The 144,179-nt window shown below is 41.7% G+C and overlaps 1 protein-coding gene across 9 annotated transcripts; it reads right to left on the reverse strand.

Moving 5' to 3' along the window:
- Nucleotides 1–2,570: 2,570 nt before the first annotated feature.
- Nucleotides 2,571–73,663, reverse strand: FHL1 (four and a half LIM domains 1). Of its 9 annotated transcripts, none has more exons than XM_036305021.1 (9): nucleotides 73,518–73,663; nucleotides 66,380–66,480; nucleotides 46,953–47,023; nucleotides 7,268–7,449; nucleotides 6,658–6,832; nucleotides 5,877–6,046; nucleotides 5,248–5,434; nucleotides 4,453–4,652; nucleotides 2,571–4,071 (listed from the first exon to the last, which is right to left on the reverse strand). In XM_036305021.1, the coding sequence occupies exons 4-9, from the start codon at nucleotides 7,421–7,423 to the stop codon at nucleotides 3,988–3,990; spliced, it is 972 nt and encodes a 323-aa protein (XP_036160914.1). In that variant the 5' UTR covers nucleotides 7,424–7,449; nucleotides 46,953–47,023; nucleotides 66,380–66,480; nucleotides 73,518–73,663; the 3' UTR covers nucleotides 2,571–3,987. The 9 variants fall into 9 exon arrangements, with proteins under 9 accessions (XP_036160914.1, XP_036160912.1, XP_036160916.1 ...); XM_036305019.1 differs by lacking the exons at nucleotides 46,953–47,023; nucleotides 66,380–66,480; nucleotides 73,518–73,663 and adding exons at nucleotides 10,331–10,354; nucleotides 12,402–12,526; nucleotides 14,982–15,118; XM_036305023.1 differs by lacking the exon at nucleotides 66,380–66,480 and having other exon boundaries at nucleotides 73,518–73,659.
- Nucleotides 73,664–144,179: the final 70,516 nt, after the last annotated feature.

Genomic DNA, 144,179 nt, shown 5'->3' on the forward strand with positions numbered 1-144,179 from the left:
ATAAACCAGTGCTCAAGTCTTGAGTGAATTGGGAGGCTTGTCCCCTCAGGGCTCTATCCTTTCCCAAGGTTTCAGGAAGCAGAAGGGTGCCATCTGAAATCCCCACCCAACCCACTTCCTTGGGACGCCAGATGACCAGGTGGACTCTTCATTGTTTTAAGGGTTGCTCATTTTCCCAGGAAAACACAAGGGGATGTTCTCCATTCATTAAAGTGCTCATAGTTTCTTGCTGATAAGTTCTGATTCCCTCTAATATCCTATCTAATAAAGAGGGAATATGCTAATTGACTGCCCCACACTCAAAGATGGTGGCGCCCACAGCCAATAAGGAGGGAATTTGCTAACTGACTGCCCCTTCCTCAAATATGGAGGCACCCACAGCCAATAAGGAGGGAATATGCTAATTGACTGCCATGCCCAAAAGATGGTGCCCACAGCCAATAGGAGGGAATGTGCTAATTGACCGCCCCTCCCTCAAAGATGGCAGCGCCCACAGGCTATAAGGAGGGAATATGCTAACTGACTGCCCCTTCCTCAAAGATGGCAGCGCCCACAGCCAGTAAGGAGGGAATATGCTAGTTGACTGCCCCTCCCTCAATGATGGCAGTGCCCACAGCCAATAAAGAGGAAATATACTAATTGAATGCCACGCCCTAAAAGATCACAACACCCACAGCCAATAAGGAGGAAATAATGCTATTTGACTGCCCCACCTTCAAAGATGGAGCCCCCCACAGCCAATAAGGAGGGAATATGCTAATTGACAGCCCCTTCCTCAAAGATGGTGGCACCCACAGCCAATAAGGAGGAAATATAATAATTGAATGCCATGTCCTGAAAGATGGCAACACCCACAGACAATAAGGAGGAAATAATGCTAATTGACTGCCCCTCCCTCAAAGATGGTGGCGCCCACAGCCAACAAGAAGGGAATATGCTAATTGACTGCCCCACCATCAAAATGGTGGCCCCCACAGCCAATAAGAAGGGAATATGCTAGTTGACTGCCCCACCATCAAAGATGGAGGCGCCCACAGCCAATAAGGAATACGCTAATTGAATGCCACGCCCTCAAAGATGGTGGCACCCACAGCCAATAAGGAATATCCTAATTGCTGCCACACCCTCAAAGATGGCAGCACCCACAGCCAATGAGGGAATATGCTAATTGACTGCCATGCCCAAAAAGATGGTGGCGCCCACAGCCAAGGAGGGCATATGCTGACTGACTGCCCTTCCCTCAAAGATGGTGGCGCCCACAGCCAATAAGGAGGGAATATACTAATTGACTGCCCTGCCCTCAAAGATGGTGGCACCCACAGCCTATAAGGAATATGCTAATTGCTGCCACACCCTCAAAGATGGAAGCACCCACAGCCAATAAGGAGGAAATATGCTAATTGAATGCCACGCCCTCAAAGATGGCAATGCCCACAGCCACAAGATGTCAGCGCCCAGTCCCCTTCGCCCCGCTGGTGCTCCGCACGTTTGCCTCCAGAGTCTTCCAGTCCTCTCAGCTCCCCAGCCGCCCAGGGCTGGCCCGAGATGTAGGCAAGCCTTGGATGTTGGCTGCCCAGCCGCCCAGGGTCACCTAAGGCACAGGTAACCAGGGCCGGCCGAGGCTTGTGCTGACGGCAGTGGCAGCAGCAGAGGTGTGATGGGGACATCACCTTCCTCTGATCGCCGGGTCACCTCCCGCCCCTGAGGGCTCCCGGACTGTGAGAGGGGGCAGGCCAAGCTGAGGGACCCCCCTTCCAGTGCATGAATTTTCATGCACCGGGCCTCTAGTAGTAAATATAACCCAGGGGTTCTGCCCTTTGTTTTTATTGCCCTGGGCCTAAGGCTCATCAAAGACTACTGCCCTCTCCTCCCAACTCTGCCTTTAGCTGAAATGTGGTTTGACTAAGTGCTCTTATGTTCTGGTGACCCATCATGTAGGAGCATGCAGAAGGAACCTGTCTCACTGGACCTCCAGTGCTGTCCTGCAACAACCATGTGTGGGTGGGTAGGTTGAATAGCTCGAGAACATGAGCCCCAGAGACGTGTAGCAATGATCTAGAAGCTGCAACCTGTGCCCACCCCATCCCCCTCACTGAAGTCCATGGGCCCAAATGTGCAGCCTTCCAAATAAGCACTGTCCCCAAGGAGGGAAGCCCAATGGTGGATATCAGCCACTGAGGACATAGCAGTGTTCAACAGGGGCCCAGGACTCTACGAGGCACAACATAAGGGTAGTCAACAAAATAGAGATTGTGATGATTTCTCCATTGATACCCTTCAGCCACAGTGCTCTTTCTACCCCCATCCCCCTGGTCAAAGATGATCAATTTGACCCTTTTAAGGGATGGCAACATCTGGGAAGTGCTATTTTGGGTCAGAATGGGTTTTTGTTGTTTTTAATTGGATCCAAGCACTGTTATAGGTCTGTTTTGTCTTGTTTGTAATTTGTGTCCCATGCAATTGCATAGAACTGAGTATGTCCTTGAAGAAAGAAAAAAATTCAGGTTTTAGGATCAGTAGTAACACCTTATAGCAATTACACTGGGTAGAATAAAATGACAGGAGGCAAGTTATTTATATGCTACTTTTATTTCTGTAAGGATACACTGAAACGTTAGATGATATTAGCTAATGACAAAATGTAGAAATGAGGCATCGGCTTCTCTAACCATAGCTACAAGAATGTTAATATGTATTGTCATTACATGTTCACTTTGATATCATCTCATTTTATTATGTAATATAACAATTAGATAGAATACAGTAAGTAGGTGATCCGGCATCTCAGGTAAGCACTACATGGAAATCTGCCTGTGAGGACAGTGACCTCCCCACTCCCCCAGAAATCGAGCTAAGCTCTTGAGGAACAGTCCTAAGAATCACAAGAGACATTGGTGAGCCTCTTCAACAGATCAGCAAAAGAACAACAACTATTATGTTACAAGGGATTCAACTTGCCACTGTTTGGAAATGTCACATCCATGTCAATGATCGTCCTGATGGTTGCTCAGCTACCCCTCTAGAGATTTATGGTTACTTCTATAGGATGACTTCAAACTGCAGGAACGTTCGAGGGGGCTAAAATGTTTTCATGCAAGTCTCCAAACCCATAATCTATGCTGTTATTAATTAAAACAAAATATTATTAATTAAACACACCCAACAGCTGGGTTAGTTTTGTTAAGCTTCCAGAAGTATTCACTGTGACGATGTTCCTCTGAAACAGGCTCGTTCTCTCAGATCTGCCTACACTTTCCACATCACCTGCATGTTCCATGCTTGAAAGTAGGAACGTTCAGAAAACACGGCACACGGGGAACTCAAATGTTAGTACGGGGGGAAAGGTCAGTTTAGCATCACAGCTAAGTTCAAATGTTAATTTTCTAGAAATTCATATTAGTCGATCAAAAGCACAAAAGAACAGAAGGAAGGTTTTGATGAAGTTAAACCATGCATTTCGGTAAATTCTCTTTCTGCTCACAGAACACAGGGTGAGCAATGAGTTGAAGCAGCCGCTACAACTCTTGTGTGTCTTGTGATGACACGGTGGGTCCCAGCTGAGTCACGAAGGGCATCTCAGTGGGGGCTTTATTTCTTAGGCTTGTTGCTTATATCACTAAGCAGCTAAATGGTTAGCACTTTTCTGCTCTATGATAAACATGCAGAAGAGTCAATCTAAGTGTTCATTTTTTAATGCAGCCATTGCAAAATTAACTTTGCTGCAGAGTTGGTTTTGCTAAATTCTAGAATGATCACTGTGCCCTTATTTGAGTAATACTGTAAAATGGGAGAAAAGACAGAAACAACTTTGAAGAGGTGAAAGGCCGCTCTTTCCCTATGGATGGTATAGGGCAGAGGGTGAGGACACAAATAACAATACTCAATTCCATTTTACAGGACAGGAGCCCCTGTCACTTTACAGCTTTTTGGCACAGTCGGGACAATACACATGCTCCTGATGGAAAACAAAGCGCTTGTTGGCCAGATTCACGGAGCATTTTTTGCAGTGGAAGCAGTAGTCGTGCCAGGATTGTCCTTCATAGGCCACCACACTGGAGCCTTTACCAAACCCTGTGGAAAACACAAAAGAGAACAAAAGAGAAAATTGAGTGAATACAGGTGAGAGATACACGGCTGCCTTGCCCATTTACAGAGCTAATAAGCACAGGGCAGGATCTGCCCAGCTCCCAGGCCACCCCTCTCCACCGTGATCTGTCCCCTACGCCATGCCGCCGTGACCCTGCTACAGCTCTCAAGGACCTCAGAAGATTCCAGAGCTCAGCCAAAGGTTTCTGTGATTTAAAGAACCCACAATCCCATGCCACTTCAATCGCCCTGTAACACTTGCACCGACCTCCCAGCATAACCAGTTTCTTTGATTTAGGTCAGGGCCATGGCATCAAAGTGGCCACCAGGAGGCAAACTTGGGCTGTTCGTGGGGTATGCACTTACCGGGCCTCGAGGAGCTGCTAAGCTTCGATTTTTTCTATAAAGAACCACCACCCACGAGGGACAAGTCCTCTCTCCACCCGGATGCCTGCCCCGGAGGTTGGCGCTGGGAAACAGGGTGAGAGGCAAGCGTTTCCCGTGGCACACTGGGGGCTTCCTAGCTTTAGAGACTGGGTGGCTCACTCTTGACACAGTCCTTTTCCCTGAGGATGGCAAAAGTCTTCTCAAATGTACATTTCAAGGCTCCCCGGGGAGATGGGAACAGTGGAGGCGGGGAAAGGGCCCAGGGCACGTGGATCGCGGCCGCGAGATGAGGAATGAAATGATTAGCTCGGGTGGCAACAAAGCTGCCCACAGGCACCTCTGAGCTAGCCTTCAGCTATGGGGTGTTATGATCCCAGCCTATCACTCTTCAGCCTCCCTCCCCTTCCTTCCCCTAGCCTCTACCCCACCCTCACCACCCTTTTCCCCCCTCCCCTCCCCGCCCCCACCCCCACCCCCAATATCCCACGCGTGCGCAGTGCCTGCCCATGGCCTGCCCATGGCGTGGGTCTCAGGCTCGTGAACTCCGCAGCACAGCATCGTTAGTCAGCAGCAGTCAGGAAGTGTTCTGTATTGCAAAGGCTAACCTGGCCTGGGGGAGAATTCAAAACTATTTGGGGGTCTTCAGGACCACAATGGCAAGGGGAGGGGGCATTCTTTGGGGCCTTTATGGATGAAACCGAAGTAGGAAAATGAGAGTTGGTTACCATGCGCAAAACCTAGCCTGGCCGACTTAGCAAGGACTCTTTAGCCTACCAGTGATGGGGTTCTTGCATCCAGCACACTTCTTGGCCACAAAGTTCTTGTAGCAATCCACGCAGTAATACTGGTCCTCCACAGCGGTGAAACGCTGCCCAGCCAGCTTCTTAGAGCAGGTAACACACACAAAGCACTCGGCATGCCAGGGCTGATCCTGGTAAGTGATTCCTCCAGATGTGATGGCCTAGACCAGGGAGTGTAGCACCGAATTCAGATTCAACAACTCTTTTGTTGAATGCCTACTATGTACCAGGCACTGTGCTGGGCGCTTTGGTCTACAATATCTCATTTAATCACCATAACGGCCATGGGAGGCAGGTGCTATTATTATCCCCAGGTTACAGGTGAAGATACTGAGGCTCAGAGAAGGCAAACTAGGTGGTGGAGACAGGCCTCTAGAGCCCCGGCTGCCTGTGCCTCCAGGGTGAGTGCCTTTCAGACAGCCTGAGTTGGCCCCGTACCGTTTTCTACTCCCAGTCTCCTCATCTGTAAAATGAGCATAATAATTCCCACATCACAGGGCCGTTGTGGGGATGGAATGGGATAGTGTGTGTGCAAGTGCTCTGCCAACTGTCAAAAACGCTTCTAGAAACAATAGTCCATACAGAACTCCCTTGACAACATACCTTGTTGCACTTCACGCAATGCTTGGCAAATTTGGACTCATGGCAAGTCACGCAGTAGAAGTCCTCCCCTTTTGGGAAGAAGCTTCCAGAGCCGATGACTTGCTTGCAGTTGCTGCAGGTGAAGCAGTCTTTGTGCCAGACGGTCCCCTTGTACTCCACATTCTGATCTCCTGCAGGGGGAGGAAGCAATTGGATAGCCCCACTGATAGTGCTCTGCAGGGGGCTGCATCCACTCAACTCCAACCATGGGCCCTCCAGAGGTGAGGGAATGCAGGCCCTGCAGTGACTGGCCTCACGCTTCTGATGAACCTACCCGTGGGAGGTTCCTCAACAATGGCCTACTTGTGGGTGTGCCAACCCAGATCTGTCAGGGAGGGGACCCCAGCTGTAGTGTTTGAGGAATAGACACCCGAGACCCCACTCCCACACCCTTTGTGGACTTAGAGATTCTATAAGGGATGGTCTGACCCAGAGTTACATTCTAAGGAAAAAGCATGCTTCCATCACTTACTCTACCCAAATGAGAAAGTGCTACATACTTTTCACTTCCTTCTCTTGCCACAGACAGTTCTCTCCAGTGGTCTTTAGTTTCCGAATGTGTGCGTGTGTGCGAGCATATATGTGTACGCATGTATACATATATATATATATGCGTGCATATATATGCTAAAAGCTAAAAGCAGCTCCCAGTAGCATTAGCCCCATCGTCCCAAGCAACCCCACATCATCTCTGCCCATAGGCCTCCTCCCTGGCCATCCCAGGAGTGAGTATGGGCAGTACCTGCCACAATTGGCTTGAAGCAGCCCTTGCACTTGGGGGAGTCCTCCCGAGTGGTGCACTTGTTGCACAGGATCTTGTTGTCCTTGGACATAAAAGTCTCGTTGGCCAAGGGGTGCAGGCACTTGGCACAGCGGAAGCAGGTGTCATGCCAATAGCGGTTCTTATAGTGCACCTCCTGGAAACCAAGCAGAAGGGATGGGCTGCTGTGACACAGGGGTGCTAGGAGGGGGGCAGGGGCCTACTACTACCCCTTACACCTGGGGATGCCCTGACGTGAATGTTCTAATTGAGAAACATGAAGGACACTGAGGTGAGGATGGAAGACTCACAGTTTCTGAAACAAGAGAAAGTACAACCAACAGAGCTGGCATGGGCCTTGGCACCAGCCGCTCCAAGTCCTACACAGAGAGCTCAGGACACTGTCAAGGGAACAAGCACTAGAAGCAAGGGTGGCTGGCTCCTGGGCCAGGGCCTCTTGTTTCCTTGTCTCTGTGCCACTGCCTGTCCTGACTTCCACAGGGGTAGCTGCAATGATGAGGAGGACTCGGGAGAGGGCGGGCTTTTGTTGTCTCAGTCACAGGACAACCAACCCGTCCTGTCCCAATGTTACCTTGGAGTCTGCACCGATGGGCTTGCGGCATTCCACACAGGTGTTGGCGCAGAACTTGTCAAAGCACTTCAGGCAGCAGTGGTGGCCATCCTTTTCCACGTACTTCTTCCCCTGCAGGGGGTCCCTGCAGTAGTGGCAGTCAAACTTCTCAGCCATGGTGCCCACCTTGTACCTGGAGGGACCTATGGGGGCAAACAGAAAAAACAAATGACGAATGGAAAGACCAGCATACTGTGCTACAGAGGCTTCCGGGGAGGGGGAGGGGGGGAAGCTGTGCAAGGCCGCATGAGGCCTGCAGGCACCAAGGCCAGAGACACTTCACTGAGACTCCTAGGAAGAAAGAGCCCTTGAGGGTAGCTCCTCAGGGGCCAGAAGGCCAAAGGTCAGGGAAGTCCCTGGGGACTTGGGAGAAACCCCTGCTGGGATATCCCGCTGTGCTGCTTCACAGGACACTGAGGGGGGCAAGTGGATCAGAGCTTGTGTTGGCCCGACAGGGGCTCTGGGCAGTGCAGTGGCTCTGAGCAGTGATGTGAAGGAGTGTGGGGGTGTGATGGAGCAGCCAAGAGAGAAGGAATTGTTTTACATAAAGGGACGCACAGCTTTAGGCACAGTCTGCATGCAGCAGCTGTGGGGTGAGTGATACTATTCAGGACATTGGCTGTTTGAAAAATTGCAATTTTAAAATAAAATCTGGGGGGAAGGGAATAACTTATAAAAAGTGTTAAGCTGATTATTCCAGGCTGGCTGGCTGGCTCAGCTGGCTTGTGGAGGAGGGAGGTGCCCAGACCCTCTGCTTCATGGGCTACGCTCTAGAGCAGCTGTGGCCAACCGGTGGTCCGAGGACCACGGGTCCGTGAGGCCCGAAAGGTTGGTGACTGCTGTTCAAGACAGTAAGCCAGAAACCTCCCTGCCAGCTTCCAGCTCCTCCTCCATAACTTCTTAGTGGGGTGGAGGGTGAGGGGTGGGGGGGTGGAATAGCATCCTCCTGAAGCCTCACTTTCCTCCTGACTGCAAAATTCAGTTCATCTGAACAAAGACTTACTGCCGTCTCTAGACAATGCTAGGCACCCAAGCAATCCTTATTAATTTGCTTAAAATGTCTGCATTAACTTTAAATCTTGCAGAACACTTTTATATCCTACAGAGTTTTGTCTAAGGTAAACTGACTGACTTCTGAGACCTGGGCAATCAAGCAAGAGAAAATTAAAGTGGCACTCTCAACTGGTACTGGCAAATTTTGCAACTGTAAATTACTTGTCATAGTGATGTGCAGTTTTGGGACATGCCAAAATTAAATCCCCCTTTGTTCAAGCAAGTGAGAGGATAGATATAGTCAATGAAGTGATACTATTCAGGACATTGGCTGTTTGAAAAATTGCAATTTTAAAGTAAAATCTGGGGGAAGGGAATAACTTATAAAAAGTGTTAAGCTGATTATTCCAATAACTTCTTCCACTGCCTTCATATGAACAAGTCCCTTCATCCCATCCTGATTGACCCCCACCCACCCCTGACTCTAGATCACCCATTTGCAATTACGAACACTGCTAAGGCACCCTGTTAATCCTGTCATCAAAAAGGTACCAAATGTGAGTATCTACAAGTTCTCAGCTTCTTAAACATATATTAACTTGTTTGTCTCTCCCTGAACAAGAAACTTACACAGACAAATAAATAGCAAGTATTTAATTTGCTCAGGAAACAGAGAATGGAGACTATTTGTCCAACTACCCACAAACATGGTTATTGTGCTAGCAGATATCCCCAGCATAATTTAGAAAGAATGAGGGAAAAGCAATGAGCAGTTGCCCGATACTCACCGCAGCTCTTCCACTAACTGAACAGCCCCAAACTCCCTCTTTGGGTCCCATTCCCAGCCTTTTTTTTTATACAAACACATGTCCAAGTTGTTTGGATCTTGTTGCCATAGGCAACCAAATAGCAGAGTGTGAGCTAAGGAAACCGCACCCTGTGTCTCAGACCCTGCCTCGGTGAAGGCTGGTGAACTGTCACTCAGAATTGGGTCAGTTTCTGAAGCCAGCCCAGCAAAAGAGGGAATCAGACCACTGAACAAGCATCATGTTCTGAGCCAGCCCAGATCCAGTTTGTGCTGGCACACAGACAGACCCCTCATCTCCATAGAGTGATGATTGAAACATTCTTGGGCAAAGATAATTGCTCGAGACAGCTGTATCACAGCAGATATTTATCAAGACCAGAGAATAGTTCTTACTAGTACTTTCCCCAAAAAGGAAAGCAGGATGTTCCCTTACACAATTGAGTTAGAAATGGAAAGTAGAGACATGGTGAAACCAGGGTCCATCTCCTTGAACTATGCAGTTTACATAAGGCAGCTTTAAAACTGCCTTTAGCCTCAACATATAGAAAAATGTGCCTGTCACAGTGATAGCATGTTGAAAATCACTTTCCTATTTAATTCTTGCTGGTCCTTCACATGTCACATAAAATCTTTATCTTACTAGCTTTTTCCATATTGAAATTGTGCACTCAACAAAAATTAACTTTCTTGAAATCTCCAGTAACAGTAAATGCCAAGAAATTAAATTATCAGTGGCTCCTAAATGCCATTTGGCAGGAAATCAGAATCTATAAGATTAGACTACACTGTCTAGTTATCTCAGCTGGTTTAGCCTTTCAGACTATCGTCTTGGACCATATTTGAAAATCCCTCCTCCCTTACCAAAGTCCCTATTTACAGAATAAAACTTCGAACATTACTCATTTTAATCTCACGCTCTTCTAGGCTTAAGATGATGAAATAATCCATCGTTTTCCAATGAACATGGAAGTACCAGAGTGTGTTGTACATGGAGTCACATTCAATGAAGTTGCTCACCACTCTTATCATTCTTATAGTACAAGGTCTTAACCCAAGCAAAGGGCAAATTAAATGAATCCATCCCAAGTTAATGATGTTTTGGGATCCTAGCTTTAGGCATTATTTTTTTTTTCTTTCTGCAGTGTGAAAAATCCAGGGTCACCCTTTTAGAACTGATTTCCACAGTGGACTCAAGCTTTTTTCTTTTTAAAAGAAATCCTCACCTGAGGATATGTTTTTCATTGATTCTAAAAAGAGAAGAAGGGAGAGGGGAGTGAGAGAAAGAGAAAACACTGATTTGTAAGAGAAACATCGATCAGTTCCCTCTCGTTCATGCCCTGACTGGGGATCAAACCCGCAACCTGGGTATGTGCCCTGACTAGAAATCGAACCCATGACCCTTTGGTGCACAGGAAGATGTCCAAACAACTGAGCCACAGCAGCCAGGGCAAACCTTTCTCATATGTGTGGAAACACTTATTTGTCAAGATAAAATAGGCACTTCTAGGAATGTTGGCTTTATTGCCTAATAAGTGACAGGCTGGAAATACTTAACGCAAGTTAACAATGTCGATGGCAAATTCGTAAACTTTAGTACTCTTTTGCAATAAATCCAATTAATTGGAACTCGGCAACCCGAATTAGCTTACCTCGTGTTTTTCTAACCTTATGATTATTTGGTCTCAAACTATTTCAAACTGTCACACAGTGTGCTTAGGAGGAAGCTGGAATAATACATTCCTGCTGATGAGATAGTTACCATGTCAAAACTTTGAATAAAATATGAACGATGTGTACAAGAGCAAAATATTTTGTTACCACTTATCTTCAAAGAGGTTAACAGCTCTAAGAGCTTATAAATGACAACACTGAGAGCTTCCGAAAAGACAGAAAATACCCAGATTTGTGGGCTCCATCGAAATGAGATCTAGTTAGGCGCTGACTTCATGATGAGAGAAAAGCTTTGTACTTCCCTTTCTTTCCCTTTGTTGTAAATAAGAGAATAGAGAAAAATGATGGAATTGATCTTTTTTCTTTGGGGCTCTCTTTAATCTTAATTAATGACATATACTGAGGTGTTTATCTCCGAGGGAACAATTTTTATCCCTTTAGCAATTTCTAAGTACATGAAATCCGAAGACTTTTAACCTCCCCGAACTTCCAGATGTTTGCCTTGACCTAGTGCTGTTATCTGGGAAAGGGCATGTCATCAATCATTAAATGAAACTTGGATACATATAACTACAGCTCTGCTTCCCTTCCTGCCTGTCTCTGTCCAGGCCATGTTTGCCCTAGGGTAGCTCTCTAATTTTAACCTCACAGTGTGGCCCTCATCTGGACATGGTGATGAGGTTTCTCTATCACAGAAAAGTTTGCCAATATACTAGGAGCCTCAGGAACCTAATTCAGGACCTTGTATACACAAGTAACACAGTACATGCCTATTGACTGACAGACGGAGATAAGTCACCACCATTAAAAGCTTTTAAAACTTCTTTTATTAAAAGCATTTTATAACAAATATTTCTGTTTTGGAAAATCAGGGGCAGCTCCTGTGACCCTAAGGTGCTGACATCTAACCGACCGTCCTTTATAGACTTAGTAGGTTAGAATGCAGTTGGAAATGTAACTGGATGATCAAGTTTTAGATATTTATTCCAAGGTGGTAGCCTGACTTTCATGCTGTGCCTGCTTCAAAAGCCACATCATTCTTCACTTAATAAACAAGCTTCCTCTTTCAGAAAATTCCTGAACAACATCCAACATGCTACGAAGTGCCTACATAAACCTCAGTATATCAATAAAAACTTTTGGGTTTTTATATAATCATGCACATATATAAATAATATAACATTGCAACTTTTTTTACTATAAATCTCTCATTAGAGAAAATTATATTTGTATTTAATAATCTTGCTTGTATTTTTATGTGTATTTTCTCACATATTTCATACTAATGTTCATTTTCCCCTCCTGCCTAAGTGGCTCAAAATAAGAATATTTAGGGAAAAAGTGAATATTATAACTAGGTAGCATTTTTCTAACTAAGCACTTTCTCTGAGTGGTATAATGTACAGTGTAAACAGTGAACAGCAACCCAAATGGAAAAAAAAAAGTTCAGTCTATTTCTGGTCTGTTAATTGCTAAGTCCAACATACCAGTATGTTAGTCACTCTGTGTATAAATATTGGCTTCTAAAGAAAGGGTATATTGCTTTCCTGAGAACATTCAACAAATGGAACGGAGCCATTTGCAGATGAATAAGACCCTTGTTTAATAGACATGCTCACGCACCTGGGGGTGTCGTCAGACATTTGGGAATAAATGCCTAAGAAGCTGGAATGAGGCGAAGTTCATGAGTCATGGTTGAAAAGTAGTCTTTCATAGAATTTCATAGAAAATCAGAAAGTGTTTTTTCCCTTAAAAACAGAATGTGTGCAGAATGATTCAATGTTATTAACAACTTCACTTGTACACTGCATTTAGGAAAAAAACATATAAATCTCTTTTGGAACACTGATAGACAGGTAACACAACTTAGATTTTATCTGGTATCAGGAGGGTTAGAGATTATTAAACAAAAAATCATGTCACTGAACTTCCACTAGGTCAGATTCTATTCTAGTGCTATTTTGTTCATAGTTGAAGCTTTCCTTAACATTTTTTAAATTGATGAGGGGGGGATGGGGGGAACCTTGATCGGTTGCTTCCCACACATACCCCAACCCAGGATCAAATATGCAATTTGGGTATGTGCCCTAACCAGGAATTGAACCCACCAGCTTTTGGTGCACGGGGCAACGCTCCAACCAACTGAGCCACCTGCCCAGGGCGAAACTTTCCTTAATGTTGTATACATTATATGCAGCATGTTCTGTCTTCCCTATAGGAAAAAAGCACTTCCAACCTGACAGCAATAAAACATGTGTTTTTAATTTCTCTAGCTGTGGTGAAGCAGTAGGCAGTCATTTAGTGGTAATTATAAGTACAAAACATTCAGCTTCACCCTCAACCATATCTTCTGACTACTATTTTTTTCAGTTATTTAAAGCCAATTCAGTTTGATTATTCCCTCTCACCTCACCTTTTCATTTTCCATCCCTGCCCTGAGAATAGACTGCTGGGGCTGTGTAACCCACTGGGCAGTGGCTGGTGAAGTGAATCAATGACTGCATAGTATGGCAAACGATATTACTTCCCTCTCACCCATACCCCACCCGCTCCTCAACTTGAAAGGCCAAAGGGTATTTCAATCTACATAATTTTGTAGACTGTAAGTGTTCAATAACAAAAGTATAAATTCTTGTCCTTGAAATCTCTCAGTATGGGGATGGTCACTAAAAATGGATTCTGATCCAGTTTTGTCCACACAAAGCCCATTTCAGGGCAATGTGGATTTTCCTTCTGTGAGGACTTCTCTCTCCTTTACTTTCATGGACCTAAGGACCCAAGGCAATACAAAACAATAGTTCCTGATTTAAAAACCCATCTAAAAGGTGTCAATTAGTTTATCTAATTTAGTCACAGTTATAGCCTCCAGATTTAAGCAACAATCAAGTTGGGGTTGGGTGCAATTTAAAAACAATGCTTGAGTGTGCTATAATTATGTCACCTTTTAAATACAATATATCCCTATTTTATCATGTAATTAGTAAATAAAATGTGGAGTTACTCTATCAGTTAACATGCATTCAATATCCATTGGAACAACTGGTACAGCTGAATAGTGTGCCTACACCCAGAGAATGTGTATGCTGGCCGATTACCATAATCTCAGGCATGCGGTGCCATGTTTGTAAAATGGCTCCTGGGAGGAGTGGGGAAAAACAAATAGCTCTTGAACTCTTGAACAAAGAAGACACTACATATTAATTCATTAAAGTAGGAAGTTCTATTGCAGCACATTTGTTTTAAAACACCAAAGGAGATATTTCTAAACTTCCCATTGTTTAAATTTTGAGAGGTAATCACAAGTTTGCAAAAACAATTTTTCTAAAAGACTGCCACTGATAATTACTTTGTCCCTTAATCTGAAAACTGGGAGACAGGACAAAGTGCCTGGTTTCTAAGAAAGGGAACCGTTACTTAGGGAGAGGGCAACAAAGCAACAACAACATTCCAGGCTTTGGAGGAGAGACAGGCAGCAGGCTGACTGACGAGAGAGAACCGGCCATTCTGAGGAGATTGCCTGTCCTTTAGTCCTTTGACCCCTATTCCGCGGTGTCTTGTCCATGGCCAAAAAGCTTCCTTAACATCACATTACAAAACAAGAGGAAGACTCTTAGAGTAATGACAGTCTGGAGGTTCTGAAATTTTGCCCCTTTCCAATTAATAACCTAAGTGTTATAGCAAAAGGATCATAGCTGTTTTTTCTTCAGGAAGACTAAAAACACTGTTCAGAAAAGGTGAAGATAGGTGGTAAGTTATTATGGAATTTCTTAGTTATAAATATTCCTCCTTCCAGCATCATATTCGATTGACCTTTTCCCAAACACCTTACATTTGATTTAAAGCACTGTCAAGATAAGGATTTGTATCTTATATATCACCAAAAATTTCTAACCAAAAAACCTTCTGTCTTCACACAATTTCTTACAGTTTCATAAAATGTCCTGAAAAATGTACAATATAGTATAACATTTAGTTTTTTATAAAATAAACCACTCAAACTGCCAATTTTACTAGAATAAGAATAATATTTTGTCTTTAAAACAGCATCAGAAGGCAAGGACAGAACAGAGACGAGCAATGTCTTATTTACTATTTAGACAACACTAAATTCATTTAACCAAAAAGTATTTTTTAGGCAAATGATGGATTTACTGCCCTAGCAAACTTGTGCTCAATAGAAGATAAAGAATATGAAGCTTTTACCTGAGTGTCTATGGGAAGCCATGGCTCGGCTCAGAGACCAAGTTCAGGAGCAGTACCTAGACAGTCCTCCCTGGACCCCAGCTGATAAGGCTCTGGCTCACTTGTGAACATACATTTAAGGGGAAGCAGCTAACACAAAAATAACCGAGAGCAGATGTCCCACCCCTCCCCAGAGATCACAACCTTAATCCCACTAGAAAATTCTTAACCATTTTAGGTGATCCAAGGGAGAAGAATAGAACCCAGTAAAAATACCAAACACTACATATAAATACCTGTGGGGCTACTCAGCATCCAAATTAGCTCCAGAGCTAGAGAGGCCACATAGAAAGTCATCCCTGTACCGGAATAAAATTTGGACTCCACTCTGGCATAGCTTAACACTGAGCCACCCTTGTTAACCCACTTTATATGCCTAAAGAGCTTGTATTTGGCCCTACAAAGAATTCATTTTTGTGCCATTAATGATAAAAGTAACTATAAGAGATAGACTTATGTTACCAGTATAACTGAAAGGAATTAGTATGAATATAGATACCACAGGCATATCTATGTCCTCCTTGGAATGTACCAGGTTAGCAGAATTACTGAAAAGAACAATTCTAGCCACACATCTCCTTAGTGTCAGACAGAGCAAGGAAGAACAGAGACAAACACCCCCATACCCGCTATGTACACAAGGAAGAGACTTTGTCCCACAAATGAAATATCTTGCTTTTCACTGCAGGGACAATAAAAGTAAAAATATGGATGGACCTCAGAGGCAAGGTAGGGGAGGGTGGGATAAGGGGGAGAGATCAACCAAAGGACTTGTATGCATGCATATAAGTCTAACCAATGGACACAGACAACAGGGGGTGAAGGCATGAGTGGGGAGTTGGGGGGCAATGGGGGGACAAGGACACATATGTAATACCTTAATCAACAAAGAAATTTTAAAAAATATGGATGGAAATGATAATGGCAACCTATCATGCTGTAACAGCTCAGCAGACCATCTGATGGCTGGAGGCTGGTCACTAGGAACATACTCTAGGAAAAGCCACAGGATGGCTGTAAGTCCCTCGATGACCCCCTGGCCCTGTTCCTTCTCTGGCCCTATCCCTGCCCTGCCCCCACGCTGTCACTCCCTTCAACTACAGCCTCATTGGCCTCCGAGCTATCCCTTGCACCCTCCAGACACGCCCCACCTCAGGGTCCCAACACTGATTCCCTCAGCACCAAGCCTCTCCGGGTTGCTCCTCTGCTTCCTCAAGGCTTTACTCCAAGTCACCGTTTTAGTGATGTCTTATTTGACCACCTTATTTAAAACTGTAACCATGTTACCTGTCCTGGTGTTTTCTACCCCCTTCCTCAATTTGTTCCCCACAATAATTACTTGTTGAAAAAAAATTAATTAAAAGAAGCAAAAAGTGTTAATCAAGCCTCATATAAAATCAAAACATAGTCCCACCTGGAACCCTAAAAATGGCTTTGGCCACTGAAGTTCAAGGAAGGCAGCTAACCCTTCACTCTCCAATAGGCCCTGGGCTTAGTACCTTATAGACAGTCTCGTCTGGTGCATGTCACTGATTTTGCCCTATTCATACATCTCCCCTACCAGGGTGAGAGCTGGGAATATGCTTTACTTGTCTCCCTATTCCCAGCACGTAGCAGGTAAGCAATACAAGCTTCATGGATAAATGAATGTGTGTTTCACAATTCTTATGCTCTTCAAACGTTTAGTGAAAAATTAATCTAAAAGACAGCTGAAATTGTCAGGATCTCCTAGTTAGCTGAAAAAATGGCATAACAAAGCCAATATATGTAAAAGGCAAATTGCATGATAATGTCAAAAAATAAGCCTGGGAAAAGAAAGGAAATGACACTGTGCTCTCCCCCCAAGACTCTCTAGCCTCTTTCTTATCCAGGCTGATTGCATTATAGCTGGGAGCTTGGCCAGTCTAAACAATACCACGCCCCTAAAATAAACTTCAACTTTCTACCCTGAGGAAATTCTCTATTTTATTAGATGATTAACCTTTATGACCCCCAAATTTTAGATTTCATTGAGGTATATTTTTAGGTAGAGCCAAGGTATTTTTATGCCCCTCTTGTAGTGCTGTGAACAATAAAAGTAGAGTGCCAAATGCTTTCCTCTAAGAAGTCAATTCTAGTTTCAAGCCATGCATCAAGAGGTGTATTCTTTTAGCAAGTGTGGTGGTTCCAGCCATCTGATCATTTTGAAAAGCAACTGAATATGGACAGTGACTGCCTTATGAGGTTAGCAAATCAATATAAATCTATTTTGCCTGAAACACAAGAGAAAACACAAAAACAAGAGCATTATTTCCTAACCATTAATTAAGTCAAATACAAGTCAGTGTGAACTGGGAGTTTGGCCCTACAACAATAGCACTTATTCTATATGCAATTTACTTCAACCAGGTTAAGTCTGCCTTCCTAAAAAATTCCTGAAGCATGACCACAGCCTGCTCTTACATTTATCCCCATGCCCATGTCCTCAAATCACAAAACCACAACTTTCACAAAACCAAAACACAAAAGGCCCTTTGTGAGGGGAAACATAATTTTTCAATAAGAATAGCTGGTAAGTTTGCCTTGTCTTGGATCAGTAGTTCAGAAACCTTGCTGGTTATTTAGCACACGCCCAAACAATCACTGGTTTCATTAGCTTCTGAGCCAACTTCATTACACATTAACAGTATGATGTTAATAATATCCTTAATAATCACTGTACTGTTTACAAAGCACCTTTGTATACTGTTGGTGGAGCTGGCTGGTGTTTGATTAACAAATCTCTTCAGCGTCTGAAGGCCACATTTCAGACCTTTTAGTCTTTCACACTCCAGTGTACATCAGGATGATTTTTCAGTGAGTGTTAGGCATCAAAAATCCTAAGCTCCCTCTTGCATATGATCCTCTGAGAACCATTTACTTCAGAGGTTATATACACATTCTTGTCTTCCAGCAACTCAGTAGTTACATTTTAACCTACCCTTGGGCCCTACCTGTAGATGATACCACCCCATCCATCTATGTATTTTATAAGATGAATACTTATGGAACAGTTGTCCTACTATGTGGTGCAGGGTATTTTGCTATTCACAGGGAGTAAGACACAGTCCTTCCTTCCAAGTGTACCAAGATCAATATACAAATAACTGTCAGGCGAGGCAGAGCATGAGATAAAAAGTGGTATTGAGATTTATCACAGGCAGCAATCACATCAGGTTTGGAGGGGTTCAGACAAGACTTGGTGAATGTGATAATATTTGATCTGGTCCTTGAAGAATGGGTAAGACTTTAGCACAAGGAGAAGAGGAGAGAGAATTCCAAGAAAAAGTACAGTGTGAGCAAAGGTATGAGAAGAACAAAGGGACTGCTCCAGAAGCAGGACACAGACCAGCATAGGAGTACACCAAGCTACAAAGGAAGGGAAAACCAGAGCGTGAAGGGCCTTTTTGCAATTGGTAGAAGGGAAGGGTGAGATTAGGATAATGCAACCAGTAATAAGAAGGGTGAATCCTGGAGAAGAAAGTCTGGTAGCAGGGAGAGTCAAGAAGGTATTGTTGTCCAGATGAGATGTAAGGGGGAACTGAATGGATGAGAGCAACAATGGCAATGGGCATGGAAAGGAAAGAAGGGTTTTAAGGGCCACTGTGGGTCAGGACTGACAGGAAAGATTTGATGTATTGAAGTTCGGGAAGGAGCTGGTGATCCCTTATTTGGTGATTCTGGGTGATCTGGGAAATAATGGGGAATTTGAGAGGTGGCACTGGTGGGGGGAAGAGTGGTGCTTTATAATGAGGTTCTTCTGAAATGTCAATAACTAAATCCCTTTAATGGGATCCAAGTTGTCAAGTCAAGAGAGAAATAGGGCTGCTGGTGAGGTTATGGTGGAATCACATTTGTGGAGATTCTCCCACTGCAATCTAATCCCAGCCTCTCTACCTCAGAAATACCACAGGGAGGATCAAACTTGCAAAGTTCAAAGTGGTGCAATCTAAGAGTGAAATGCAGCAAATTCAGTGGCCTAGTTGGCCCACACCTCAAAGTTCTTAGTTCACAGGTTGGCTTGTGGTCACCCTTCTTCCTTTATTATATTTTTCATTTACCAAAGAAATTTCCAAATGATTTAAAACTTCTTCAGACAATTACTGGTCATTGGTCATGGCAAAGGCAAGAGGCTGATGACAATCTTGAATGGAGTCTTTGTGGGTTTATCAGTGGTTTGATTTCCAGTTTTTTACATTATTCTTCTCCTCATGCCTACTATTAATAAGTTAATACACTGCAGGTTTTTTCTCAACATAACTTTGTCAGACTACTAGTCCCTTCGCCAACAATTTTACTGAGTGACTCCAACTACGAGATTAGGCATCTAGTCATGTACTATGATATGATGGGATTCGATGCTGAGCTCTCCCAAGTATTTCTTGTCCTATGTACTCTTGCCATCTCATGTTCCTGTCAATCTTTAGGGTGGGAAGAGTACTTTTTCTTACTGACTAATCAAATTTTGCAAAGTCACTGCTTAAATGTCACAATTCAGGGCATATCTGTCAGAGTAAAACAAGGGAGCCTCGCCAGAACCACCCAAGGGGCAATCTCATGCAAGATCCAAATGAAAGCAAAGCTGGAATTATTCCTCCCCAAATGGTATCTGAGTTTCAGAGCAAAGAAAAGGGCAGCTATGAAAGGGTAAGAGCTGTTACAAATGAGCTTAGACACATGAAACAGAGAACTCTGCAAATTGCAAAGCACCTTGAAAATGCTAATTTATTCCAGTAAAGACATGTTCATTTCGCAATTAACCAGGGTTTAGAAGGTTTCTTTGTAATATTCACACAGAGATTAAGAATTTAAACGTGTACTATGGCTTTTGCCACTTGATTTTTGGAAATTTCATCCCAAGATGATTCGTAACAGTTTCAAATGTCTCCAGTCCTCAAAGTCAGACCCTTCCTATATTGCTACGAGACTCACCAAGATGTATGAACTATCCCAACCATATCCTACAGATATGTTTATGGGCCTCTAACCAGAAATCACCATCAGAACAATACTGAACAAATGACTTTCAAAGCAAGTCACTGTATGATCTCAGGTTTATTACAAAAATAAAGTGGCACTTAAGAAAGAAGATACAGAGAAAAATGATAGAAGAAAAGAAACAGAAAACAGAGTTTTAGGAGGAAATACATAATACATATACAGAATCTCAAGGGAAAATGAATGTATCAGGAACCTGAGAAGCTGGCAGGGATAAATCTGTCATGTTTTAGGTGTTAAAATTCTCTTCCAGTCTATTTCTACCACCCACTTGTGATATATCTGTTTTATTTCCATGTTGCCATGTGCCATGACTCAAAACACCCTTTCAATTATGCTAAGTCCTGGCATTCACCAAGCCCACCTGTTGTGGACATTTCAAGCCTCTGATAGATGCTTGAGGGCTAAGCTAAATGTGCATTACACTAGTCTATGATTTACCAAGTAGATTAATATTCAGTAACAGGAAATAAAACAGCAAATCAAATAAGCTTTAATCTTTTTATTATTTTTTTAAACCTTTATTGTTGAGGGTATTATAGATGTCCTCCCTTTTTCCTCCATTGCCCTCTCCAACTGGTTCCCACCCTCCCCCAAGCCTTTACAACCCTATTGACTGTGTCCATAGGTAATGCATATATGCATATAAATTCTTTGGTTAATCTCTCCTACCTCCCTCCTCCATTCTCTCTGAGGTCCCTCAGTCTGTTCCATGTTTCCATGCCTCTGTTTCTATTTAATTCATCAATTTATTTTGTTCATTTATTTTGATTTTTAGATTCAATTGTTGATAAATATACACTTATTGCCATTTTATTGTTCATATTTTTATCGTTTATTTCTCCTCCTCCTCCTCCTTCTTCTTCTTCTATTTTCTTCAAAAAATCCTTTAGCATTCCATGTAACACTGGTTCAGTGGTGGTGAACTCCTTTAGCTTTTCCTTGTCTGGGAAGCTCTTTATCAGACCTTTAATTCTAAATGATAGTTTTGCTGGGTAGACTAAACTTGGTTGTAGGTTCTTGCTTTTCATCACATTGAATATTTCTTGCCACTCCCTTCTGGCCTGCGAAGTTTCTGTTGAGAAACTAGCTGACAGTCATATATGCATTCCCTTGTAGGTAACTGCTTTTCTTTTGCTGCTTTTTGAATTCTCTTTGTTTTTAACCTCTGGCATTTTAATTATTATGTGTCTTGGTGTGGGCCTCTTTGGGTTCCTCTTATTTGGGATTCTCTGCACTTCCTGGACTTGTATGTCTATTTCTTTCCCAAGGTAAGGGAAGTTTTCTGTTATTTTTTTCAAATAGGTTTTCAATTTATTGCTCCCTCTCTTCTCCTTTTGGCACCCCCATAATGCGAATGTTAGTACACTTGAAGTTGTCCCAGAGGCTCCTTACACTATCTTCTTATTTTTGGATTATTTTTTCTTTTTCTGTTCTGATTGGTGTTTTTTGTTTCCTTATACTCCAAATTATTGATTTGATTCTCAGTGTCCTCTACTGTTGATCCCATGTAAATTATTCTTTATTTCAGTTAGTGTATGCTTCATTTCTGACTGGTCCTTTTTCATGCTGCTGACAGTCTCACTAATTTCCTTAAAATTCTCACTAGTCCCTTGAGCATCCTTATAACCATTGTTTTGAACTCTGTATCTGGTAGTTTTCTTGCTTCCAATTCATTAGTTCTTTTTCTGGATATTTCTACTGTTAATTTATGACATGTTGTCTCTGCATTTTGACTGCTTCCCTGTGTTTGTTTCTATGTATTAGGTAGATCTATTATGTCTCCCAGACTTGGTAGATTGGCCTTGTGTGGTAGGTGTCCTGTAGGGCCCAGTGGCTCAGCCTCCCCAGTCACCTGAGTTGGGCACCCTAGGTGCACCCCATGTGGACTGTGTGCACTGTCCTATTGTAGTTGAGCCTCGATTTATGTTGGCATCACTGGGAGGGATTGAGCCTCAGGCCAATCAGTTTCAAAGATCAGCTGCAACTACAGCTGAAGAACTGCTGTACAGGAGTCAACCTTATGGAGCAGTGGGGCTTGCTCACCAATTCCACCCCTTGGGTGTGTTACTTGTGGAGGTAATAAGGTAGTAATCCTGTGTGGTTGAAGTTGACCACCTGGTGCACTGGCTCTGGGGCCTCCCAGGAGGTGTAAAGTCAACCTCTTCCTGTGCCCTGCCCAGCCACCCAGAATGAGCTACAAAGCAATCAGCAGATGGCTGCTACTTGTGTTGAGCTTGGAGGTGCCCAGGAGAGGCAACCTGTAAACCAGGGTGGGCTGCTGCTAGTGCTGGGCTTGGGGCCACTTATTGAGAGGTATGGGGCTTGCTGATGCCAGCTGCTGCTTGTTTGAAAGATTTTAGGAAAGTCCAAAGCATGAGGCAAGAAAGGCCAGTTGTGTAGAAAAGCCACTGGAAATGGCTTGAATGAGCCTGTAAGTAGGGACAGGTGGGGTCTCAGGGAATCACCAGGGTAGAGTGAAAAGTGTGAGTCAGGTTAATGGTGATTCAGATATGGCACAGCCTGTCAGCTCTATGGCAGGGAGGACTCCGCAAAGGATCACTGGCCTCTGCCAGTACTTCTGTCTTGGAGAAAGCAGCCCTCTAGCTCTTGCCCTGATTCAAGACAAGTTAGTTCCTTCCCTAATATCTCAGGTTCCTTTCAAGCTGCTGCCCCAGCACTGGAGCTCAGAGGGTCCATGTATGGTCCCTTTAAGTGGAACCGCCTGGGACTTCTGCAGCCTCCTTGTCACTCAGCCACAATCCACACTAGTTTTTACAGATAGAAGTTGTGGGGACTTCTCTTCCTGGCACTGGAACCCTAGGATGGAGTCCTGGTGTGGGGCAGGGACCCCTTGATCCTCAGAGAACCTCCACAGCTAAGATAACCCTCCCAATTTTAAACTGCCACACATGGGTGTGGGACCAGCTGGTTCTGCAATTCCACCCCAGTCTCCACCCCTCTTATCAGTTTCCATGTGCTTCTTCTTTAATTCCCTAGTGTTAGGACTTTAGTTCAGCTAGATTTCAGGTGGTTCTGAATGATGGCTGTTCTGTATTTTAGTTGTAAATTTTGATGTGGTTGTGGGAGGCAGCAAGTACCACATTTACTTACACCGCCATCTTCAATCTCTTTATTCTTTTTTAAAAATCTAAATTCTTTATTGTTTAAAGTATTACGTATATCTCCTTTCCCCCCCCATTGACCTCTCCCTGGCCACTCCCACCCCCCAGCACATGCCTTCACTTCCCTATTGTCTGTATCCATTGCAATCTCTTTATTCTTAAAGCTCTAATGGAGATAGACTGCCTTGACCAGAGATATTATCACAGTACCTCATGAGTACTTCTTGGTGTGAGATCTCAGCTAGTAACATAAAATCTGTCTTCATTTACCAAGGGGCTGTAATTAATGTTACCATATTATGCACTAGTAGTTTTTAATTACCAAAGAGTGGATAGCCCCAGAATTCTGAGTAAAGGTTGGTAAAGGTGCACAGAAGCAGGACTGGGAGCACAGGAAAAGGAAAGAGATAAAGGCAGTGATCTGGGTATCACTTAAAAGTCTACATTTTGTTAGGCAATAGGGTTGATTAATAGCAGGGGCAATCAGATTTCTAGAGGATTGAAAGTATCTAAGGTGAAAGCTTCACTTGGTCCCCATATGCCATTTTTTCCCCAAAGGCCATTATTTGTTTGCCTGGGCAGTGTCTCAATCTAGATTTGAAGCAAATACTCAAGGAGGACCCAGAAGGTGGTCCGCAGCGATTCATGGTTGAGAAAGCAAACATGAATAACTTTCTGTGGAAAGAGCTATTCTGTTTGCGAGGACAGGCACTATTATGTGAAAACAGCAGTAGATTAAAGGCCAGTGCGATATTGTGTGTAGCCTGCCATGACGTGAGGTCACTGTCTGAAAAGGTAGCTTGTTTTTTCTGTCAGTTTGTGCATAGTCAGGACCTAGTATAATGGGTAGGGTCTGTGGGTGTTTCCATCTTCATAATGACTGCATAATGACAGAGATGGAAGTGATCTTAAGATACCATCCAGTCCAAACACCACATTTTATAGATGCAGAAACTAAGACACAGAGATGGGAGAGAACTTGCTTCACTATGTTAGGAGAAGCTCCAGGTCTAGAACACGGGTGACTGGACTTCCAAGGCACTATTCCTTGCACCATATCAAGCTGCTTCCAGCAAGGGCTCTTTACTCATGACAATGTAACACCTAGGAATGCGGTTTACGGTAAATGGGGTTCATGGTCCCTTGACTTTGATAATCAGCCACAGCAGCTAGATCACAGACCTCAAGACTAAGGGACAGTTATATGATTTGTCAATGAACACTTTGCAGATTTTCTCATACTACAGCAAAAGTCAAGTCAAAAAGACCATAAACTTCAGCTGAGATAACTGGGAAATGGCAGTTGATATAGAGCAAAGACAGATAAGGACCAGGTTGGTAGAGGAGCAGAGGTTTTGCCTAAACAGTTGGCACTTAAGGAGCATGAATGAGTGATTTCAAAGCTCTTAAAGTCAAGCAATACATTCACCACACCAGGCAGCAAGTACATGAACAGAACAATAGGAACACAAAATCCATCAAATAGAACATGAAAAGGAGTCTGCAGCTAGAGAGGCAGAAGCTACCAAAGGTCATGCACTTGAAAAGATTACATCACATATACCTCAAATTCCAATGCTGCTTCTTCATTTTCAAGCAGTGTGATACTCAAAGAGAACAAATATGTGAATATGTACCTAGTGTAAATAAGAACAGATTTCCTAAGGTATGGAAAACTAAACAAAGAGTGACAGTTGTTATTGCATCCAATGGAGTTCAGATCAAATAATTTTGACTCAATCATAGCTATTTTTGATTATTTACATGAAATAAAGTCTTAATATTTTTAAAAAATATATTTTATTGATTTTTTACAGAGAGAGGAAAAGAGAGGGATAGAGAGTTAGAAACATCGATCAGCTGCCTCCTGCACACCCCCTACTGGGGATGTGCCCGCAACCAAAGTACATGCCCTTGACCGGAATCAAACCTGGGACCTTTCAGTCCGCAGGCTGACGCTCTAGCCACTGAGCCAAACTGGTTAGGGCAAAGTCTTAATATTGTATAAGATTATTTGAACAACATTTTTCTAAGACAAATAATATGGAATTTGCTCTGAGAGTTTAATATGGCTATATCTAATTTTTTTAAAGTTACAAGGGAATATAGTATGGAGGCTAAGGTCATGGACTCTGGAGCCAGAAGGTCTAGAGCAGCCGTGGGCAAACTACGGCCCGCGGGCCGTTTGGAATGAATAAAACTAAAAAAAAAAAAAAAACAAACCGTACCCTTTTATGGAATGATGTTTACTTTGAATTTATATTAGTTCACACAAACACTCCATCCATGCTTTTGTTCCAGCCCTCCGGTCCAGTTTAAGAACCCATTGTGGCCCTCGAGTCAAAAAGTTTGCCCACCCCTGGTCTAGAGACTCTAATCCTGCCTCCAACCACTTACTGGTTGTGTGCAAGCAAGTGTTACTTAACTTCTCTGTGACTCAATTTGCTGATCTGGAGAATGGAGACAATAATAATATCTATATTAATTGTTTTTTGGGAGAAATAAAGTAGTAAATATCTATAACCTTTAGCACAGTAGCTGGCACAGAGTAAGCACAAAATGTTTTTATTCAATTACACTCTAAAATATGGATGTCCCAAGCAGCAGATCTCTGCAAAAGAGGAATTTATCTTCAAGTTTACCAATTCACAAAGGATATGTGGAGAAGAGATAAGAGCTCACTCAGGATCTTGGCCAAGAGTCCAGCTGTAAGGGTTATGGGCCTGGGAATGCTTAGGGCACTAGAGAGCAATTATAAAAGTCCTAGTAACTCAGAGGAATCAGCCTCTGGCAGCAGGTCAGCCTAAAGAAGAGAGAGCTGTATATCCCACACAGATAAAGAGGGTTCAGGAGCAGATGACAGAGATCAAGGGAGAACAAAACCCTGCTCTCTTGATCTTCTAGTGCAAATAAAAAGCCCACTAGATCTAGGTCACCTTCTCAGTCTAGGGGTAACGAAGGCTCTTCCCTTCATCCCTCCTTTCTAATACAATGAACAAGATCTCAAGTTGGCCTGAAGATCAATAGCAAAAAGAGGCTTACCTATACCATCAGAACAGTAGCTCCAGCCAGAATGCAGGTCAGTTTTGTACTATGTAAGTTAATTCTGAATGAATGCCAAAGATGTGGATCTGAAAGACCCTGTCTTATTAGGCCACTTACAAGGACTCAGCAGCACAGGTGAGGTAAGATTGCCTGTGGGGAGACTTAACCTCAGTGGTCACAGTAATGACTAAGGTCTCAAGGGTGGCAAACTAAAATATGCATTGTGTAACCAACTCCTAACCAAAGATACACTGTGGTCAAGATGAATCCAAGTTAAAGCACCAGGAGTTGGAAAGACCAATAGAAGACTGGTATCTGACCAACCTGTAGACAGGCTGTATGCTATAATGGCATTTGTTCTGTTGGATAACAATCTACAATGACCCAGAACCTATCAGCAGTTAGTGACTAGGGGAAGAGAAGCTGTATTATTAGGTCCACTGATCTCACCCAAGAGCCCCAAAACTAACCCATTATCAGGAAGGGCTCCTTAAACCCTGTGACTCATCTCAACCCAGAAGAACACAGAGAAGGGAACAGGGGCAGGTCACCAGCCCAGGGAGGCAGGATAGAGGCAGGGATCCACTGTGGGGAGAGAAAGGACAGGCTGGTCCAAAAGATTCTCTGAGGTTTCTTCAAAACCCCCATAGCCTTCTCTCCTAGTGGCAGGGTTTGGGGAAGACCTGCAGCTACAACATCTCAATCCCATATAATTCAAGCTCCTTTATTTTGCCTAAAATTCTATCAATCAGGACTTCATCTGGGTTAACAATAAAATGAAAAGATCACTGGTGTTAGTGAAAGCAGCTAAAGGATATGAAGTCCTCTGGAGTTATCAGTGATACTATTTTACAATTGAAGTATTTCTTGGGTAGAAATTTAAGTTGTTTGTTGTTTTATGTTCACAGTGAGACTTAGTAGACATGTTCATGATTTCACTTAGTTATTTTATAGTATATTCATAAAGTTGTGCAACTATCACTCCTAATTCCAGAACATTTTCATCACCAAAAAAGAAACCCTGGACCTCTCAAGTAATCACTCCCTATCCCCCCCCCCTTCCCAGCCTCTGGCAATCACTAATCTACTTTCAATCTCTATGGATTTACCTATTCTGGACATTTCACATAAATGGGATCATACAAGCTGTGACCTTTTGTGGCAGGTTTCTTTAACTCAGCATAATGTTTTCAGGGTTTGTGCATGTTGTAGGTGTGTCAACATATCATTCATTTTTATAGCTTAATAATACTCCATTGTATGGCTATACCACATTCTATTTTATTCACTCATCAGTTAATGGACATGAGTTGTTTCTACTTTTTAGTATGAATACTGCTGTGAACATTCTTTTTTGTGTGTGGATTTATTTCTTTTTCCCCTTTTTATTGACTACTAGAGGCCCATTGCATGAAGAAATTCGTGCAATAAGCCTTCCTTCCCCTGGCTGCCAGCACCGATTTTCCTCCAGCACCTGAGACCCAGGCCTTCACTCTGGCTGCAGCGGAGAAGCCAAACCTCTTCAGTCTTCAGTCTTCACTCCTGTATATGCAAATTAACCACCATCTTTGTTGGGTTAATTTGCATACTCATCCTGATTGGCTGGTGGGTGTAGTGGAGTGACACAAATTTGCATGTTTCTCTTTTATTAGTGTAGATATCAGGGTGTCATGGTTAACAAAATTATACAGGTTTCAGGTGCATAATCACACAACACATCATCTGTACACTGTATTGTGTGTTCACCACCCAATGTGGATTTATTTCTTAAATGTTCCTCTCCTATCTCTGCCCAGACACTCACTTCCCCCTTCCATCAGTAAAAAATGATACCAGTGTCTTGTTATGTTCCCAGAGATGCTGGACATATGAGAAACAGGTAGCTATATACATTTTTCAAAAAAACATAATGGTGATATACTATATACATACTCATCTGCACCCTGCCTTTTCTACTTAATATATTTTAGAGAACTTTCCATGTTAGTACATAGAGACTTTCTACTTAGTAACATGTACATAGTATTCAATTGTGTAGATATACCACAATTTATTTAATCAGTCCTTTATTTACAGACATTTAAGTTGCTTATAGTGTGTTATTACAAACAATGCTGTAAGAAATGTACAAAATTTAAAATGATGGAATGGACCAACTAAAAAAATTGTAGTAAGTTGATTTAATCAGACTGCCTTCCTCTCACACCCAACAGGGTCAGCTGCCCTAAAAGAACAGAGTTGTGAAATTTACAAGGGAGGGGAGTGAGAAAAGGGAAAAGGATAAAAGGATCTCAAGTGGATCAGGTAGCTCCCATCAAAGCTTACTGAAATGGCAGATTATTTTTGTTCATGCAGAGAATATGCCATCTGGAAATCCTATGCCAACTATGCTAAGGTTACCCTCAGTTAATAAACCACCCAGACAGGAAGTGGCTTTTGATTCCAAGTCTAGTGCTCTTTGCACCAAACCACAATGCCTTGCCAATAAGTTACAAAACAATAAACTCAGTAAAACACTTAACAAAATGTACGTATGCTCATACAGTGAGGGATTGTGACAGATTAATGGCAATGAAGGATTTACCTCTCAAATTTTAGTGTTCATCATGTCTTTAGGCTAAAAAGCTATAAAGTACATGTGGTGTTTGACTTTCAAATATTCATGTTCTCTTTTTAATTTTTTTTTAAATGAAAGGTGGCTTCTCAGCTGGGGATTATAATGGAGCAACCTGAGCCGGGCACAAGTCCTTTAGGACTATTAGACTGGCAGCATGTGAGTGATGCGTATCACCAACCAAGTGCACAGCTCTGATTCACAGGTCTGACCTTAACTGCCTGCTGGGAGAACAAAACACCACACTCGTTCATTATAGAAACCTGTCAGGGATTTTTCAACTCTATCTGTGTCAGAATTTTAACCCTGTAAGTGTTCCTTCTTTAAAGCAGAAGAGTCTGCTCAATGTCTGTAGTCTCAAAATCAGTCTTTTCTGAAATGGGCACTTGTTATATAAAGGTCACATAACTAACTGAAGCCAGGTGACTTGTATTCTATTTGTCACTGATTTACCAACTTAGACTGTACCTCCCTGTTTCTCTCAAACAAGAAAAAGACATGTCACTAGCACTCTCGCTCCAGTCTCACAGCTAACATGTAAAAAATTAATTCTTTGGATTTCAAGAAAAGGGTTTAATGTTTATAAATCAACTTAGTATATGCAAATCATTTTAAAACAGAACCAGTCAGAAATAAAGAATACTATAACTGAAATTAAGAATACATTACAGGCAATCAACAGTGGAGTAGATGAAGCAGAGAATCAAATCAGAGATTTGGAAGATAAGGAAGCAGAAAACACCCAATCAGAACAGCAAAAAGCAAAAAGAATCCAAAAAAATGAGGATAGTGTAAGAAGCCTCTGGGACAACTTCAAGCATACCAACATTCACATCATGGGGCATACCAGAACGCAAAGAGAGAAAGCAAGAAATTTAAAACCTATGTGAAAAAATAGCCCTGCCAGTGTGGCTCACTGGTTGAGCATCAATCCATGAACTAGGAAGTCACAGTTTGATTCCTGGTTGTGGGCTCAATCCCCAGTAGCGGGTATGAAGGAGGTAGCCAATCAATGGTTCTCTCATCAATGATGTTTCTCTCTCTCTCTCTCTCTCCTTATCCCTTCCTCTCTATGAAATTAATTTTATATATATATGAAAGGAAACCTATGTGAAAAAAATGACAGAAATTTTCCCTAACTTGGTGAAGGAAATAGATATGCAAGCCCAAGAAGCACAGAGAATCCCAAGATGAATCCAGAGAGGCCCACGCCAAGACACATCATAATTAAAATGCAAAAGGTTAAAGACAAAGAGAGAATCTTAAAAGCAGCAAGAGAAAAGCAGTTAGTTACCTACAAGAGAGCTCCCATAAGACTGTCATCTGATTTCTCAACAGTAACTTTGCAAGCCAGAAGGGATTGGCAAGAAATATTCAAAGTGATGAAAAGCAAGAGCCTACAACTAAGATTACTCTACCTAACAAAGCTATCATTTAGAATCGAAAGTCATAGAAAGAACTTCCCAGGCAAAAAAAGCTAAAGGAGTTCACCACCAGACCAGCATTATATGAAATGTTAAAGGGTCTTCTTTAAGAATAATAAGAAAAAAAAATAAAAAAATGTGAACAATAAAATGACAATAAACACATATCTATCATCAATTGAATCCAAAAATCAAAATAAACAAGCACGCAGAACAGAAACAGACTAATACATGCAGAGAACATTTTGATGGTTGTCAGTCTAGGAGGAGTTGAGGGAATGGGTGAAAAAGGTGAAGGGATTATGAAGTACAAATTGGTTCTTACAGAATAGTCATGGGGATGTAAAGTACAGCATAGGGAATATAGTCAATAATATTCTAATAACTATGTATGGTGTCAGATGGGTGCAAGTTTTATCCGGATGATCACTTAGTAAGTCATATACTGTCTAATCACTGGGGTGTGTATCTGAAACTAATATAATAATGTATGTCAATTGTAATTGAAAAATAAAAAAATTAAGGAATATATACATATATGTGCATATATATACACACACACACATACACATATACAGTTGATCTTTCAACACCATGGGGGTTAGGGGTGCTGACTCCCACGCAGTCAAAAATCCACATATGACTTTTGACTTCCTCAAAACATTGCTATTAATAGCCTACTGTTGACCAGATGCCTTACCAATAACATAAAACATCAATTAACAAAATTTTTATTTATTTTATTTATTTATTTTTGTTATTGCTTAAAGTATTACAAAGAGTATTACATATGTCTCCTTTCTTCCCCCCTTGACCTTCCCCCAGCCTCCCCTACCCCCCAGTGTCTTGTGTTCATTGGTTATGCTTATATGCATGAATATAAGTCCTTTGGTTGATCTCTTACCCCCCCCACCCCCCCACCCACGCCCCGGCCTTCCTGCTGTAGTTTGACAGTTTATTCGATGCTGCTCTGCTTTTGTATCTATTTTTGTTCATCAGTTTATAATGGTCTTAATTATCCATAAATGAGTGAGATAGTGTGGTATTTTTCTTTCATTGACTGGAATTATGCTAAGTGAAATAAGCCAATTAACAAATTTTTAAAGCTATATGTATTATATACTATATTCTTACAATAAATATGCTAGAGAAAAAATGTTATTTAAAAATTATAAGAAAAAATACATTTACAGTATTTATTGAAAAAATTATCTACATGCAGTGCAAACCTGTGTTGTTTAGAGTCAACTATACATAAATCAGACTTTGTACTTAAGTAGGTAGTGTCTTCTAATTTTTCAAGTGGCTTTAATTTTTGGCATGACTCACACAATTTTCACAATAAACACACACATTTGTCATGCACCATAAAAATGTAGTAGCAATATCCATGATAGAGATTCTCTCAATTTAGCCCAAGCTTTGAAGGAGATAGAATTGAGAAAATGGTCATATGGATATATTAGTTTTACTTAGGGTGTAGCTATTTAATCCTCTTGATATTTAGTTAATATTTAATTATTTGTAAAAGCACAAGTAGCTGGGAACAAATGTACAATAAGTAAGCTCCACATAATCTTAGTTCTTTGCTTTGATCTAAAAATCAAAAGCATACTTCTCTACATATTTGTAGTTGGTAATTTTAGTTGCTTTAAGTAACTGACATGGTTTATCCTTCATTCTTCACAAAGAGAATAACTTGGAAAGCTCTCAACGAAAGAAAAACATAAGCTAAGATAGAATACTTTTATTCCAGAAAAATTAAGTAAAACAAGGAGCACTTTTTATGTATGATGTCAAAAGGGCTGAAGATTTAGTAACAACTTGAAGAAGTGAGTTAATCCCTTTGTAACACAGCCAAGACAGAGTTTATTTTCCTACTGTTATGATGGTAACTTAGAACACAGAGGACAACAATATCAAATATCAATTCCCTCCAGAGTTGTAACTTTCTAAATGTAGTAATTACTAATTTGCCAAGATTATCATTCAACATACAAATAATTTCTGCATAATAATTTGAATCTCTATGCCATTTTCTACATCAAGTCCTCAAATGCTGTCAAATAAAAATCAGTACTGTTTTCATGAAATAAGACTACAGGTGTTATAGGTAGATAAACTGAGACATTAAAAGATTAAGTGTCTTGCCTTAAGAGAGGGGGGCAAGGTCAAGCTAAGAATAGAAGCTCAAGTACTGTCACCTGTCCTAATCATAAATCTAGGACACTTTCTACCTTCCTGCTGGCAATAAGTACATAGTCTAATCAATTTTTATGTGCTTTAAACATGTTTTGCAGTAAAATGAATTTTCTAAGCTGATTTGTCAAAATATTTAATTAACGGTGGTTCAATGTATATGGACTATAGATTATACAGTATTCAGACACAAAACAACTTTTTTCAAATAATATTAAATGTTAATATCTAAAAATTTATAAAATAATTCCAAAAGCTTGAGGCCTAACAGCAACTAGTTATAGTCTTAAACTCCTCTATTATACCATATGCAGTAAATCAGTTTTATTATCAGTGCTTATGGAACCATTACAGAACAAGTTAGTCACTTTCTGAGATCAAAGAGCAAGTAAGTGGTAGCGGAATCAACCTTTGCAACCTAATAGTTTCTTCCAAGAACATAGTACATATTATTCCGTGGTGCCAAGGAGTTTATATGGGTTTTAAATGGTAGTGTTTTTGCCTGAGGGGGTTGGTAAAATGTTTACAACTCCTTATACAACTCCTTAAATTCATTATCTACTGACACATTTAAAATATATCTAGCCCAGCCAGTGTGTAGCCCATTTGGTTGAAAGTCGTTCCATGAACCAGGAGGTTGCTGGTTAGATTCCTGGTCAGGGCACATGCTAGGGTTGTGGGCTCGATCCCCAGTAGGGGGTGTGGATTGATGTTTCTCTCTCATGGATGTTTCTGTCTCTCTCCTCCCTTCATCTCTCTGAAATCAATAAAACCATATTAAAAAATAGAGTAAAATAAAATATATCAAATCATCAAGTTCCCCAACCATAGTCCCCACTTAACCCCTGCCTCTAAAATTTTCTGTTTTAACTTTATGTGGTTAAACATTAACTTTTCTTGGAAAGTCCAGAGATTGGGAAGACAGCAGAGATCTGTTTCTACCCAAGCTACAGCAGTTGAAACTGAAGTGGAAATTACAGGATTAGCCCCATAAGGGAGTGGGAAAAACAGCTTGGAAAAGCTTTTAAGGGATCTCCTGCCAGCTAACTCAAGAGTGCAAGTGAAGACTTCCAGAGGAAATATACCAAACCAACCCAGTGGGCCAAGGGAGAGTGTTTGGACATAATTCTGGGGATTGAGTATAAAGTGAACAAGGAAGCTTTGCGAGAACACAGGGAGTGCTTGCCACATAAATAGGGCAGAAACCATACACCAGCATTTTTAACCTCCATCCTGGTCCTACTGTTCCAATGGTAACAAGAGTGTTTTTTAATAATTTGCATTTAACACCTTCACACCAGGGTTTGGGATCAAATCCAGCATAGACCAATTTAGTCCTCAGTTAACTTGCCCCTCTACTTTCCAAATCCAATAGATTTTGCTGCAGTGACCAATATTGATGTTTATAACATTTTTTTCTTTTTTAAATATATTTTTATTGTTGATAGTATAACACTTTTAAAGATGATCCTCTCTCTATAAGAACTGGAAGTTATTTGGCTCCTGTTTCAATGATGAAAACAAAATTTACAAGTATAGCCCCCTCTTTATTAGGGGCCAGCAATGTCTGAGTCACGATAAAGTTCAGATTTAAAAATAAACCAGTATTCTTCTCCAACTCCATGCCAGAATTCCAGAATAATCTGTTACTTTTAAAATAAGGCTCCCAATTTTTTCCCTTTAAAACCAACATGGACATTTATTTTACATCTTTCACAGGATTCAATGACAATTTACACAATTTGTGTAATGTTTGAAATGCCAGGCTCCAAGTGTATACAACATATGAAGTTAACTTATACCTACATTTACTTTGCAATACATCTGAAAATATAGATTGATGGATAGATAGATGGATAGATAGATATGTGATAAAACAACTATAGTAAAGTGTTTTTAATGGTAGACTCTTAATGATGGGTACACAGGAGTTCACTGCAAAATAATTTCAACTTTGAACAGCTTCATAATAAAATGTCATAGGAAAAATAAAGATAAGCAAGCATTTAAAATATTGACTGCAGCCCTAGCTGGTCTGGCTCAGTGTATAGACTCTATTGAGTGTCGTGCCTGTGGACTGAAGGATCCCAGTTTCGATTCCAGTCACGGGTACATGACTGGATTGTTGGCTTGATCCCCAGTAGGGGGCGTGCAGAAGGCAGCGGATCTATGATTCTCCCTCATCACTGATGTTTCTATCTCTCCCTCTCCCGCTCTGAAATCAATTTTAAAAATAATTAATAAATTGACTGCAGCTACAAAATTGACACAAGCAGGTACTGGCTTCCAAAAGGCATTTTGAACAACAGGTACAGAATGTGGTACAATCCAAATAAAGGGACCAAAGGGAGCACCACAGCCTTCAAGCAAAAGTAATCTGCCAAAGCTATTGTAAAGCTTTTTAGTCATAATCAAAGAAGCCATAAAAACCTCATAATTAACTACAATATTGCACACATACATTTTCAGACTTATGTTGAGCAATTAGGGAACCTTTTTGAAGATTCCCTAATCCATTCACATAACCCTATCTAAGGGATAACACTGGAGCCAGCCTCCAGCCTCTTAACTACCTTTCCCCTTTTATGGTCATTTCAAGTTGAAAGCATATACTCATCTGTTTCCAAATTTCTAAAGGTACTAGAAAAAAAATCTAAATATAACAGATGGATAAGTGCTCATGGTAACTGGAAACCAAAATGTAACTTCAGCTTTGGCAGGCCAGTTCTTAACACCATGGCTTTAGTGTAATGGTCTTGCTGAAGACCTTTTGTCTTTATTCCCACAACAGAAACATTACCCTGGCTTTGATGGATGGCAGATAAGTGTTATTCAAAACTGTATTTTAGGCTGATATTAATACCTTTACTTATTTTAAAGTCAATCAGTAAGTATTCTCCAGTATGCTAACATTTACTACAAGACATAGTTAAAGTATATGTGTTGTTTTTTTTATTAGGTCTTTAAAATAGTTCAATACACTTTAAAAAATCTATTTCGAATGGTGGTAAAACCTCTGAAACATTTCTATGAATTCTAGGTTCTGTGGACTATAATGTGAAAACCACTAGGCTAGAAGGACCCTCTATTTGTACAGTTAGTGTTTATTTAATCCATGATCCTTAGGTAATATAAACAGCCACTAAACCCTCTCTAGACTTATATGTACATATAAATAAGTGGTAGCCTTGTGTAACTTCCTGATTCTGAATCTCTTTTCCCCTCCCTTACAGTAGCTAACTCTAACATTCTGTGCCACTATCCTCAACCCCGAATCTCCGTTTTTACTCATATAAACAAGAACATCTATTTCCTAGACTGGCCTTCCAAGTTTCAACAACACAATGTGACCACGTGATGTGAAAGGAAAGGGGCAGAATGTTATGTGTTTGTATATTTGCTGGTAGTTAAAAGCAAACAAAAAAATCCCCCGAGTCTGAAAACAGATTATTTCACATTCAACTTACCACCTCTTCTTAGCCACCACCAAAACCAATGTTAGAATCTTAGCAAAATCTGATAGCAGCTCTAAGTACATCAAAATTTAAACTACATAATCATATGCATAGTGAAGTATTTAGAGATGAATTATACAGATGCCTACAGTTTACTTTGAAATGCATCCAAAATATTAAGATGGACCAATGGATGGATGGATATGTGATAAAGCAAATACAGTAAAATGTTTCACTGTAGAATCTGGATGGTGGGAATATGAATGTTCACTTCAACTTTTCTGTTTGTAAAACTTCAAAATAAAATGTTGGAAAAAATGATGCCATGTGGTAGGAGTTATCATTCCATTCAAGAACATGCTCCAATGATGTCAGAATACTGACATTAGTGGAACAGAGTCAAACAAAGTTCCTGAGATTTTCCTGCGTCACACCACAGAAAAGCTGTGGTTTGTAATTTATAAAATGCCTTGTACTTAATTAATTGTATCTCTAGTAAATGCCTACTAAGCCTCTGGCATTAAATAATAAATGATATGGAAGACACCAGAGAAAATATCAGTATACTTGCTCCCAAGGAAGCTTCCAGTTACCTGGGAAAAGCACAGTACAATTTAAGACAGTGATCCCAACCAAATCCTGACTCTTAGATTGTCTTAGATTTTTCCTGCAAAAAAATGGAAAATACCCATGGGAAGATCAGAGTTTTGGTCAATATCCTGTGTAAATCTACGAGGACTGACAATACAGAGGACATAGCTCAGAACATAAAGGATGGGCTAAAAATAACGGAACATATTGTATTGTTTTCAGGTTCAAACCCATCATGTGAGACCAATGCCAAGGGTGGAGCCCATCCTCTCCAATTAGTCAGCACTTGAACCACTTTAGTGAGCAACAGACACTACGGATTATGACTCCCCTAGCCCATGTATACTGACAACTACATATGCAAACTCTCATTAGAACCCACAGAAAATGCTCCATAGTTCTGGGAAAGAAATACAGTGGGGCCTTGACTTACGAGTGTCCTGACTAACGAGTTTTTCGAGATATGAGCCATCTCTCGGCCGATTTTTTGCTTTGAGTTTCGAACTAAAATTCGGGTTACGAGACAGCTTCAGATACCCCACTGCTAGTTGGCACAGCGAACGTCACAGTGAACGCCACAACAACAGCCCAGCATCACGTGTCTCACTCGTTCATTTATGATTTGACATATGAGTAATTTGAGTTACGAACTCTGTCACGGAACAAATTAAACTCGTAAGTCAAGGCCCCACTGTACTTGGAATATCTTAAGTAAATTATTATTTTTGTAAACCTAAAAATACACAAAAATGGTCATATTGCATGGTTTAAGAGATTATGCCCACACTTGCAAAGACCACACATTCTCATCAAACTACCTGAAATCACTTAGGTGAAAAAATGTTAAACTAATTGTTTATCCAATAAATGGATAGCCCTCATTGAGAAGTTGCTATACAAAGTGTGAAGCTTATCTGGCTGATAGGACAAGAGAATCAGGCTACCATGCTAAATGCAAATTTATGTATTTCATTCATTTTTATTTAAATTGATTTGATCTTTAGAGCTGTTTAAACAAAATTGAAATATTAACAGTTAAATAGATAAGAAAATAAATTATAGCTATTATTAGCACAGCTCTCCATACTGGGCTTTCACCACATAAGGTTGATAAGAAAATAATGATAATGACAAGGATAATGATAAAAGTGCTACTCCTTCTGCATCATCATTAAGGGCTTCAGGCCTTAACATTTTGATTTCTGTAAAAGTTTTGACCTCAGCAATGCTTATTGTACTGACCATAATAAAATTTATATGATTTAGCTATGACCTTAACCTAACACATTTTCCAAGTTCAAGTAACAAGACACATCAGTCAAGGTTTCAAGCCCAGAACACCATGAGTATCCCACATTCATCTCACAAGTAATGCATCTCTTCTACAATTGAGCATTGGCTGTTGGCTTCACAAGTCTCTGCCCTATTAACAGAAGAATTGACAATGAAGAAAATCTTAAAATTAACTTCCATATCCACTGAGTTTTATGATATTAAAAATCTTAATAAGTATTCACAATTTCCTATTAGACTTGAACCAAACTTCATGACAGAGCTGAACTCTAATATTATATTGGTGAATAAATATACAAAGACACTTATGTCGCCTCCCTTGTCTCAGCCTTTATATAATCCTTATCATTTACTGATTCGTTTGTTCTGGTTTTAAAGGAAATGCACATATATGAGTTTGTTCCTAAAGAATATGAAGGGACTTGTAAATAAATTATCCATGAGTAAACACAATATATACTAGCCTTAAATAAAGTAAAGTACTCTGATTCAATTTTGGATAAATTATTAAGTTTCTAAAACTGGAGTATCCTTGAAAATCTCAAAGGATCATATGGGAGAGGATAAAAAGTTTTAAAGGGTCATCTGAACCAACTGAAATCCAAGACGGTGTTACTCTAGCTACATTAGAGATCTTTATTTCACATCAATTGGGAATAGATGGAACACTAGATTTGAATTTCAGTGTCCAGATCTTTCTTCTTCCACGGGAATCCTAGTCAAGCCCAATCTTTATTGTGGACTTCTATAGCACAGTTCGATACACTTGAAATCTGAAATATGATTTGAACATATATATGCAAGCAATAAAGGAGATACTTCTTAAAAATGAAATTGTAATATAAATCAATGTTCCCATTGATTTAATATTCTTATAAAAGGCTATCTTATAAAAAGTTCTTATATGCCGTTCATTCACATTAACTAAACATTTTATTGCATTGAAAAGAAAATTACTTCCTGGAGCCATTAGCAATGTTGTGTGCATGTGTGTGTTTATCTGAAAGACTTCTCAGCTTTCTTTACAAGTGCTATATATGAACTCTGATCGAAGACGACATAAAAATAGAAGACTCTGGAGATTCTACTTTCCAAGAGTCCAGTTAGGACCCTTTCTCTAAGTGGGGCAGTTTCTCTCCTAAAGTGAAAATGAATTCCTTCTAAATCAGAGGCTGGGAAAGTTAGGAGATGTACAAGAGGTCAAAATTAAGTCCATTAAATCCCAGCCCCAGATTTAGTCACCATAGAGACAGGGAAGATAAATAAACCAGTAACCTTAACAAATGTGCTGCACCTTTGCCAGACATATCTTTGACTTACCATTATTTTTACTTAAGTATCTTTCAGTCCAAACATAACTGATGATGAAGACTACAAAACCAAACAGAACTAGGCCCAAAAGAAATACGAACGCTCAAGCAGGCAAAGGGCAGGCAAGGAGTCAAGAGCTACCCCCTTCGTAATGTGCTCTCCATTCCCCTTGAAAAACGATTGCAACATGAAGCTCCAGAGACAATGACATATGGGGAAAATATGTGGTGCTAAAGCCAGAGGAAACCATGTCAAAAAAGAAAAACAGACATGAAGTAACTGACCTAATTAAAGGAGAAAAGTATACTTACAGCAAGGGAAATAAGTATATCTGAAACAGGGACTGCAACTGGAGGGGAGGGGATGCTGAAAGAAGGCTCATGACACCAGAGTGAATTTTTGTTACTTATCTAAATGAAACCAGAAGATGAAATAAGCATTCCCTTGAATTACAGCTCCATTAAGGTTCTACCTCAGTGTATACTGAGTCTAGACATAAGATTCACTCCCTGGCACTTCTGTACATTTATTGAAAACCTCTGAGACAAATACTTATATTTTGTTATGTGGGATGTCCAGATGCCTCTGTACCAACCACAGGAATCAGAAGAAAAAAAAATGGGAGCTCAGGATGATGGAACAAAGCAGTAAGTAGGAACTGCATCATCGGAACTTCATGTTTAGGCTCTGGGCATCTGTCCTCATTGTGTTTCAGAATTATTTACTAAACACCCACTGTGTGACCAATGGGAATATTGCTGCTTGTGATATGGAGCTGATTTACTAGTAAGCAAGTAAAAGCTGAAGATCCTCAATTCATATACTTATGGTAAAATGTATAAATAATAGGACAATAATACAAATAAGACCTCAAGTAAAGCGTTACTTACATTTGTCCATATGCCTTCTAGTTCTTGTCTATATGTGCATACTTCTTTACAAGGTTATAAATCACAGCAAGTACACAAGTTTGTGTCCTACATCTTTAGTAAAGCTATATTACACAAATTCGTATTGCTCTGCAAGTGTCAGAATTATAATTTTGAACAGATTCATGGAATTCCATTGCATAGAGTATCATAATTGCTTAACCCAAATTACCTGATGAACAAATGAACCATTACTCGTGTTGGACATTTGAATTCTTTCTAATTTTGTTTCCTTATAAATAGCACTGTGATGAATATCTACAACATATAGCTTTCTTCCTTCTTTTCTAATTTGTTTCTTAGACTATATTTCCTAAAATAAGATTACTGGATCAAGGGGTATCAATCTTTGTGACTTTTGCTATCCTATCTAATAAAAGAGAAACATGGTAATTGGCATACGACCGCTACCCTTCCCATTGGCTAATCAGGGCAATATGCAAATTAACTGCCAGCCAAGATGGCGGCCGGCAGCCAGGCAGCTTGAAACAAACATGGGGCTTGCTTGCTTCACTGACGGAGGACTCCAACGTTCCCCGCGTGCCGCTGCAGGCCTCTGAGCTGCAACTCTAAGCAACTATGTAACAAATATAGAAGCTAAACAAAACCCCAGAAACCTCCTTTAGTCCGCCAGGCTTCAGCCAGCAGGATTGCAACATTGTATGCAAAGGCCAGAAACCTACTTTCAGCAGCGGAGGCCTAAGAGCTGGAGCCAAGCCTCAAAGCTAAAGCTGGTCCAGAATAAAAAAAGAAAAAAGAAAAAAAGGAGCAGTTGGGAGCTTCAGTCACCCCCAGCCTGAAAACAGCCCTCAGCCCCTCACCCAGACTGGCCAGGCACCCCAGTGGGGACCCCCAACCTGATCCAGGGCACCCTTCAGGGCAAACCAACCAGCACCCACCCGTGCACCAGGCCTCTACCCTATATAGTAAAAGGGTAATATGCCTCCCAGCACCGGGATCAGCGGAGCTGCGAGGTGTCCGGCACCAGGATCAGCGTGACAGGGGGCAGCGCCCAAACCCCCTGATCGCCCTGCGGCTCTGTGTGTGACAGGGGGCGGGGACACAACCTCCGTATCCACCCTGCTCTGTTCGTGACAGGGGAAGGCACCCCAACCCCCTGATCAGCCCTGCTCTGTGCCTGATAGGGGGGAGCTCCCCAACCCCCTGATCGCCCTGCAGCTCTGTGTGTGACAGGGTGCGGCACTCCAACCCCCTGATCAGCCCTGCTGTGTGTGACAGGGTGTGGCGCCCCAACCCCCTGATCGGCCCTGCTCTGTGTGTGACGGGGTAGAGCCATAAACTCCCCATCGGCCCTGCCCTGAGTGTGAGAGTGGCAGCACCTGAACCCCCTGATCGGCCCTGCTCTGTGGGTGATAGAGGGCGGCGCCCCAACCCCCTGATGGGCCCTGCTCTGTGAGTGACAGGGGGCAGTGCCCCAACCCCCTGATTGGCCCTGCTCTGTGCATGACAGGGGGTGGTGCCGCAACCTCCCCATCGACCCTGCCTTGAGTGTGACAGGGGACGGTGCCCCAACCCCCCAATCGGCCCTACCCTGAGCGTGACTGAGGCTGGAATCACAACCTCCTGATCGCCCTGCTCTGTGTATGACAGGGGGCGGCGCCCCACCTCCCCAATCGGCCCTGCTCTGAGCCCAACCAGGGGCTGCACCTAGGGATTGGGCCTGCCCTCTGCCACCCGGGAGCAGGCCTAAGCCAGCAGGTCGTTATCTCCCGAGGGGTCCCAGACTGCGAGAGGGCACAGGCCGGGCTGAGGGACCCCCCTCCTCCCTGAGTGCACAAATTTTTGTGCACCGAGCCTCTAGTATATAATAAGCCAAATAATGTTCCAAAAGGCGCTTAAACAACTTACAATGCTCCCAGCAATGAGTCAGTGTTTATCAGTTTCAAGATAACCATATTAGCATAGGGTTTCCTTTTGGTTTTTCTTGATTTAATAGGTGAAAAATGTACTTTGTTGCCATTTGAATATGCTTGTTTTTGCATACCAGAGAGGCTGGAAAGTTCTTCCATGCATTTATTTACTTTGTGATTTAACACAAATGTCTTTTGCCAACCTACCAAATACAGAATTCATTTAGTCAATGGTTATGACACATCTACCCTATGTCAGGCCTGTGCCAGGCCTTATGATCTGTATGAACTATGTACATAATAGGGAAATTATCTTGTCAAATTCATAAAACTCTTCCTGCTGTGTTTTCCTTTTCATTAGTTATCTTTCTGCCTTTATTGAAGTATAAATAACAAAATTGTACATATTTAAGGTACAATATGATGACTTGACACACATATACATTGTAAAATGATTCCCACAATCAAGTTAATTAACATATCCATCACCTCAGAGTTACCATTGTGTGTGTGTGTGTGTGTGTGTGTGTGTGTGGTGAGAATACATAAGATCTACACTCAGCACATTTCTATATATTTAAATCTGTTGATCTCTTCCTTTGTGACTTCTATAATTTTATAGCTTACAGGGTTATATATCCAGGGATTTGATAATTACCTATTTTCTGTGGTCTTATTTATCAGTTTTGTAAGAATCACATAAATATAGTCTCCTATAATCCTATATAATAAAAGCCTAATATGCTAAGTGTCTGACCATTTGTTCAACCGTTCGACTAGTCGCTATGATGCACACTGACCACCAGGGGGAAGATGCTCCGACTAGTAGGTTAACTTGCTGCTGGGGTCCAGCCGATGAGACGGGCCGGACATGCCCTGGACAAATTTGTGCACCGGGCCGGTTTCGGCCCAATCCCCCCAGGCCAGGCCTCTACTTATAAAATAAAAAGCTCTAATCCCCACTTCATGATGCTTGAGTTTTAACATATCTAGCTTATTTTTTTTTTTACTAGAAACACTTAATTTGAAACAAGTTTGAAAATAAAAGTTAGGTTTATTGTTTACATGGGCTATGCTGTATTAAAATCAATTTTTTTTTAACTTATCATGCTGCAACTAAAAGTGAACACAGGTTTATCTATAAAGATTCAACCCCAAATAGCCTGGCTAAGATCTACTTCTCTTTCTCAGGCCAAAGAAGAAGATATTTAGAGTCATCATTGCATGACTGCCTTTTCTTGGGATCACTTTAGGGTAGAGCCCCCTGCTACTCAAAGAGAGGTGAGACCTCAGACTAGTAGAGGTATAACCTGGTGCTGGTTGGAATAGCAGAGTCTCATGCCTTACTCCAGACCTGCCACATCAGAATCAACACATTAAAGTCTGAGAAGCACTGGGTAAGACCACAGGAATCCGTCAAACTCTGCTGATGCTCCTCTCAATCAGGCATCACCAGAAGGTATCCCTCCCCTCAAATGTTTACCCTCAGTCCATTTAATGCACCCCCCCTTAAAATGAACATTATCCACCATCGTGCACCCAAAAAGTAACAAGCTGATATTTTGAGAGAAAGAACAGATCTAAGTTTGCAGCCTCAATTTCATCTAGACTTGGGGTTGAAAACATACATGCCTTTGAGAGCTAAGATTTTTCTTATAAATGAGTAAAACAGTCAGATAATGGCAACTGCCCTTGTCCTTAGTGTCAAGGAGATAACAGTGATGAAGACTGGGGGCAAATTTCAGAGTTCATGTTCCATCTAATGATACAGCAGCTATTTGGCTCCAGCCCAGTGTTACCAAATAGGAATGCAAGCTTGATGTTGCCAGATCTTCTAATATTTCAGAAGAGAAGCTGAAAATCTGGATTTTTGAAAATGTGAAATCTCTCAGTTTTTAAATGCTGGCAATTCACATAAAAATTTAAAAGAACCTTTGTGTCTCAGATCCAGCCCAGCAGTTTGAGACCTTGGCTCTAGACTGATGATTTCCAAACTCTTTAAGTTTGTGCAAGCCATCTGGGCTGATTTTCATGCTTATTGCTAGTGCACCAAGGAGAGAAGTCACATCAACATAAATGATGCAAATCAAATAACTATGACTACTATATTTTAAAATTTTGTGTCTTGTGATTATTAAAAACTGCCAAATCAGTAATGAAAGTGACCATGTTTCAGTGATATAAATATTTCCTAGATGTGAAATACATGTTTAATTAACAATCTTGTCCCTAACACAGAAGCCAATAAAGTGCATAATTGCATGATACATGATTTATATATTGAAGTTTTCTACTGATGAAGTTTGTCAAACTGTAAGATTGCTCATGGATGTATTAAGATTTATAGTGTTCAAGAATATTTCCATAACTAAAAGGCAGCCAAATGGAATAATTTCAAACTCTTGGATTATAAACTTTACCTGTGATAAATGCTATGCTAAACATAAAATAGGAAACATCATTTAAAAAACCAAAATACCCTCCTGTGGAAACTGCAAAGTACATTTTCCTAAACTGTCCAATTATTCCAAACAAAATTTTTAAAAAATAGAGTGTGAAATATACCCTTTACATTTGTTTTCATTTGGGGGGCATTTGGGTCCCAGGCACAGCCACATCCCCATCAATTACTGTATACTTTATTATTTGCACATGCATCTATGGGGGTGGCATACATCATAGACTTAAAGAGCAGACTGGATACAGGGATTATGAATTGCACTCATGAACCCAAACTAGTCTATTTAATACTGGGCAATTTAATTTAAAAAGGGAAATCAGTTTTCAGTTACCTCATCTGCAAAAGGGAAAATAATCTAGGGATGTCCTACACTTGAAGAATATCAGACCAAAATGTATTATTCTTTTTGTTTTGCTCACTCCTACACTCCTGACCTGGTACATAGTAGGGCTGAATGAATGAATGAAAGGAAGAAAGATCACAAGATACAACTGCATCGTGACTTGAACTGTTTTACATCAATCCTATATATTTCTGTCATGGTGCAAAAGAATTTAACAGGTTATATTTAATAATTCAGCTGAGAAACTCAATACACTAAAAGAAAACCCAAATTTTGGTCAAAATGCTTCAATTAAAAGGTTCCATTTTAAGAGTACAGTCCTGTATACATAGTTTCTAATAGTTTTTTTCTTAAATTTTTAAAATTTTATTGACTTTTTTAGAAAGAGGAAGGAGGGGGAAATCGATGTGAGAGGGAATCATCGATCTGTTACCTCCTGCACACGCTCCAACTGGGAATTGAACCCACAACCTGGGTATGTGCCCTGACTGGGAATCAAACCCACCACCTTTTGGTGTATGGGACAATGCTCCAACCAACTGAGCCACACAGGCCAGGACTAAAAAAATTTTTAATTAAATTTATTGGGGTGATAATGGTTAATGAGATTATATAGGTTTTCAAAGTGTATAATTCCAATATATGACCTGTGTATTGAAGTTTTCTACTGATGAAGTTTGTCAAACTGGCAGACTGCTCCGGAATGCTTAAGGGCAAGCAATGCACGTCAATAGCTAAGTTTCACCTAGCCAGCACTTTCAACTAAATTGTTGGGAAGATGCTTTCCCCTTCTGTAAATCTCCTTGAATAATCTAGTCTCTGTTTCTGTGGGAAAATAAAAATAAGAACTGTGAAAGGGCTCAGGGCTAAAATTTCTGCTCTTGGGCAGAGCACAGTGCTTTCCACCTGCCCTGGGAATGGTTCCTCAGAGTAGGGTGAGCGACTCACAACCACTTACTTTGAGCCAAAGCAGTTTTGCTTTGGTGTACTCGATTGGGGTTAATCCTATGATTTTATTAGAAAACAGGTTTCTATCATTTTAAAAAAAAGTTTGAAAACAACATTTTTGGGTAAAGGCCAAGGATGATAGGGCTTAGACTTGAAGATGGAAGCGTCCATCTCTGGCAGCTAAGAGAAACTCAGTCCTACTTTGTTTTTGTTTTTTACTCTTTAAGGTTTGATATATTTAGGTATTTGACTATTTTTTAATCTGTGAATTATTCTGCAGCAGCAGATGTAACAAATGTAACTATTATATGTACTACTCTTTGTAATATTTTAAGGAATAAAACAAAATTAAAAAAAAACCCAAAACAAATGTAACTATTGCCACCTAGTGAGCATCTACCCTAATTGAAATACAGGGAGCTACACTAGATGTGGAACTGTGCATGGAGGGGAAGACAAAACCTGTTGATGGATGAAACTGGAAACCCTGGCTGGTCTGATGCTGGCAAATGTTATATCCTCTCTCATAAATGCATGGAGATGGCCAGAAAAGCAGAAAACTGGGGCCCCTTCCATTGTGCCTGGATGAACCATCTTTGAGATCCCCTCCTTTTACTATTTTCAAAAGTGAGTATCCAGTCTCTCAAAGAGAGAAATGGGTAACCCTGGATCGTCACAAAGAAGACATAAGCCACCACGGCTCAATGAAGAGGACAGAGAATGCCTATCTAATGTATTAAAAGAAAAGGCTGGTCAATCTGGCTGCTCCCACCACTGTAGCAGTGCTCGGAGCTTTAGTACTAATCAGAAAAAAAAATCTTCTGGCCCATGTTAATGTAAGCCAATGGAAACATTCTTTGGCATTTGTACCATCAGATTGTACAGAGGCATCCTGCACCTTGGCTCCTTTCATTGACAGTTGACTGGGTCAGTCCAACTCCTCACAGTTGTCAGTAGGAATCTTTTCCCTCCATTCCAATATTTGCTCCACGCAGCTTTCCTGCTCCCTACTGTTCATGCTGTGACATGGGCAGATCTTTATTTTCAAACAGACCTAACAGTTCTGTTTTACTTGGCACATTCACTTTTCATGCCCCCAAATTAAAAGCAAATGAGGTTTTTTTTTTCTTTGAAAAGGCATTCCCCAGAGAGCTAATATTTAGTAAGCAGTGATAATGGTTGGCTGGGTCAATTAAAATGAACCCTTTTAAATCTACTGTACAAATAAAGCTCTTCATACAATGTCAACCATAACACTACAAATTGGAAGGTTGGAGATCAGTGTAAAAACAATTAGTAGTACTTACCTCACACTGGATGTGTGGACAATGGGATGTATTTGGCAAGGATTGGATATAGTTGTCAAGTTCCAATGTGCCTAAGTTAGGAAAAAATGAAAATCAAGACACAAAATTACCTTTTCAGAAGAAAAGTATGAAATTCTAAAAAAAAAAAAAAAAAGTTCAACTTCCTTTGAAATGGCTCATGGTAACGCATTCTACTTTGTATTTATTACCCTTAAAGTTAAAAGAAAACTGCCAAGATGTTCTGCATATTTCCCCAAATGTCTGTTTATCATAGAACATTCGCACCGGCAGTGGATCTGGCCACCTCATTATCAAGCTGTATTAGCTAGCACAAACACTCAGCATTGTTAGTGGAGTGAGCTCATGGCCTATTTCAGTTTTAAATTAACATTTGGCAATCACCCGGGTAATCAAAACAAATGACTCAGTCATTTAGAATAGATTTATTAGTTGAGCCTTTCCCCCCCTCTTTTTAACATCTTTAGAATATTCTGCCACAGGAGGGCTCAGCTCCAGACAGAATGTAGAGCACAAGTCACCAGAGGAATATTTAGAGGTGTTGCCATGGAGATGAGGTGCCCTGTGACCACTGAAGTTATCTCCAATCAACAACAGGATTAGGATGCAGGCTGGTGGGCAGGCTCATCCCAGTGCGGATGGTTCCACATTGCATCGCTAGGAAACAGGTGCGCCCTGTTCTTTTCCCATCACAGCACAAAGACCATATACCCTGATCTGCTGCCCTCTCCACAGGCACAGTCATCCCCCTTATTACCCGCCCCTCACTATTCACAAAGGACTGGCTAGGGTTAAGGAGGAAGGAAGTGTGATCACTGTATTATCCCTAATATGTGAATCTTGAAATTCATACCAAGAACACTTTCGTATCAACTGTGAAATTTACACAGAGCCAAAAATCCGAGGAAAAGACAGCTTCCTGAGAGAAAGGCCCTTTCTGTTCTATTCACTGCTCTAATCCCATGCTCAGAACAGTGCTAGGCCTACAGAAGTATCTACCAAATGAAATAGGGCAAACATAAATCAAGGATCATAACCAAGCTCCTAACAGCCCCCCATCCACCCCCAACCATTTCCAGGGTGACCATCAAACAAGAAGTGGTTAGAGATTTTTACTTTTATTTATTCATTTTTTTATCCTCACCTGAGGATATGTTCATTGGTTTTTAGAGAGGGAGGGAGGGAAACAGGGAGGGAGGGAGGGAGGGAGGGAGGGAAGGAAACATTAATGTGAGATAGAAACATAGAAACATTGATTGGTTGCCTCCTATATGTGGCCCCAACCAGGGATTGAACTCGAAACCTAGGTATGTGCCCTGACTGGGAATCGAATCCACAACCTTTTGGTGTATGGGACATTGCTCCAACTAGCTGAGCCACCTGGCCAGGGCTAGAGATTTTTAAAAATGTTAACGTACTAGAAAATAAATAGCTGGTCCAGTTAGCTCAATAGGCTAATGGGTTCATCTGTTTAGAGATCTTAATAGCAACTGTTATAGTTGAAGATAACTCTTCTGAACTCAAAATGGACAAGTTTGCTGACTATAGAGTCAGGGTTCTTGTATATCAGGTCAAAAGCCCAGAGGAAAGCAAATTTGTGCCAGCAGTCAAGAGCTAACTTTCACAAGCAAATATTTGTAAGGAACACCTTCTAGTCCTCTTCCCGCCTATACTTAAGTAGAGAGAATATTTTCAGTCTATCATATGAATGTGTATTACTTGTTTCATGTTATGTCTCCTTTGTCCTACAGGACTTCAAGCTTCTTGGTTGTGAGGGCAAAATTCCTTATTTCTTTTCTGTCTCCCGTTACTTAGCATGGTTTGTATATACAAAGCGCTTTGCTCAGTCTCACCGCCCACCACCCACATCCCACTCATATGGAAATCAAGGTGCCACACCCTTTCTTCAGCTGCAGCAAGAATGCACCATGGCACAGCTGTTCACAACAAGGGTGCCAAAGTCAATGCCTAGGTTCAAATACTGATCCCCACCTCATATTAGCTGTATAACCTCACTCAGCTGCACAATGGTAACCTATGTCACAAAGGTTCAGTAAAGTGGCAAGAGGGCACTGCATGTAAAGCACTTAATAGTTCTTCACACATAAAAGGTACTCAATGAATATTGGATATATAAGTATCATTATAATTATAGCAGGTGTAGAGTAAAAATTTTATCAAACTTGGATAATGATTTCATATGCTACCACAAATGCTTGGCACTAAATATATCCCTCTTTAGATTCTACCCAATTTGAACTTCCAACCTGAATCCACTATACACTAAATTTAGTATACCATTTCATTTTATTCACTCTCTGGAATAGGTTTTTTTCCTGGAGATGGATTTGATACATGCTGGGTTCAACTTGAAGGAATCCAATTCTCTACTTAAAGAACCAGAATAGCTTCTTCCCTAAGACCCTAACCCTACCAGTACTTTCCCTGCCTTATCTCTGTCTGCTCCCCACTTCTACAAGTTCAGGCTTTGAGGGGTTCCTGGCAGGTGGAGTACCAGAGAACTTGTCTTCTAGTAACCACAAGACTGGCTCTCCCTCATGTCATGCTCTAAGACACCCTCCAGAGGGCAGAAGAGAGAAAGGCCCAAAGGCTGAGTAGGCAGAGCTCTCACGCTAGGGTCCAACTTGGGGCCCTGTCAGGGGAGGTTCCATAGTTCATAGCTTCTTCATCAAGAACTAGACCACAAGAATGATAAAAATAGACAGCAAGATTTTAACAGCATTTTCAGTTCTGTTTCACTTCATTGTCTGTGCTAGTGTGTCCCACTTAACATTTAGTTGGGTTGGGAGAATGAAGACACTCATAACAGGTAGTATTGTATATACTTTTGAAACTGCAGTATGTAACTGTATGCCTCTGACCAGACATAATACAAACTGTGTTGACAATATTGTGCAAGCCAACGAATAAAAACAGAACAGCAGCCAAGTACACTGGATAAAATGTGATGACAGCAAAAAATCCAAAATAAAACCCAAACACTTTAGGGTCAGTTATGCTTTTAAATAAATCATGTTAATCTTATCCCACCCTGACAGAATTAATAAGTGAAATTAGACATTTATATCATTCCAGAAGAAGCCAGTAGCTATGTTCTTGTCACATTTCACATACACAATCATTTTCCTTCAGGTTTTAACAATAGTATTGTGGTCACGGCCACTGGCGACCCTATCACTACTGTCAGCCAAGCTTAAACGGTCCCCATATCACCAATGAATTGGGTGAATTATGTGAAAAAAATGCAATCCAGAGACCATGTCTGTTTGAATGAGCCTAAAAGACCAGCTGAATCAATCAAAGTGGATGAGCCCCACAAATGCAATCTCCTTTAAATTCTTTGAAAGTGACTGTCATGGCAACCATTCCTTAATATTGTCCTTCACAATATTCTCTCCCACTTAAGAAACCAGAGAGTGGTGAACACCAAATATATTCTTTTTAAAAATATATTTTATTGATTTTTTACAGAAAGGAAGGGAGAAAGAGTTAGAAATAGCGATGAGAGAGAAACATAGATCAGCTGCCTCCTGCACATCCCCCAAGGTACATGCCCTTGACTGGAATCGAACCTGGGACCCTTCAGTCCGCAGACCGACGCTCTATCCACTGAGCCAAACCAATCAGGGTACCAAATATATTCTTAATTAGGTATATTTGTGATGACACCAAGCAGCTTAGACTTCTCATTGATCCATATACTGTTATTCAAATGCTTACACTGTGATAGTCAGAAACACTGGCATATGTACCTTTCAAAACACATTTTAAATGTTACCATAAAATCCAATAATAAATACAAATGAGATACCCACTGTCTCATTTCTTTTAGCAGAACTAATAAACTGGCTCTCATTCAGCAAAATAATTTATTGGCATAAATAAATGGTCTGCTCAGAGGAAAGAAGCTTCATTTCTAATAATTTCAACATAATCAAGATCTGCAAAATAATCTAATATTTAATATCTCAATTAATAAACAAAACCCAAAAGGCTATTATGATATAAAATATAATAAAATCTAATTTTGTTTAAAAATGAAATTTCCATTTGACCCAGTGATCCCATTTCTAGGAATATATCCTAAGAAGCCTGAAACACCAATCAGAAAGAATATATGCACTCCTATGTTCATAGCAGCATTATTTACAATAGCTAAGATCTGGAAACAGCCCAAGTGCCCACCAGTAGATGAATGGATAAAAAAGCTATGGTATATTTACACAATGGAATACTATGCAGCTATAAAAAAGAAGGATCTCTTACCCTTTGAGACAGCATGGAGGGACCTGATGAATATTATGCTAAGCAAAATAAGCCAGTCAGAGAAAGACAAGTATCACATGATCTCACTTATATGTGGAATCTAATGAACAAAGGAAACTGACAAACAGAATGAACAGACAATAGTGGGGTGAAAGCCTGAAGAGGGGACAGGAGTGGGGAGTATGGGTTCAATGGGATAAAAGGGGACACCTGTAATACTTTCAACAATAAAGATAAAATCTAATTCTGTGTCCTTATATTAAGATTTAGTATAGAGTATATCTGGTAATGTGTATCAGGTGATATACTCTATACTATTAGTATGCCTAGAAGTTCATCTATTCCACACAAGTTTCTAAATTTATTTTATGTGATATAATCATAATATTCTGCACAATTTATAAGAGAAAGGTTTATACTTGTTCAGTTTGGGAAAAGATAAATTATATTTTAACAGATATATCTACTAGATATACTACATGTTTAAAACTATGACCAGTCTAGATTTTCCCTATATTTTTACAGTTTCTTCAGGAAACTAAAAAGTGCACAGCTTTACCAAATTAAAGTGGTGAGCCATTTTTTAAACCTTGCATTAGAATATAGATAATCCTTTAAAATATGGAATTTGCTTTTATATGCTTCCAAACTAGTAAATAAAAGCTGTTTTTCCTCCTGGATATGGCACAACCTATAAACTCACTAACGGTGTAAACACAAGCAGTGCCCCCACCATGCCCCAAGTACACACGGAGGAGCTCTTTTTCTTTTTTAAAATATATTTTTATTGATTTCAGAGAGAAGGGAGAGAGAGACAGAGAGACAGAAACAGCAATGATGAAAAAGAATCATTGATTGGCTGCCTCCTGCACCCCCCCCCCACACACTGGGGATTGAGCCTGCAACCCGGGCATGTGCCCTAGACCAGAATCGAACCTGGGACTCTCTAGTACACAGGTCAATGCTCTCTCTACTGAGCCAAACCAGCTAGGGCTAATGAGCTCTTTTGATGAGCCATTGCTGGATGCAAATTTAAAGAAATTTGTGGTCAAAAGGTGGGGATAAGCAATAAAATACATCTGTTTATTTTTTGACTGGAGTAATAAAACATTGAGAGAACTTTTGCACCAACAGGAGCTACATCTTATTAAAAACTTCTGCACAGCAAAGGAAACCATCAATAAAAAGAAAAGGCAGCCCAGCCAGTGTTGCTCAGTGGTTAAGCGTGGACCTATGAACCAGTGGATCACAGTTCCATTCCCAATCAGGGCACATGCCTGGGTTGCAGGATCAATCCCCAGTAGAGGGCGTGCAGGAGGCAGCCGATCAATGATTCTCTCTCATCATTGATGTTTCTATCTCTCCCTCCCTCTCCCTTCCTCTCTGAAATAAATAAAAATATATTTTAAAAGACTAGCTACTGAATGGAAGAAAATATTTGCAAGTCAAGTATCTGATAAAGGGCTAAAATCCAAAATAAAGAGTTGGGCAACAGTAGGTTTACAATTGTTCACATGGAAAATAATACAATAATTAATAATACAAGAATAAATTGTAGCCCTGACCAGTTTGGCTCAGTGGCTAGAGCGTTGGCCTGTGAACTGAGGAGTCCCAGGTTCGACTCCGGTCAAGGGCATATACCTTGGTTGCAGGCACATCCCCAGTAGGGGGTGTGCAGGAAGCAGCTAATGGATGTTTCTCTCTCATGGATGTTTCTAACTCTCTATTCCTCTTCCTTCCTCTGTAAAAAATCAATAAAATGTATTTTTAAAAAAAGAGGAGGAAATTTTTAAAAAAAGAATAAATTGTATTTCGGGTACTCACAATTGTAAACTTACTTTTGCACCACCCTGTGTATAAAGAACTCATACTAAAACAAAGAAAACAAATCTGATTATAAAATGGGCAGAAGGTCTGAAGAGATAATTAAGAAAAACATACAGGTGACCAATAGACATATGAAAAGATGCTCAATGTCATTAGTCAATGCAAATTAAAACCACAGTGTGATAGGATAGCACCTCACATCTATCAGAATAGCTATTAACAATAAATCAACAAACAAGTGTTGGCAAGGATACGGATAAAAAGGAACCCTTCTGCACTGTTGGTGGGAATGCAGATTGGTACAGCCACTGTGGAAAACATTATGGAGGTTCCTCAAAAAATTAAAACTAGAACTACCATATAATCTAGCTATTCTACTTCTGGGTTTTTATCCAAAGAAAATAAAACACTAACTTGAGAAGATATATATACCCCCATGTTCATTGAAGCATTATTTACAACAGCCAAGACACAGAAACAACTTGTGTCCATTGGTAGACAAGTGGATTACAAAATTGTCACACACACACACACACACACACACACACACACAATGAAGTATTGTTCAGCTATAAAAAGGAATAAAAACCTTGCCATTTTCGATAACATGGATGTACTTCAAGGGTATTATGCTAAGCAAAATTATTCAGGTAAAGACAAATACCATATGACCTCTCTTACATGTGGAATCCTATATAATAAAAGCCTAATATGGTAAGTGTCCAGTTGTCCCATCATCTGTTCAACTAATCAAAGCATAATATGCTAATGATATGTTAAGGCCATGCAACCACTCGCTATGATATGACATGCACTAACCACTAGGGGGCAGACAGTCGATTGGTCAATCAGTCGCTATGACGTGCACTTACCACCGGGGGCAGATGATCCAACCAGTAGGTTAGCTTGCTGCTGGGGTCCGGCCAATCAGGACTGGGCAAGATGCCCTGGAGCTCTCCTGCGGTCCCTCCCCAGCTGGCCAACCTCCCACATCCCTCCCCGACCCTGATCATGCATCAGTGGGGTCCCTTGGCCTGACCTTAGCCTTCTCACAATCTGGGACCCCTCAGGGGATGTCGGAGAGCTGGTTTCGGCCTGATCCCCAGGCCAGGCCGAGGAGCCCCACTGGTGCATGAATTTGTGCACCGGGCTTCTAGTACAAAACAAAACAAAACAAAACAAAACAAAACAAAACAAAAACCAAGTGCTTATATACAAAGAAAGGACTGGTGGTTGCTAGAGGCATGAGAGTGGAAGAAATAGGTGAAGCAGGCCAAAACCTTTTTAAAATGACTATTTTTCTGTGTACATTGTTGCATAACTGGTGGCTAATGAGCTTTATGAGACTAAAGTAAAACTGAAAAGTAAAAAACAAACAAACATTAAGAATACTTTAAAAAGCTGTCAATAACAGATGAGAGGAAACTAACATCACGAGGGATCAGGAACAAATGGGGAAGAAGAGGAGAAGGAGGAGGAGGAGGAGGAGAAGGAGGAGGAGGAGGAGGAGGAGGAGGAGGAGGAGGAGGAGGAGAAGGAGAAGGAGGAGAAGGAGAAGGAGAAGGAGAAGGAGAAGGAGAAGGAGAAGGAGAAGGAGAAGGAGAAGGAGAAGGAGAAGGAGGAGGAGGAGGAGGAGGAGGAGGAGGAGGAGGAGGAGGAAGAGGAGGAGGAAGAGGAGGAGGAAGGGGAGGAGGAAGGGGAGGAGGAGGAGAAGAAGGCAAAATACAGCAAAAATAATGGAGAAGCAAATGTTTGCTAAAGTCAAAAGGTAAAAAAAACCTTGAAATTCTTGTCCTTTGCCCTAATGTTCAATAGTATTTTTGTTTTGTTTTTAAAATAGGAATATTGATGTCCTTTTAATGGCAATTACGACAGCTCCCAAATCAAACAAATGATAAAATAAAAATTCACTTAATTGACTGATAGGTTTGAATTAGTCATTGCCAAGTTTACAACTTTCCCACAACTCCAAGCATTCTTTCCTTAAGAGAGACAGGGTGTTTGCCCCCCTGCCTTGATGACCCTGAGTAGCTTTCTGGGTGACTACATTTCTGTCTTTTTATGTAACTCACTGGGGAACACCCATTCCCCAAATCAGAACTCTTAAAGCAATGGGGGACAAAAAAAATAAGTACATGTCCATAAGATGTGACAATTCTGATAGCACTGGCTGTCCCAGAAGTCTGAGAGGAACTCCTGAGTTAAAGAAAGACATTCAAACACTGCCTCTCACTCCCACAACCTTCACCAAATCCTGTCTATTTTGTCTTCTAAACGAGCTTTCATACTTTTTTCTTCCTTATAATCTCAGTTCTACAATCCTAATTTCACCCATCATCACTTCACACCTAGACTACTTCATCAGACTTAATTCTGGACATGCTCCCTTCTTCTATATGCTGCCAGAATAATCCTTCAAATGGACCACCTTGCAAGTATCATTCCATTTCCCCAAGAACTTCCTTTACTGTAACCTAAAGGCCATTTTTTTCTAGCATGAAATGCAAGGCCTTCCAATCAGATTCCAACCCACTTTTCACCTTCCCCAAACTCAACGCTGGTTTTGGCTGACTCCATGCCTCCGATGTTTGTCACCTCTGGAGAATAACAGGTGCTCATGCCACCCTCCCCTAAACCAATGATTCCAAAATTGGCTGCCTTAGGGACCCAGAGTTGTTTTGGGCACCTGAAGTTCCCCCGGATGAAACCAATGTGCATCCAAGTTTGAGAACCACTGCCCCAAAATTCCTACAGCACAGCTGTCAAAGTATAATGAACATCAGAATTCTCTGGGGGCAAGCAGGTTGTTAAAACAGATTGCTGGGGGGTGGGTGGGAAGAAAAACAGATTGCTGGGCCCCACCCTAGTATTTCTGATTCAGTAGGTCTGGGGTGGCCCCATGACTTGGCATTTCTAACAAGTTCCCAGGTTATGCTGATGCTGCTGGTCCAAGGACCCCACTTTGAGAACTGCAGCTCTACAGTTTTAATTAACATAATTATATAGTGTAAATATATGTACCATATACATATGGTCCTCAAATAACATTTCGTTCAACATCACTTTGTTATATGAGCTGCTGTAGGAATGCACTCTTTTGTATATCAATTAGCCTATGGTAAAATTGGTTTCATTGCATGTTGTTTCACTTAAAGTCTCAGAGCCTATCAATGACATTAAGGACTTATTGTACATATAATAATTATATGTACATACAATAGTTAAATTATATGTACACTTTTTTTAGCAAAAGAGAATGTAGCATGTCCTGCTAGTTTACCTTTTTAACACATCTGTTTATGAACCAATCCTTAGAATGTTTTAGAAATTATCTAGTCCAATTCCCTTTTTATAAATAGACTCTGAGAGGGGAAGTGATTTGTCCAAAGGATCATAGGGTTATTGGCAGAACTTGGGCTAAGATTCAAAACTCTGAATTCCTCCTCCCCCTCAATTCAATACTCTTTCCACCACATCCTTAATGCATCTCTAACAACTTCTCCAATTATAATGGACGTTCCTTGCTTGAAGAGATCATTTTTGTTTTTAATATTCCCCACAGCATCTAGCAAACCTAGCAAAGTGCTTAGCACATAGAGTAAGCATTCAATAAACATTTACTGATTTCATTTTATGAAGTACTCGTCCTCATACTTTATAAGCTGGGTTTGGCCCAGTGCTGGCAATTGGGCAGCTCTGCTCCAATCACTTAGCCATAGAGTAAATCCTTCACATCAGCATCACATTGCTGGTATCTGCTATGGGGACAATAATAAGCACATAAACACAAATAAATTATAGGGGTTTTAACAATGGAAGGAATAATAAGTTTATAAGGTGACACTTCAATTCTCAAGTTGTGTTCAGAAAATGTTTACAACATACCCTTTTTATACCTAACAAACCAGAACAGCAGTAAAAACCTGGCAGTTAAGCAAGTCTAAAATACACTGCTTTGGTAGTTAGAATACTTAGGCCAATGGTCCCCCAACTTTTTGTGGTGAGGCCCTTCTTGTTCCTTAACAGAAATTCCACAAGCAGCTGAATTAAAGGTAAAGAGAAGATAGGGAGGGACGGAGATGAAGAAAAGCTAAAGGTCTGTGGGAAGCAGTTAGGTAAGCCCAAGGGGCAAAAGGATGCTGTCACACACCTGGCCTTGCATGCCATTGCCATTACACCTCCCCAGACCATCCAGCTATTTCTAGCAGCTTCACTGGGAGGTGATTACTATGCTAGGACTCATGGCTGACTAAGCCCATTTATACCTTATGATTTGGACAGAGTGATCATTTTGCCATCGCAACAGTAGACAGGAATTTCTGTATAGTCAAGTCACCTGCAGAACTTGGTATTAATTGTGAAGATGACCACAGGAATGAACTGGCTGGGCCACTATTTGGTTCACCACTGGCACAGAGTAACCCACAATTTTGGCAACTTAACAGGAATCCCCAGCCTACATCATAGGCAGTGATGGCGAACCTATGATACGCGTGTCAGAGGTGACACGTGAACTCATTTTTTTGGTTGATTTTTTCTTTGCTAAATGGCATTTAAATACATAAAATAAATATCAAAAATATAAATCTTTGTTTTACTATGGTTGCAAATATCAAAAAAATTCTATATTTGACACGGCACCAGAGTTAAGTTAGGGTTTTTCAAAATGCTGACACGCCGAGCTCAAAAGGTTCGCCATCACTGCTCTAGGGAGAGGTTTCCTGTCTTGTCTCTTTCTCCTTCCCCCTGTTAAAATTTGATGCTTATAACAGATGTAGGCCAGTATAGTCAATCAGGCAAGCAGTGAAGCCTAGAAAAAAATATGTATTTTTCTAATAACAGGTGTAACAATGAGTATACATAACAGATCCATATCTAAAAAATTACTTCTGATAGACAAAATAAATTGTAATGCCCTTGCCAGTGTGGCTTAGTTGGTTGGAGTGTTGTCCCTTCCACCATAAGGTGGAAGGTTCAATTCCTGGTCAGGGCACTTACCCAGATTGCGGGGTTTGATTGTTATCTCTGTATCTCTGTATCTCTGTATCTCTCTCTCTCTCTCTCTCTCTCTCTCTCTCTCTCTCTCTCTTTCTCTCTCTCTCCTCCCTCCCCCTTCCTCTCTCTTTAACCAATAAAAAATATCATCAGGCAAGGATTACAATTTTTAATAAATAGGTGAATTCTATAAACAACTCCCTCCTTTATTAGTATTTTTTCAGGTAATTGTATAAAGTTTTTCACTCGGGGTCTAATTACACACCTGATGGACATATTCTATGCACAACTGTATCCCCAAGATATCCAATCCTTGAGTGAACACTCTAATTTATGTTCTAATCCTCGATGCCTTGTCAGTTTTTCCTCTTCCAATGACTTTAACACAGTGGTTCTCAACCTTGGCTGCACATTAGAATCACCCGGGAATCTTTTTAAAATCCTGATTTCTGAGCCTCATCCTCCTGAAATTCTGTTTCTGTGTTACCAATGTTGTGGCTCCACCCCATAACAAAGAAACAGAATTTCCGGAGGATGAGGCCCAGAAATCAGGATTTTAAAAAGATTCCCAGGTGATTCTAATGTGCAGCCACGGTTGAGAACCACTGCTTTAACATCACCATAACATTTGCTTATCCTCTCAGTCTCAATGTCCTTCTCAGCCCCAATCTTCCACTCTCTTGCTCCCTTCCTTATTACTTACTGCATACCACAGATGATCTGTTTCACAGCCAATTCAAGAAAGCAACACATACTTACAGTTGCTCATAATAAACACCCAGTTCCAATATATACTGGTAGAAACCATTTACAATAAGACTTTTAAAAACCTAATCTTTTCACACAGGTTTAGTGTAGAGCTGGCTACACTGAGTAACTGCATGGAGGTTCTGGAGTTAGAGGTCAATGCTTCTAAAAGGCCTGCAATAGCCTTTGGCACAAAGCAATCAAACTCTAACTTGGATATTAGCTTAAAGAAGGCATGAGCTCACAAACTTTCACTGTTGCTAGTGACACCACAAATGCAAGGGTAAAAAGGGCTCATTGGGTTGTAGGGCAGGGGATTTGTCAAGTCTGGAAATCCACTACATTGCAAAGATGGCACAATGTCCCAATAGTGGCAAAGTTCCAACCCAATACTCACAATGACCGGTCCAATTACTACTGTGCAACCAGATGGTACTGGGCAGCTAACTCTTTCAGAAGCTCATACTCTCACTTTTCCGGGGAACCATGACACAAAGTTATGTCACTCAAGAAGCACTTCTCTTATTTTGCTAGTACTTAAAAATAAACATTGCACATTCAATTACAATAATAAAAATTGCCTGACATATTCTTTGTATTTCTGAGTCCAAAATGTACAAAGGTATATGTGTGTGTGTGTGTATGTATATATATATATATATATAGCAGTTAGCAGTTTTAGGATTACAGAAAAATTGAGTAAAAAGTAGTTTCCATACACTCAACATCCTCTCTTAGTTTCCTCTATTATTAACATCTTGCATTACTGGAGTATATTTGTCACAACTGATAAGCCAATACTGATATATTGTTATTAACTGAAGTTCATAGATTACATTAGGGTTCACTCTTTATGTTGTGCATTCCACAGATTTTGACAAATGTTGAAGGGTTTTTTTTTTTAATCCTTCACATTACATTCTGGGTAATAATAAATCACCTTACCTCAAGACAATTTTAATTGCTTTAGCTTTGTAAAAGGAAGTTTCATAGGGATATGATAATGTAAATCATTCATTTCTCTTTAATGATTCATGGTTTCAAAGACTGTCTATAACATAACTCTGCAAACATATTTGACTTTGATTATCTGAAAACCAACCATTCACAACTCTCAAACCTCCAGCTTGGCTCTAAACATGAAAGGAATCTGAAGAAATTATTGGACCACATAAGAAAACAGCCTCGCCGAAACCGGTTTGGCTCAGTGGATAGAGCGTCGGCCTGCGAACTGAAAGGTCCCAGGTTCGATTCTGGTCAAGAGCATGTACCTTGGTTGCGGGCACATCCCCAGTAGGAGATGTGCAGGAGGCAGCTGATCGATGTTTCTCTCTCATCGATGTTTCTAACTCTCTATCTCTCTCCCTTCCTCTCTGTAAAAAATCAATAAAATATATTTTTTTTTTTAAAAAAAAGAAAACAGCCTTCAAGATGGTATCTGACAAGGGGGAGTTAGTCAGTCTGTTGATGACTCGGTCTGGATATGTTTATAAAAACAGCTGTCATTATTTTTTAAAAAATTTAAATAAAATTGGGTTGAAGTGAACACTATTTTGTTGACCACGTTCATGAAATATAGAAACAACATGCATTGGTAGACTTGTATGATGTACTTGCATAGACAAAGAAAAACCAAACTCCTGCTTTTTTTATTGAAGGGTTTTCAGGGCTGTGTGTCTGCTCCTGAGCTTTTTTTTTTTTTTTTTTTTTTTTTAAGTGTGTGTATCCTTTGCTTGTATTTTGCATTAAAAATAAGAAAAGCAACCCTTTATTGTTGAACATGTGGCATTGTCCCCTTTAATTTTCCCCTCTCTTTTTGGGACATTTGAATCAAGTTATTTTTTTCTGTATATTTTCTGCTTTTGTAAGCTTTTGTTTTGTTTTAAAATAGCGTTATAAAAGGGCTTGCACCTCCCTCCCCTCAAAACTAGCTGTATCATAAGAACAAAGAGCAGTGTAAGGAGCGGTATTAGGACAAAAAGACAAGAAAATTGGGGAAGGAAGACAGTAGAAGTCAGGAACAGCAGATGGAGACTAGATGCGGGACAGAGTGATAGCAACAGAACAGAGAGCCAGCTAGACATGAAATCACAGTGACATGAAACTTTTGAGAGGGTGAATGAGGAAGGACAATAGTATGGCCTTTAAATTGCCTAACAATTGTTTGTTCAATTGACTATATCAATGAGGAAGTAATATTGAACATATTAAAAGTTTGTGTAAATACATAAAGATGATACACCAATGCACAGAAAATTCACTCTGAATTTGGTTGAAATCTTTTGGAAAGCTCAAGGGATAGGATTATTCCTGAGTAATAATATAGATACGTTACCTGGAGGTACTGATATAGATAGATAGATAGATATGCATACCGATGTAAAATATTTACCCTCATTTTTTCATTTTTACTTTACAAATAAACATGAAGTAAATTTCACATTATTTTATTTGTCCTGTTCTTGAGGAATTTAACATCTCACTACAACTACTTCAGAAGAACATACACCACTTTTCCATTTCATCAGAGTTGTTTTTCTCTTGGCTATAATTTCCCTTCGATCAAAGTACAGTATGCAATGAAGCTATTTAATAAGGATGCTGTAGTTTACTTGCAGGCAAATTTGTTAAGAACTAATATTTAGAAAATTGGGATAGTATTATTTTCTTAAACATAGAAAAGAAATTGCATTTTTGGATATAAATATAGTCTTTGGATAGAGAAGGCTCCAAAAATTTTCGAGTCTAAGTTTAGAAAATGGCTCTCACACAAAAGCAGCTCAGTGGTTGTTTGGGGACATGGGCAGAAGGAAGAATGTACTGCAAAAGGGGCCTGAGGAAAATTTTGTGGGAGTGATAAAAATATTCTACATCCTGATTGTAGCAGTGGTTTCATGGGTATATACATTTGCCAAAACAGCAAATTATATGCTTTAAGTAAATGCAGTTTATTTTATGTAAATGATACTCAATAAACTTGATAGTAACATTCCACAATGTATATGTATATGTATATCAAATCCTCACGTTGTACCTTTTAAATATATCCAATTATATTTATTAATTATTCCTTAATAAAGTGGGGAGGGAGTGGATATTTTTAAAGTAACTCTAACAAAGGCTGCCTGCTTATTTATAGATCATCGATTTTCAACCAGTGTGCTGCAAGAATTTTTAAAACATGCAGTACGTGACTATTTAGTCAGGGGCACTGACTTCCTTTCCCTTAGACCAGTGGTCGGCAAACTCATTAGTCAACAGAGCCAAATATCAACAGTACAATGATTGAAATTTCTTTTGAGAGCCAAATTTTTTAAACTTAAAATATATAGGTAGGTACATTGTTATTAACTTAATTAGGGTACTCCTAAGCTGGCCTTTGCTAAAAATGTCTTCAATCTGATTAAGGTAGTTCGCTGAGGTCGACCCCTTCAAACTCTCCCATCCACACTCGTCTTGTATACTTGTTTCGTCTATCTCCTTTCCGAAAACCGACTTGTGCGCATGGGCCACAAAGTTTCAATCGCACTGTACGTGCGCACGTGGTATTTTGCAGAAGAGCCACACTCAAGGGGCCAAAGAGCCCCATGTGGCTCGCGAGCCGCAGTTTGCCGACCACTGCCTTAGACTGTCAAATAAAAAAAATGACAACAGCTTACACAAAAATAGCCATCTGGGGTGAATGAATCAAAATTAAACTTATTTTTTTTTCAGATCAGCAAAAATATATTTTTCGGTGTGCCGCAGAATTTTAGTAATTACTTTGTGTGCCATGAGATGAAAAGATTTGAAAATTGCTGCTATATATGCAAGTATAAACTTTCACCACCTATTAGCTTAGCTGCTTGGTTTCTTTCCTAAGTATGGTTAGGTAAGCTTACTACATTGGAAATTCCTTCCAAGTTCCTTCCTTAATAAGAGGCAGCGCTTAGGAGGAAAAGGTTACTGAAGCTCTGCCTCTTTTAAGGCACATTGTTGGACCCTTTCACTTACATGTTTGTTTCTCGAGCTGGTTAAGTACAGTATTTCTAAATATCAACCTTCTGTTTTTAGAGTACCCTTTAGTGAAGCAGGTGAAAAGCAAGGTTGTATGAAAATCCTAAGCCATGTTGCAGTTGGATGTGCTTAGCAGAGTCCCAAGGGGCCACACATGAAATAAAGAATTGTTGTTTACCTGTAGCCAGAATTTGAAAGAATCCTAAATGCATGACCATCATTACCTTTGTTTTTGGCTTTGAAACTCAAGAGACTTTGAGTAACAATACAAGTTGTCTAACAACCAAATTCAATTTCAGCTCATAAACATTTTGAGCCCAGCCAGGGGGCTCAATGGTTGAGTGTCAACCTATGAACCAGGAGGCCCCTGTTCGATTCCAGGTCAGGACACATGCCTGGGTTGTGGGCTCAATAATCTCCAGTGTGGGGCGTGCCGGGGATGGGGAGGGGGAAGGGGGTGGCAGCCTATCAATGATCCTCTCTCATCACTGATGTTTCTATCTCTCCATCTCTCTTCTTATCTGAAATCAATAAAACTATATTTTTAAAACATTTTTTGAACAAACACACAAAAAATAGAGCCACAATTTTTTGTGTTTAGAAGAAAATGGTCCTAGGATCTTAAAACTTGAATTAACCCTGGCATCTGGAGATGTGGAACCTTTGACAAGGAACTTACAGTGTCTCCTTAGTTTCCAGAAGCTCTCTGGCTAGGAACTTTATCATTTCAAGTATTTAAAGCTCTAATTTTTTACAGGACATTTCTTAGAATATGTTGAAAAATAAAATTTTGTTGATTTATATGTCTAAATCCCACTACTATGGCTTAGGGATATAACACTTTTGAGACTTTATAATCCATGTGTATGTATCTTTGTGTCTATATGTACTCTTTAGTCTCTAAGAAACCTGGGTGGGCAGGGGACACCTGTTACTTCAGCTCACCTGAACACATGAGAGGCCATATGATTGATCATGTCTATAGGCAGATGCTAATAGTTTCACAAGCAAGAATGATATGTAAAACTAGATCCCCACAATCACTGACAAACTAATGCTTAATTTCTTCCTAATAAAAGAACACATTTTAAAAATGTTTTTATTGATTTTAGAGAGAGAGGGAGAGAGAGAGAGCAAGAGAGAGAGAGCGAGAGAGAGAGAAACACCAATTGTTTCTGACTGCAAGCACCCTGACACACCCCAACTGAGGACTGAACCTGAAACCGAGGCATGTGCCCTGGCTAGGAATCAAACCGGTGACTCTTCAGTGTACAGGATGATGCTCAACCAACTGAGCCACACCAGCCATGACATAAAGCACACATTTTTAAACTTGACAAGAGTCAAGCAGCCTTATCCATACTCTAAAACTGAAAGTGAATGACAAAAATGTATAAAAATTTAGTTTTGTATCATCCTTGTCAAAACAACCTTGATAAGGCCTGGCCAGTGTGGCTCAGTTGGCTGGGCATCAAAAAGTTTCTGGTTGATTCTTGGTCAGGGCACATGCCTGGGTTGAGGGCTTGATTCCCAATACGGAATTGTGCAGGAGGCAACCAATCTATGTTCCACTCTCACATTGATGTTTCTCTGTCTCTTTCTCATTTTCTCTGTCTCCTTCTCGCTCTAAAAATCAATTTAAAAAACCTTGATGATAAAATCTCAGTATCCTTAGCTATCATTACCTTAGTATTGAAAAGTATACATAAAACCTTGCGGATACTATAAATTCTTGTGATTAGACTATGGATGGATCATTTTGTGTCTTGAGATATATATTCCAGAGTTTTATGTGTATAATTAAAATATAAATTCCACAAGAAGTAATGTGCTGACCACAGAGACTTATTTTGATTGTTCTTTTATTTTAAAAATGTTTTTAAAAAATATATTTTTATTTATTTCAGAGAGGAGGGAGAGGGAGATAGAGATAGAAACATCAATGATGAAAGATAATCATCAATGGACAACCTCCTGCACACCCCCTACCAGGGATTGAGCCTGCAACCTGGGCACGTGGCCTGACCAGGAAAGGAAGTGTGATCTTCTGGTTCATGGGTTGATGTTCAACCCACTGAGCCACACAGGCCAGGCAATTGTTCTTTTCTTTTTGTAGGTTTCACTGCATTTTAAAAAAAGCACACACGGATCTTCTATCTGTGCATTTCTACCTACAGAAGTTCAAAAATACAGTACAATAAAATCTCATTGTTTAAATGCAGAAGAAAACCCATTTTCTACTAGGCATGCAGTATGCTACAGGAAGCTTGGAAGAGCTGACAATGCACACTTTCATTAATGGGCATGAATGGGAAACAGGAGCAAAAACTCTTTACGAACACACCCCTAGGCAAGGGTCAAATTTCCTCACTTGTTCAAATAGTAAGTCCTTAGTACTGAGTATGTATTATCTATCTCACATAGGTTAGCATTTGCTGGGGCCCTGGTTATAGAGAAGGGATGATTTTGTGTTCACAGGTTTATAAGGGTAAAAGAAAGTTTACAGTTGTTCATATGAAAAATAATACAACACCAAACTGTTTCTTGTACTCACAACTGTAAACCTACTTTTGTCCCACTCTGTATATGCGGCCTATGTTATTTCTGATCAGATTTTGTTTAATTCTATTCTATCAGTGACATTCTGCATTGAATGACACCAGCTCTTCTTAGCCCAGATTTGTTCCAGGCAGCAGCTTCCCTGCCCATCTTAGGCTGAAAAAAGGACCTGGCCCAGTCCAGGTTGGTATAACTATAATACTGGTGAATGGGATAAGCCTTATCCCATTACTAAGGGATACACAGTGGAACGTGAAAATGATGATGTGGATACACTGAGAACCAGGAAAAAAAAAAGAAAGTGGGTAGAGTCAGCTGTACTGAAAAACAAGTCACACTAAGAGTGAAAAAGACACACAGGCAAAGGAGACACAAAGACTGAGCCACACAGCTACAAAGAGAGGCAAGGAGAGCAGGGTAAAGAGAGGGAGGAAAGCCGAAAAACTTTAATAGTGCCAAATTCAAACAACAGTTATGCTTGTTAATCATGCCACATTGTCAGCATTTGCTGTAATTTCTTAACTTCCTACCTAAATTTGGAAGCAGATGCAATCTTTAAAATTTCTTTCCCACAATTTTAACAGATATCTCATTCTATACAGGAAACAAATAATTTTGTACAGCAACAGCTTTAATCGTGTTCTTCTGGCTCCCATGTGTAAAGACTCATAAAAGTTGTTTGTTGTTCCTCTTGTTTGGCATGTTTGATATGCCTTGGTACTTGCCCCATAGGCCAGGGAAAATTAAACTGAGGGCCAGACGCACAAAAGAGGTTCCCGATCACTAATACTCAATTTCAATAAAGTAAATTATATGAAAAATTCCTGTACTGCTCACAACTGTTTTGATCATTTTCTGAAATTAGGAAATATGTGGGCTTTTTGGTATCCTTTAGTACAGTTAATATACTTCCACCATAAAAGCCTGTTCTTTTGAGGGACAGGCTAACAAATAGTTCTTGGCTATGAGAAGTTTGTAATTAGAAAATAAAAACTTACCTACTATGGAGGAACTATAACTTCAAACTGGAACTCCAACATTAACACATTATATGATCTTGGAACAGGTGCTTGACCTCTTTGAGCCTCCTTTTCCTCACCTGAAAAATGAAGGGGGTGGGTATTGATAGTCCCTTCCAGCACTGAAATTCTATCACTCAAGTTTGAGGAGGAGAAATTTTAAGGGGGTTGCATGAAGAGGCCACAGGACAATCCTCCAACTCCCTGGCAGCTTTCTCATTTCACGCCTTATGCTCATGAGTTCTATCTAGAGATGCAACAATAATTCAGAAATTTTGTTAAAATTTTTAAAAAATTAGACTACACTTATAGGTTAGAGATTTTACAAAGGACTTGAGTTCACAATTTTTTAGAAAATCACTGTATTTTAAAAATAAATACAGCCTGACCAGTGTGGCTCCGTGGTTGAGCGGCAACCCATGAACCAGGAGGTCATGGTTCGATTCCAGTCAGGGCACATGCCTGGGTTGTCAGCTCAATCCCCAGTAGAGGGCGTGCAGGAGGCAGCCGATCAATGATTCTCTCTCATCACTGATGTTTCTATCTCTTCCTCTCTCTAAAATCAATAAAAACATATTAAAAATAACAAAAAGAAATACAAAACATTGTCACTAACTTCTGGGTGGTGGATTGTAACTCATTTTTATTTTCTTCTTTAGACTTTTCTGTATTTTCTGAACTTCCCTACAGTGAAAAAGTACTACCCTTATAATTAAAAAATTAGATTTTCAAAAGGACTAGTGTGTTCTTACAAGTTTGATCAGATCTCTCAAGTCTATTCTAAAATCCATGGGAGGGGGGCACAAAATCAGACAGTATCACAATGAGTATCCATACATAGTGGTTGATTACCCAAGTGGCTGATTGCTGTAGTCAGAATCAGGACATTATTATTACAATCAAAATCTCTACTTCACAGTCCTAAGTGGAAATCAAAATGTGCATTTTATCTAAATAACATTTCTTTTCTCCCCCAGCATACTGGCCCTTGAGAATCATGGTTAAAATTCCTTTCCAATTTAAAGTAAATGAAATGAAACACGAGGTTCTTCTTCTACCCACAAAAAAGCTTGCCAGACAAAATATGATTGCTAATGGCTGTCTCTTATTTTTCCTCTTTTTATGCTCTAAAACACAACATATCGAAAGTGAAATATTTAGCTGTCAAAACAAAACACACCCCCATATGAAAAACAAAAGTATGAATTTGATGAAATTTTTTATAAAAACAACTTCCAACAATTTTGATAGAAAAAAAACAAATGCTTAAATTGTGTAAAAAGATGACAAACCAAATGTTGCATTACTACGTTTTTTAAAAATATATATTATTTTATTGATTTTTTACAGAGAGGATGGGAGAGGGATAGAGAGTTAGAAACATCGATGAGAGAGAAACATCAATCAGCTGCCTCCTGCACACCCCCTACTGGGGATGTGCCCACAACCAAGGTACATGCCCTTCACCAGCATCGAACCTGGGACTCTTCAGTCCACAGGCTGATGCTCTATCCACTGAGCCAAACCGATTAGGGCCGCATTACTACGTTTTATATGACAGTCCTAGCGAAGGTAGAAGGTAAGCTGCAGAAAGGATCTAAACACAATTTAGTAACTTCCAGTTGTACAATTATCAAAAGTTTTCCAAAAATTCAAGTAAGATAGAAAATGAAGTTTCTAAAATGACGACAGGCTTAGTTTATGTAGATCTCCAGAGTACCACGTTGCACTCAGTTCTCATCTGTTGAAGAAGGTACAGCAATTCATCACCTCTCCATTCTCTACCTGAATATAATCCAGCAACTACAACACATTACCTCTGAAATTACTTTTTATAGGACTGGTTACTCACCTCTCTGCAGCTTGCTCCTCAACTCACCCCTTTCATCAACCCCAAACTTTAGATCAAGCAGCAGGGGACAGTGGCTTAGTCCTGGGACTTAAGTTCAAATCCCAACTTTGCTGATTATTAGTTGCGCAATCTTAGACAAGTTACTTCACTAATTTTATCTGTGAAATGTGCATAACTATATTTTGCACATTTTTGTAAACAATATTTTGATGTCTACTTCCAACCTCAATCAGCTATGAGACGTAAGGCAAGTTACTTTACCACTCTGAGCCTGATTCCTCGTTTATAAAATGAAGAGGATATGCCATGCATACAAGTGCCTGGCACAGAGTAATTACCATCAATGGTAGCTGTTATTGTTCTTTTAATTATTTCGGTCCATGCATGGGAAACAGTCACTTTTAAGACTAGTAAAGTGAGCTCAACAAACTACTCAAGTCACATCAAGAAACTGTCATTGTTCTCTACACTCCTGAAGTTACATTTTATTGCATTCTGTAGAGGAAATTACATCAACCTCAGCACTATTGACTTTTTGGTTCAGATCACACTTTGTTGGGGGGTGGGGGTGGGGAGAGCCAGCTCTGTGCACTATAGAATGTGAAAGCAGCATTCTTGGCCTCTCAGAGGCATGCCAAGCCCCAAGTTGTAACAGCCAAAAATGTCTCTGGACAATGTTCAATGTTTCCTGGGGGCAAAACTGCCCTAGTTAGAAACCATTGGTCTAGCATTCTTCACAAAAAGGGGAATTCTCAAAGATCTCAGAAGGTAGCCTTTCAGGAGGGCAAGCATTTACTAGTGCTACTATTTAGTATTAACCATTCTTATGGGCTCCATCATCTATTATTATCCACTAGAGGCCTGGTGCACGAAATTTATGCACTTGGGGGGGGGGGGTCCCTCAGCCTGGCCTGCGCCCTCTCGCAGTCCGGTAGCCATCCTGGGAGCTCTTGGGGAGCGTGCCTAAGTTGTCAGTCAGACATCCTTAGCACTCGCCAGCTGTGAGCTCAGCTTCTGGCTGAGCAGTGCTCCCCCTGTGGGAGCGCACTGACCACCAGGAGGCAGTTTCTGTGTCGAGTGTCTGCCTCCTGGTGGTCAGTGTCCATCATAGTGACCAGTTGTTCTGCTGTTCGGTTGATTTGTATATTAGCCTTTTATTATATAAGATAATTCTAAGTTGACCACAGAAAAATAAATTTTTTGGCCCACTATGCTGTCAAAAGATGCTTTAAGTCTCAGGAATGAATGCTGGCCTGACCATCTTCTCACTACTCTATAAAGAGATACAAAATGTTGAATCTAAATATCAAGAATTGTACTATGTCCTATTTATTTTACATAAAACTCATCTTTTAAAAAAGACCATAAAGCTTAAGAAGACTTAAAAATTATATTATTACCCAAAATGAAAAGTATGTCTTAGCTGGGGAGGTGAGATAAAATTTATGCAGTGAACAATTCTCTGGAAATGACTCCACTGTTTGCATGACTAAAGCATATTTAATATATCTAATAAAGTGCTATGCTAATGTCCAAAAGACTGGACAACTCTCAATTATTCACAACAAATTCATTGTCTATCTTTCATTTAGTAACTGCACCAGAAGGCAGAAGTCATTTTTTTAAAAATATATTTTATTGATTTTTTACAGAGAGGAAGGGAGAGAGAGAGTTAGAAACATCAATCAGCTGCCTCCTGCACATCTCCCACTGGGGATGTGCCCGCAACCCAGGTACATGCCCCTGACTGGAATCGAACCTGGGACCCCCCAGTCCGCAGGCCTACGCTCTATCCAGTGAGCCAAACCGGTTTCGGCCAGAAGTCATTTTTTATCCACTATGCATCCCTGCACCTAGCACACAGCCTCCAACCGAGGAGGTAACTCAGTAATGTTTGTTAAATAAATGAATGGTCAGATACTCTGCTTAATTAAGTATTCCATTGACAAAAAAACCCAACACTTTCTTTGCTCTTATCCAACAGGAGCTGAAAGAAAAGCTCTTTTAAGAGAAAATAATTACAGTTGACTCCCTTTTACCCCAAATCCCAACAACTGGAAAGTTCAATTAACCAAAAAAATTTTGTAGGCAAAAGTTGGGGAAAGCAGCCAAAGAGTTAAGTTCAAGCAAGTGCCAACATTTGTTCAACTCCCACAAGGTTATAATAGCCAATGTTACTGGCACCAGAGGGGAGAAAGGGAGGGGTGAGGGGAAGAAGGGAACCAGGAAGTGGAGGGCAGGAAAACAGGGATCAGTCTCATGAGGTTAGCTTTCAACAAACTGTTATTTTTTTCAAATGGTGTGGGGCAATTTCTTACACAAAGTCTTGATTCACAAATTACTTTTCAAATGGATGTTAACAAAATCTTTAAGGCTATTTAGAAAGATATTTGATCATATATTTGTTAATTTCTGAAATATCATCTTTTTTTTTTCCTTCCAGTCCCAGGACAAACAACAGGTTCTCAAAAAGCTGGGTAAAAGACACTCAATTTACACTTTTTTAAATACAGAAACTTGAGGCCCACCACCCATCAACATTCTCCTCTCTTCAAAAGATTTTACCTCTGGGGATTCTATTCCTAAGAGAGAAAAATCAGAATTTAATCAGAATTAAATCCCCAAGGCAAACAAACAAACAAACAAACAAAACAAAAAAAGAGAGTAAGACTTTTCACCCCCTAAGGGCTCTTCCAGGTATCCTCAAGGGATTGGTTCCAGGACCCCCACAGATACCCAAATCTGTGCATATTCAAGTTGCCTGTATAAAACTGTGTAGATCAATGCAGACAGTCGGCCCTCCATATCTGTGGACTCTCAAGGCAGATGGAAAACAGTACAGGTATTTACTGAAAAAAGAAACCACCTTATAATTGTACCCTTGAAGTTCAAACCTGTGTTGTTTAAGTGTCAACTGTACTATTTTTAGATTGTTGCCTATGCATAGACTTCATATCACATTAACATTAGAAATGGTGCATATAATAATGTTTATTTAAATGTAGTTGCATTAATCTTTGAGACCCAAATCTCTACTTCTACTTAAACATTTTCAGGTTAGCATTTCCAGTAAACAAATAATTATCTTATTTCAGTGGTTCACTAATTTTATACTTATTAAGTTAGCTCCAATACACTGGTATCATACAAGAGAAAATTTTAACAATTTAAATCTTACACATATTTTTTAATGTTTCACGCAAAATCTAGACTTGGTTAATAAAAACACACACAACTCTTTACTTCTCCAAAAACTCAATAGGGGAATGGTAGCTTAGAATTTCAAAAACAAGATATGGCTACAAAACCTATATGGTAGTATTAGACTGTAATTGTTGGGAGGTGGTTTGTACAAATCATGGCCTATCTGACCAATTTCCTGTTGCATAAAGATTATATTTGCTCTTCAAAATGTTAAATAAGCATTTTAAAGACTGAAGGTAAAGACTACATTGTAACCTTATGTAACCAAAATGGGAAAGCAGTATATAGCCTCACCACATTAAAGGCCTTAGCCTCTTTAATATGTATTCTTCTTAAGCAAATAAGAGCATGAGTTTCCAAAGGCAAAGCTATCATCCCAGAAGCCCTTGCTTTTTCAGTGTAAAGAATGGGGTGTGTGTGTGTGTGGGCGGGGGTTCTGTTCCCGGAGAAGAGCTGGGAATGGAAAGGCTTTGCAAAATTCCAAGGGGCCCATAATATAAATTTATGCTATTTTGCAAATGTTCACATTTCCAAGGAACAACATAAAATTTACATTAAAACTGTCTTAATCAAAATAACAGAAAAAAATTATTCTTGCTGCTCTATAAGCTTGCCATAGATTTGATAACCCAGGGAAGAATAACAGGCAATTACAAAATGATGGCTCCAATTAGGAAAACAGGATCTATTCCAAATTCAAATCAAAGGGGGCTCGGATAATCCCGATGGAATAATTTAAACGAATATAGGGGACTTCCAGCAAAGACATTCGATGTTTATTCTATTTCTACCTCCTCTGAAAGCCAAGTAAAAATGCTATGACAGATCTCTTGCCCTTCAGGATATTAAAAATCCAACCTGGAGTCCCCTTAATAAACTGTATTCTCTTCTTTTCCCAAGGGGTCTCCCTGGTACAGGGTTTTTATTGTAAAGGGCAAAATCAAAACAAACCCGAGAGACTCGCACAGCCCCAAAATGCAGAAAATAATGCAGCACTGAACCCGAACCACACACAGCCTTCCTTTGCAGATTTCCACAAGTCCACCTCGTCCTGGAGGATAAGAGGCCTTGAGGAATGGAAAGGAAAGAGAAACTTCGAAAGCAGAAAGCGCTCCCCCAGAGCCTAGAACAGACGGCACCTTGTAGGGATTTCAAGCTTTTTGAGGTGGAAAGGTTACACCCTGCAGTTTTGAAAATCCACGTTCTAAGGCTCAACCCACATGATAGAACCTTCCTCTAGCTTCTCTGGGTTCCACGCTGGAGCTGAAATCCACCACTGTCCTCACCTCCATTAACCAATCCCCCGCCCTTCCCTTATAGTGAAGCGCAGCGGGCTCTCCCCCGCTCCCCATTCTCCCTGCACCCTCCCCCACTCCTCCAACCCCTCCGCATCTCCATGGAGAAAACCCAGGCGAGCCCCCTACCTCCACTCCCTCGAATCCCCACCCCCACCACCCTCATTGAGGCAGGTCCCCCTTCACTGCCTCCCCAATCCCCACCATCCTTGATTAGAAAACCAAGGGGAGACCCCCCACTTCATCTTCACCCGCTCCCCACAAACCCTGCTAACTCTGCTTGTTGAGAAAACCAAGAGGTGCCCCCAACTCGGCCCACACCCACTGCCCGACATCGTGGGTGAGAAAACCTAGAGCCCGGTTCTCTCCCTCCTCCCTCCCCATCATCCCGCATAGGAGAGCGCGGAAAGCCCCCCTTTCGCTCCTTCCCCCCACCATCTCCACCTTCTCCCTCCCCAGTCGCTCCCCATCCCCACCGCCCACCATCTCCCACCACCTTAGCGAAAGCCCCGGGGAGGCCGAACCCCGTGTGGGGGTCCTGCAAGCGTGCAGCCCATTGCACGCTGGTAATCATACAAGATACCAGCCCCCACCCCAGGCCTAGCGGCTGGGGCCAGAGGCCGCAGGTAGCCGGCCCCTGAAGGCCCGGCAGACCAGAGCGACAGCAGCGGTGGCGGCGGGGCAATAGGGCAGTGGCTCCCGGGGGACCCGAGCCGGTGGGCGGGAGGCGCACACGCACGCACTCGCGGTGAGAAAGCGGGCTTACTGCCTGGGGATGCTCGGCAGCGTAGTTGTCCTGGCGGCGGCCGCTACCTGCACCGAGACCGAAGCCCGGTGGCGGCGGCAGCGGTGGCAGCGGTGGCGGCGGCGGCGGATTGAGCCCCCTCAGCCCGGCGCGAGATGTAGGGCGCGGGAGGGACGCGAGGGGAGGGGCGCGGGAGGGGGGCGGGGAGGGGAGGGAGCGCGCGCAGGGGCGGACGCGGCTGGCCCGGGGCGGGGCGCGCGCCAGCCTAGGCTTTGCCGTGGGGGGCTGTGGTGCGGGGCGAGCGCTTGGGGGCTGGTCCGGCAGGGGGGCTGGGAGCCGGAGCACCGCGCACTCCGCGCGCCCACGTGCCCTCCTCTCAGTAGCCGCGGCGCTGCCTGCAAGGCGTGGGCGCGCGGAGGAGGTGGCTGCGGGGTGGTGGCGGCGAGCGCTTCTCCGTAGGGCCGACCCTGGCCTGGAGAGGAGGGCGGGCTAGGGGCTCTCGGGGCCCTCCTCCCTGGCGCTGCAGCCTTAGAGCACGGTGGGGAGTCACGAGTCACTGCAGGCAACCTCGCCCAGGGCTGGGGAGGTGGGAGTAACAAAGAGAGTAGAGCGAAGGTGGCCTGGCCAGGGGCCTCAGCTAACCTGCGTACTCCCTGCAAAGCGCCCGGGGCCCGGAACGTAACCCGTTTCGACCCCCGACTGCGTAACTGCGTGGTTCCGAGTGGCGCCAAGGGACCCGCCAGCGACCCTTCCCCTTAGTAACAAGCAGGAAAGGGGCGAAAGGAGCCCCATCCATAAGTCCAAAGCCACCATCCAGAGAGCTTTACATCACTCAGAAAAACACTGATGGCAGCCGCACGTGGTCACTCATTCATTCACTTAATATTCAGTTTACTGAGCCCTCCCTATGTGCCAAGAACTATGCCAGGCGCTGGAGAGACAGCGCGGAGTTCTAGAACACTCTCCACCCTGCCCTGGGAGCTTGCAATCTAGTCGGGGAGGGAGACACATGATAAAGAAATGATAAAATAATCAAATCTGGGATAAGACCTATGCAGGAAAAGAACAGGGTGCAAATTGTGTGGTTAGGCAGGAGGAGGTGGCATTTAAGCTGAGCCCTGAAAGTTATGAAAAGAGCAACCATAAAAACAGCCAGGGAAAAACCTTCCAGAAATAAGGAGCAGATGTACAAAAGCCAGAAAGAGAGGACAAACCTTGATGCCTTGGAACTAAGGTGGTGATTATGTCGGACACCAAAAGAGCTGGGGAGAGTAGCATAATAAAATGTTGGACAAGTTGCCAGGGACCAGATCATGAACTGCATCTAGTCAATGGGCAGACGGTTTTATTCCAAAATAAATGGGAGGCCATTGAATGAATGGTTTTACCTTGGGGTATGACATGATCTGATTTATAATTCTTTTTTCTTTTGGAGTAATTGTAGGTTCACATTCATTTATAAGAAATAAAACAAAGATCCTATGTACCCTTTACCCATTCCTGCTCCTAGGCAAAACTAAAATACAAGATCACAACCAGAATATTGACATTAGTACAATCTACCAATCTTACTCAGATTTACCTGGATTTACTTGTGTGTGTGTGTGTTTAATTGTATACAATTTTATCACGTGTAGGCTCATGTATCCATCACCACAATCAAGATATAAAATAGTTCCATCATTACAAGGATCCATCCTGTTGCTTTTATAGTCACAGCCTCCTACCCAGTTCTCCCAGTCCCTCACCATTGGTGACCATTAATCTGTCCTCTGTTTCTACAGTTTTGTCATTTCAGGACTGTTATGTAAATGAATCATACAGTATGTAATCTTTAGGGATTAGTTTTTTCACTCAGCTTCATTATTTTTATTTTTTATTGCTGAGTAGTATTACAGGCCTGACTTATATTTTTCAAAGACCACCTTGACTATCAGAAAGGTTTAGAGGAGAATGAGAATCAAAGGACTAGTTAGAAGCCTTTCCCAATAGTCTTTGTCAAAACTGATGGTGGTTCAGTTTAAGATGGTGCCTGTGGAGGGAAGTTTAAGGGTTTGATGGAACAGGTTTGAAGAGGGAATTGGAGTTGAAGTCTACACAACATAGTGTAGACATTTCACTGTAAAGGGAAACTGAAGTAGAGTAGAACAGAGGAACAAGTAGGGACAAAAGGTTAATTTCTTCGTTTTTAATTTGAGAGATGAGAATGTGTTTAGGAATAAATCAGTAGGGAGAGATTGCTGATGAGAGGGAAGGGCTTACGAAAGGAGTCCCTGTCTAGGTGAGAGCTGGATTGCACTGGGAAGATGGGCCCTCCACCTGCTGAAGGGCATTCTCCTTTGTAAAGACTAGGAAGATACATGCTAATCAGGGGATGGAGTGGAGGCAGTCTGCTGTGTACTTCCAATCTGATGACTTCTGTTCCCCCCCACCCACCCACTGGGTTCACAAACTGGGCGCTGGCCTCCTTTAGGAGAGAGCATAGACCAGCAGTGGGCAAACCACGGGCCCCGCAGGCCGGATCGGCCCGTTTGAAATGAATAAAACTAAAAAAAAAAAAAAGACCGTACCCTTTTATGTAATGATGTTTACTTTGAATTTATATTAGTTCACACAAACACTCCATCCATACTTTTGTTCCGGCCCTCCGGTCCAGTTTAAGAACCCATTGTGGCCCTCCAGTCAAAAAGTTTGCCTACCCCTGGCATAGACCCTTGCAAAGTTCCCTTCTCTCTCCCAGGCACCAGGGATCTGGGCTTTCCCCTTTTCCCATTTCAAGCCCTGAGAAACACTGAAGTCTGGTCTTTCTGGATGGTAAAAGAGACTCTCCTTCACACTTGCTAGGAAAAGAAGGAGCTGATCTGCCCCACTCTTATCCTGAGAACAATTAACTCCGAAGCAGGGACGCCTCAAATAGAATACCAGCCCAGTGTGCAGCCCCAAATAGCCAAGAGGCACCCAAGCTGGAGGGCTCCAGATGAAAGGCCCTCTCCCAGGGAACCATCTGGCCATCCTTTGGCGCTCAATCAGTGTTAGTTGTGGGTCATTTCTCACAAGACCCCTTTCTTCCTCCCCCTTCCTTTCTCCATCTTTCCTTTCCCCTTCTTTCTGCCCCACCTTCTTTCCCATCCACCCCCTTCTTCCCTTCCTTCCTCCCTTCTTCAGATATTTGTAATGTTCTACTAGGTGCCAGTCAGCGATCTCCCACATTGCTTGGGCTTGGTCAGTCCTGCCTGCCTCTTAACACTTCATCTCTTTGGATTTGAACTCAACTATTGTGGGTCATGTGGCCACATTGTTCCACTTAAAATATGTGAGGGACTCTGTTGCAGAATAAGCAAAATGGATAAAAGGAAAGAGCCTGCTCAAATTGTGAACTTGTGTTACATTCTGGTAATGTTTCTAGCACCGAGAAGCAAAAAGAAATTTGGTTTAATTTCTTTCAGGATGACTAAATTCAGATGGTATAATCTCAGAGCTGATCTTTTCCGTTTCTTTTTGAGTAAGGAAACAGTCATGAGGAGAAGGGTCTTAGATTTCAACAGAATTTAAAACACCCTTGAAATATGAAGCATAGAATCCTTTGTCTTCCTTGGGTATAGTCATAGGACCATAAGCTTTGGAATCTTGCAGACATGGGTTCAAGTTTGAGCTTGGCCACTTATTTTACATCGGTCCTTTTTTCTCCCTAAACTCATTTCCATTCCAATTCTCCCACAGAATTTCATCCTAATGTAATATATTAGCCTGTAAGTCTGCTTTTGATCACTCTATATACTTCTATGCAACAAAAATTCTATATAATAAAAGCCTAATATGCAAATCAAACAAATGGCAGAATGACCAGTCCCTATGACACACACTGACCATGGGGCAGACACTCAACACAGGAGCTGCCCCGTGGTGGTCAGTGCACTCCCACAGGGAGAATGCCTCTCAGCCAGAGGCTGGGCTCATGGCTGGAGAGCACAGTAGCGGTGGCAGGAGCCTCTCCCGCCTCCACAGCAGCGCAGCACGCTAAGGAGCAGTGAGCAGGTGTCCCGGACTGCAAAAGGGTCCAATTGCCGGTTTAGGCGGACATCCCCCAAAGGGTCCTAGACTGCAAGAGGGCACAGTCTGGGCTGAGGGACACCCCCCCCCCCCGCATGAATTTCATGCACCGGGCCTCTATGAACATAAGTTAAAATTAATTTTATTTTTTTTTATCTTTTGACCCCTTTCACACATTTCTCTCACCCCCGACCCCCTGGTCTTGACAACCAACAATCTGTTCTCTGTGTTAGAGCTTGGTTTTTATTTGATTTATTTTTTTAGATTCCATATATGAGAAATCATATGGTATTTGTCTTTCTTGGTTTGATTTACTTTACTTAGCATAATACCCTCAAGGTCCATCCATTGTTGTCTCAAATGGCAGGATTTCATTCTTTTTAGTGGCTGAATAATATTCTATTGTGTATATATATTGCACATCTTGTTCTTGTTGTTAATACTCACCTGAGGATAGTTTTCCATTGATGTTTAGAGAGAGTGGAAAGGAGAGCGAGAGAGAAACATCAATGTGAGAGAGACGAGTTGATTGATTGCCTCCTGCACCAGCCCTGACCAGAGCCCAGGTTTGGGGAGGAGCCTGCAACCAAGTTACGTGCCCTTGACTGGAATGAACCTGGGACACCTTTGGTCTGCAGGCCGATGCTCTATCCACTGAGTAAAACCAGCTAGGACTATATTTCACATCTTTATCCATTCATCTGTGGATGGACATTTTGGGTGTTTCCATATCTTGGCTATTGCAAATAATGCTGTAATGAACCTAGGACACATATATTCTTTTGAATTAGTGTTTTGGGTTTCTTTGGTTAAGTGCCCAGGAGTTGGAGTGCTGGGTCATATGATAGTTCTAGTTTTAATTTTTTTAGAACACTCCATACTATTTTCCATAGTGGCTGTATCAGTTTACATCCCATCAATAGCCATAGCAGTTAAAATTAATTTAAAAAACTTCTTATCACTAGAAGGCTCCATGTGTTTAAAAACAAAATTTCTAGATAGAATTATGCTTATTACACAATTAGTAAAAAGAACTTAAAAATTTTATAAAAATTAAAAATAATTTAAATATACAATATAAAACTTTTGGAACTGAATCTCTTAAAGATGGATGAGGTGTTTTTCAGTTAGTCAATGCATTTGGAATTAAATATTACTTATTTCTAGAATGTGACAGGGTTCAGTATTGATTCAATTTTGATTCTTTTTTTACTTTAATAATGTAAACGCTAAGAAACTGTTCTTTTTAAAATTTCTTTAATTATTAAGGCATTACATATGTGTCCTTACCCCCCCCATTGCCCCCCCACCCTCCCACTCATGCCCTTACCCCCCTATTGTCTGTGTCCATTGGTTAGGCTTATATGCATGCATACAAGTCCTTTGGTTGATCTCTCCCCCTTACCCCCACCCTCCCCTACCTTCCCTCTGAGGATTGATGGTCTGATCGCAGAAATGGGTAGAATTAAATAAAAAAATTCTCACAGCATTGTCAAACAATTCTTTGCATGTCTTCTGAGTTGTGTGTCAAAAATCTGATTGTGATCTATCATCAAAAATTAATTTTAATGATTTATTAGCTGGCAATTCCCTTAGATCCTTCAGCAATTTTCTTGAAAGAAAAGCAAAAGGTCTTGCTAAGCAGTGATTAGGGTCATTCATTTTTTCCACACCATCACCCTTATTTTGGCTGGTGCCTTTGTTTGGAACTCTGAGTTTTCTGTCTGCACCTCCACACCACCCCCAGGAGAGGGGGAGGGTCAATGCTACAAAGTAAGATTAGGGAAGGAGGGGTAGAGGGAGACGATTGTCTCTTGTAAAATGAAAGAAAGGCTATTTAGAAAGAGGAGGTGGGGAAGGAGAACCCACCTGCTAGAGACTCAGTGTTCTTAGGAGATCAATTTTAGGAATTTGAGAGTCTAGAAATTGATTTCTTCACAACTGAACGTGCCCACCAACTCCTGGCCATTTTTCATGTATCCCTAATGATATTCATAACCTAGCTTGACTTAATTTACCTCATTCCAGTTTCCACATCTGTAATTTGGAACTGGCATTCTCTAAATTACAGCATTAATATGAGGATGGAATTAAATCACATACCACATGTATAGCACCTAGCACAATGTGAGACATACAGTAGGTATTCAGCAAATACTATATTCTCTCTTCACTTTTTCACCCTGACATGCTCATTTTTACACAAATATGATTGCTAATCTTTTTATTTATAGGCTAAAACATGTGTTAGATAGAGGTTATAACTTGGTTAGGATTACACATACCAATAAAAGTGGGCTGAAAATCTAATAAAGAACATTTTTCTGTATTTTTTTTTTTTTTAGCTTTTAGACATTTTAAAAAAGGAAAGTACAAAGAATAATATAATGAACACTCATACTCCCACCACTCAGAATTAACAGCTTTTAGTAGTCTATATTTATTTTAAGTCTTCTTTTGGGAAAATAAAAAAATAAATATTAGAGATAAATATTTAATATTGACCACTGCCTTCAGTCCTGCCCCCTTCTCTCTTCTGAGCCAACCACTGTTATGAGTTTGTTTTCTTTCATGATTTTATGCTTACTATACATTAATGACACCCTTAGTATTCATCATACTGTAACTTATTTTTATCTGTTTGACTCAACATTATGGCTTTATTTATTCCCTCCTTTCTCGGCCATTTTAGAAGTTATAGATTCTATTTATATTATTTACTCCAATGTAATGAGTATCTCTATTCTTCTACCAAACAATTTATCCCACCCAACCCTGGTGTTTTTGCTAAACATGATTTTAGTTTCACTTTTGGGTTGTTTTGATACATTTATATATTGCAATATGATTGCCATTGCAGCTTTAGCTAACACCTGTTTATTTTTAAATTAAGATATAATTCACCTACCATAAAATTAATCATTTTAAGTTGTATGTTTCATTGGTTTGTAGCATATTCAGAGTTGTACAGCCATCACCATTATCCAGGACATTTTCATCATGCAAAAACAAATCCCACTAGCAGTCACCCCTCAGTCATTTCCCATGCCACCCTCTTCCCAGCTTCTGGCAATCACTGGTCTACTTTTTTTCTCCATGCATTTGTCTATTCTAGATGCTTCATATAAATTAACTAATACAATATGTGGCCCCTTGTGTATGGCTCTTTTCACTTAGCATAATGTTTTCAAGGTTCATCCTTTATATTGCTGAATAATAGGCCATTGTATGGATATTTTGTTTGTCTGTTTCATTTTGTTTATCCATTCATCAGTTGAAGGGCATTTGTGTTGTTTCCCCTTTGGGCTGTTATGAATAATGCTGCTGTGGATATTTGTGCACAAGTTTTTGTATGGACATATGTTTTCAATTCTCTTGTATGTATACCTAGGAGTGGAATGCCTGAATCAAATGGTAACTCTATGCTTAAGCTTTGGGAAACTGCCAAACTGTTTCCAAGGCAGCTGTACCATTTTACACTCCTAAAAGGAATGTATGAGGGTTCCAATTTCTCCACATTCTTGCCAACACTTGCTATTGTCTGTCTTTTTTAATATAGCCATGCTGGTGTGTGTGAAGTGGTGTCTCATTGTGGTTTTGATTTGCATTTCCCCAATGACTAATTATGTTTGTCAATTTCTGAAAAAACAAACAAACAAAAAAACCCAATAACAACAACAAAACCCAACAGCTGGGATTTTTGAAAGGAATTGAATTGCATTTGTAGATCAATTAGGAAAGCTATCTTCACAAATTAAGTCTTTTAATTCATGAACAATAGATGTCTTTCAATTTATTTAGGCCTTCTTTAAACAATATTTAATAGTTTTCAAGAGTATAGGATTTATACTTTTTGTTAAATTTATTCCTGAGTATTTTATTCTTTTGATGCTGTTATAACTGGAATTGTTTTCTTAACTTCACCATTGGATTGTTCATTCCTAGTGTATAGAATTATAATTGCTTTTTACATATTGATCTTGTACCCTGTAACATTGTTGACCTCATTTATTCATTCTAATAGGTTTGTTTGTGAGTTTTGTAGGCTCTTTCCTATATAAGATCATGTAATCTGCATGTAGTGATAGTTTTCCTTCTTTCTTTTTACTCTGGTTTCCTTATTTCTTTTTCTTGCCTGATTACACTGGCTAGAACTTCCAGTACAATGTTGAGTAGAAGTGGTAAGAATGAACATCATTTTCCTATATCTGATCTTACAGGGAAAGCTTTCAGGTTTTCATCCATAAGTGTAATGTTAGCTGTGTTTTTTAAAAAATAGAGGAAGATCCTCTCTATTTCTAGTTTGTTGAGTGATTTTATCATGAAAGGATGTTTGATCTTGTCAAATGGTTTTTCTGAGTGTACTGAGATGATCATGTGTCCTTTATTCTATTAATATAGATATTCTCTATCAATTTTATAGATTATATAGATTTGTTATATTGCATTAATTGTTTTTCTCATGTTAAATTAACCTTGCATTCCTGAGGTAAATCCCGTTTTATTGGGTATATAATACTTGTTATATGTTGCTGGATTCAGTTGACTAGCATTTTCTTGAAGATTTTTGCATCTATATTCATCAGAGATATTGGTGTATGATTTTATTTTCTTGTGATGTCTTCATTTGACTTTGGTATCAGGATAATACTGGCCTTATAAGAATGATTTAGGAGCCGAAACCGGTTTGGCTCAGTGGATAGAGCGTCGGCCTGCGGACTGAGAGGTCCCGGGTTCGATTCCGGTCAAGGGCATGTACCTGGGTTGCGGGCACATCCCTGGTGGGGGATGTGCAAGAGGCAGCTGATCGATGTTTCTCTCTCATCGATGTTTCTAACTCTCTCTATTTCTCTCCCTTCCTCTCTGTGAAAAATCAATAAAATAGATTAAAAAAAAAAAAAAAAGAATGATTTAGGAAAGATGTCCTCTTCTACTTTTTGGAAGAGTTTATGAGGAATTAATTCTTCTTTAAATGTTTGATAAAATTCACCAATAGTTTCAATAGTTTGTGTCTTAGGAGGACTTTTTCTATTTCATCTAAGTTATCTAATTTGTTGGCATATATTTGCTCATAGTATTCACTTATGATTTTTTTAATTTCTGTAAGGTCAGTAGTTATTTCATTTCTGATGTTAGTAATTTGAGTCTTCTCCATTTTTCCCTTGGTCAATCTAACTAAAGTTAGATTCAGTTTGTTGATTTTTCAAAGAAACATCTTTTTATTTTGTTGTATTAGTCTTTCTATTCTTCATCTAATCAGTTTCTTGTTTCAAAAAATTGATTTTATAATCTATTATTATGATTTTATGTATTCTAACTTCCCTTTCTTATCTCTTGAAATTTTAGGATTTTCTTGTTTGTATTTTTGTTTGTTTTCCTCAATTTTTTAATTTAAAAATATTTCAAACCTTTAGAAAAGTTGCAAGAACAGTATAATGAAAACCCATATGCTTTTCACCTAGATCCACCATTTGTTAATATTTATTCACATTTGCTTTGTCTGTGCGTAAATGTGCCTATCTATCTAAACTATTTGATTGTTGTAGTTGCAAACGACATGATAATTTACTCCTAAATACTTAAATATGAATTTCCTAAAAAACTAGAGCATATGCCTACACAACTACTGTACAATGATCACACCTAGGAAATTTACCATTGATATAATGATATCATTGAATTTGTATCCATAATCACATTTCTCCAGTTTTTCCTATAATATCCTATATAGCTGTTTTAAATTCAGAAGCCAATCAAAACTACAGCAGGAAGGTTGGGGAGGGTTGGGGGGCAGGAGGGGAGGGGGTGGGTAAGAGATCAACTGAAGGACTTGTATGCATGCATATAAGCATAACCAATGGACATAAGACACTGGGGGGTAGGGGAGGCCGGGGGAATGTCAAGGGGTGGAAAAAAAGGAAACATATGTAATACTCTTTGTAATACTTTAAGCAATAAAATAAAATTTAAAAAAAGAATCAAGCATTGCATGTCATGTCTCTTTAGTTGCCTTTGATCTGGAATTATTTCTCAGTCATTTTTGCTTTCATGATACTGACATTTTAAAGGGCAGGTCAGTTTTTCTCTAGAATTTTTCTAATTTGGATTTGTCTGTTTATATTTTGACAAGAGTACACTATAACTTTTTCTTTGTTCATCACATCAAAAGCACATGATGGCCCTGACTGGTGTGCTCAATGGTTAGAGTGTTGGCCTGTGCGCTGAAGGTCAAAGGTTGAGAGTTTGATTCCCGGTCAAGGGCACACACCTGGGTTGCAAGTTTTACCCCTGGCCCGGTTGGGGCTCATACAGAAGGCAACCAATTGATGTGTCTCTCTCACAATGTTTCTCTCTCTCTCTCTCTCCCTCCCTCCCTCCCACTCTCTCTAAAAAAACAATGGAAAAATATTCTTGGGAAAAAAGATATCCTTGTGTGAGGATTAAAAAAAAGACACATGATGTCAGCTTGTTCCATTATTGTAATGTGAGGTTTGATCACTTGGTTCAGGTTGTTTCTACCAAACGTTTCCACTTGTAGGTTTCCTTTTACCTTTATAATTAATTAATAAGAAATCTGTGAAGCGACATTTTGAGACTGTGTGAATGTTTTACTCTTTAACATGATAGTTTTAGCAGCCATTGATAATTTTGCCTGAATCAGTAGTTATGGTAGTTATAAAATGATTTTCTATTTTTGTCATTTCTTCTACATTGACTAGTTGGAATTTTCCTATAAATAAGAGCTTTCCCATTCCTCCCACCATTTTTGAACATTTTTTCAACATCAGTACAGACCCATTGTTTCTTTATTATTATTCAATGGGTTATAATTCATTCCTGTCCTTACTCATTTTGATGCTGAAATTATCCTAAATTTGGCTAGTGGGGACCTCTTCTAGCTGGCTCCTGTGTCTTTTTTACATGAGTCTACTAATTTTTGAGCATTTCCCTGCTTTCTCATATAACTAGGTATTGCAGGCTCACTTTAGTGTTTTTCTCTGTGCCCTGGATATGGAATGAGCCACTTCTCCTAAGAGATCTAGATACTTTTAGTGGGAACAGAAGTAGACATGAAGATGTGCCATTCAGATCACCCTATAGGAAAGGACTTGCTTCCCAAATGTGGGGAGTGTGGTCAGTGGACAGCCTCCTGCTGTTAGCTCCTTTAGGGCCTGCTTCAGCTGGAAAATTACTTCACCTAGTTGCATGCTCTTCCTGGGACAGCTTACATCCAGTGACTGAGTGAGACAGGGGTATGAAGTCCAGCTTTTCACTTGATGTGGGACATTCTCTGCTAGGTTGACTGAAACTTTTTCAGGCCTGGAATCTTCTTTTTATTCTCAACCCTCCACCATCGTTACACTTTTGTTGATTCCTAGTAAATATCTCATACATCAGATTCAATCCCAGTGTCTGTTTCCAGAAGCTTGTAATATAGTTCAAGATCTAGGTGCTGTGTGCTCATTGCCTTTAGGCCCTTTTAGTAGACAGATGTATATATTTTAAATCATGAGTTCATACTAATAGATATTTTCCAATCCAACATCACATGGTTCTTCATCTCCATCCTCCATAACATAGTTTTTATTTTCTTTTACAATATGCTTACTTATTTGTTCAATCCAATGATACACACAAAATACCTTCAGAATTACTACAGCAATATATTACCAATAATAAAACTAGTAAAATGTTCAAGATTGCTTTGCAGCTATTTTTATTTATATACTATATCCCACTGAGGGTATACAGTGGAAGTACTGTGTCAAAAGTTATTGGGCTAATTATTCTGCTGCATACTTATGTTTTCAATGTGGTATTCAGTTAAGTTTATTTGTTTGTTTGTATTGAATTTTATTTTTTCTAATATTAATTAAATTTTATTTTTTGAATATGTAAAAGATTAGTATAATTAACTGACAAAATATACAAAAATATACTTATAGAAGTCCCATTGCCCTCCCTGGAATCTCATTCACACCTACTCACTTTAGTTAATCCATTTTCTTAATTTCTGGTTTATTGTTTCTGTCAAATATATTCTGCAGACATTAACAGATACATATATAAAAATTTGCCTTTCTTTCTTACACAAAGTAGCATACTATGTATATTATTTCATGTCTTGCAAACACAATATAGTCTTTGAAAATTTTATACAAGCTTGCTTGAAAGTGCTTTTTAGATTGTTCTGTTATCTTCATTTCCTCAGATATTGGGTCTGTTGACAACTTTTTATGGTGATTAGCTTCCCATAAATTTTAGAGTTTTGTTTGGGCGCTAATCTATAGATTTCTAGGCATGCCCATCCCTGTGGGAATGATTTCTCAGTTGCCTCAGGTCTGGCTCCTCAATACACTAGCAACTCATCTCAGGGCTTCTATCTGCAATAGGTAGCAGTTCTAATGCACATACACACACATGGCAAAACCCAGGTGTAGTTCTCATGTTAGTTAGAGTTCTCTGCTTCATCTGCCACCTGAGGCAAGCAGGAGAACCTGGCCCAATCCTGGTACATAAATAGAGCTCTTTCGGCCACTGCTTCCAGAGAGAAACCATGGTTCTAGGCCAGTGATGGCGAACCTTTGGAGCTCGGGGTGTCAGCATTTTGAAAAACCCTAACTTAACTCTGGTGTCGTGTCACATATAGAAATTTTTTGATATTTGCAACCATAGTAAAACAAAGACATATTTTTGATATTTATTTTATATATTTAAATGCCATTTAACAAAGAAAAATCAACCAAAAAAATGAGTTCGCATGTCACCTCTGACACGCCTGTCATAGGTTCGCCATAGGTGATGGCTTCACACTGGGATCCTGGATCCAGTTCTGTAACACATAACGGGAAAGTATGGCCCCATTCCCCTATGGACTTGAAGCCATGGCCCCAACTACTTGTGGCTTACTAGCCAGTTTCTCTCTCTGTTTAAGTCCATGCCTATTTTCCTCTCACAATTGATTATGTACTTTTAAATATATCTTTAAAGGCCTTATAGATCATTTCTATATGTTTTTTAAAATATATTTTTATTAATTTCAGAGAGGAACAGAGAGGGAGAAAGAGATAGAAACATCAATGATGAGAGAGAATCACCAATCAACTGCTTCTTGTACGCCCCACACTGGGGATCTAGCCTGCAACCCAGGCATACGCTCTGACCAGGAATCAAACCATGACCTCCTAGTTCATAGGTCAATGCTCAACCACTGAGCCACTCTGGTCGGGCCCTATGTGTTTTAAATAGTATGGAGGGAATTATGTATATACTCACTTCTCCATCTTGGTATGAAACCATTCATTCATTTATTCAACAAATATTTTTGAGACCTACTATGTGCCAACCATTGTTCCAGGGCCTTGGGACATCAAAATAAATCAAAGCTCACATTTCTTTCTTTTTACACTTTATTAAGAATGTGCACCATCTTCATAATACAATAAAATCTTTTAAATATATTAGGATTGCTAGGCTCTCTTGAAGGACTACTCATTTCACCCACTTCCTTTTCAAGGCCCCCCCCCCCCACACACACACCTGGATATCACTCTCAAAATTAAAGAAGCTTTTCTATAGAAAATAAAAACTCACCCTGAAAAGAAAGCATTTTCTTTATTCCTTTAATCATTCCCTTCAATTGCACTGATGAAACTCTGGAGCCTTTAAATGCTAAAGTAGACCATATGAAACTGCTTCTAGAAAAAACAAAACAAAACTGCCACTTACTCAATATTCTGTATTACTCCCTTGGACCTCTTGTATAGATGAGAATCTGGGTTTTTTTTTAATGGTAAATTCTTTTAAAGAATTCACTTGTGATGAATTCTGGTTTCCAGGCAGACCTCTTACTTGCTGCCACCTTCCCAGCATTTCTCTTCTGATGAATGTGTACTTGGGCTGTGCGTGACATTTTTCTTGATTATTGTGTTTCACATCTTTTCATCCTCCTCTGGAAATGCTAAAATTAGATGCATTTTCAGTCTCTGGTTCAAGGCTGAGACAAAAAAGCCTCCTCTGCTCTTTGATATTTAACAGGCTGATGTGCTGACTAATTCTGCAGCAGCTTTCTCTATTAGTTCATTTGCTAAATATAGCAGTTGGACATGGTGTTTGATAAGAGCAAGTTAATTAAATATTACTTTTCATCCATTAATTTTTCAGTTGTTCACTGTTTAAGCGCCAACAATATCATCAAAGACAAAGCAATTGAAGACAAAAGTACATACATTTTCAGAATATTTAAATGTAATATTGAACCATTTTTCTGTTACTTCAGAACTGAAAGCCACTGATAATTGCAAAACTTTTTTTAAAACATGGTCACACACGTCATAGGCTAATGTTCCCTTTATAGAATTATGAGTGCTGAGGGAAGCCAGAGAAACCCACTGAGGTAGAGCCCACTTAAGCTTGGGAGGTTTCTTCTGTTTAGGGTTAAATCACATGAATGTAATTATTTTCTTAGTCCAGATTGCCACAGGCAGACTTCTACCATATATGCTTATGGTATGAATATGCACAGCTCCTCTCAGCCTGAGTTTAAATTGAGCTTAGAGTCAGCTGAATATTAACAGCTGTTGAATTCTGAAGAGCTAGACACTTTATGTTGTTTATGGACTGATGGCTTTGGCAAAATGGAATAAAAATGGAGGCAAATAAATTCTTGACTTGTTTTCTAGACTGGAATGTTTTAGGAGTATGAGCCATTCTCAGTTGAGATTAGGTCTATATTTGGGAATTGGGTAAGAGGTTTTTCTCTATAAAGGACAGCATAGGGACTAGAGTCAACAATATTGTAATAACTATGTATGGTGTCAGATGGGTACTAGACTTATCAGGAGGGGATCATTTAATAAATTACATAAATGTCTAATCACTGGGTTGTATACCTGAAACTAATATAATATTGTATGTCAACTTTAAGAAAAAAAAATAAATTTAAAGCTCATTATGAAGACAGCCAAAGTAGAAGGCAGCAACTGAAATTACCATCAGTTTAAGGAGTCACTTTTTCTTTTTGGTCTGGCCCTTCAAATTTCATAGCTCAGATAACACATTGTTAATTGCTGACAATTCAGTGCAAATGTCAACTACTCTATGTGCTTTTACAAACAATGCAGGAATTAAGAAATAAATAAAAATAGTTCATGTGTGTTGATCACACTTTGCCTGGCACTGTTTTAAGAGCTTTACATGTGTAGTCTCATTGAATCCTTACAATATCCCTGGTTTAAAATAGGAACCAGGAGGTCATGGTTCAATTCCAGTCAGGGCACATGCCTGGGTTGCAGGCTTGATTCCCAGTAGGGGGCATGCAGGAGGCAGCTGATGAGTGATTCTCTATCATCATTGATGTTTCTCTCTCATTCTCCCTTCCTCTCTGAAATCAATAAAAATATTTTTAAAATAGGATAATATGCATAACACATGGACACAGACAATAGAGTGGTGAAGGCCTGGGGTGGTAGGAGATGGGTAGCGGGGAGTAAGAGGGGAGAAATGGGGGACATTTGTAATACTCTCAATAATAAAGAGAAATTAAAAATAAAATAGGATAATATAGTACTTTTCATAGATGAGGAAACTAAAGGTTCAGAGAGGTTAAGCAAGTTTCCAGAGTCACTCAGTTATTAAGAAGGGTTACTGATATCCAAGCCCAGGTACTCTGACCTTTATGCTTGCGTAGATAGACTTCCTTTCATATGTGTTCCTCACAATTGTGTGTGAGTGTATGTGTATATATATGGGGGATGGAGGCAAGGGCAGATATGCAGGGCCTTGTGGGTTGTAAGCTGTATATATATGGGGGGGGAGAGAGAGAGAGAGAGAGAGAGAGAGAGAGAGAGAGACAGGGAGACAGAGAGAGAGAGAGAGAGAGAGAGAGAGAGAGAGAGAGAACCATGATTTGCCATTGACTTACATTATTGTTTGAGAGGAATTTTTGATCATAGATCAGCAAGATTCTCTTCTCCTTGTCACTTTTAATAAATCAGTGAGTGGAAAGTTTAGAACTCACAGAATGCAGCCGGAAGGAGTTCTCAGTGGAACACCTTTGGCTTTTACTCGATACTATTTAATAATCATCATATATGACCAGCACTGGTTTCTCTTACCTCTGTTGCTAGGTTTGTCTAAACTTTTTCAAAGGTCTTAGCAGATTCCACCTTGCTGAGAGGTTGTTGATTTTCTCATCCATCGGTGAATGAACTGTACAACCATTACTCTGAATTCTTTTTCTGTCATGTTGCATGCTTCAATTTCATTAATTTCCTTTCTTGGCAACTCCTCATTTTCTTTCCTCTGGGGGTTGTGTCGTCTCCCCATTCTGACTATCTTCAGATGGTTCAAACGTCGAGTTGTGTTGGCCTGGGCTGTGTGCAGTGGGAGCTTCGCACCACCCTAGTGTCACTGAAGAGCTCTGACACTAAGATGTGTGGTTGTGGTGGGTTGGTGGGAACCAGGCTCGCTCAGAGTCAGTGTTGTCAGCACTCAATGTGGCCTCGTATGCGCCCTTAGAATCAGGGACCCTGCCTGCACTGTGCTGAAACAGAGACCCCCCTGAAGCGTGTTGAAAACCAGAGCCCCCTAGCGTGCGCCAGGAGTCAGAGTTCCCCAGAATCCAGTATCAGAGTCTCTGTTGCTTCGCGCGCCCTTGCCTTGAGAATCAGGGTCCCTGTGTGCCCTTGCACCAGGAATTGGAGTCACTGGCTCTTAGTATGAATGCACAGGAAATCAGGATCTCAGGCGCAGGTAATAAGAAACACAGTCAAGTCACTGGTGCTTGGTGCTGCCTCCTGCCCAGAGAATCGGGGTCCCTGGGCCTGTGATATGCGGGACAAATTCCCAGTGTTCACATGATTGCTCCCAGCCCAGGGCTCAGAAGCTGGCCCTATGAAGGATCAGTTCCAAGGTGCTCGCGCACTTCCAGGCTAAAGTTCCTGGAGCGCTGAGGCCCCGGCAAGGGATGGGTCTATCAGTTAGTTACTCTGGCGCTGCCCGCAAGCCTGCGGGAAGGGGGAATGGGCTCTGTTACTCACGGATCTGCCGCGGGGATTTCTGAACTTTTGGTGTCCGCACGTCTGTAGCTGTGGTCACAGGTATCTGTCCCCAGTGGCTGCAGGGTCCTGGTATGCGTCTGAGATCAGACTGGGTGGTGCTGAGGCCAGGATCCTAGTCTCAAGCAGCTCTGTTTCCCAAGATGGCGTGGTCGCCGTGCCTGTGCTGTCTGCCCAGGAGTGTCCATGCAGGGAGCGGGACTCCGCCGCCTAAGACTGCCGGGTTTAGCAGCCCCTTAGAAGACCTGCAGAATCTAACTGTCCCTAGCTCATACACACACACCACACGCGTCCACACACTCCTCTATCACTTCCTTGCTCTCTCACACTCTCTCCCTCCCTACCTTCCTGCTGGTCACCATTTTCCGGATTCACCCATTTTTTGATTGGGTTGTTTATCTTCCTTTTGTTAAGTTGTATGAGTTGCCTGTAAATGTTGGAGATTAAATGCTTATTGGAGATTAAGTTGATAATTTTATATGGCCCAAGAATCCTATATAATAAAAGCCTAATATGCTAAGTGTCCGGTTGTCCAGTCGGCCATTCAACCAATCAAAGTGTAATATGCTTCAGATAAAGAGCTTCACAGATAAGAAAAAGCTAAAGGAGTTCATCACCACCAAACCAGCATTATATGAAATGCTGAAAGGTATTCTTTAAGAAGAGGAAGAAGAAAAAGGAACTCTTACCATTTGCCACAGCATGGATGGAACTGGAGAGCATTAGGCTAAGTGAAATAAGCCAGCCAGAGAAAGATAAATACCACATGATCTCACTCATTTGTGGAATATAATGAACAACATAAACTGATGAACAAGGACTGATCCAGAGACGGAGAGGCATTGATTGGACTGTCGGGCCTTGGAGGGAAGGTAGGGGAGGGTGGGAGTAAGGGGGAAAGATCAACCAAAGGACTTATATGCAAGCATATAGGCCTAACCAATGGACACGGACAACGGGGGGCAGTGAGGGCATGAGTGGGGGGGGGGCAGGGGGTAACGTGGGGATGAGGACACATATGTAATATCTTAATAAAAAATATATTTTTAAAAAAGTGTAATATGCTAATAATATACTAAGGACTGTCAACTGCTTGCTATGACGTGCACTGACCACCAGGGGGCAGAAGTCAACCGGTCAACCAGTTGCTATGACGTGCACTTACCACTAGGGGGCAGACGCTCCGACTAGTAGGTTAGCTTGCTGCTGGGGTCCGGATGATCGGGACTGAGTGAGATGGGCCAGACACGCCCTGGAGCCCTCCCTGGCTGGGCAACCTCCCACGTCCCTCCCCAGCCTCTTTTGTGCATCAGTGGGATTCTTCGGCCTGGCCTGCACCCTCTTGCAATCTGGGACCCTGCAGGGGATGTTGGAGAGCTGGTTTCAGTCCGATCCTGCAGGCCAGGCTGAGGGACCCCACTGGTGCATGAATTCATGCACTGGGCCTCTAGTAGTGTTATAAATATCCAAATGGGCCTTGGCAGAAAAAAGGTTCCCCACCCCTGGCCCTAGTCATCGAGTATTCTTCTCTAATCACTCTATATAAATAACATTCAGTTCCAGGTCACCTTCACATTATACTGTCTTTATATCTTCACTAGAGGCCCGGTGCATGAATTTGTGCATGGGTGGGGTCCCAAGAGGGGTGTTGGGGTGGGGGGCCGGGATACAATCAGCCTTCCGGGTGGGTGATGGGACACACTTGCCGGCTTGGTATCCAGATTTGTCCTGCTGACATTCGCGCCAGTTGTTGGGAGCCACCTGGCGGCTACTTTTATATTGTTTCTTCCTTGCAGAACATCTACGGAGGGGAAGCAGCTGCAGTGCCGGAAACCAACTTCCAGGAGACCAGCAGTGCTGTCAGGATCATGCCCACAGCACTGGTCTGTCGGTGCCTGGCCTGTTCTTCGGAGATTAGACCTGCAGGACTACTGAGGGAGTGAATGGCTGACAGTGGGCTGGTGGGCTGCTGGGATGGGCCTCAGCTGAGCAGCGTTCCCACTGTGTGAGCGCACTGACCACCAGGAGGACAGCTCCTGTGTTGCACATCTTAGTGATCGGTCATTCTGGTTGTTCAGTTGCTTGATCAATATACTAGAGGCCCAGTGGACAAAAATTTGTGCACTCAGGGGGTCCCTCAGCCTGGCCTGTGCCCTCTTGCAGTCTGGGACCCCTTGGGGGATGACCATGACCACCTGCTGGTTTAGGCCCGCTCCCTGGGGAATTGGGCCTAAGCTGGCAGTCAGACATCACTCTGGCAGCCTGGGAGCCCTCGGGGTATATCTACTTGCCAGCAGGGAGCAGGCCTAAGCTGCAGTCTGACATTCTTAGCACTGCTGAAGATGGGGGAGAGGCTCCTACCACCACCGCTGTACTGGCAGCCGTCAGCCTGGCTTGTGGCTGAGCAAAGCTCCCCCTGTGGGAGCGCACTGACCACCAGGGTGCAGCTCCTGCATTGAGCATCTGCCCCCTGGTGGTCAGTGTCTGTCATAGTGACCAGTCATTACCAGTCTTTCTGCTGTTAGGGTCAGTTTGCATATTACCCTTTTATTATATAGGATAGAGGCCTGGTGCATGGGTGGGGGCCGGCTGGTTTGCCCTGAAGTGTGTCCCAGATCAGGGTGGGGGGTCCCGCTGGGTTGCCTGGCCAGCCTGGGTGAAGGGCTGAGGGACGTTTTCAGGCTGGCCAAGCCCCCTGGCAACAGAAGCTCCCAGCCTCTCCTCTTTTTCTTTTCTTTTTTTATTCTGGGATTTATTTACCTTCTATAATTGAAACTTTGTTGCCTTCAGTGGAGCTCAGAGCTGGCCGGGAAGCTTGGTTTCCTCCATCACTGGAGCAACCAAGCCTCCTGCTCACTCCAGCTCCGTGGCCGCCAGCCGCCATCTTGGTTGGGTTAATTTGCATATAGTTGTTCTGATTGGCTGCTGGGCGTGGCTTAAGGCATAGCAAAGGTACAGTTAATTTGCATGTTTGTCTTTTATTAGATTAGATAGACTCGGGGCCCAGTGAACAAATTCATGCACCTTGAAAGAAACTGTGGGCTGTGAGGCTGTGGTGGGCCCATCCTCTGTGCCCCTGCCTAGCCCCTACTCCCATGGCCCCTGATCCCCTGTCTGCCAGCAGTCCCGCTCCCACCACTGCTGCTGATGGCGCTGACCCCACTTGCACCTGACAGCACAGAACAATTGGGCCAGCACCAGCAGTGGGTGTGAGCAGGTCCAGCGCCGTCAGTGGGTGTGAGTGATGGCTGCTGCCCCAATCTCCCCTCAGGAGCAGGGGAGGTGGAGAAGCCCTGAGGGGTGATCAGGTCTGGCAGGTGTCGCTCATACCCACTGATGGCACCGAGCGATTGGAACCGGCTGTGGGCGCCAGCAACTGGTGCAAGTGGTGGCTCTAGTGCTGGCTATGGGTGTGAGCAGGGCTGGCACCAGCAGTGGGTGTGAGCAGCAGCTCCAGCGCTGGCAGCGGGTGAGAGCAGGGCAGTTGCTGGCAGCAGGTGTGAGAGGTGGCTGCTGGCCCCGCTCAACCCTCAGGAGCAGGGGGAGGTGGAGAAGCCCTAACAGGTGATTGAAGCTGGCAGTTGCCACTCACACCCACTGGTGGTGCTGAGCAGTCAGGGCCAGCACCGGGCAATGGCAATGAGTGCAAGTGGTGGCTCTGGCACTGGCAGTGGGTGTGAGCAGGGCTGGCGCCAGCAGCAGGTGCAAGTGCCGGGCAGGACCTTGGCACATGGGAGCAAAGAATTTTCAGTAACCACCAGAGGCTCGTCCTGATGACAGCGACCGGTGCCCTGCCTTGGTCTGGCGCCCCCGCTCACTTGCTCCACCATCCCGCCGTGGCTGATGCCCACTATGTTCTACACATGCTCCCTGGTGGTCAGCACACGACAAGCGACCAGTTGTTCAGTTGTTCGCTTGTTTGGTTTTTCCACAGTTCAGTCTATTTGCATATTAGGGTTTTATGTATAGAGATAGTTCCTTTAATTAGAACTAAGTTTTTTGTTTTTTTGGTTGTTTTCTGTTTTTCAGAACTGGTTTTGTTTACTTATTGTCTCTTTCTGCTTCTAGCATGGAAGCTACACAAAAAAATTTGTTTCTTTTTCTCTGTATTATCCAAAGTGCCCAGAACAGCCACTTGGCATCTAGCAAGTGCTCAAATAAATATTTACTGAATAAATGAATGATTAAGTGCTAACTTGTTACCTAGCTAGGTAAATAAAATCAAAGAGGTTCAGAAGAAGAGAAGAAAAGTGAAATAAAATGTTTTAAAATATATTTGTATTGTTTTCAGAGAGAAAGAGAAAGGGAGAGAGAGACAGAAACATCAATGATGACAGAGAATCATTGATCATCTGCCTCCTGCACACCCCCTACTGGGGATTGAGCCCGCAACCCAGGCATGTGCCCTGACTGGGAATCGAACCATGACCTCCTGGTTCATAGGTTGACACTCAGCCATGGAGCCACTGGCCAGGCAAAAGAAAATTTTAAAGAGGAGGTGAGAGTTAAACTGAGAGATAGCTTTTGAAAAATGATGATTCAGAGCACATTTTATTGTTTTTAGATGTGATTAATCTTTATTTAGCTGTGGTTCCTTTAACTTCTATCAGTTAATCATATTTAAAAAGTCTAAATTCATCAATAAGAACACCATTCAGGCAAGAAAAGCCTTTGAACATTTAGAATAATTGGCCCTTTCCTAACTTTATTTGTTTACAAATAATACTCTTGGTATTTGAGTTGAAACAAATTGAGAAAATGATAACTAATCAGCTGTTGACTAATTTTGAGCAGTAATGATTTCTCTGAAGCTCAGGAAGGGATTGAATTAGCTCAGGAGTCACAGACACAAGGCCTCCTGGGGCCAGGTGGGTGATACAGGGAGGACCTTAACAAATTGGAGCATGCATGGCACCATATATGCCATACAGCAGTCTGGGCATGACATGGCTAAGTTTACCCATTTTTTTTTTCAGGATAAGCCAGAAATCCATATTTTTAAAAACATTTTTAAATTTTATTGAATTTATTGGGGTGACACTGGTTAATATAACCATATAGGTTTCAAGTATACATCTCAATAAAATATCATCTGCATACTACATTGTGCACTCACCACCCAAAGTCAATTCTCTCCATCCCTATTTATCTCCCCTTTGCCAACCTCCATCTCCCCCACCCCCTTTTCTTATGGCTATCACCATACAGTTGTCTGTGTCCATGTGTCACATGTTTTACCTAGCTCTCTAGGCTCCTCCTTCTGACAGCTGTCAGTCTGTTCCATATAACCATACATCTGTTTCTATTTTGTTCATAAGTTTATTCTGTTCATTAGATTCCACACATAAGTGAGATCATATGGTATTTATCTTTCTCTGACTGGCTTATTTCACTTAGCCTAATAATCTTCAGGTCAGCCATACTGTTGCAAAAGGTAAGATTTCCTTCTTTTTTACAGCTGAGTAATATTGTATTGTGTAAATGTACCACAGCTTTTTTATCCACTAATCTACTGATGGGCACTTGGGTTGCTTCCAAATCTTGGCTATCCTGTATAATAAAGAGGCAATATGCAAATTAACCCTCACACCCTCACAAAGATGGCTGCCTACGACAAGGCCTGCACAGGGGTTAGTGAGGGACAACCAAAGGACTGAACAGCAGGCTGCGTGGAGTGACTAGGCTGGCAGGGGGTTAGTGAGGGATGACCAAACGACTGAACAGCAGGCTGCGTGGTGTGACCAGGCCAGCGGGGGGGCCATGAGGGGTGACCAGGCCAGTGGGGCGAGAGTTGGGGGTGACCAGGCCAGCAGGGGGGGCAGTTAGGGGCGACCAGGAAGGCAGAGGGGGGAAGTTGGGGCCAGAAGGGGGGCAGTAAGAGGCGACCAGGCTGGGGGGGGAGGGGTGTAGTTGGGGGCAATTAGGCTGGCAGGGGTGGCAGTGAAGGGCGACTAGGCCAGCAGGGGGAGGGCAGTTAGGAGTGACCAGGCTGGTGGGGGTGGGCAGTTAGGAGCGACCAGGCCAGCAGGGAGGGGGCACTTGGGGGTGACCTGGCCGGCAGCAGGGGGCAGTTAGGGGTGACCAGGCTGGCAGGGGGGCAGTTAGGGGTGATCAGGCCTGCATGCAGAGGCAGTGAGGAGTGGTCAGGCCAGCAGAGGGGCAGTTAGGGGTGACCAGGCAGGCAGGCAGGTGAGTGATTAGGAGCCAGCAGTTCAGGATTGTGAGAGGGATGTCCGACTGGCAGTTGGACATCTCCCAAGAGGTCCCAGATTGGAGAGGGTGCAGGCTGAGCTGAGGGGACCCCGCCACCCCATGCACAAATTTCATGCACTGGGCCTCTAGTTGTAAATAATGCTGCAATGAACATTGGGGTGCATGTATTTTTTCAAATCAGTGTTTCCGGTTTCTTCAGATATATTTCTAGAAATGGGATCTCTGGGTCAAAAGGCAGGTCCATTTTTAATGTTTTGAGGAAATTCCATACTGTTTTCCACAGTGGCTGCACCAGTCTGCATTCCCACCAACAGTACACGAGGGTTCCCTTTTCAAATCCAGATTTTTATGTGAAACTGCCTGATTTTTCAATATTGGCAACTAATCTAAATAGTTTTAAAATACCACAGGGGCCAAATAAAACATGTCTACAGGCTGAACTTGGCTCATAGACCACTGCTCTGGCTTTCTAAGGTTCCTTCCAACTTCTCAAATGCCTCTAGTCTATGAATTTTTTTTTTAAGTTGACACAAAATCTGAGTACACATTTCAAAACCCCTATTAGCATAGAATCCTATTTTAGGATCAAAAAAGAAGACATTGTTTCAAGTCAAATACATTAATATTCAATGTGTACTTAAGTTCTGACCAATTACACTAGATGTTTTGATAAAGTTGTTCACTATTTAATTAAGCAGAGAACAAGGAGTTTCATTAGAATACCTTCAGAGTGGGGACCTTGTCTATTTTGTTCACTGCTGTATCCCCAGCATCTATCATAGTTCCTAGCACTTGTAAAATCTTGCTAAATATTTGTTGAATAAATGAATAAATCTTGATACATTTTTGCAAGGCCAATTGCATTGTTTCTGATTCCTAAGGTGATGCTCAGTTATAAAATGAAAGCCTCCTTAGATGGCAACAAAACAATAGCCACATCACTCTTGTCTCTCCTTTCCCAAGAAAAGGCAGAATAGAGTGAGATTCAATCTTATGGGAAGCAGGGTAACAGCTCACTTCAGGAGCACAGTCAAAATCTGTAATGCTGATGTGTGCATTCCCAGGTAAAGGGGTAGAGCAGTGGTTCTTAACCTTCCTAATGCCATGACCCTTTAATACAGTTCCTCATGTTGTGTTGACCCCCAACCATAAAATTATTTTTGTTGCTACTTCATAACTGTAATTTTGCTACTGTTATGAATCGTAATGTAAATATCTGATATGCAGGATGTATTTTCATTGTTACAAATTGAACATAATTAAAGCATAGTGGTTAATCACAAAAACAATATGTAATTATATATGTGTTTTCCGATGGTCTTAGGTGACCCCTGTGAAAGGGTCGTTCGACCCCCAAAAGGGTCGCGACCCACAGGTTGAGAACCGTTGGGGTAGAGAGAACAGTGGGCAAGGCTTGTTCTATTTGGACCTAAGAGCTTTAGGGTTTCCAAGATTTCATTCTCTTTATCTCTAATAAATATACCCTGATCAAATGCAGAGTTGAAAAACCTGATCCGTATATTTTCAAACAAAGTGTTCGTATAATCCCCACAGGCTTAATTGGAATTTGAGAAAGAAATATTTCAAGAGTCTAAGCACCTGAGAAATAGTAGATCAAGCTGTACAACTGTCTATAAGCAGTGCCAATGGAATTGTGCATCAATATATTAGAAAAATAAGAAAGAGATGTTGGTTATCCCCTAGAATCTAGGGCCTAGATCAGGGGTGGGCAACCTTTTTGTGAGTGCGTGCCAAAACCAGCAAAATTTCTGAGTCAAAATTCTTCTGCATGCCAACCCTAATTTTTTGAGAACATGTTACGCCTACTTGATATCTCTTAAGGTGTACGTATGTGAAGAATCTTAAAGAAATAATAAAATTCATTTGAGTGACAAAAACACAGTATATGATGATGAAAAATACATTTATTTTTTAATGTATACATGTACACTGATAGTCCGACAGAAAACTTTATGACTCCATTTGATATTATCAGTGGGACTTTGCTGCCGAGAGAAACATAGAAATTTATTCCCCTTTTGTTAGTACCGGTGGGCAAAGTGAGAGAGAAGGTTTCATTTTTTTGGAGTGAAATTTTGAATAAGTAGGTGAAGCGGTTGTCTTGTCAACGAAAACCCATTGCATCTGAGGCTGAAACCAAAACACTGGTTGGAACTAGGAAGGCAGGGAGAGTTAAGGCAGAGGCATAGAAATTGTTCTTCCCTCCCTCGTCAATCCATGCCTATGGTCTTTAAGATAACTTGTTATATAAAAGTATTTAATTATCTAAGATGCACCTACATGGAATTTATCTAAAAAATGAAAAAGTTGATATTAAGAAAAAAATTGTAAATGGAAGATTATAAGAGAGGGTTTCGCGTGCCAGCAAAAGTTACTGGCATGCCATGTTTGGCACACGTGCCAGGGGTTGCCCACCCCTGCCCTAGATGAAAACAACTGAGTGTATATTTCATCTGCAAGCTCACTTCCTGAATCCTCTCTGAACCCTGACACTTTAACTTTTAAGCAGAAGTTCTAGTAAGACACAAGCAAGGCTGGATTCTATATAAACCCCACCATCTCAGCAATTGTAAGGCAGGTTATAGACTAAATTATTTCATCTATGTGTAGTGGCTTCAGATCCCTAGACATTTAAGTTTAGAATCTTATTATTTGAGCATGACAAGGTATTGTATCTATAAAATAAAACATATCTATTAACTGCACAAAATCAAGTTACCAAGGCAAGAAGACAGATGCAGGGGAGGAATACAAGAATCACTTTAGTGGCAGAGGGGTGCAAGTTGGGGATTGCACTTGCTTTCTCTCTCCCTACTTGGCCTCATTGATTTCTCAATATCCCCAGCCAGCTTCATTCCACCACAACTCTCTGGCTGCTTCACCTCAAAGAATACCTTCTTCAAAATTTGGGACCCTCATAATTTGCTTCAACTTGTAGCAGTTAACACTTAATTCCTGTTAACCTCTGGAATTTCTAAGCTAGTCATTGTAACTTATATTATTTGGTTTCATTACTACTTTTATAATATGAAAAAGATTTTTGAAATTAAGAATTGGGAGAATGCTAAGAAATGAAAGACTGTTTGTACTGTCTCAGTGCCCACAAGGCATAAAATGTTTCTCAACATTGCAGCTGCTAAGTAACAAATAGTTGTCCAATCTCCTAAACATGTGCTATGTACTTTAGCATTCCTATGATACCATTCTGAAGCTGTGCTAAGTCCTCCATGATTTCAGTGCACAACAGGGATAGGGAAGATAATATCTCATTTCTTATTATTTTGCTATGTACTGAATGTTTATATCTCCCTCTCCCCAATTTATATGTAGAAATCCTAACCCCCAATGTGATGCTATTAGGAAGTGAGGCCTTTGGGACGTGACTAGATCATTGGAGTGGAACCCTCATGAATGTGATTAGTGCCCTTATAAAAGCGACTGCAGCGAGCTCCCCTGTCCCTTCTGCCATGTGAGGACACAGCTAGAAGACGCTGTCTATGAATCAGGAAGAGGCTTCTCACCAGACACCAAATCTATCAGCATGTTGACCCTGGACTTCCATCCTCCAGAACTATGAGAAATAAGTTTCTGTTGTTGATAAGCCACCTAGTTTGTGGCAATTTGTTATAGCAGTCCAAACAGACTAAAACACCTTTGGAATCAATAGCCAACACCATGGCAATTCTAAACTGGACAGTTACAAGCAGGCAGTGTTTACTCAGGAAGGTGTCTGATGTTTTTTTCCTATATACAAACACTAGGGCTCTGTCATTCATCCAGTGTCAAGGCCTGTGCTGGGCACTAAGATGCAGAAGGGGAGCAAGACAGACATGTTCCCTGCCCTCATGATGCTCACAATTTAGTAGGGAGAGTAAGGCAATAAACAAGAAAACAGAGAACATTTCAAGTTGTGAGGAGGGCTATGATGGCAATAAACAGGGAGGTATGGCAAAAGTCACTGGAGGGGAGAACACTACTATGGAGTTTCACCATCTCTCCTGTGAATAAGACAGCCTTGCCCTGAGAAGTTTTCAGTCTAATGAGGGAGACAGACAAAAAACAAGTAGACAAAAAAATTAACCTAATTCTGGGTTATGATAAAAGAAATAAACAAAGGAAAAAATAGTGGTCAGTGAAGGCCTCTCCCAGGAGGTGCTATTTCAGCTGAGGCCTCCTGGGTGAGAGGGAACTAGCTGGCCCACAGCTGGGGAAACAACATTCAAAGCAGTGGGAACAGAAAATCTAACGTATCCAAGATTGGAAAATACTGGTCATTTCCAGTGTGGCCTAGTAAACAAAAGGTAGATTGGAAGGAAACTAGGGTGGAGAGACAGGCAAGGGCCAGCTCCAGTCCACAGGGAGAAGTGGGGTTCTTATTCTAAGTGCACTGAGAAAATTAAAAAGTTGCTTATAGTCTACTGTTCTTTAGTCTTCTGTTCTAGACTGGCTCTTTCTCCATAAACGTTCATTTGGCAGATGGGTACAGGTAAAATGTCTGAAATGTGAAATGTCTGAAAGTATAATAAATTAGCCTTGGTTTTAAATATTTAACAGATATCCTACTGAATCTTTGAGTACAGTGGTTATATGCAGACCTATTCTTGTGGATCATTATGGCCAAGTAACTTGGTAAAGCCAAGTCCATTCCTCCTTCACTTTCTCTAAAATGATTAGCAGGGATGGTGTTTTCAACATAGAGTAATATTCGTTGTGCTCATACTGCCTTCCTCTGTTATTAAGTAACTAAGTGGTAGTTTGGTCAGTTACATACTTCCTACTTCCAAAGAGGATGTGAAGTTGGTCACATAAATTCGTGTAATATAACAGGATAAAAAAGTAATCAATAGATAAAGTTCAAGACCAAAGGAAAATATGGGTAGGAAAAAAAATAAAACTGAAAGTTAGGTTAAAATAGTATGCTGAAATGCTGCAAACGAATCACAAACCTAGATATGGGATGCCTGGTGGACAAAGGAAAGAAGTAAACAAGACCAAGCTCCCATTGCTATAAGACTGTCAACCAATAGTCATTGGTGCCAATTCAATGCCAACAGGAATCCCCAATTTGTGGTGCGGTAAAAGAGGAAATTTTTCTCAATTCAAACAGCTCAATTGTGGTACAGCACAGCTGTAGAACAGCATGGCTGCAAAATAGCTCAATAGTGTTACAGCTTATGAAACAGCACAGCTGTGGAAAAACATGGCTTCAGGCAGTTGCCTCTCTGGCTAGGAAGACATGTCTGCTTCCCTATTCTCTAGGCTTGTCTGCTCTGCCCTGCTCTGGTCCGCTCCACCTGTTCTACTCTGCTCTGTCCATTCTACCTACTCTGCTGTGCTCTGTTCCTGTTTACACACTCTGCTATGGCAAGATGTCTTTGATGTTTTAGCTTTGGCTGGAAAACGCAGTCTTCAGTTTCCTATGGAAAAGGAAAATGTGCTCCCCAGGGAGCTGACTTATATAGAAAGAAGTCCCTGCTCCTGGTCTCTGATTGGTCCATCCTCATGCCAACGAGGACTCCAAATTCTCACAGTTCAATTGGTCCAAAAGCCACTGTCCTGTTTGGTCAAAATGGAGCCACTCTGATTGATCTGTGAAGATCTTGATGAGGATATAGTCGCACAGCTCTGATTGGATGGGGAAAGTTTCAGTCCACTTGGTTGAAATACAATTGCAGAAACTTCTTTTTTTAAAAAAAATTACCTTTATTGTTAAAAATATTACAGATGCCCACCTTTTCCCCCCATTGACCCCCTTGTAACCCGCATCCACCTCCCAGCAGGCCCACCACACTATTGTCTGTGTCCATGGGTTATGCATCTACACATATAAGTTAATCTCTTCCTACCCTCCCCCACTTCCCTCTGAGATTCCACAGTCTGTTCCACACTTCCATATCTCTGGATTTGATTTGTTCATCTGTTTATTTTGTTCATTATATTCCACATATAAGTGAGATCATGTGATACTTGTCTTTCTCTGGCTGGCTTATTTCGCTTAGCATAATAATCTTCAGGTCCACCATGCTGACTCAAAGGGTAAGAGGCCCATCTTTGTTACAGCTGCATAGTATTCTATTGTGTAAATTAACACAGGAACTCTTTTTTCAATAGCTGGCTCAGATGGCAGGAACAGAGTGCAGGCAGGTAATTCAGTGGGGCGGGGGGGCAGGCATCTTAGTGCAGTTTTCTTCCTGAAGCATGGCTTGGGTGATAGGCTCCTGATTATAAATTACTAGTAGGCTCTGTTTTTAAATTTGAGCCAAGTTAGCCACCAGTAGCCCTTCTTGGTGAGTATCTTTTTCTCAGGGTCAATAAGATAAACCATAGTATTGCTCAGTATAAGAGTAGTTATTTCTGGTAAAGAAGCCTGAGAGAAATTTCTCTTGTAGGTCCTATTATATTGGGGACATTGTACTCATATGGACCTATGTCTTTTTTAAAAAGCAGCTTTATTGAAGTATCATTAACAAGCCATAAAATTAACCTGTTTTAAGTGTACAATTCCCTATGCTCCTATGTTTCCTTAAAGATTTCTACATAAAAATACCTAAGGAGGTTTTGTAGTTGGAGGACAGAATTATTATCTTTCCTTCAGATAAAGTGATTCATGTGGGTAATCATACTTTCTCTTAGCAAACAGCTCTATAATTGTTAGTATATACTTTCTAATTACTAATCTTAAAGATCATAGTGTTAGTTCCATGTTATAAGCTAGAGAGCCTAAGAAAAAGGGAAACTGAACAATTTAGCTGAAGCCATATATTTAGCCAGAATTAGGCTTCTAACTGGACTGTTACACAAACCACATTCTGATGCTAATGGCTTATGGGTTGATTGTCCCTGTTTATAGACGGCTACTCTTGTAGTGTGTTCATCTCACTCAATTGATGTCTGGAAATGTGAAAGGGCTCCAGGAGTTCAAATATCCTTAAGGCCCCATTTCAAATTGCTAAATACAGATTAAGTGTGAGTAATATACTCCAATGCTACAAATAAATACTATGTTTGCTTCTTTATTTTTAGTGAAACATATGAAAAATTTATTTCGAACCTTTAAAAAGTATGTAGAACATTCCATTACATTGGTGCAGAAATCAGTTTCTCAGAATTTTGTTGTTATAGGTTAATTGCATATGGTCCAACAGGAATTTATGGATAATCATTCACGAGCAGAATATGAAATATGAAGATATTATGGCAAAAGACCTTGTTATTTTCCATAATAAACTAACAGAAGTATAGTATGCAGTCCAAAACATTTATAAATGTATCTTCTTTGTTTATCCAGCATTTTTGAACTCCTTGCAAATTATACTACAGAGCCAAGCAAGAATTTGACCATTCTGGAGAACACAGTCCTAGAAGCAAGAGATGTTTATGATTTTTCCAGACTCCAGCCAGCATAGACTAAAAGCTACAGAAAGACAGGGAGGCTGGGGTCATCTAAGTACCTAGTATAGTGCTGGGAGCACAGTAGGTATTCAGTAATTGGATTTTAACCTAAAGAACAATGGGTAGGGAAACAGTTTTTCATTTTCTTATTTTTGTGCATTTAAACAGCTTTTTGTTGGGTATAAGTGTAGAGATTGGTGGATTTTCACGAGCTAACCACTCTTGCCCTCTGTGATGGAGGATAAGATCCTATCAGGTGGTCAAGTGTGGAGTAATTTTGAATGTGGAAAGAATAGTATGGACAGAGGCAAGTTGGGGAGAACTATTAGAAGACAGTGTGGCAGGAACACTAGGTCATGAAAATTCCTCCATTGATCCCACAGCTCTCTCCATCTGATATTCCTTTTTCTGCGCTCTTCACAGCAGAACTTTTCCAAAGAATCATTCACTTACACTGCCTCTTTGTCCTCAGCTCCCGTCCAAGCCTCAAATCACCCCAATCTGTCTTCCAGATTCTCTACTATACTGAAACTACTCTTGCTGAGGCAGCCAACTCCATGCTGGCAAATCAAAGGAACGTTATTCTGTCCTTATATTATTTAGCCTTTCAGCAATATCCAGAAGTCAGTCATTCTTTCTTAGTGTAATCTCTTTTCTTGGATTCTGTGACATGCCACATCTTGGCTTTCTTCAGGCTTCGTCCTCAATATCTTTTGCTAAATCCCTCTCTTCCTTTACTTATGCAAAGAGTAAATAAAGATAAATAAAATAAGAGTAGTTCATGGTAAATATTAATACTCAATAAATAGTATCTATTATTATTTTTGGTTTTCTGGTGGTATCTTTTCCATTTTTCCAGGCCTGCTATTGATGTATTCTTATTTTATTACCTAACATCTAAATTTGGTTATTCCTCAGGGCTCATTCTTTAAATTCCATTAATATAATTATGAATAATGAATTTTTATCTCTAGCTTTTTAAATTTACTGACCTCTTTTCCACACAGCAGCCAAAGCATCATTTTGAGACTTCTATATCATCATATTTACTGGTAAAACATTGAGCACTTTCCCTCTAAAATTGGTAACAAGGCAAAGATGTCCACTCTTATCACTTTTATTTAACATCATACTAAAGGTCCAATCAGTGCATAAGTCAAGAAAAAAATAAGAGACATACATATTGGAAAAGAAGCAGTAAATCTTTTAAATCAGATAACATAATTGTGCATGGAAAAATGTAATGAATCTAAAAAATGTTACTAGAGCCAATAAGTGAATTAAGCAAGTTGAAAGGTATAAGGTCAAAATACTAAATTAACTGTATTTCTATACTAGCAGTGAAAAATTATAAAATTAAAATTAAAACATTATTTATGATAGCATCAAGAAAACTTCCAACACCCAGAAAAATTCTAATAAAAGACATCAAGATTTCTAAACTGAAAAATAAAACACATTGCTGAAATCAATTCAGAAGACCTAAATAAATGGAGAGATACATCATGCTGATGGATTGGAAGAATCAATATTGTTAGGATGTCAATTCTCCTCAGATTGACCAATGGATTTAATTCAACCCAATTTATTATCCTAGAAAATTTCTCTTGCAGACATCACAAGCTCTTGTGCTCAGCAAAAGAAACCACCAACAAAACAAAAAGGCAACCAATCGAATGGGAGATGATTTTTGCAAACAACTCCAAGAAGAGGTTAATATACAAAATATATAAAGAACTCATATAAACCAACACCAAACAAACAAACAATCCAATTAAAAAATGGGGAGAGAATCTGAACACACACTTCTCCCAAGAAGACATACAAATGGCCAACAGATATATGAAAAGATGCTCAACTTCACAAGCTATTAGGGAAATGCAAATCAGAGCTACTACCATATACCTATTAGAATGGCTATTTTCAACAGGACAAGTAATAACAAGTGTTGGAGAGGTTGTGGAGAAAAAGGAATTCTCATTCACTCTGGTGTGACTATAAACAGATACAGCCATTATGGAAAACAGTATGGAGTTCTCTCAAAAAATTATGAAAGTGTTACCATATGACCCAGCAATCCCTTTTCTTGGTATCTACCTCAAATATTTGAAAACATTTATTTGCAAAGATATATGCACCCCTGTTTTAATTGCAGCATTATTCACAGTGGGCAAGACATAGAAACAACCAAAGTGTCCTTCAATAGATGATTGGATAAAAAGGATGTGGTATATATATACAATGAAACACTACTTAGCCCTAAGAAAAAATGAAATACTGCCATTTGTGACAAAATGGATGGACCTTGAGAATATTATGCTAAGAAATATTAGTCAGTAAAAGCTAAGAGCCATACAATTTCACTCATATGTGGGATATAAAATGGAAACTCATAGACAGACAACAGTATGGCAGTTACCAGAGGGAAGGGGAGGGCAGCTATTAAAGGTTAAAGGGGTACAGATATATCATGAAGGAAGATTATTTTATTTTGGGTGGTGGACAAACAATGCAATATACAGATCATGTATCATAGAAATGTACACTTGAAACCTATATAATCTTATTAACCAGTGTCATCCCAATAAATTTAATTTAAAAAATTAAATTAAAATAAACTACAAGCTCATTCTAAAATTTATATGAAAACACAAAGGGTCTAGCCAAAACAATTTTGAGAAAGAAAAACTTTAGATGATGCACACTATCTCAACATTTACTATAAAACCACTGTGTGGGGCGTGGCTGATTTGTCTCAGTGGATAGAGTGTTGGCCTGCAGACTCAAGGGTCCCAGGTTTGATTCCGGCCAAGGGCACGTACCTCGGTTGCAGGCTCAATCCCAAATAGGAGCTGTTCAGGAGGCAGCTGACTGATGATATTCCTCTCTCACTGATGTTTCTATCTTTCTATCTCTCTGCCTTCCTCTCTCTCTAAAAATCAATACAAATATATGTATATTTAAATATATATTTTATTGATTTTTTACAGAGAGGAAGGGAGAGAGATAGAGAGTTAGAAACATGGATGAGAGAGAATCATCGATCAGCTGCCTCCTGCACATCTCCTACTGGGGATATGCCCGCAACCCAGGTACATGCCCTTGACCGGAATCGAACCCGGGACCTCTCAGTCCGCAGGCCGACGCTCTATCCACTGAGCCAAACCGGTTTCGGCCAATACAAATATATTTTTAAAAAATACTGTGTGGTACTGGCATAAAGATAAACAAATAGAGCAATGGAACAGAATAGAGTCTGGATATATATTTTTTCTTATTTTTTGATTAAAAATATAAATTGACTTTCAACAAAGGTACAAAGACAATTTGATGAAAAATGATAGTCTTTCAACAAATGGTGCTGTGCAAGGAACAGGTAGATAGACTTATGGAAAAAAATGAATTTGCCCCCCTACTTTCTGCTTACTAAAAAATTAATTTGAGATGCATCATATACCTAAGTGCACTTAGGTACAGTTAAAACTATAAAGGTTCTAGAATACATAGGAGTTCCAGAGAACCAACATGGTGGCATTAATAAACACCTCCCACAACCACATCCGAATTGCAACTAAAATACAGAACAACCATCATTCAGAATCACCTGAAATCTGGCTGAATGGAAGTTCTACAACTAGAGAAGTAAGAAGAAAGCACATTGAGACTAGTAGGAGGGGCGGAGGCAGGCAATGGGCTGGTCAGACAACCTACTTGTGGAGTTGTTGTTGTTTTTTCAATTGGTAGAGATATCATGGCTGTGGAGGCCTCCTGTGAGGAGCAATGGGTACCAGAACCACACCAGACCCCTTAGCACAAGATTCCAATGCTGAGAAGAGAAGTCCCCATAATTTCAGGCTGTAAAAACCAGCGGGGATTGTGGCTGAGTGACAAGGAGGCTGCTGGAGACCCAGGAAGTTCCTCTTTTTTTTTTTTAAATAAACAAATAAATAAAAATTTTATTTTTTTTATAATTTTTATTTCTTAAAGTATTACAAAGAGTATTACATATGTCTCCTTCCCCCCTGACATTCCCCCGGCCCCTACGCCCCCGCCCTCCCCCCCCCCCCCCCCGTGTCTTGTGTCCATTGGTTAATCTTATATGCATGCATATAAGTCCTTCAGTTGATCTCTTAATTCTCCCCGCAAACCCTCCCCAGGCTTCCCACTGTAGTTTGACAGTCTGTTCAATGTTGCTCTGCCTCTGCATCTACCCCTGTTCATCAGTCTATACTGGTCCCCATTATCTGTCCCTACCTCACCGGGGCCGTTTCAACCTCACCGGGGCCATCCCGACCTCACCAGGGCTGTCTCGACCTCACCAGGGCTGTCTCGATCTTTCCGGGAGCATCCTGGCCTCACCGGGGCCGTCCCGGCCTCACTGGGGCCGTTTCGACCTCACTGGGGCCATTTCGACCTCACTGGGGCCCTCCCGACCTCACCGGGGCCATCCTAACCTCACCGGGGAAACACGAAGTTTGGCCCTCTGTCCCCTGCTGGGCGGCTCCCCGCCAGACAAAATCTCCAGGCGTTCCTGGTGGCTGAACATCCAGCACTCCTGCTCGGACCACGCCCTCCTCCAAGTGCACAGACTGCCCGTCTGCCATCCCCCAGCGCCCCACACGAGACTGGAACCAGTGGGCATGTTTGTGGGCCTGCTGGTACAGCGCCAGCCGGGCCCAGCCCCGGCCTGCCCTGAACCCGACTCCGCCCCCGATTGCATCCCTCCAGGATGCGAGGAGCTGAAATCTGCAGCCTGCTGGGTTGGGCTCTGTACTTGGTGCCTTTGCACATCCTACTCAGTCTCAATGCTCTTCTTTCTATGAGAGGAGTTGAAATCTGCAGTTTGTTGGGTTGGGCTCTGTACTTGGTGACTCTGCACATCCTACTCAGTCTCAATGTTCTTTCTTTCCTTCCAGTTGTAAAGCTTCCAGTGGGCCAACTTTCCCATGGTTCCATATGATCACTGTTTGTCCTATAGTTGGTAGTTTCAGTGTTGTTGTGGGAGGCAGCACGCACAGGTCTCTTCCTTACACCACCATCTTGGTTCTCCTGGGTCTGCTTCTTGAGTGTGTCTCCCATGGGTGCGAGGAGTTGAAGTCTGCAATTTGTTGCGTTAGGCTGCAAAAGCACAGGTGGGTCTTTTTGTGCACCTGGCACAACTTGGATGGGGATGTAAACTGATTAGGGCTGGGCCTCAGGGAGTCGCCATGGTGGAGCAAATAGCACTGGCTGCGTCTCAGCGACCCCTCGCCTCTCCAGGACACCAGGGCTTCGCGTCCCCCAGTGCCGGCAAGCAGCTGTGCGACAGAGCCTCCCTCGTTTTCTGACAGCTGCAAGGTCATACCGCCTCTCCCCGTAGGGTCTGGTGCCTCATGATCCCGCCCGAACCAGCTCAGTGGATTTGAGAGGAGAGTTTGCAAAATCACAGGCGTTTCCTCTTGTGTCTCCTGCACAGCCTGGATGGGAATGTAAATTGAGTAGGACGGGGTCTCAGGGAGTCGCTGGGGCGGAGTCTCAGCGGCCCCTCGCCTATCCAGGACACCTGGACTTTGCGTCCCCCAGTGCCGGGCGAACAGCCGCGCGCCAGAGCCTCCCTCGCTTTCTGACCGCTGGAAGGCCGTGCTGTTTCTCCCCGTGGGGCCTGGGGCCTCAGAGACCCGCCCAAACCAGCTCAGTGGATTTGAGAGTTTGTAAAAGCACAGCCATTTCCTCTTGTGCCTCTGGCACAGCTTGGATGGTGATGTAAATTGGGTAGGCGGGGTCTCAGGGAGTCACCAGCTCAGAGCAGATAGCAATGGCGGTGTGGTGTCTCCGAGCCCCTTGCCTCCCCGGACACCAGGACTTCGCGTCCCTCAGTGCCTTCGAGCAGCCACGCGTCAGAGCTTCCCTCGCTTTCCAACCGCTGCAAGGCCATGGCCGCCTCTCCCCGTGGGATCTGGGGCCTCAGAGACCCGCCCCGAGCAAGCCCAGGGGATTCGAGGGGTCGTAACCGCTTCCGATTGAAAAAAAACCACGAATCCATTTGCAGCCCGCCTGGCATGTGACTGCGTACCTCTGTTTTTGGCGCCTCTGTAGCTCCCACTCAGTCTCACTGCGCTTCTTTCTTTTCTTCCAGTTGTAGATCTCCCAGTTGTAGAACTTCCACATTGTTCTGAGTGGTGGTTGTTTGCCTCATAGTTGGTAGTTTCAATGATGCTGTGAGAGGGCAGCACCCACAGGTCCACTCCCTACGTCGCCATCTTGGTTTTTCCAGGAAGTTCCTCTTAAAGGACCAGTACATTGACTTACTGGATCTCAATCCCTCTAGGTGCCAATGCTGGGGCAGTGGCTTGAAAAGAACCTGGGACATTCTGGGAGGAACTGGATTGTTTGGCATAGGGGCAGGAACTCGTGGGCAGCTTTCTTATAGACAGGGATGCTTGTGGGGGGTCGTTGATCCTGTGCTGCACCTCCTCTGTCCCAGAGCTACTCACAGCCATAGCTGAGTTTCCATCAATTTGGCTCACACTATTTGCTCTGCCCTGGTGATTCCCTGAGACTCTGCCCTATCCAATATGCAGCCCCACCCAAGCTGTTTGCAGTGGCTTTTCCATAAGAATGTCCTGTCCTGGTTCAGGCTTCAGACTTTCCTAAAATCTCTTAAACAAACAGCATCTGGAGTCACCATGCCCCAAAGCTATCAATAAGATGCCCAAGACTCAGAACTAGCACCAGCCTGTCTTGCTAAGAGCTGGGCCTCCCCTGGGCACTTCCAAGCTCAAAACAAGTAGCACTCATCTGCAGATCTCTCTGTAGCTCCTTCCAGTTGCCCACAGGCAATGGCGGACTTTGTACCTCCCTGGAAGCCCCAGAGCTAGTGTACCCAGTGGACAGCTTCAGAACATACCAGATTATAACTCTACACATCCACAAGCAACACACTCAAGGAGCAAACTCTGTGAGCACCAAAGCCCCACTGAATCAAGCACTGTTCCATAGGGGAGTCTCCTGCATAGCAGCTTTTCCACTGTAATCACAGCTGGTCCTCATAGCCAATTGGTCTGGAGGTAAATTCCTCCCAGTGACTGCTAACAGCAATCAAGGCTCAACTGCAATAAGACCTTGCACATAGCCCACACAGGGGCGCACCTAGAATGCCCAGCTCAGGTGGCTGGTAAGGCTGAGCCACTGGTCCCTACAGGACACCTACTACACAAGGCCACTCTACCAATGCTGGAGACATAGCAGCTCTACCTATTACATAGAAACAAACACAGGAAGCAGCCAAAATGCGGAGACAAAGAAACATGCCACCAATGAAAGAAATGGAAGCAAGCAAACTACTGAATACAGAGTTCAAATCAATGGTTATAAGGTTGTTCAAGATCTTAATGAGAGCTTCAAGGGACTTAATGAGACAAAATCTTAGTGAGAATTTCAAAGACATGAAAAAAGACCAGTCAGAAATTAAGCGCACACTAACTGAAATAAAGAATAATTTACAGGAAAACTACAGTATGTTGAAAAAAGAGATAAAAGAAAATATAAACAAGTGGAAAAATATACTGTGTTCATAGGTTGGTAGAATCAACATCGTTAAATTGTCCATACTACACAAACCAATGTATAAATTCAATGCAATCCCCATTAAAACACCAATGGCATATTTCACAGACCTAGAACAAACTCTCCAAAAATTCATATGGTATTAAAAAAGACCCCGAATAGCCACAGCAATCCTGAGAAAGAAGAACAGTGTTGGAGGGGTCACAATACCAGATATCAAGCTATATTACAAAGTCACTCTTCTCAAAACTGCCTGGTACTGGCACAAGAACAGACATATAGACCAGTGGAACAGAACAGAGAACCCAGAGATCTATCCAAGCCATTATGGTCAATTAATATAAAGGAGACAAGAATATACAATGGATTCAAGACAGTCTCTTCAATAAATGGTGTTGGGAAAATTGGACAGATACAGGCAAAAAATGAAACTAGACCACCAACTTACACCATACACAAAAATAAATTCAAAACAGATAAATGATTTAAACATAAGATGGGAAACCATAAAAATCTTGGCAGAATTCAGAGGCAGCAAAATATCATATGTCGTAGCACTATCTTTACCAATACTACTCCTAGGACAATAGAAACTAAGGAGAAAATAAACAAATGGGACTACATCAAAATAAAAAGCTTCTGAACAGCAAAAGAAACCATCAACAAAACAACAAGGAAGTCCACTGCATGGGAAAACATATTTGCCAATGTTATATATGACAAGGGCTTAATCTCCAAAATTTATCTGGAACTCATACAAGTTAACAAAAGGAAGATAAACAATCCAATCAAAAAATGGGCAAAAGACCTAAATAGACACTTTTCAAAAGAGGACCTACCGAAGGCCAAGAGACATATGAAAAAGTCACTAATCATCTGAGAGATTCAAGTCAAAATGACAATGAGGTACCATCTCACACCTGTCAGAATGGCTATCATCAACAAAACACAAGTGCTGGCAAGGATGTAGAGAAAAAGGAACCCTCTTGCACTGTTGATGGGAATGCAGACTAGTGCAGCCACTGTGGAAAACAGTATGGAGTTTTCTCAAAAAACTAAAAATGGCCCTGGCTGGTTTGGCTCAGTGGATGGAGTGTCGGCCTAAAGACTCAGGGGTCCTGGGTTCAATTCCGGTCAGAGGCATGTACCTTGATTGTGGGCACATCCCCAGTGGGGAGTTTGCAGGGGACAGCTGATTGATGTTTCTCTCTCATCAATATTTCTAGCTCTCTATCCCTCTCCCTTCCTCTCTGTAAAAAATCAATAAAATATATGTTTTAAAAAAAACCCAAAAACTAAAAATGGAACTCCCATTTGACACAGTGATCCCACTTCTAGGAATATATCCCAAGAAACTAGAAACACCAATCAGAAAGGATATATACACCCTATGTTCATAGCAGCACAATTTACAATAGCTAAGATTTGGAAACAGCCCAAGTGCCCATTAGCAGATGAGTGGATTAAAAAACTGTGATACATCTACACTATGGAATACTACTGTGATACATCTACACAATAGAATACTAAACTGCTGTAAAAAAGAAGGAACTCTTTACCATTTGCAACAGCATGGATGGACCTGGAGAGCATTATGATAAGCGAAATAAGCCAGTCGGAGAAAGATAAATATCACATGATCTCACTCATTTGTGGAATATAATGAACAACATAAACTGACAAACAAAAATAGGTCCAGAGACACAGAAGCATCAAACAGACCATCCAACCTCAGAGGGAAGGCAGGGGGGATGGGGAGAGGGTGGTGGCGGTGATAAGAGAGCAACCAAAGGACTTGTATGCATGCATATACTAGTAAGCATAACCCATGGACACAGACCTTAGGGGGGTGAGGTCATGTGCTGGGGGTGGGAACGCCCAGGGAGAGGTCAATGGGGGAAAAAGGAGACATAAGTAATACTTTAAACAATAAAGAATTTTTTTTAAATCCTGTATTACATCTATATATAATGGAATACTATGCTGCTATAAAAAAGAAAGAACTTTTCCCATTTGTAACAGCATAGATGGACCTGGAGAGCATTATGCTAAGCGAAATAAGCCAGTCAGAGAAAGATAAATATCACATGATCTCACTCATGTGTGGAATATGATGAACAACATAAACTGATGAACAAAAATAGATCCTGAGATTTAGAAGCATTGAACGGACTGTCAATCCTCAGAGGGAGGGCAGTGGAGGATGGAAGGGGGAGTAAGAGATCAACCAAAGGACTTGTATGCCAGCATATAAGCATAATAAATGGACACAGACAGTAGGGGGATGAGGGCCTGTGCTGGAGACAGGAATGGGTGGGGAGAGGTAGCTAAGATGAGCACTGACCATCATGGGGCAGACGCTCAACGCAGGAGTGGAAACCACAGGCATGGAAACATGGAACAGACTGATGAATCTCAGAAGGAGGGGGGGAGGGGTGAGGGCAGGACAAGATTAACCAAAGATCTTATATGCATACTAGGCCCGGTGCATGGATTCATGCACCAGTGGGGTCCCTTGGCCTGGCCTGTGCCCTCTCACAATCCAGGAACTCCTCAGGGGATGTCAGAGAGCTGGTTTCAGCCAGATCACCACAGGCCAGGCTGAGGGACCTCACCAGTGCATGAATCCATGCACTGGGTCTCTAGTATTATATAACAACTAGAGGCCCGGTGCACAAAAATTTGTGCACTCAGGGGGGAGGTGGGGGACCCTCAGCCCAGCCTGTGCCCTCTCGCAGTCTGGGACCCCTCAGGAGATAACGACCTGCTGGCTTAGACCTGCTCCCGGGTGGCAGAGGGCAGGCCCAATCCCTAGGTGCAGGCTCAGAGCAGGGCTGATTGGGGAGTTGGGGCGCTGCCCCCTGTCATGCACAGAGCACAGCGGATCAGGAGGTTGCGATGCCACCCTCAGTCACACTCAGGGTAGGGCCGATTGGGGGGTTGGGGCGCCGCCCCCTGTCACACACAGAGCAGGGTCAATCAGGGGGTTGGGGAGCTCCCCCCTGTCACGCACAGAGCAGGGCCCATCAGGGGGTTGGGGAGCTCCCCCCTGTCCCTCACAGAGTAGGGCCGATAGGGGAGTTGGGGCACCGCCCCCTGTCACACACAGAGAAGGGCCCATCAGGGGGTAGGGGAGCCACCCTCTATCACCCACAGAGCAGGGCCGATCAGGGGGTTGGGGCGCTGCCACTGTCACACTCAGGGCAGGGCCGATGGGGAGGTTATGTCTCTACCCCATCACACACAGAGCGGGGCCCGTGGAGGGGGGGCGCCGCCCTCTATCACCCACAGAGCAGGGCCGATCACGGGGTTGGGGCACCGCCACTCTCACACTCAGGGCAGGGCCGATGGGGAGGTTATGGCTCTACCCCGTCACACACAGAGCAGGGCCCATGGGGTGGGGGGGTTGTGGCCCCATCCCCTGTCACACACAGAGCCGCAGGGCGATCAGGGGGTTTGGGCACTGCCCCCTGTCACACTGATCCCGGTGCCGGGAGGCCTCGCAGCTCCACTGATCCCGGTGCTGGGAGGCATATTACCCTTTTACTATATAGAACAGAGGCCTGGTGCATGGGTTGGGGGCCGGCTGGTTTGCCATGAAGGGTGTCCTGGATCAGGGTGGGGGTCCCCACTGGGGTGCCTGGCCAGCCTGGATGAAGGGATGATGGCTGTTTGCAGCTGGTCGGTCACACACCCTTCAGGGTGGGGGTCCCCACTGGGGTGCCTGGCCAATCTGGGTGAGGGGCTGAGGGCTGTTTTCAGGCTGGGACTGAAGCTCCCAACTGCTCCTTTTTTTCTTTTTCTTTTTTTATTCTGGGCCAGCTTTAGCTCTGGCTCCAGCTCTGAGGCTTCAGCTGCTGAAAGCAGGTATCTGGTTTGTTTAGGTTCTATAATCGAAACAATGTATAACTCCAGCTCTGAGATCCCGGCCAGCTGAAAGCTGGTTTCTGGGGTTTTGTTTAGCTTCTATATTTGTTACAATGTTTCTTAAACTGCAAGCTCAGAGGCCGGCAAGGCAGGCGGGGAACGTTGCAGTCCTCCGTCACTGAAGCAAGCAAGCCTCATGTTCAGTTTAAGCTGCCTGGCTGCCGGCTGCCATCTTGGCTGGCAGTTAATTTGCATATCGCCCTGATTGGCCAATGGAAAGGGTAGCGGTTGTATGCTAATTACCATTTTTCTCTTTTATTAGATAGGATATATAACATTATATTTATAATGTTATATTTTATATAACATTATATATAACATATAGTGTGTCCCCAAAAATGTATACAACACACTTTGAATAATTATAAAAGCAGTGTTTATTAAAACACACTTCATTTTGCCTAGCCAGTGTGGCTCAGTGGTTGAGCATCAACCCACATACCAGGAGGTCAAAATTCGATTGCCCTGAGGGGCATGCAGGAGGCAGCTGATCAATGATTCTATCTCATTATTGATGTTTCTATCCCTCTCACCCTCTCCCTTCTTCTCCAAAATCAATAAAAACATTTTTTAAAAATACATTTCACTTTCAAAATTAAGCTATCAGCTGTTAAAGCATGTATACATGTTTTGGGACACCCTGTATATTACAATTTATATTATACATAGTTTATATATACTAGATGTTCCAGTTAATAATGGGGATTTTTTCAATAGATGGAATTACACATATGTTGATATATATGCGATTTGATATGTATGCTATTTTGTTTTATTGACAGCAAGCTTCAAAACTTCACATGTCAAATTTGCTGAAGGTGTTAGCATCATAGATATTTTTACGCTTAAAAATGTCAAATTTCTTGCCAAAAAAGAGCATTTGTGGGAAGTTTTAATTCATTACTTTATTTTGAAGAAAAAGTTATCATATACTTCAGGAAGCTTATGGTGAAGATGCTCCAACTCAAATACTTGTGGATGCTGGTTTAAACACTTTAAAAGTGATGATTTCGATGTGGAAGACAAATGTCCAGGTCAACTGAAAAAGTTTGAAGACCAACAAATACAAGCATTATTGGATGAAGATGTGTGTCAAACTCAAAAACAACTTGTAGAAAGATTAACTGTTGATCAGCAAACAATTTCTGATCATTTACAAGTAATGGGAAAGATTTTAAAGGAAGTAAAATGAGTGCCACATCAACTGAAAGAAAGACAAATGGAAAACCGAAAAGTCATCAGTAAAATATTGCTTCAACGGTAGGAAAGAAAGTCTTTTTTGCATCGAATTGTGACTGGCGATGAAAAGTGGATTTATTTTGAGAATCCCAAATGCACAAAATCATGGGTTGATCCAGGTCAACCATCAACATCGACTGCAAGGCCAAATTGCTTCAGAAAGAAGACAATGCTCTGTGTTTGGTGGGATCAGGAAGGTGTGGTGTATTATGAGCTTCTAAAACCAGGTGAAACCATTAATACTGATTGCTACCGACAACAAATAATCAATTTGAACCACGCTTTGATCGTGAAGCGACCAGAATGCGCCAGAAGACACGGCAAATTAATTTTGCTTCATGATACTGCTTCATCACACACTTCAAAACCAGTTAAAGACATATTAAAAGATCTTGCCTGGGAAGTATTAACCCACCTGCTGTATTCACCAGACCTTGCTCCTTCAGATTACCATTTGTTCTGATCGATGGCACATGCACTTTCTGAACAGCACTTTCTGAGCAGCACTTAAAAACATATGAAGAAGTGGAAAATTTGGTCTCTGAATGGTTTGCCTCAAAACAAGAAAAGTTCTATTGGAATGGTATCCACAAATTACCTGAAAGATAGGGGAAATGTGTAGCTAGCAATGGACATTACTTTGAATAAAGCACTTTTGATATTTCTCTTGAAATTATCATGTTTTCTTTGATTACAAAATCCACCATTATTAACTGGTACACCTAGTAGTGATTTATAGTAATAATATCTACACTAATAAAAGAGAAACATGGTAATTGGTGTATGACCGCTACCCTTTTCATTGGCTAATCAGCGAGATATGCAAATTAACTGTCAGCCAAGATGGCGGCTGGCAACCAGGCAGCTTGAAACTAACATGAGGCTTGCTTGCCTCAGTGACGGAGGATCGTTGGAGGAAACCAACTTTCCCTGCCTGCGGCTGCAGGCCTCTGAGCGGGCAGTTTAAGAAGCATTGTAACAAATACCACGGGACTTCAGCCAGCAGATTCGCAACATTGTAAGCAAAGGCCAGAAACCTACTTTCAGCCGCGGAGGCCTAAGAGCTGGAGCCAAGCCTCAAGGTAAAGCTGGCCCAGAATAAAAAAGAAAAAAGAAAAAAAGGAGCGGTTGGGAACTTCAGTCACTCCCAGCCTGAAAACAGCCCTCAGCCCCTCACCCAGACTGGCCAGGCACCCCAGTGGGGACCCCCACCCTGATCCAGGACACCCTTCAGGGCAAACCAGCCGGCCCCACCCATGCACCAGGCCTCTACCCTATATAGTAAAAGGGTAATATGCCTCCCAGCACTGGGATCAGTGTGACAGGGGGCAGCGCCCAAACCCCCTGATCGCCCTGCGGTTCTGTGTGTGACAGGGGGCGGGGCCCCAACCCCCTGAGCAGCCCTGCTCTGTGCCTGATAGGGGGGAGCTCCCCAACCCCACCCCCCCACGGGCCCTGCTCTGTGTGTGATGGGGTAGAGCCATAACCTCCCCATCGGCCCTGCCCTGAGTGTGAGAGTGGCAGCGCCCCAACCCCCTGATGGGCCCTGCTCTGTGGGTGATAGAGGGCGGTGCCCCAACCCCCTGATGGGCCCTGCTCTGTGTGTGACGGGGGCAGCGCCCCAACCCCCTGATTGACCCTGCTCTGTGCGTGACAGGGGGTGGCGCCGCAACCTCCCCATCGACCCTGCCTTGAGTGTGACAGGGGATGGTGCCCCAACCCCCAATTGGCCCTACCCTGAGCGTGACTGAGGGTGGCATCACAACCTCTCAATCTTCCCTGCTCTGTGCATGATGGGGCGGCGCCCCAACTCCCCAATCGGCCCTGCTCTGAGCCCGACCAGGGGCTGCACCTAGGGATTGGGCCTGCCCTCTGCCACCCGGGAGCAGGCCTAAGCCAGCAGGTCGTTATCTCCTGAGGGGTCCCAGACTGTGAGAGGGCACAGGCCGGGCTGAGGGACCCCACTTCCCCCCCGAGTGCACAAATTTTTGTGCTCTGGGCCTCTAGTCTACTTATATAAAATCCATGGGTGGTGTTCATCACAACCGGGGTCTGGCTGGCTACCAACTGGAAGGAAGTCAGTCCTGCAGGGGTTGTCTTGGCAATGGCTGCTCCCTCCCCCGAGCTGTTTCCCAGAGCTGTTTCCTGTAAGGGCAGGGTTTGAGGCAGGAACCCACCCTCGGAGTGTGGAGGCAGATCTTTCTAAAGTGTGCCGAGCGCCAGCACAGCCAGGGGTGAACCTGAATGGGGGCGGCTGAAAGGCTTAGAAAAGACAGACAAGAGAATGAAAGCCAGGTCTTGGTGGGACGCTGCTTCTCTGAGAGACAGCGACCACGCCCAAAGCCGTGCCTTTATTTTATAGCAGATGCTACGAGGCAAAGTAAGGGCGTGACCAAGATGTTTACAACATTCTCCTGGGTTTCAATCCTACTCAACTACATGCACCTGAACTCTATCAAGCCTACATCACTCAGGCACGTGGGGACATGTGTTTGGACCATACGTTCAAGCTTACAACTACAGCTGTTGGTTATAATTGTGCTGGGAAGGCCCTGCCCTCCAAGCTGAAACTTGCATGTGGCAATGAGAGGACTGTGCCCTCTCATCAGCCCAAGGCTTGAACCTGTCCAAAACACTGTAGCAGCTCCCCACAATAAAGTTTTAATTCTGTTTCTTTGTTACTAATGTTGTGGCCCCACCCCATAACAAAGAAACAATTTCCAGAGGACGAGGCCCAGGAATCAGGATTTTAAAGATTCCCAGGTGATTCTAATGTGCAGCCAAGGTTGAGAATCACTGCTATGATTCCATTGATTCCACAGATGATGCTGAAAAGGAAAATTTTCCCATAGAATTTCTTAATAGTATTACTCCTTCGGGAATGCCGTGTCGTAAATTAAAATTGAAAGTGGGTGCAATCATCATGCTATTGAGAAATCTCAATAGTAAATGGGGTCTTTGTAATGGTACCAGATTTATTACCAAAAGATTATGACCTAACATTATCGAAGCTGAAGTATTAACAGGATCTGCAAAGGGAGAGGCTGTTCTGATTCCAAGAATTAATTTGTCCCCATCGGACACTGGCCTCCCATTTAAATTGATTCAATGACGGTTTCCCATGATGCCAGCATTTGTGATGACTATTAATAAATCACAAGGACAAACTCTAGACAAAGTAGGCATATTCCTACCTGAACCCGTTTTTGCACATGGTCAGTTATATGTTGCTTTCTCTAGAGTTTGAAGAGCATGTGATGTTACAGTTAAAGTTCTAAGTACTTCATCACAAGGGAAATTAGTCAAGCACTCTGAAAGTGTTTTCACTCTTAATGTGGTTTACAGGGAGATATTAGAATAAGTTTAATCACTTTATCAGCCATTGTTTGCATCACTGTTGTTTTTATATCATGTTTTTGTTGTTTTCATCATGTTTTTGTCGTTTTTATATCATGCGTCTGTTGTTATATCCTTTTGTTACTGTTTATTTATTAATAAATTTACATATTATTTTCATATACATTTTACTAATTTCCTTTCATCTCTCACACTTCTATTATAGAGAAAGGGCAAATAGCAATATTAAAATATCTCTGCTAATTAATTCCATTTAAAAAAATATATATTTTATTCATTTTTTTACAGAGAGGAAGGGTGAGGGATAGAGAGTTAGAAACATCGATGAGAGGGAAACATTGATCAGCTGCCTCCTGCACACTCCCCACTGGGGATGTGCCTGCAACCAAGGTACATGCCCTTGACTGGAATTGAACCTGGGACCCTTGAGTCCGCAGGCCGATGCTCTCTCTATCCACTGAGCCAAATCAGTTAGGGCAATTGATTCCCTTTTAATGTGCATGAATTTCGTGCACCAAGCTACTAGTATAATATATAGTGATAATAATATATAGTAACTAGAGGCCCAGTGCATGAAATTTGTGCACGGGAGGGGGTCCCCTAAGCCTGGCCTACATCCTCTCACAATCCAGAACCCCTCGGAGGATGTTGTGCCTAAACTGGCAGTCAGACATCCCTCTCACAATTCAGGACACTGCATGCACCAGTGACCATACCTTTCATACAGGTGAAAGGTATCTTGCTGTTGTATGGGCAGCTAGATTTTTTTGCCCTGATTATAAAAAGTAGTACATAACATGATCCTTCTGAAGCAGTAGTACCATTTCCCCCATCTTATGGGTGGAAAAACTGAAGCAGAGAGAAGTTAAGTAATTGGCTTTGTCACACAGTTATAAGTGTCAGAATCAGGGCTGACCCCCAAAATGTGCAAGCCAGAGTCCGTGCATGTCATCACTGCATCATCTGTTTTTTCAGTGTTAGAGTAGCCTTGCCAGGTTTTAATTTTTAAATCAAAGAGACTGTTCCCAATATATAGGGTAGAGTCCCTAGGCCTGGCCAGCAATCAGGGACATCTGTGGGGCAACCAGCAGGTGGAGCAATCAGGGCCCCCTGCTGGCACCCGCCTTGGCTGGAGGCCTGGCACACCGCCCACCGGCTGGCACCGCCCTCCAGATTGCTGCTACTGGCAGGTCGCCTCCCTCTGGGGGTGGGGGCAGATGCTCAACGCAGGAGCTGCCCTCAACCAGGGGCAGCTCCTGCATTGAGTGTCTGCCCCCTGGTGGTCAGTGTGCATCATAGCAACTGGCCGTTCCACTGGTTGTTCCTTTTTTCAGTTGATTTGCTTATTAGGGTTTTATTATATAGGATAATATATAATGGTTTATAGTTAATAGTTATTAGACTCTTTTTGGTTAAGCCATTTGTTTCCTACTGGTGCCCTGAATGGCATAAGTGACTGATGCAGGCAAAAAGATGCTTATGGCTCAGATTAGAGTATTGGAAGTGTGAGAAGAGGGCAGATACGAGGTATATTTTGGAGGTAGAAACCATAGGATGTCCTTATGGATTGGATATGTAGGGTAAGAGGAAGGAAAGAATGGAAGGAAATTCCTAAGATGTTGGCTTGCATGTTGGTGGTGCTGTTTACTAAGGAAAGAAAATTTGGGGGAGATGCAGGCTTATATGGGGTGGAGATGGGTGAATCAAGAAATTTTGTCTGCCATGATGAATTTGATTTGTCAATAAGATATCTGAATGGAGATACCATGTGGGCATGCAGACATAAGAGTCTGGAGCTCGATAGAGATGTTCGATAGAGATAGAAATTTGGGAGCCATCAGTAGGCTGCAGTATTTAAAGCCAAGAGGCAGGATGAGATCACTGAGGGAGAGAGTGTGTTTGGGAATCCCCATTGTGTGAATCGTGATGGGAGGCAGGGCCCACCTTCCACTGAAGAAATTGAAAGTGCTGCACATTCATTGTCTCTGACCCCTAGCAGCCTAAGCATAGACATGTGATCTAAGCTCAACCAACCTAATAATTCTGTGCAGTACTTTGAATCTGGAGTCAGTGTTGCAAAGAAGCAAGGGACAGTTCCAATTTCATTCTGATGGCAGCAGCTGGGGCATCAAAGTAGTCATTGGTAATGGTTGGTGGGGACAGTGTCAGCATGCAGTGTCCAGTGAGGATGACAGAAGCACTGAACCAGTCTGTTCCTGTGATGTGAGCTTGGCTGGGACCCTGACCCCAAGCTTCCCTCAGCTTTAGACTATTTCCAAACCTGGTTCCGCAGCCTTCCTATCAATTCTCTTTGCTATCTGATTTTGTTCCAGTGAATTCCTTTTCTCCTTAGTTTAACCAGAGTTGGTTTCTCTAGTATAGACTGCAACTATGAACCCTTTAAGCACAACATCTTGAACTTGGTGGGCATTTAATAAGTTCTTGCTGAATAAGCTTCTGATTAAGTTTCCTCCTAACTTGAAATTACTCTGCAAGGCGTCTCATGCTTTTCCACCATGGCTGCTGTGGACTAGTGCTGAGTACTCTTTTTCATTAATTGACAACTTTGGAGGTTTTGAAGGACAGAGAACAGGTCAACAGCTGAAGTAACTATCATCCTAATCTCACAGGAATAAACATATTGACTCATGAAGGAAGTCAATGTCCTTCTAAAACTGGCATTTGGTAATTATTATTCACGGGGAGGGATCCTTCCTGGATGATCTGGGTCAAGCTACCCACCATTCTCCCTGTTTTAAATAGCAGTTATAGAACGTTGGCTAGTGTTGCTAAGTGGTTAGAGCATAGGACCAGGACCCACACACTGAAGGTTTGTGGGTTTGATTCCCAGTCAAGGGCACATACCTGGGTTGCAGGTTTGATATCCAGCCCTGGTTCAGACGGATTCTGGAGGCAACCAATTGATGTGTCTCTCTTACATCAATATTTCTCTCTCTTTCTCTCTCTCTCTCTCTCTCTCTCTCTCTCTCTCTCTCTCTCTCTCTCCCTCTCTCTCCTTTCCATCCTTACCTCCCTTTAACTCTCTATAAAAAAATCAATGGAAAAATATCCTTGGGTGAGGTTTAAAAAAATAGTTATAGAAACCCATGAACTACTGATTTTAAGATATGTATTCACAATGAAAACAAGGATGCATTTTGTCCTTTGCAACTCAAATAAAGAGATTACATTTTACTTTTCAAAACTTCTCAAGGTAATTCAATTCCTCCCACCCCTCCAGTGTTTTTAAATGAAAGTCAACTGTTGTCTTTGAAGAAACTTAAAGAAATTACTGAAACAGCTGAAGTCTAAATCTGCTTTGGCAAAAACAGAAAATATGTGGAAATATCCTGCACTGTTCTCTTTTACAGTTTATTGATTTTGAACTGCATAAGGGTCCATCTGCTGGGGCCCCTGAAAAGAAACCAACATTCTGTCTACAGATAGCTCTAAACCAAAAGAGAAGGCCAGCTCCTCAGCTGTGGTGTGAACACAATCCAAGAGAGTGTGCGATCAGTTGGAACTCTAGTTGATGAAAAAGTGAAGATGTCAGCAGATGGAGAAATAAGTTAATTTATAAAGGATCACTACATATGATGCTAAATCCTGTCAGTTCTGCCTTAACAGTTCTCTCATATCTATAACTTCCTCTCTATTCCCATTTAGTCTTGGCAAATGCTTCTCCAGTTCTAATATGGGCACCAATCACCTGAGGATATTCTTATAATGCAGATTCTGATTTAGCAGGTGTGTAGTGGACCTGAGATTTTGCATATGTGACAAGCTCCCTGGTGATGCACATGCTGCTGGTCTTCTTTCCTTTCTTTCTTCCTTCCCTCTTCTCTCCCTAGTTGGTTTCTAGTTTGATTCCATTGTGGCTAAAGAACACACTCTATATGATTTGAATTCTTTTAAATTTGTTCAGGTTTGCTTTATGGCTAAAGATAGAGTCTATCTTGGTGAATGTTATATATAAACTAGAGGCCTAGTGCACGAAATTCATGCATGGGTGGGGTCCCTAGGCCTGGCCTGAGATCAGGGCCAATCAGGTTCCCTGCCTCCCTGCCTCCCCACCTCCTCCTTCCCTTGCAGCCTGTGGGCCACCACCACACTGTTACCCACCTCCCAGCCTCCCTGCCTCTCCTGCCCTCATTCCCGCTGTGCCCGGCCACTGCCGCTGGTCTCCTGCCATGTTTCACACCACCCGCTGGTGTTTTCTTATTGTTCTCTCTGTTTGTTTTTTCCTGTATTCCTATAGATCATTTGAACATTTTTTAGAATTACATTTTGATTTATTTATATTTTAAAAATGAAGAAGATAAAGTATCCTACCAGCATTTTCTTTATGATGACATATGAATTCTATAAGATGATTTGCCATGCTACTGACTTCCTCCTGAACCTCTACAGCATAATCTTTAACATCCATATCAACAGTCTGTCCAAACCAATGTAGGATTTTTCTACCATGGTTTTCAAAAATTTTCCAGCCTCTACCCATTATCATATTCCAAAGTCACTTTCACATATTTAGGTATTTGTTATGGCAAAATCTGCATCAGTCAGGGTTCAACCAGAGAAACAGAATCAGTATGATATATATATATATATATATATATATATATATATATATATATAGAGAGAGAGAGAGAGAGAGAGAGAGAGAGAGAGAGAGAGAGAGATTTGGCTAGGCAAATCTGAAATCCAATGAGTAAATCAGCAGGAAAGTCTGGAAAACTTGGTCATGAGCTGAAGCTGTTGTCCAGAGGTAGACTTTCTTCTTCAAGGACATCTCAGCTCTACCTTTAAGACCTTTCATCTGATTTAATCAGGCCCTCCAGGATTATCTAGAATAATGTCCCTTAAAGTCAACTGATTATGGACTTGTCACATCAATGAAATACTTTTATAGCACAATGTAAATTAGTGTTTGCTTGAATAACTGGGACTGTAGCCTAGCCAAGGACACGTAAACAGGTCAGCACAGGCTGTAAATTGCCACAATTACCTTTTAAAGTTTTTAATGTTTTTATTGATGAGAGAGAGATAGATAGAGAGAGAGAGAGAGAGAGAGAGAGAGAGAGAGAGAGAGAGAGAGAAACACCAATGAGAGAGAAATATTAATCCTGCTAGCCTCCTACCAGGGATCAAACCCACAACCAGGGCATGTGCTCTGACTGGGATTCAATCTGGTGACCTCTTGGTTCATGGGTCATCACTCAACCATTAAGCCACACTGGCTGGGCCACAATCACATTTTAAAGCTGTTTTACAGCATGTACTAAACCTAAACATATATGTACTCTATGACCCAGCAAGTATCCTTCTGGGTTTATTATTAATATAAATTCATGTATCCACCAAAAGTCATGTACAAGAATATGACAGCATTATTTGTATTGACCTGAACTTAGAAACAACCCAAATTTATATCAACAGGACAGTGGATAAACAAATTGTAGTACACCCACTCAACAAACTATTACTTAGCAATGAAAAAGAATAACCTACTACTGTATGCACCAGTACAGATGAAACTCACAGACATAATGGATGAGCAAAAAAAAAAAGCCATTCACAAAAGAGTGTGTGAACCATTTATATGACATTCAAAAAACAGACCAAAACTAATCTACTGTGTCAGAAATCAGGACAGTAGTTATCTTGGGGTGGAGTTATTGACTGGAAAGAGGTACAAGGGAGCTTTCTGGTTGCTGATAATGTTCTGTTTCTTAATGTGAGTGGTGATTACAGTGGTGTATGTGTGTGTGTGTGTGTGTGTGTGTGTGTGTGTGTGTGTAGATCAATCAAGCTGTACATTTAACACCTATGCACTTAAATTATACATTAATAAAATTTTTAAAAATATCAAGGTAGGCTAGAAGAATGACTTGAAATGAAGAAGATGATCTTTAATTTCTAAGAATTTTAAAGCAGAGCATGAGGAATACATAATTTGCCAGTATGGAGAAAGACTTGGGGGCTTTAGGTGACCACAAGTTCTGCATGAGTCAGCCATGTGACATGACAACTTTAAAAGTGCATGTAATTTAAGCTGTTTTGGCAGATGCAAAAGTCTCTGTTATACTTCATCTTGTTGGTTCTAACCCTTCATTTTTAAATCTCTTTGGCTCTTAATTCTGTCATGTAGGACAGAATGGGGTTGCAGAAAGAACTCTTAACTAGGAAAATAGAGTCTTAGAACTATCTTTCTAACTAAGATAACAATCTTTAGTGTTGAGCAAAAGTCCAATGAGTTGTTTTCTTTATAACTATAATTAGATTTAGAGACCAGAAGCAACAATCTCCAAAAGTTGTTGACAAATTTAAGAGGATCCAGAGGCCAAGAGTTAGAATGGTAATTAGAGGTGGCCCTGCCATATATGGAGGAGCTTGTGACAAACAACTGAGAAGGGACATGGAAGTATTTTTTAATATTGAAAGAGCTGGCATATGGAAAAAGGCATATCTGTTCACTCCTGATGGCAGAACTAAACCTACAGGTAGGTGTGATGGTGAAGCTGACTTGGGTTCTGTACTAAGAGGTTAACCTAAGAATCCTGAAACACCAATCAGAAAGAATATATGCACCCCTATGTTCATAGCACCGTTATTTACAATACCTAAGATTTGGAAACAGCTGAAGTGCCCATCACTAGATGAATCAATTAACAAAAAACAACTATGGTACATTTACACAATGGATTTATCTGCAGCCAAAGGATCTATTACCCTTTGAGACAACATGGAGGGACCTGGAGATTATTATGCTAAGTGAAATAAGCCAGTCAAAGGTAGACAAGTATCACATGATCTCATATGTGGAATCTAATGAACAAAATAAACTGATGAATAAAATAGAACCAGAGGCATGGAAACATGGAACAGACTGATGAATCTCAGAGGGAAGTGGGGAAGGCAGAAATTGACTGAAGAATTTATATGCATATATGCATTGCCACCCTGTTGACACAGACAGTAGTGTGGTGAAGGCCTGGGTGGGGCAGACACTAGGTGGTGGAGGGCAAGGGGGGAAAAGGGGGTACAGCTATAATACTCTTAACAATAAATATTTTAAAAACTAAAAAAAAAATTAAAAAAAAGAAGTGATCTCCTAATACCCAAGGCCCTGCAAAAGAAAGAGAGCTGACCATCATGAAAGAGTTTAAGCCTTCATGGAATGGCCACGGGCTGGATAGTGCTCACAGGACTCCTGCTGCATAGTCCCTCTTTCCAGATGTGAAGTGAAGAATGGCACTAAGGTGAAGGAAGGTGAAATCTCAAAGATAATGAGAAAGGAAACATGCTAACACCTATGTTCAATCATTACTATCCACTCTCAATTTCTTAAAAGTGGTCAGTGGAGATGTCTATAAAGGTGAAACACTAAACATTTTTAACTACAAATGGACCAGAGATAGAAAGTAAGGTTGTAATTTCCCCGAGGCATCTCTGTAAAATGGAGCTAATATGAACCCCCCAGTATGATGTTTTCAGAAGAGAGACCAGTTCCAACTGCAGTCTAAACTCTCCAGTCCATTTATGGGGCCACCCATTTCAAAATCTTGCCCTTGTCAAGTTGCATAGTAAACAGCTTATTATGGCCCTTTTATAAACATCCTCTTCAACCACAGTCCCCTTGTTTCTCCAAAACTAAAGTCCAACTATGTGGAAAACCAGATCTTTATGCTCACAATAACGTGTTTTTGCTTTAACTGTATTTAATTTAGTAGAGTTGGCATCAAATATAAAAGATTATGCCAGCAAGTGTTGGTCAATCTGACCCTGTCCAATGCTTATTTTATTATACAGCTGCAAAAATGTTGTCACAAGTATCTATGACTATCTGTAAAGTACATAAAGTTATTAAAACACATTCTCTTATGAAAACAATACAAAAATTACATAAACAAATAAAGCTAGAAGCAAGCATATTTCATTTGCTTAAAGAACAGTAAGGAAGCCACTGAAGCAAAACTTCTGATGGGCTAGCAGGCAGCAGGGAGATGATTTCAGAAATGATACGACCTGATAAATTGCCTCTGCTGTGCACAATTTTCATTCCAGAAGATAATTCTTCTCCAACTCCCATCACATTGTTCTTTCCCACTGATGCGTATGTCAGTTTCTTCAGCTCTGGAGTCTGAGCAGGACCGAGTTTGTCCTTTGTGGCTGTAGCTCCACAGATGGAAAACCATGAAAAAAAAATAAACCCACAAAGTACAGCTTGCTTTTCGGCAACTTTTAAAATCTAAATGTCATTATTTGGGTCCCATTTACATGTTTGCATTGAGATTCCAGAGATACCCATAGGATAATGCTCTCTTGAGACAAGGCACTTTGAGGGAAGGCAAGAGCAGCCAGATTGTGACCCTGTGGAAGCTTGGAGTTCTAGGACTTTCTGGATGTGTGAGCTTGAGTAAGTCACATAACTCTTCAGTTTCCTCATCTGAAAAATATGTATATAATACAACTTCTTGGGGTTGTTATGAAAATTAGGTGATGCCATGAATGTAAGGTGTATAGCTGCATAATTTGTGTCTGTTAATTGGTACTATTATTCAGTCATTTAACAAATACTTATTGAGCACCTATTTGCAAAGCACTGCTCTAGGTGCTGGGAATACAGCAGTGAAAAATGAAACCAAAATCCCTTCACTAACAGATTGTAAACCTACGGAAAGGAAACAAATAATAAAATAAATAAGTAAAACATATAGTTTGACAGAGGCAATCATCACTATGGAGAAAAACACAGCAGAGGAGATTAGGGGGTCCTGGGACTGAGTGTGGGGATTTAATTTTTGAGGGAGTGGTTACCTAAGATGATGACATATAAGCAAAGACCTGAAGGAAGTGAATGAGTAAGCCATGAGCCATGAACCAGGAGGATATCGGGTAAATATGTTTCAGGCACAGGGAATAACACTCAAAACCCTGAAACAGAAATGTGCATAGGGTGTTCAGAACAGTGGGTAGGCCAGCGTAGAGTGGTATGAATGATGAGGATAGTAGTTACAAATGAGGTCAGAGAAGTGATGGGAGCCATATCATGTAAGGCCTAGTAATGTCTGGCATGTAGCAGGTGTTATATATGTAATAGGTGTTACTATATAATGTTATAAATATTAAAGAACCATCCTTTTCTGAGCTGAAAACTATAGAAGGCACAATGGTGGTAATAGGGAGTTTATTAAAATAACCAGGTGAGAGATGATGGTGGCTTCAACAAGAGTAACAGCAGTGGAGGTTGTGAGACGTGGTCAGATTCTGGATATATTATGAAGTTAGTACTAACAGGATTTCCTAATTGTAAGTGTGGGGTGTAAGTGAAAGAGAGCAATCAAAGATGTCTGCAAGGTTTTGGTACACGAGCAACTAGAACAGCCGTGGGCAAACTACGGCCCGTTTGAAATGAATAAAACTAAAAAAAAAAAAAAAAAGACCGTACCCTTTCATGTAATGATGTTTACTTTGAATTTATATTAGTTCACACAAACACTCCATCCATGCTTTTTTTCGGCCCTCTGGTCCAGTTTAAGAACCCATTGTGGCCCTCGAGTCAAAAAGTTTGCCCACCCCTGAACTAGAAGAATGGGATTGTCATAGTCTGAAATGAAGACTATACAAGTGGAACAGATTCTAGGAGGCCATTAGCTTGTTTTGACCATATTGAGGTGGTGGTGGTTGTTGTTAATCCTTACCTGAGGATATTTTTTCCATTGATTTTTATAGAAAGTGGAAGGGTGGGGTAGAGAAAGAGAGAGAGAGAGAAACATCAATGTAAAAGAGCCACATCAATTGGTTGCCTCCTTTGGGGATGGAACTGGCAACCTAGGTACATGCCCTTGATCGGGAATTGAACCCACAACCCTTCAGTAAACAGGCCGACATTCTATCCACTGAACCACACTGGCCAGGGCAGACCATGTTAAGTTTGAGATGTCTTTTAGACATCCATGTGGACAGATTAGGTAGGAAGTTGGGTAACCAAGTCTAGAATTCAGGGGAGAGGTCCATGCTGGTGTTATCAGTGTATGGATTGTACCTAGAGCCATGGAACTAGATGAGATCACCAAAAAGTAAGGATAGATAAAGAGGAAGAGGAACTGAGCCCTGGAGTACTCCAATGTTAAGAAGTCAAGGAGAAGAATAGGCACATCCATAGAGATGGAAAGTAGATTACAGTGGTCAGGGGCTGGGAGTGGGGATAAAGAATGCCTGTTAGTAGATAAGAGGTTACTGTTTGGGGTGATGATAATGTTCTGGAATTAGATCATTGGCTAATTGCCAACTCTGAGTATTCTAAAAACCACTAAATTGTACACTCTAAAATGGCAAATTTTATGGTTTTTAATACCCTTTGTAATACTTTAAGCAATAAAACAATAAAAAAAAGAAATCATATGGTATTTGTCTTTCTCTGACTATCTTATTTCACTTAGCATAATACCCTCTTAGGTTCATCCATGTTGTTGTAAATGGTAAGATTTCATTCTTTTTTATGGCCATGTAACATTCCATTGTATATGTGTACCACCATGTTTTTATACACTTGTCTATTGATGGACACTTGTGTTGCTTCCATATCTTGGCTATTGTAAACAACACTGCAATAAATATAGGAGTCATAAAAAAATTCTATCTTAATTAAAAAAAATAAGTTAGAGAGAAGAGGAGGAATCAACAGAAGAGATTGAAGAGTCATCAGTGAGGTGGAAAGAAAATCAGGAAAGTAGATTGTCCTAGAAGGAAAGAGAAAAATAAGTTTCAATACAAGCATGTCAAATGCTCCTGAGATATAACTAGATTGAGGCTATATGATTAGATTTAGCATCATGAAAATCATTTATGATCTTGACAGAAGCTATTTAGGTGGAATGGTGATGGTGAAAACTTGGCTGGAGTGAGATGGTGGGGGGGAAGCCATTCATCACTGTTGGAGGATGCTAGAGATTTAACTCATTATTTTGAAAATTGGTAAACAGAGAAGAAGAATCAAACACTAGGCCCTGGCCTGGTAGTACAGTTTTTTAGAGCATCATCCTGATGCACAAGGTTTGCAAGGTTGATCCCTGGATAGGGCACATACAAGAATCAACCAATCCTATCTAATAAAAAGGGAACATGCAAATTGACCATCATGCTGTCACAAAGATGGTGGCACCCATAACCACAAGATGGCAGCACCCAGTCCCCTTAGCCCCTCTGGAGTCCCCCAGTTCTTTCAGCCCTGCTGGCGGGGGGCGGGGGGCAGGCACGTAGTTCAGCTTGACCTGCCCTCAGCCCGCCAGCCGCCCAAGGCTGGCCCAAGGTGCAGGCAAGCCTCGGATGGCTGCTACCCAGCCGCCCAGGGCCGCCCGAGGCTCAGGTAACCAGGAGAAGCAGAGGTGTGATGGGGGTGTTGCCTTCCCCTGATCGCCGGGTCACCTCCTGCCTCTCAGGGCTCCTGGTCTGTGAGAGGGGGCAGGCCGGTGCACCGGGCCTCTAGTGAATTCATAAATAGGTGGACAAACAAATCAATGTTTCTCTCTTTCTCTTGCTCTCTCTTCCTCTCTTTCTCTAACATCAATAAATTTTAAAAATTTAAAAATGGTACCACTATACTATTATAAAAGCATATAGTAGATGTAGGGACATTTCTATTTATAGAAGTATTTCCAGCTAATAAGTGAAGATGGTCTGGTAGAATTCTAATATCACCACTTTGCAGTCCTCATTGGAAATTATGCATTAGATTAGTATTAGATTAGCTGTTAACATCACACTGGGAAGAATTTTTATAGTTATGTCTTTGAGTAAGTGATAAGAGGTGGGAATCGCATGAAGAAGTGGAAGAGTTGTCCTTAGATAGGAAACAAACACCTCTTCCATTGTAACAGATTTGTTTGTGGGAGCTTTTAGAAGTTCTTTTTATATTCTGCTTGCTTCTGTTTTCCCAATAAAACAGGAAAATAGATCACCCACTGAAAGTGAAAAATAGAGAAAGAGGTGATGGAGTTTTGAGAAGAGAGGAGTACATGTGACATATTCTTCAATAAGAATTAGAAAGTGAATATCTAGGGAAATGGTTAGGTTGCCAGGCAACTCTAAGGACCTACTTGTGGTTAGTGGTCATGAATTTAAAGTGAGACCAGATATCATGGTTTTGTATTTTCCTTTAGCCACATTTCAGCTGCAGTTGCAAAGCAGAGAGAGAGATTAATGAACTTAACCAGGTTTGGGATGTTGCTACATAAGTATGTTAATGTGAGAAGGGCAATGAATTGGAGCATATGCAACTGAATGAATACAATTATTTTTTTTCCTACCTCTGCTATTCACCTCTACAATGACTGCCTATGGAATGTAAGCTAAGTAAGGAGGGAAGAGAGGACATCAATGGGGTGATGGACAGTAGTAGGATCACTGGGGTAAAAAAATAGTTGTGGTCACTACAGGGATGAGCTGGACAGGTACAAGATGCTAGTCTCCTATTCTAGCCTTCCAATGAGACAGTGAAAGTTTTGGTAGAAAAATTGGTAATGACCAGTCTAAGGTATTATCTTGGAATTGAGTGACTGAGTGGGACAGGGGTTAGACAAGACTGTTGGAGGAAAGGGGGTCAAGGAACTGAAAGGCTAGGGATAGAAGGCTCTTCCTCATGGGTATTGAAGTGGCAGGGTGGTATTAGAAGATTTTGTGGTAGCAGCTCCAGTGCATGTCCTTGTTATTGCTTTATTGGGAGAAAGGAGACAAGTGCAGTTCTGTAGAGTTCAAATATCTCCCCTTCAGAGACTCTTCTCTGGCCATCCTGATTAAATGAGCCTCTCTTACACTCTGTCTCCTCCCCTTTCCATTGCTGTGCATCCTATAATTTTATGTTGTTTTCTTTAATGCACTCAACACTATCTGAAAATATCATACTTATTTAGTTACTTTCTTTATTATTTTTAATCCTTACCTGAGGATATTTTCCCATTGATTGTTATAGAGAATGGAAGAGAGAGAGAAAAATAGAGAGAAATATTGATGTGAGAGAAACACATCAATTGGTTGCCTCCTGCACAAGCACTGACCAGGGCCCGGGCCAGGGAGGAGTCTGCAACCTGGGTATGTGCCCTTGACTGGAATCGAACCTGGAACCCTTTGGTCCACAGGCCAATGCTCTATCCACTGAGCCAAACCAGCTAGGGCACTTATTTTCTTATTTTTTGTCTGCCTCTCCCACTGGAATGCAAACCCCATGAGTTTGTCTTCTTCAATGCTTTATTCTCAGGGCCCACTCAGTGCACTTAATAATAGGCAGTTAGAAAATGTTAAAAAAGAATGAATTTAAAAATGAGTGTGCTGCTTCCTCAGTATACAGGGGGACCCTTTATGAAGTCTCTGAAAGTTGAGTGAACAGAATGCATTTAGGAAAGGAGAGCCTGTGTTAACTAGGGATAAGAGGCTCTGTGATGAGGGTTTGGTAAAGTGAGGAAGATCCAGGTTATGTAAAGTGTGGTCACTTTTTTTTCCTTTGGGAGACTGTTGAGTGTTACATTTTCAGTGACTATAGAAATTCAACCAAGAAAGAATTGAATCTTAGTTCCCAGGCAGTGGAGGAGTAGTGCAATCTTGGGCTGCCCTCTAACCTGCAAAATGTTGCCTTTTCTCTGGTGCCTCTATCTTCACCTTTTCATACCCCATTCCTTTCTCCACTGGTTCCAACCAGGCTTCCATACCCTATCACCTTGAAATAACTCTGGTCAAGAACACCAGTGACCTTCTGTATCCAATTCAAAAGATATTCCATTGTGTCTGTCACAATGCTGAGTAGCAATGTTAGACCATTAATAGGTCCCTCCTCCTGGAAGCACTTCTTCTCTCAGCTGCTATGAAGATACCTTGGGTTTTCTTTTATTTCACTAGCTACTCCTCTTCCTCTGTTTGACCTCTAAATGTGGCAATTAGGGACTCAGGGCTCAGTCCCTGGTCCTTTCCTTTTCTCTGCCTTCATTTTGTTTCTGCCTGCTTTCCTTAGCATTGCCTCTCCGCTTCCATGACCTCAACTGCTGCAACTTCCATCTAGTGACAGCTTTTCTTATGCTAGAACTCTTCCCTGGGATCTAGACAACAGCATTTCCATCTAACTACTAGATATCCCCCTCAAACTCAACATGTCCAGAACAGAGATCTTCATCTTGCCTTCACCTCCCTCACCAAATCTTATACTCTGTCTCCTCCATCTTTATGGCACCAACATTTATCTAGTTGCTCAGGACAAAAATCTAGGTGACACCATTGACTTGTCTCTCTCTCCTTCACTTACCTCCATTTAAAAATACCTCATCAAGTACTGTCAGTCTTACCTTCTCAGTATCTCATGAATCTGTCCACTTACCTTCATCTCCATCTACCACCCTGGTCCTTGGCAACATCCTTTCTTACCTGAATGACTGGACCCATCTCCTAAATGGTCTTCCTGCTTCCACCCTTGTTCCCTTATATACAATCCAATCTTCCCATAGCAGCCAGAACAATGGTCTTTTCAAAACATAAATTGGATTATGTCTCTTCCCAACATAACACTATTTAACAGTTCTTCCATTATCATCAGAATACAAATCCATAACATGACCATGTCTACCTCTCTAGTCTCCTTGCCCACAACACCTTCTCCTTCCTCAAACTCTATGAACTTTTCCTGGTCCCTCAGATACGTTTATGCTCTGTGATCACTGGCCCTTCAGGTATGTTGTCCCTTCTCCTAACCTCACCTACAACCTATTGACCTGGCTAACTTCTTCTCATCCTTCTTGTAATAGCTTAAATGCTACTTCCTCCAGGAAGCCACTCTAACCCTCCATCTTAGCCTTCAGAGACCTTGCTCTAACTCTACATACTTTTCCTGTCATAGCACTGATCTAATTGCATTGTAACTGCCTATCTATTTTCTGTCTCTCCATCTAGATTAGAAGCTTTGGAGGGCAAAGACCTGTTCTATTTTGTTACCCTCTGTCTGCCATGTGTCTAGCTCACAGTAGGCTCTTTACAGCAGCTCATTCTTACACTGGAATATTCCTCACTCTCATTCTTTAAAAGTTTGGCTGCTCATCCTTCAGATCTCAGGTTAGAGGTCATATCCTCATGGATGCTGTCCACACTATCTGAGATAAGCCACCTAGTCACTCCATTACATCACCCTACTTTCATTCTTTGTGTTACACTTGCTACTCTTGGATATTTCCGTTGCTCGTGTGGATTTTTTGGTCTGTTTATTGTCTTTCTTCCCTAGCAATAATATATGCTCAGTGGGAACAAAGAACTTGTCTGGTTTCGCCCCACATTATAACATGGCACCTAGATTAAAGCTTGGCATATGGCAGGATGAAAGTTGGATGAATACATGTTGGATGAATTGAGTGAATGAACCAATGAATGAATGAATGAATGATTCAGTCAATCAGTCAACCAGATGCAACCCTCAGAGGAGAGCAGCAGTCTTCAAGTATAAACAATACAATAAATGAAGAGGCTGTGAAGCCTCAATTGGGGCCTAAGATAGATCATCAGTGGTTGCCTAAGGGCCATGGCCTACATTCTCCCAGTATGAATTGCTTCTGGTACTCATGAAAGGAGAACACTGGGGAAGATTCTTTTTTTAAAATTTACAAATGGGGCAAATACTTGAAGGAAAAATGGAAAGAAGAAAAAATAACCCCTAGGGCTGAAGGAAGGTGTGGCAGAGGGTGGCTTCTCAGAACTGTTAATGGGTGCTGAAGACTGGTTAAATCAGTGACAGATAAGGCATGGTAAACTTGAAAACAAGTATACCATTGGCTAGTGATGAGACCCAGGGAAGGACTTAGCCTCCCCAATGTTTAATGGCTCTTTTGAACAGTCTGAACAGGTTTTCTGGAGGACAGTGAAAAGGAATACTAGCTAATATTCCTGCATTCCAATACTGCCCTACTTCTGTCTTCAACCCTCTTACTTCCCCGCTCTCTTTCCCCTACCCTGCATGTCCCCCTCCCCCATACTACCAATAGCAAGAACAGAAAGCCATCATTCCAACTCCATAAGCTCTGTCCACAGGAACGTGTCCAACCTACCAAGTCAAGCTCTTAACTCCTATGAATACTAAGAACTGAACCTCAATAGTGCTCTTGCCAACATAATTTCTTTCTTGCTCAACATCAAAATCAAGGTTCTCAGCTTTCCAGCAAACATTTCCGAAGCTGCCCTGTTTCTTTTCTTTTCTTTTTTTAAATGGGAAACTAAAGAACTCTCTTGCAAAAAGCCCCTCCTCCACTTCTCGCTTTGGTGGAGAGCCATGCCAGTTGGACATCTACCAAGGACCAGACTTGTTATGCCAGACATTTTGTGAACAAAGTACAAGTTCCTTCAAATGCTGCCTGATTGATGGAAGTCCTGTGGGATTCGACCTTTAGAGGATTCCCACCCGAAGGCCACTTGATTACTAAGTACTACCAGAATAGACAATAAGCTTAAAATATAAAACCAAATGCCCTGAAGTACTATTTACTTGCTATTTCACACATTGTTGCAGACAAATCAGAGCATTATGTGTCTTCTGATCCAGGAGACCCTGTGTGGTGCTGCTCAAACAATAGAAGACATAATTTCTACCCTCAAAAGGGTCCAGTGGGACCAGATCACCATATGTGTGAAGAACATACTTGTTAATGAAAAACGTGTAGTACAGATACATATGGCGTGCCCAGCATTCTCTCTCTGAACCACCTCTTGTGAGTGGTCTAAGGCTTTCAGCTTTCCTTGAGGGACCCATGACACAAAAGACCTGGCTCCAGAATACCAAGACCAGGACCAGTCTCCCACCCAGGGCTCTAGCTAACAGCTCAAATTTAAATTCTGGTTCCTGGAGCAAGATAATCTAAGAAAAGCAAAAGCACCTTCCAAGCGAAACTACCCCCCTCCCCCACCACCTTAACTAAGGTTCGATTGGAAAGCAGCCCCTCAGTCCCCAGAGCTGTGGTGGGATGCCAATCTGGGAGCACTGGTGATGAATGTACACTTGTGGCTCCAGTCCTAATCCTCCTTGATTCTTAGTAATCCACCTACTCATACCTCATCACACAAGCAAAGCTATTTCAATGGGAAGTCTATATATATAAAAGCCTAAGCGACTGTCCAGACAGTCCAACTGTTCAGCCGTCCAACCAGCAGCTATGATGTGCACTGACCACCAAGGGACAGATGCAGGAGCGGAAACCACAGGCATGGAAACATGGAACAGATTGATGAATCTCAGAGGGGAGGGGGAAAGGGGGATGGTGGGAAGAGATTAACCAAAGATCTTATATGCATACTAGAGGCCCGGTGCACAGATTCGTGCACCAGTGGGGTCCCTCGGCCTGGCCTGTGCCCTCTCACAATCCAGGACCCTCAGGGAATATTGGAGAGCTGGTTTTGGCCCTATTCCCTAGGTCAGGCTGAGGGACCCCACTGGTGCATGAATCCATGCACCAGGCCTCTAGTACAAATATAAACATGATATGAGTAACTCCCCCAGAGGCCTGCATCTGAGACTCTGGCAGAGCAGAAATCTGTGTAGCAATTGTGAGCCCATGAAATATAGACATTTTGTGTGAGAGCCAGTGGCTCTTGGGGGGAAAAAGTAATAAAGGACCAAAAAAAAAAAAAAAAGCAACTTGCTTAACTGGTTATCTTTTTGCTTCAGGGCTGGCCACACAATATTCCCATTGCAGAAGGAGTTTAAGGAAAATGAAAAAGCAGAAATGTGGAACAATAAGTAGGCATTTCATGGTTTTCAGAAACCACCAAACTCCAGACCCCCTCTACCACAGCAATCCAGAACACACAGCGGTTCATGAGACAAGAGTGGCTACCAAAAGTTGACATGTCTACTGCCTCTATGCTCTCCCAGCAATCCCTGGCCCACCCACAGTATACCACATCCCAGCTCCTAGGAGACTCTTTCCCATTCAGACTTGGCTGTGAGAAAGGGAACTGAGCAAAGGGTTCCCTCATCCCTTAGTCCATTCTGTTTTTAGCTAAATGGGTACAATGCAGCAAGCCACAGCAAAACCCACTGCCAGCGGCTATAAAGAGCTGGGGAAATGTGGGACAGATGGTAAAGGCGTTTGGAATATGAAAACAGTCTCTGAATAAGGAGGAGAAAGCCACACACCGAGTGTTTTATTTTGTGATAAATCAAATGGCTCAAATGCTGAAAACACCCACCAACATTCCAAAAGGTGTTTCCAAAATATAATCTTGACTCCTAATTCTTTGGGTGAGGCAAACCTCTTTTGTCTGAAGAAATCATGTTCAAAGCGCTTTTTAGGGAACTATCTTCAGAACCTGTAACCAATTCTTTGGGATAGCCTGAGTGGTAGATTGAAAATTTTTTAAATTGGCCAACATTTGTGCATGGCCAGTAGGCACATGTTCTGACAAGGCTGCACTACTTTGGTTCCAAAAAGAAGGTGAAGGGAATTTTCTCAGGTGTCAAATAACTTGGCTCTGAAGAGCAGCCCCCGCCCCCCCAAGATGTCCAGCACACTGGCAGCAGCATCGGAATAAGTATGCAATGTCCCAAGGGAACTTTTTGGAAGGGCAACGCATTTAATAAATGTAAAAGTACTGATGTCATTGAATAAATATGAAAACTCTGATATGCTTGTTAAAACTCAATCTCTACTTTTTGTTGTGCCATGTTTTTGGGAGGAGAGGAAGGGAATGGGGGACACCACTAAATTCACATGTTCTCTTCCAAAGGGGAAGGATGAAGGCTTCGGTGCAGGGCTTGGCAAAATGTTTCTGTAAGGGCCACATAGTAGATATTTTCAGCTTTGTGGGCCATATGGGCTCTGTGACATAGGATCAACTCTGCTTTTGCAGTGTGAAAGCAGCCATAGACAATATGCAAACATATGAGTGTGGCTGAGTGCCAATTAAACTTTATTTACAAAAACAGCTCAGATTGGATTTGCTCTGTAGGCAGAATTTAGTCCATAGGCCATAGGTTATGACCCCTCTTCTCTGCAAAGCGAACACTCATTTGCAGGCTTCTTGTTCAACATCTTCAAACAACTTGCTGAAAGGTAAAGAGACAAGCAGAGGTCCCTAGGCTCCCATAATCACTTCTCTTCAACCATTCTGAGTTTAATCCCATGATGTCATTCTGAAATGCAGCGGGTCATTGACGAGGTCACATTGCTGAGAGAAAAACAGGATGTTTGACACCTAAAATATTCAGAATGAGCCCAGAGCTCATCTCTGTAAAAAATGATCTTACATAATGGGAAGCAAGGGAAAAAGGGAAAGCAGCAATGGGCGGCTGATTGGAGACAGACACAGAGAAGATGCTCAGATGGCAGGCCTGCTGCCCTGGAGAGCACATCTCTGCTTGCAGCTGTCACTCCAGAGGACAGATGACTTCATTTCAGCTCCCCCAAATAAAGGGATAATAATCTCTCACTTGGGAGAAATACCATATGGTAGATGCTTTGAAAAGTTATAAGAAAAGTATACAGCACTTGTGGGGGGAGGGAAGGAAATTACTTCCAAAAGAATGAAATTTGTCTAGAAAAGGATCAGGCAGTTTCTTTGAAATCCCATAGCTTCCTAGAAAATCAAGTCTAAATTCATGGGATTAGATAACAAGAGGGGCATTATCAAGGCAAATCAATGGGGAGATCTGTTTCTTGTTTTTACATAGCTTTAGTGCAGTTCAAATCCACAACACTTATTCAACAAAGCCCTCCCATGACCTGCCCTGCTGAAATCTCCAACCTCAATCTCCACTACTCTCCATCTTGTACTCTAGGCTCAAAAATTCATAACATAATGACTTCTAATTCTCCAAAGGCCCAGGGCATGTGGCTTCATGCCTCTGGGCCTTTCTCACTGGCGTTCCTTGTTTTTATAAGGCCCTTCTAGCCCTTCAAAATTCAGCCTCTTTTGTCTGTTCCCTGGCCCTCCCAAATGTGTTGAGTGCTGTCTCCTCTTCTGTGCTACCTTGAGATCTTGCACATACTCTGTTGTACTTATCACACTATGGATTCATTTACCTGATTATATGACTTATTTCTTTCCTTAGAGTGTGGGCTCCTTGCTGTCTGATTCTTTTCTAGATCCCCAGAGCCTAGACAGTGCTAGGCTCATGGAAAGAGCTCCATAAATATGTGGACTTAGATGTCCAATAGTGGGGCACCTTACTTGCCTAAAGGTTTTCTTTTGAACCAAAGCTATATTTTCCAGGGCTAGCCTAGTCCAGGTTAAAGGCCTTAGCTAGAACATAACTATCTGGAGCTTTGTATTCCTTAGTGTGAGGCACCAGTCAACTGAGTCACTGTCATAGCTCTTTTAAAATATTTTTATTGATTTCAGAGAGGAAGAGAGAGGGAGAGAGAGAGAAACATCAATGATGAGAGAGAATCTTAGATTGGCTGTCTCCTGCACACCCCACACTGGGGATCTAGCCCACAACCCAGGCATGTGTCCTGACCAGGAATTGAACCGTGACCCCCTGATTCATAGGTCAATGCTCAACCACACCAGCTGGGCACTGTCATAGCTCTTTCATTAACTTTCTTAACCAAAATCTTAAACACCAAGACTTTCAGTCCAAACACTGAGAGTCCCCCAGTCAGCTCCTTCTTATCATTCAGGTCTCATCTTTAATTTGTCCTCTTCTGAGAGGCTTTCCCTGACTCCCTAGTCTTGGGTAGGTCACCCCATTACTCAGTTTCGGTGTATTGTTTTTTAGCTTTACACCACTCATCATAATCTGTCCTGGTTTCTAAATATTTCTTTACTTGTCTATTGCCTGCCTCTCCCACAAGAGGGTAAGCTCCATGAGGACAGGGACTATCTATCTCATTCACTGTTGTAGCCCTGGCCTAGCACAGATATGGCATTTAGTAAACGTCAATAAATATCTGCTGAATAGATGAGTACTGTGAGATCTGAGTAACATAACACACCTGGGATACCTCACACAGAACCCATTGCCTATAGTCATACTTTAAATGTTTGCTTTATCAATATCTTTTCAAACACACTAATCCCTGTGGGGGGAGAACAGAGTACTGAAGCTACATTTCCCCCACTCCAGCATTTCCAAAATTCTCCCCTGCACCTACAGAAGATTGTTAATAGAGATGAATGCCAAAAGGAAGGCTACTGTCCTCTTTTATGTACAAATAAGACATGTGCAGAAGTTGACAGCAGTCATGTTTCCTTCAAATGCAGCAGAAGCTAAATTCCCCACTTCTTGAGCAAATGGAAAGACCAGAAATGTTCACACATAACCTTAAAAGTGGATGTGACCATACCACAGAAAAGGAGACAGGCCCGGGTTAGGAGATTATGCCCATATAAGGCCCCTGCATGCAGCTCCCAGTGGAGCCTGAGATAATTTGGCATCTCTCAGCAAAGACCAACAGGACAAGGTTTTGTTCACAAATAACCCAAGATCTGCTGTCTACATTTTTATCTAAACATTAGGAAAAATCTAATACTACCCTAAACAGCTCAGTCCTCAGAGACTCTTGAAAGAAGTGCTGAAAGAATTCAAAGGCAGCCATCATTGAAATGCCTCATTTGAGCCTCCCTGGAGAGCTGCCTGAGTTGTTGAAGAAGAGGCTGAGATCAGAGGACAGAGGTCCTGAAACCACCTGAGTTCAGATATGGGCTGAGACCTGCTTCCTTTTCTGCCAATGACCTATGTGGCCAGGGACACTGCAAACTCTTCCTGCAAAGATCTAGATAGCATTTTTGACTTTGCTGGCCAAACAGCCTCTGTCAAGATTCCTCAACTCTTCTGTTACAGTGGAAAAGCCTTAGACCATATGCAAATGAATGGGTATGGGTGTGGCTGTATCTCAATAAAATTTTATTGATGGATATTGAAATTTGAATTTCATATAATCTTCATGTTGTGAAGATTTAAAAATCTAAAAGTCATTCTTAACTCGGCCAGCGTGGCTCAGTGGTTAAGCATAACCTATGAACCAGGAGGTCATAGTTCAATTCCCGGTCAGGGCACATGCCCAGGATGTGGGCTTGATCTCCAGTGTGGGGCCTGCAGAAGGCAGTCAATCAATGATACTCTCATCATCATTGAGTTTCTATCTCTCTCTCCCTCTCCTGTCCTCTCTGAAATCGATAAAAATATATTATAAATAAATAAATAAATCTAACAATCTAGGGTAATATGCAAATTGGTCGGGATGCCGTCATGTAATGACTGATCAGCAGGCTGTGTGCATAGCAGGGGCAGGTGGGTGGAGACTTGCAGCATCGGGGACAGGGGCGGGGGAGGCTGGCTCAGTGGTGGAGGGCAGCCTGTACTCCCCACATGGTGGCGGCAGCTGTGAGCGCTCCTGAAGGTTCCTTCTGCCAAGTGGCATCAGAGCTGCTCTGCCGGGAAACCTCCGCACTGGCAGCGAAAGCAGATGAGCAAGGGACAGCCCAGCAACGAAGGCAGATGAGCAAGGGAAAGCCTAGCAGTGAAGGCCAGGTGAGGGAAAATCCAAGCTCCACAGCTAAGAGCTGCCGGCCTGGCTATACCCCACCTTGGCCTCCAGCAATGCGGGTCAGGAGTTCTGAGAAAGGCAGCTCCTTCCTGCGGCTCCTCAAACTCCCAGGCCGCCTCCATCACCCCTCAACGCCCCTCAGGTGAGGGTCAGGAATCGGTAGAGGCCTCCAGGTGTCCGGGCAACCAATGTAGGGAATTTCCTCTAGAAACCAGACCCAGTGACCCAGGGCCGGAGGGAGACCAGCACCCTCCCCTGCAGCACCCTCCCCTGCAGGAGAACCCTGGAAGATGTGGTCTGCCCATCACCGGATGAGCGCACCTGATTGGTTAAGCATGGGGAAGCTTGCGGCCAATGGCCACCGCTGCTTGCCCAGGGCTGGCCTGGGGCTCCGGCAAGCCGCCAGTGGCTGCTGCCGCTATGAAGGCCCGAGGCTCAGGTAAGCCGCAGTGGCTGTGATGGCTGAGGCTCAGGCATCCTCGTGGCCAGCAGCAGAGGTGTGATGGTGGCGTCGCCTTCCCCTGTTCGGCCAGTCGCCTCCTGCAGAGGGAGGCCAGACTGCGGTATTAGGCCCACTCCCCTGGGCAGTGGGCCTAAGCCATCAGCAGGACATCCCCTGAAGGCTCCTGGACTGTGAGAAGGGGCAGGCTGGACTGAGGGACCCCCACCCCCAGTGCATGAATTTCATGCACCGGGCCTCTAGTAAATAAAGAAAAGTCATTCTAGCTCTCAAGCAGTATAAAACCAGGCAGTGGGCCAGATTTGTACTACAGGCAGCAATTGACTGACTCCTGCAGTAGACAGAGGGTGCACAAAAAACACAGCTTCAGGCCTTTGGACTCATTTAATTTTTCAAGCTTACTTTTGCCATTTTTTGGCTAAGTGACCTTGTGCAAGTTAGTAAAATCTCTGAACCTCAGTTTACCCATCCATACAGGTCTGGAACAAGGATTCAAAAAGATAAGGCACAAAAAGTGCTCAGCATAGTTCTTGGCACACATAGCACTCAATAAATGCTAGCTCCTGTTATCTGAAATTGCCTTCTATCAGAGTTGGGACTCTTCCTTCTGATAACCCTAGTGCCTACCACAGTGTCTGGCCCATAATAGACACTCATGAATTGACCGTTGAATGAATGAAGCCACACTGAAATGCAGCAACTGATGCCTTCACTCACTAGCTGCCCAGGCTGTTGAATTTCAGCCTGCCTCACATCCAAACTTTTAGTTTTGACTCAGTGTCCTCGTTGGATCATCACTAAGAGAGCAAATGGTTGGGTCTAGACTTTGTGCAATGTCAAGATGTATATGTGGTAGGTGCTCAATAATTGCTTGATGAATGAATGAATGAGCACCAATTGCCTAACCCAA

This window comes from Myotis myotis, unplaced genomic scaffold (assembly GCF_014108235.1).
Source record: "Myotis myotis isolate mMyoMyo1 unplaced genomic scaffold, mMyoMyo1.p scaffold_m19_p_4, whole genome shotgun sequence".
Taxonomy (NCBI): domain Eukaryota; kingdom Metazoa; phylum Chordata; class Mammalia; order Chiroptera; family Vespertilionidae; genus Myotis; species Myotis myotis.

Coding starts and splice junctions, on each gene's coding strand:
- FHL1 (XM_036305018.1), bottom strand. CDS start 15,003: ATGGCTTCCCATAGACACTCAG. Junction 7,450..14,981: donor GGCTTCCCATAGACACTCAG/GTAAAAGCTTCA, acceptor TTGCCCCCATAG/GTCCCTCCAGGTACAAGGTG. Junction 6,047..6,657: donor CTTCAAGCCAATTGTGGCAG/GTACTGCCCATA, acceptor CTCCCCCTGCAG/GAGATCAGAATGTGGAGTAC.